This window comes from Heteronotia binoei, chromosome 6 (genome assembly GCF_032191835.1).
Source record: "Heteronotia binoei isolate CCM8104 ecotype False Entrance Well chromosome 6, APGP_CSIRO_Hbin_v1, whole genome shotgun sequence".
Taxonomy (NCBI): domain Eukaryota; kingdom Metazoa; phylum Chordata; class Lepidosauria; order Squamata; family Gekkonidae; genus Heteronotia; species Heteronotia binoei.
In genome coordinates this window covers 58,142,745-58,286,923 of record NC_083228.1, presented here as the reverse complement: position 1 = coordinate 58,286,923, position 144,179 = coordinate 58,142,745, and the positions used below count along the sequence as shown (strand labels likewise).

Genomic DNA, 144,179 nt, shown 5'->3' with positions numbered 1-144,179 from the left:
GCTCAAGAAAAATGGCCCCAGAGCAAACTAATTTATGCAGTAGCTCACAGCTTTAATGCCAGTAGCTCATGAAGGGGGGCCCCTGAATAATTAATGAATACCCCTATGATAATGAATAAAAGCATGCTTCTGCCTTCAGAACTAGAATGTCTGATGCAACTCTTCTGTCCCATGGATTTTCACTATGGGCTGGATTCTGCAGGCACTCCGCAATGGGTCTGCAGTTGTTGCCATAATACTATGTAGACAGATGGGAAACTAGGATAGGATGAAGACATAGGAGTATGCATTCTTAAATTCAGGGCTTTTTTTCTGAGCAAGAACGCACAGGAATGCAGTTCCAACTGGCTTGGCATCAGGGGATGTGGTCTAATATGCAAAAAAGTTCCTGCTAGCCTTTTTCTACAAAAAAAAAAGCCCTGCAACATCTTGTTTGAGTCACTGGATCAGGCATGAAGGCTGTCCTGATCCCATCTCAAGGGGTTTTTCTGCATCTAAATGGTAACTATGACCCTGTAAAATACCTACATGTCTCTGACTCATCTTTTTTTCCGTAGCCTTGATTGACTTTGATTGCTCTGGTGTGTGTGATTCAAGTAAAGCAAATATTTTTTCTTTAATTGGCTTCAGTCATTGAGAGTTTTCCTCTTGAAATCCACCTTGGTATATACAGGTTCCAAGATCCCTTTTACTCTTTTTTGCCAGCCTGGTCTCTTATTAATTCCCTACCCCAATGAGACAGGTGGTCAGGATAACAACAGTGCCTTCAGTTTTGATCTTCAAGAGGCAGTTGAAGACAGTTTGATTTAGGACTTATCTGTCTAATATAGTTTTTATTTGTTTATTTATTGGAAGTACTAATTGAGATTTTAAATTGTGGTATTTATGTATTTTTTGTAATTGATTTTTTATTTACATTGTAAGCAGCCTTGAGTTTCAAAAGGTAGAAAGGCAGCTAATTAATGTTTTAAATAAATAAAACTCATTAAAAATCCAGGCATGTCGCTTCTACCTAGCTTCGCATGCTTGCATATTCTTCCCTGTCCTCCAGGTACAGAGATACCTTTTCTTATCCAAATTCTCTTTCTCCACATCCTGTCCCACTACTATGCATATACATTTTTTTCTGGACGAGTGGTATGTCCTTCAATCCCACGGGCTTTCACAAACTCAGCTACCCCAAATAGCAGCTGTTTCTTACAAGATATTTTCAGCAGTACTTAACATTTCACTGGAAATGTTTTGATTAAGCAGTGCCAAACAATTCAGAAGAGAAATTATAGGTTTGTGATGATGTCATAGCTTTGAAATAGCTCCACAAAAAAAAAACTTTAACTGCTTCTTAAATACACCTTTTAAAACTTCAGATACACCCAGAGCTTTTAGAAATGGTTTGGATTGAACCCACAGATGCTTCATTGTAGTGTGAGAATAGTAGGCACAATGTCAGACAATTCTGAGCTCTATTTAGATATATCTGGGGACAAAAATTAGGCTGGTCACTCAGCTGACAAAACACCTTATGCAATTTCATTTTTTAGCTCCTACTCCTCTTGTATCTCTCAGACATAAAACAGTTTTTGGCTACTCCTGAAAGCAGTGTGTACTAGTGGTGCGTGTTTGGTGTATACTAAGCTGAATAAATACCCAAAAAATACATAAAAGGTATTTTTTTTGGTATTTATTCAGTCAAATACAAATTCAGCTACCAAAGCAGCCCCAACCAAATAAAATCGAATATTGCTCGGCTTTTATTTGGACATGGCAAGTGAAGGTAAGGGGTTTAAAGCTTAAGCCCCTTCCTCTGGGAGTTGGGCCTCGGCTATGATGTGACTCCAGAGAGAAGGGAAGGAGTTTAAACTTTAAACCCCTTTGATTCCCTCCCTGGAGTAGTGACGCATCAGCAGCCTGACTCCAGAGAGAAGGGAAGGGCTGGCGAGCTCCTCTTGCAGCTCTATGTAAATTGAAATGCAAAAGTGAGCCTAGGATCAGCCAGAGCAGCAGCAACTGAAAGCTCTAACTGCCCCAACTGATCCTATCCTGGTCAGGCCTGCATGTGAGAAGAGAGCAAGTCCTCTCCACACACTTCAGATCCTGGGGCCAGCTTCTTCTGCGAGGTGGTTTAAACCAGCCCTCAGAAGAAGTCCTGACAGATCCCATCACCAGCCTTTTCTACAGGTGGTTTAAACCACCCAGCAGAAAAAGCCCTACCAGGCAGGTGGGTCTGTGTGGCATGGAGGGAGAGCTGTCCCCATCTACACAACTTCCATCACTGAATTCTTCAGCAGGTGGTTTAAATCACCATCCAGAATAAGCCCCACCAGGCAGCTGAGTCTGTGGTGGGAAGGGCTCGCCCCACCTGCACAGATAATAGGGCCGACTTCTTCTGCAAGGCACTTTAAACCACCCACAGAACAAGCTCTCCCAGCAGGGATTTAAACTTTAAATCCCTTCTCTGCTATTGAGTAACCCAGCAGTTCCCCATGGGATATAAAGGCAGGGTATGAAAGCAGCTAATGCCTGTACACATGACTGAAGACCCTGATAAAGTTCTATACAATACAGAATCAATTATACTGAGCTCCAAGATGATGAAATGCCCTCCTCTGCTCATTAACCAGCCATACAAATCAAGTGTAGTCTAAAGTGTGGTTTTATTGTACAAGATCCCCTCAAAAAGGTCATACCCCATAGGGCTTCAAATGATCCATGCCAAAGATCTAAGCAATTACTCTCATTCACATTTAGACATAGACACATTCCACAGTGGGATCTACTCATACAAGTGCAGGTACTACATTTTCTCATATCTATATGACACTTTACGCATCCCCCGCCACCCCCCCAGCATTAAGTGCTATCCATGAAAGAAAGTCATTGCACTTGAAATCCCTTTTACATACTGGAGTGGTAACAACTATCCTTCAAGAGTATTGAGTCCAGATGCACCATCCGATTTCTGGTTGCTTTTGATATTAAATTTCTTCTTGCAGTGAAGAATCCATTCTGATTTCCCAGTAGGAACCTCAGGGAAAACAATGTGCCTCAAATGTCAGCAATGTATATTTGCAAGGTCTCAGTCAGCACACCTTCTGCTCTTGCCTTCGGCCTCCCACTTGGCCTTGATTCTGCTTTGGCAATTTTCTTCAAGATTGGAACTGTACTTTTGTAAAACAAGTCAATAATTTGCTTTTTGCTAGCTTAGCTTTAAAATAGGATGTTAGTTCATTTTGAGGTCTATGGCTATAGCCTTTTTAATCTTCTAGTTTGTCTTGTCTAATTTTCAAGCATTTACTGTTTTGTGCTAAGTGTCTTTCTACAGAAAACCACAAACCCATAGCATAATAATTAAATGTGGTTTTGGGTTTTAAAAAAAAACTAATATAAGTTACTGCAACACATAAAATATTATGTAACATCTTACCATCTGGGCATTCTTTATCCAATAAGAAAAAGAATTAGTAAATATTTTTGTTGATAGAGGAGTATTCAAGTGAAGGGAGTGTAGAACTCCAGAGGCTACGGCTGCACCTATCATGACCAGTACTAAAATTTCATACTACCAACGTCCAAAAAAAAAACCAAAACGTTGGAATTACAGTTGATTTGTATGTTTTAAAATTTGAGTCAGACTCTTTAATATTAGGACTGAAACTAAACATAACTTAGAAATCAATCATATTCATTTCAGATGGTTTCAGTGAAAACATATTTCCAGATGTGTAACCCCTCCCTCCCCCCCAAATACACATGGTAATTGAGATGAAATTCTCTGGGACTGAGTGAACTAGTCACCCAAGGGACTTTACCTTCCACAGTTCAAGCAATTAGGAGAAGGCATTCCCATATTGTAAGCAAGATAAATTCTCACATAAAGAGCAGACACACAGTATATGAACTATTAAAATGGTGGTAATTAGGGATGGACATGAACTGGGAAAATGGTGGTTCATGTTGGTTTGTGGTTCATTTTATTTCCTGAACTGGTTTGTGGTTTGTTTGGTTCTGGAGGTGGTAGAACAACTCCCTCATGAGTTAGAGAAGCCAAACTCACAGGAAGTCTTCAGCAGACTCTACTCCACCACCCCACCAAGTTTGTTGAAGACTGGATTTGGCAAGCCTGAGTTATAGGTGGAGGTGAGGGCCCTGCGGGACCTTGCCCAGTTCCGCAGGGCCTGTAAGACAACCCTCTTCCGGCTGGCCTATGACTAGCTGGTACAAGAAATCCAAGTGCAGTTATATTAGAGGTTGCTGTCCCTAATGTTTTAAATGTTTTATAATTTTAAATATTTTATAATTTAAATGTATTAATTAATTTTAACTGCTCTATGTTTAAATGTTATTATGTGGAATCTTATACTGTGAGCCGCCCTGAGCCACTTGTTGGGAAGGGCGGGATATAAATTAATAAATAATAATAATAATAATAATAATAATAATAATAATAATAATAATAATAATAATAATAATAATAATAATAATAATAATAATAATAATAGCCACCCCAAAGCAGCGGCCCCAGGAAAGCTCAGTTCTAGCATCTGTTTTTGGTCCCTGAAACCACAGTGTTTTGCACTGAGTGTCACATGTATGACTATCTGCCCATAGGACAGAAGTCTTGGGTGTGTGCTTGATATAAGGAGCTCCTGGTCCTCAGGAAACAAGTTCGTACCCTTGAGGCTGAGGTGACTGACCTGGAGAAGCAGAGACAGTCAATTAGGCACTCCGAGAAGACTCTCGGGGACGTGTTAGATGTGCCCCGCTCTGAACGTGGCAGCTCCATTGCTGCCAGGGAGCATGAGGGTAGAGAGGGAACAGCGCTCTTGGCTGAGGATAAGGGGAATGCGCCCTCAGAAGGGACCTCTTCTTCAGTTGGTGAGCTGGACAACTTTCATGCCAAAGAACCATCCCTGGGCAGGGAGAGAGGGGGGGGGGGTCTTGGTAATTGGTGATTTGATCCTTAGGCAAGTAGACAGCTGGGTGGCAAAACCACGTACTGTCCATATGACGACTTGCCTGCCTGGTGCAAAGGTAGCGGACATTACACGTGTAGTAGATAGACTGATAGACAGTGCTGGGGAGGAGCCAGTGGTTGTGGTGCATGTTGGCACCAACAATGTGGGGAAATGCAGTCATGAGGTCCTGGAGGAAAAATTTAGGCTGCTAGGCGGTAGACTTAAGGCCAGGACCTCCAAGGTAGCCTTCTCAGAAGTGCTACCTGTTCCACGTGCAGGGCTGGAGAGACAGGCACAAATTAGAAGTCTCAATGTGTGGATGAGACAATGGTGTAAGGAGGAAGGGTTTAAGTTTGTTAGGCACTGGGATGCTTTCTGGAACAAGCGGGAGCTGTACAAAAGAGACGGTCTCCACTTGTCCCCAGATGGAACCAGGCTGCTGGCGCTTAAAATCAAAAAGGTGGCAGAGCAGTTTTAAACTAAATCTAGGGGGAAAGCCAACAGGAGATGAAATGTCTCTGATTCAGGAAGACTCATCTCAAAGAGATGAAGGGTTAGCTGTTACTTTTCTACTGGGTAATGGATCAGAGTTGTCCACTGAGATGGTGACAAACAGTACGGACTGCCTGCCAGAATCTCAAGGCGGCAGGAGGAAGGTGGCGGGCCTAGCTTGCCTGGGAAATTATAGATGTTTGTACGCAAATGCTAGAAGTGTTCGAAGTAAAATTGGTGAGTTGGAATGTTTAGTGTTGGGAGAAAACATAGACATTGTGGGAATTTCAGAAACTTGATGGAAGGAGGAGAATCAGTGGGACATGGTGATTCCTGGATATAAGTTATATCGGAAGGATAGGGAGGGAAGGGTTGGCTCTGTATGTCAGAGAGGGCATATGGTCCAGTAAGACTGAGTTCAGAGAATTAGATTCCCTTCTAGAAATGCTTTGGGTTGAAATAGAGGGCCCAAAAGGAAATTTAACTATGGGAGTTTGTTATCGCCCACCAAATCAAAAGATAGAGGACAATTATAATATGATGGAAGGCTTAAAGATAGCGGCTAGACGTAAAAACTGTGTCATCATAGGTGATTTTAACTACCCGCAGATTGATTGGGTCAATATGTGTTCTGGTCAAGAGAAAGAGATTGAGTTTCTAGATGCTCTCAATGACTGTGCTATGGAGCAGATGGTCTCTGAACCTACCAGAGGTGGGGCGATCCTGGATTTGGTCCTAAGTAATGCCCAAGACTTGGTGAGAGATAGTAATAGTAATTTATTTGTGTTAAGCCGTAGGCCATTACAAACAAAAAGAAAATCACACAGAAAAAATGTTTAGGTGGAACAATATATATATATAAATATAAATGAGACAAATTGTGAAAAATACATCAAAAGATATAAGCGAATATAAAAAACCGCATGTGAAACAAACCAGGGCAAAATACACCATAAAATAAGAACAAATATTGCAATCACAGAATAACCACAAAACCAGTAGTTAATTAGCACCAGTACAAACAGCTTTGGCCCGTAATTTCTTCGCTGCTAGGGCATACAATGCCATACTATGAGATATATTGGCATCAAAATCAGCTAACAGAAATACAATCTTCTCAAAATCTGAATAGGTGTGTAGATTAGTTAATATCCTGGAGAGAATTTTTGCCCTAGGTTGCGCGTACAATGGACAGTTAAGAATGTAATGAGGTAAATCTTCACTAACAAGAATGCCACAAATACAAACACGCTGTTCCTTAGGTATTTTACTGTAACGGCCAGCAAGCACTGCCATTGGCATTGTTTCAAATCGCAAGGATGTGAAGGCAACTCTGAGGTTATGGTTAGCTATACCAACCAGGTAGGGAGACCTAGAATGATTATTCTTAAATAATTTAAACCATAGTGCTGACTGACAATTTAAAATTAGTTGTCTGTTTAATGTGGCATCGCACTTGAATACCCAATCTCTGAGATATCTATTGTCTACTGAGACAGCAAGAAGGTCATCAGGAATAGAATATTTTACAAGTAAGTTGTTGAAAAAGCTAAGGCGCTCTGGATCTTTAGATAACATTGAGTTAAAAGCCAGTTGACTAAATGAATCAGATCTGACCAATCTGTTATTTTTCCAGGCTTTTAGAACAGCAAGATGCACCCGTGCCCTTAGGGAAGGAAGGCCAGTTTCTGCTCTCATCAGGGCAGCCGGTGTTCCCCTAGAGAGAGCCAGTATGCGCCTTAAAAACTGATTTTGGATAGTTTCCACACCAGTGAGGATGTCCTCTTTCCATCCCCAGACCTCGGCACCGTAAAAAAGGTCGGGTATGACTTTACTTTTGGATAATTTTAGAACGGGGTCGATAAGAAAACCTCCCTTAGTATAACAAAATCTTGGTGAGAGATGTAAAATTGATCGTACCACTTGGGAGCAGTGACCATAACGTTATTGATTTCACCATTTGTATAAATAGAGAGTTGTCCCAAAAGACCACCACAGCCACGTTTAACTTTAAAAGGGGTAAATTCTCTGAGATGAGGAGGCATATGAAGAGGAAACTGAAAAGAAAGGTAAATACAATCCAAACCCTTGGGGAAGCTTGGAGGCTATTTAAAAATACAATTCTAGAAGCTCAGATAAAATATATACCACAAGTTAGGAAAGGCACAAACAGGTATAAGAAAAGGCCTGCATGGTTACCAAACAAAGTAATGGAAGCTGTAAAAGGAAAGAAGGACTTCTTTATGTGGTGGAAAGCTAGTCCAAATGAGATTAATAAAAGGAAACACAGACTGTGGCAAATCAAATGCAAGACTGTGATCAGGCAGGCAAAAAGGGATTATGAGCATATTGCAAAAAATATAAAGACCAACAATAAAAATTTCTTCAAATATATTAGAAGCAGGGAACCAGCCAGCGAGGCAGTGGGCCCCTTGGATGACCAAGGGGTCAAAGGATTACTGAAGGAGGATAGGGAAATGGCTGAGAAGCTAAATGAATTTTTTGCCTCCGTCTTCACTGTAGAAGATGAGAAGTGTTTGCCTGCTCCAGAACCACTTATATTGGAAGGGGTGTTGAAAGACCTGAGTCAGATTGAGGTGCGAAGAGAAGAGGTCCTACAACTGATAGACGAATTAAAAACTAATAAATCACCAGGTCCAGATGGCATACATCCAAGAGTTCTGAAAGAACTCAAAGTTGAACTTGTGGATCTTCTGACAAAAATCTGTAATCTTTCATTGAAATCTGCCTCCGTTCCTGAGGACTGGAAGGTAGCAAATGTCACCCCCATATTTAAAAAGGGTTCCAGAGGAGATCTGGGAAACTACAGGCCAGTCAGTGACTTCAATACTGGGAAAGTTGGTAGAAACCATTATCAAGGACAGAATGAGTAGGCACATTGATGAACACGAGTTATTGAGGAAGACTCAGCAGGGGTTCTGTAAGGGAAGATCTTGCCTCACTAACCTGTTACATTTCTTTGAAGGGGTGAACAAACATGTGGACAAAGCAGACCCGATAGATATAGTTTATCTTGACTTCCAGAAAGCTTTTGATAGTTCCTCATCAAAGGCTCCTTAGTAAGCTCGAGAGTCATGGAGTAAAAGGACAGGTCCTCTTGTGGGTCAAAAACTGGCTAATTAATAGGAAGCAGAGAGTGAGTATAAATGGGCAGTCTTTGCAGTAGAGGACGGTAAGCAGTGGAGTGCCGCAGAGCTCAGTACTGGGTCCCATGCTCTTTAACTTGTTCATAAATGATTTGGAGTTGAGAGTAAGCAGTGAAGTGGCCAAGTTTGCAGATGACACTAAATTGTTCAGGGTGGTGAGAACCAGAGAGGATTGTGAGGTCTGAGCGCCTGCTCCGGCTGCAACACAACTGAGGAAGCAGAGAGTGAGTATAAATGGGCAGTCTTCGCAGTGGAGAACAGTAAGCAGTGGGGTGCCGCAGGGCTCAGTACTGGGTCCCATGCTCTTTAACTTGTTCATAAATGATTTAGAGTTGGGAGTGAGCAGTGAAGTGGCCAAGTTTGCGGATGACACTAAATTGTTCAGGGTGGTGAGAACCAGAGAGGATTGTGAGGAACTCCAAAGGGATCTGTTGAGGCTGGGTGAGTGGCAGATGCGGTTCAATGTGGCCAAGTGCAAAGTAATGCACATTGGGGCCAAGAATCCCAGCTACAAATACAAGTTGATGGGGTGTGAACTGGCAGAGACTGACCAAGAGAGAGATCTTGGGGTCGTGGTAGATAACTCACTGAAAATGTCAAGACAGTGTGCAATTGCAATAAAAAAGGCCAACACCATGCTGGGAATTATTAGGAAGGGAATTGAAAACAAATCAGCCAGTATCATAATGCCCCTGTATAAATCGATGGTGCGGTCTCATTTGGAGTACTGTGTGCAGTTCTGGTCGCCGCACCTCAAAAAGGATATTATAGCATTGGAGAAAGTCCAGAAAAGGGCAACTAGAATGATTAAAGGGCTGGAGCACTTTCCCTATGAAGAAAGGTTGAAACGCTTGGGGCTCTTTAGCTTGGAGAAACGTCAACTGCGGGGTGACATGATAGAGGTTTACAAGATAATGCATGGGATGGAGAAAGTAGAGAAAGAAGTACTTTTCTCCCTTTCTCACAATACAAGAACTCGTGGGCATTCGATGAAATTGCTGAGCAGACAGGTTAAAACGGATAAAAGGAAGTACTTCTTCACCCAAAGGGTGATTAACATGTGGAATTCACTGCCACAGGAGGTGGTGGCGGCCACAAGTATAGCCACCTTCAAGAGGGGTTTAGATAAAAATATGGAGCACAGGTCCATCAGTGGCTATTAGCCACAGTGTGTGTGTATATATAATTGTTTTTGCCACTGTGTGACACAGAGTGTTGGACTAGATGGGCCGTTGGCCTGATCCAACATGGCTTCTCTTATGTTCTTATGATTAGAATTTGCTTGATAACTAGAGTTAGTAGAACAGTAGTACACTTGCAATGCAATTGTATTTAGAATTACACTTTTCTAAATGCATTGATGTCAATGGATTTAAAAGGATGTAACTGATTAGGATTCTACTGTTGGCCTAATTTAATTTGGGCGGGTAAAAAACCCTACTGTTCTTGTCATCTGCGGCAGGAAGTCATGCTGAGAAGGAATGGGAAGAGTAATTTACAGGGCAGATTGGCCCCAGTTGGCACTTAAATCTATTTAAAGAATAATAAGAGTTTATGACTAGGGGAGGGGGAAGAGGACACACACGCAGTAGGGTACTTCTGTCTATGTGTGTGCACATGCATGACCGTACACATGTATGTGTGCAAGAATCCTGTTGAATTCTCATGAATGCCTATTACTTGAGCATTCCATGAGGATGCTTCACAATGAGTGGTTGCCTGTCATTATTAATTGCATGATCTTGCTAGTGAAAACTAAAGCATTCAAAATAATCCTCTTGCTCTCTTCCTTATGTCTTCCATGGTTCATTTTGGTAAAAACAAAACGTTGTCAGATTCTTAATATCTAGTGTGGCATTATCCTAGATTGGGCTGCAGTGTCATAGGGAATTTGAAGATATAAACATCTGGGTATGGGCAAGAACCTAGCATTACAGTCCCTGTACAGATCAGGTCAGGCAGCTTGAATCTTTTTAGTTGATCTTGTTGATCCTTATATCCTTTCAAAGAAAGCTGAATGTTTTTGAAAACACAATTTTATTGATAACATATGGCAACCATATCCATTAATACCTTCTTTTTATCTATCCCATATGCTATTTTCTAATCCCCCCTCCCCCCATTACTTGACTCCTGCCGAAGTTATATAATAAAATAATACTAACATTTAAAGGTACCCTTCATCATCATCACATTCATCACATTTTATTTGTATCCCGCCCTCCCCGCCGAAGCAGGCTCAGGGCGGCTACCCTTAAACCATAAGATCCTATATTCATATTCTACTTTTTTCTAGTACTTGACCATTATTAAAAAATTGTCCAATATCCTTTTATATTCCATTCTTCTTCTATATAACATCTAAACTTTTTCCACTCCTTTTCATACACTTCCAAATCATAGTCTCTTAAGATTCTTGTTAGTTTGTCCATCTCACTCCATGTTATAACTTTTACAATCCAATCCCATTTTTCTGGTATTTTTTCTTGCTTTCATAACTGCGCATACAATGTCCTAGCCGCTGAAAGCAAGTACGACATCAAAGTTCTATCTTCTTTTGGAAATTTTTCCAATTGTAATCCCAATAAAAAAGTCTCTGTTACTTTCTTGAATTCATATCCCAAAATCCTTGAAATTTCTTGTTGAATCATCTGCCAATACTTTTTCACTCTTTCACAAGTCCACCACATATGGTAAAAAGAACCTTCATATTGTCTACATTTCCAACATCTGTCTGGCATCTTTTTATTCATCTTTGCCAATTTTTAGGAGTCATATACCACATATGAACATTTGAAACTGCCTTATACTGAATCAGACCCTCGGTCCATCAAAGTCAGTATTGTCTTCTCAGACTGGCCTATACATCATCTTAAAACAATTTTCTTTTATACTCTGACATGTTGATAATTCCATAGAGTTCTTCCAAAGATACTCCCATGTATCCATCTGTATTTCTTTATTTACATTGATTGCCTACTTAATCATTTGAAATTTTACTATCTCATCTTCCGTAGACCATTTTAACAGTAACTTATATATTTTTGAAATTAATTTTTCACTATCTCCAAGCAGAACTTTTTCCATTTCTGTTTGCTCACGTCTTATTCCCTCAGTTTTGATATCATTCTCCACCAGGCTTTTTATTTGTTGCATTTGAAACCAATCATATTTTTTATTCAACTCCTCAGCAGTTTTCAATTCTATTTTGCCACTTTGTATTTTTAGTAATCGATTGTATGACAACCCTCTCTCTTCACTGGTTTCAGCTGTTATTTGTATTACTTCTGTTGGCACTATCCATAATGGCTTTCTCTCATCACCATATTTCTTGTACTTCATCCATGTATTTAACAAATTATTTCTGATATAATGGTGAGAAAAAAACCATCCATCTTTTTCTTCCCATAGTACATATAAGCATGCCAGCCGAATTTATTTCCATGAGCTTCCAACATTAAAAGTTTTTTATTCAACAGTGTCATCCAGTCTTTTATCTATACTAAGCAAACTGCATCATGATATAGTCTTAAATCTGGTAGCTGGAATCCTCCTCTCTCTTTAGCAGCTGTTAAAATTTTCATTTTAATCCTTGGTTTCTTCCCAGCCCATACAAATTCTGAAATCTTCCTTTGCCATTTATTAAATTGTTTGCTATCTTTCACAATCAGAATGGTTTGAAACAAATACATTATTCTCAGCAGAATATTCATCTTAATTGCAGCTATTCTGCCCAGCAATGACAGATTAAGTTTATTCCATTTCACCATATCGTCATCCATCTTATGCCATAGCTTTTCATAGTTATTTTTGAACAAATCAATATTCCTTATTGTTATCTCCAAGCCCAAATACTTTACTTTAGAAGTAACTTCACATCCCGTCAGTCTCTGCAATTCCTTTTGTTTATTTACTTGCATGTTTTTTACATAAAAATTTTGATTTTTCTTTATTAGCATAAAGTTCCGCCAGCTCTCCATATTCTTGTATCTTGGCTAACAGCAAAGGTATTACTTGTATAGGATTTTCAGATATAAACATTATATCATCAGCAAACGCTCTATATTTATAAGTAAATCCTCTAATTTTCAGTCCTTCTATTTTTTTTATCCTCTAATATTTGCATCAGCAAAATTTTAAGAGTCATTATAAACAACAATGGTGAAAGCGGACAACCTTGTCTTGTACCTTTACTGATCATCATATCCTCTGTGAGGTCTGCATTTATACACAACTTTGCTCGCTATTCCATATATATCGCTTTTATCATTCTTATGAAGTATTCTCCAAGTTCTATCTTTTCCATTACTGCAAACATAAAATCCCAGTTCAAATGATCAAAGGCTTTCTCTGCATCCGCAAAAAATAATGTGACTTCCTTTTCTGGATGTTTTTCATAGTATTCTACAATATTTACAACTGTTCTTATATTGTCTCTTATTTGCCTTTTAGGGAGAAATCCTGGTTGATCTTCCTTTATGAAGTTAATCAAATATTGTTTAAGTCATTCTGCCAAGATTCTTGTGTATATCTTATAACCATTATTTAATAATGAAATTGGTCTGTAGTTCTGTACATTCGTAACATCTCTATCTTCCTTGGGGATCAACGAAATTACAACTTCTTTCCAAGTGTTTGGTATTTTTCCTTTTATTCTTATCATATTCATCAATTTTTGTAGTTTTGGTACTAATTCTTTAAAGGTTTAAAAAATTTAGCCGTATATCCATCTGGCCCAGGTGCCTTTCCCATTTTCATTGCATTAATTGCTGCTTCAATTTCAATTTTTTCAATTGGATCATTCAAAATTTTCTTCATATATTCAGTAAAGGGTGCTATTTTAATATTTTGCAAATACGCTTCAATCTTTTCTTTTTTATCTTCACACCTTTAAATAAATTAGCATAATACTTAAAATTGTCTTTTTATTCCTTCTTGATCTACTATCTCTCGTCCATCAGCCACAATTTTATTAATAATTTTACTTTCTCTCTTTTTCTTCAATTGCCAGGCTAAATACTTTCCAGGTTTATTCGCACCCTCAAAAGATTTCTGTTGCAGTTTTTTCAAATTCCATTCTACTTCTTTATTCAACAAATGTCTCATTTGGGTTTGTAATATAGTAATCTCCCTTATAATTTTCTTTTTCTCAGTTCCCCTTCTTTTTTCTTTATCTCATTTTGAATGTCCAATCTCTGTTTTTCTTTCACTCTTTTATCCTTATTGTTTAATGTAATCAATATTCCTCTCATTACAGCTTTGTAAGCGTCCCATGCCATCTGGAACTCTATATCATCTTTGTCATTTATTTGGAAAAAAAGCTTTAGTTTCATTTTTCTAAAAATGTTTCTAAACATTTTCTAAAAATGTTACAATTTCTTTATCTTGTAGCAAATCTTCATTTATTCTCCATCTTCTTGTTTTTCTTTGCAATTTTGTAGCCCATAATATTGGATTATGATCCGCACTTATCTTTGGAAGAATCTCTACTTTTTTAGTTATGAGGCCCAAATCCTTAGTACCCCATAACATGTCAATTCTGGAAGAAGTATTGTGTCTTGCTGAAAAGAAAGTATAGTCTCTTACTTCAGGGTTAAATGTTCTCCATATATCTTCAAAATTTTCTTGTTTAACCAATTCAAAAAACGATTTTGGTAATTTCCCTTCCTTATTACTACTTTTTTGGCCAGACCTATCTATTTTATTCTGTATTGTTCCATTAAAATCTCCCATCATCAAGCATCTTTTGCACCATTTGGTGCATACAGTCCTAATAACAATGTTTTTTTTCCCCATTAACCATTATCTCTACTGCTATATATCTTTCATCTTTGTCTTTAAATACCAATTTTGGCTCTAATTGTTGATTAATATAAAAAAACCATGCCACTTTTCTTTTGCTCAGCCAATGAAAAAAATTCCAGTCCTAATTGTTTATTCCATAAAAATTTGTAATCCTTTTGGTTGTATATGAACTTCCTGTAAACAAATTATATTACAATTTTGTTTTTTTAATCCAATGAAATGTTGCTTTTCTTTTTTGTGGTGAATTTAATCCATTTACATTCCAAGATAATAATTTGTAATCCATCATGGTGCAAAGTCTTTGTTTTGTTCGTAAAAACTAGACAACTCATGGGCATTTGTAATTGTAATCCTCCTTCCATGTAGCTCAAAACTCAAGCCTTCAGGTATTATCTATCTATATCTTATTTCATTAGCATGCAATTTCTCTGTCAGTTTCTTGTACATTTTCCTATCATTTATCACTTGTCTTGGCAACTCTTTTATTATTCTGACTCTGCTCCCTCCTACTATCAGTCTTTTGGAAATTTTTATTCAAAATTTTCCCTGCCATGTGTTTTGTCATAAAAATTATAACTATATCTCTTGGCAAATTTTTGTTCTTGGCATATGATGAGTTAACTCTATACATATTATCATACATATTTCTAGTCCCTTCAGGATGTTCCTCCAAAAAGTCAGCAATTATTTTTACCATATATTTCTTTAAGTCAGTTCCCTCCCCTTCAGGTACTCCTCTCAGACAAACTTGAGTTTCCATCAGTCTGCAGTCATGTATTGTCACCTTCTCTTGCAGCTTTAACAAGGTGGAATCATGTACTTTAACTTTCTCCTCTACATCCTGGACTTTTTTTGTGACCACCACGTCATGTTTAAAATCTTCCACTTCCTTTTTAAGATCTCCAATATCTTTTTAAAGTTCTTTTTTACAAGCTGTTAGCATCTTATCAACCCCTTTCATTATTCTAGCTTCTATTGCTTCTAGTTGGTCTTGCATTTTTCCCAAAGAGAGAGCTCTTGTATGTGTTGTTTTTGGCTCTGACATTAAAGAAAGCCTACAAAAATTTTAATGTCTCAAAATCAAAATCCAAACAACAGATTCAATAGCTTAGAGCTTGCCCTTTTAAATAAGCCTAATTTCGCCTTTCTACGACTTTCCTGGGCTTAGATATTAATTTTTAAATGTTTTATTTTCTTCAAAATGGCGATCACAATTTCTCTATAGTAGAAAATTCCTAGAGTAGGCCTTCTTGTGCGTCTGTCTTATCTTATTACTTCCTGCTTTGCTAGGCAGAAAATCCCATTCTCAATGGTATTCAAATCTCAAAGTCTTTATTAGTCTCACTTCCCTTCTTACTTCCTGCTTTGCTAGGCACCAAGTCTCATCCTCAATGTTATCCAAGTCTCACGATCTTTGATGTATTTCCTGTGTTGATTGTAGAGAATGCAGAGCCGTGATGTTAATGCTTTTGTCGATGACCACAGGTATTTCAAACAAAAACTTCTTTCCCAATTTTTAGCATTGTCCTTATTTTAACAAAGTCCAAAATTCAATCTTTCTTTTCTCTGTTTTCCCCTCTTTCTAGATCACTCCTTCCCACCTTCCAAAATTATTTAGTTTGCCTTAAAAAAGTCCCGGCGTGAAAGATTATAATCAGCACCTCTCCACTGATATCCAGCTTACCTTCAGTCTCTTCAAATATCAGATGTTCATCAGACCCAAAAGAGCTTAGGATCTTGTCAAGCTTATGCCAATGGAATGGCTCTATAAGCCTCTGTAGATGATGAAAAATGCCACTCTTCTCCGGTGGTCCCTCAAAGCCTCTAAAGAGCCCCCAACGAAGCTCCCTATCAGCCAAGGTTAACCTCCTCTGAGTTTCTGTCCGTATCTTGGACAAATCTCTAACTGAGAAATGTAGGCAGAAGGCCAAAAAAAGCCTTTTCCTACCCTGAACAGAGGCCTGTCCCCGTTCAGAGGACAGGTCAGCTCAGCACAATTCCAAAACCGGAAGCCAAAGAAAGCTGAATGTTCAACTGTAAAAGAACAGCAATATCTTTGATCCTTGGAGCACTTGGATACATTAGCATGAAGATCATTTTAATAATCTGTCAGAAATGTTTATTTGCAGAAAGGACACATAAATGTAGTTGTACTTTTTTTTGCTGCACACAAGTTGAAAACACAAGCTTAGATACCTGCCAGTGCACTAATAGCTGTGCTTTGAAGCCCAATTGCCATGGTAACATGCAAGCATTTCATTTAAATTCTCACATTAAAAATGTGTCTTATTAAAATAAATGAGAAACGAACTCTTGGGATGGTCCTGTGTTTAAGTGGCAAGCTTTATCTTTATCTAGGGATAAGATAAATTGCCTTTGTTAGCCATAAATTTGCCCTAGTACCACATTTAGAGGGCAATGTACCAATATGAAAAATGCATGTATAACACTCTTGGTTCAGCAAAGCTTCAGAATGGTCTTTTAGTATATTTAACAAGAGAACAGAAACCTATTCAGTCTGTAATATAAATGGCCAACATTAAACTTGGAAAATTTCATGACAGTCAAATGAAATGCATTAGGCAGGGGGTGAGAACACCAAGCAATTCATTGGTTCAGTTCCATACAAACATAGTCACCCTTCAGGTTTTTGTTTGATCTTCTGTTCTGACAAAAAGCCCATTGTGAATGGCATGCTAAATAATAATTTTCAACACAAGCAAGACCCATTCATTTTCAATACAATTCTTATGCTAATGTTGTCAATATTGTTCAGCAGTCCTTTTCTATCAAGCTTACACAATATAAGGCTCAGGGGCAAACTACAACTCCATCTTCAATTACTCCAGCAACCTCTGGTAGGGTTGCCAGGTCCATCTGCCAATGCAGGTGATGGGGCTTGTTCTAAGAACCCAAAGGATCATCCCCAATGTGCCAATGTCACCAGAAATGATGTCACACATCATGCCTATGTCACCTGGAAGTTACGTAGGCATGGTGGGAGCAACAATCTTGTTTTGGGGGAAAAAATCTATGGTAAATTGCCCTCAAAGCATAGTTGCCAAAAAGTAGAGCAGCACCCCTGGCATGCCCACATAACTTCCAAGTGACATATGTATGTCACATGATGCTGCTGTTGGGGGGTGGGGGTGGGAGGTGGTGGGCAGGATCCCACAAAATCAGGGGATCCCCACCCCCACCTGAGGAACGGCCAGCCTAACCTCCAGCAAGAATTGCTCCTGAAGCTAATGGTTGTGACCCAGCTTATGCTTTGTTCTGCACTGATCCTTCTGTTAAAAAATGCAACAGTGCACACTAGAGTTGGCACCAACTAGCCATATGGCATGGCCTGCCTGCCTGCCTCTGAGATTCACCTAGGAAGTCAGGTGCTGGGAGAGAGAAAGACTTAGAAAACTTTTGCTAATATCACCAGAAGTAATGGAAAAAAACATCTGAAGGAAGAAAATGAGTGTAAAGGAGCTGGAAATATAGCCAGGTTTCAGGATTGGAGGGAGAAAAAGAGACAGTTGCCAGTTTTTCAACTGCTCACTAAGCAAACTACACATTTTATGAATTTTGGCAAATTGGGTCCAGGGAACACAGCAACTGCAGGGAAAAGAATTTTTACAGTTATACAGGCCTGTTTCTCCTTGGGACAAATGCACAGGAGGAAGTGGGATTCCTGATTTCTCTCCTGTCTTTTTTCCTGAGCCAAATTGACCCTAGGGGAATTACTTGCCCCACTTTGGAGCTGCACATGCCAAAGTATGGCAAATTACTCCCTTTGGTCCTGTTTTGGTTCAGGGAAAAAGCAGATGGGGAAACAGAAACCCTTCCTACCACTTCCCCATTATCCTGGTCTGAATTTGGCCCCTGTGAACTTTAAAAAATCCTTTCCCTTTAGTTGCTGCATGACTGGGGAGAAAGTGAGTCCAGACCCAACTAACCAAAATTCATAACATAGTTTGGCCCCATAGCAATATCTTAGAGAACAGGCAGATGTGCAGAAATTGCCAGGGGATAATGCTTGTTTTCATGTGGGAAATAGTTTCAGATGCTAATTGCTTTTATCAAGCTGCTGTTAAAGTCCCAAGCAGAAACTAAGCTAGTTATTAAGGTCAGTGAGAGCCAGTTTGGTGTAATGGTTAAGTGTGCGGACTCTTATCTGGGAGAACCGGGTTTGATTCCTCACTCCTCTGCTTGCAGCTGCTGGAATGGCCTTGGGTCAATCATAGCTCTCGAAGAGCTGTCCTTGAAAGGGCAGCTTCTGTGGGAGCTTTCTCAGCCCCATCTACCTCACAGGGTGTCTGCTGTGGGGGAGGAAGGTAAAGGAGATTGTAAACTGCTCTGAGATTCTCAGAGTAAAGGCAGGGTATAAATCCAATATCTACTTCTTCTTCAGTTGGCAACCTTTGGTAAGAGAAAGAGTAATAGATGTGGGGTCCTGGCTGGGATGGTTCAGGCTATCTGAATTTTATGAGGCCTCAGAAGCTAAGTAAGGAAACCTCCTCTTGCCTTGAGATCCCTATGGAGTTGCTATGACAGGTATGACTTGATGGCACTTTCAACCCCAACAGACGTGGGATAAAGGGAAAAAGATGCCAGAAAGGTTTGCACCATTTTCTAGTAGTTCTTCCCTCATGACTTGAAAGAGCCACCTCTCCAAAGGAGCTGGTGCTCAGTGCCAGTGATCACCATCACAAAAAGCTCTGCAGAAAGACCTGTGGAGAGGGAGCAATAAGACAGGAGAGTGCCCAAAATAAGCACTCCTCTGTAGTGAAAGAGGGGGGGGGGGAGAGGGATAACAAGTCGAGGGGGAGTGTCAGAAAAATCTTTAGTTGTGCAGAGATGAAGGAAGAAGAGAAATGGGGATACAGGAAGGGATGTAGAGTGAGAAATGGTGTCTGATCAGTGGGGGGAAGGAGGAAGTAATGGGGGTGCAGAAAAATCAACTGCTGTGGGAAAAGCTAAGTAGAGGAAGAAAATGGGAATAACAGAGATAGAACTGAAGTAAAAAGAAGAGAATGTGTTACCATGTGAAGAGCAGAGCAACACATGCTTTACTGCAGTTAATGTGCAGAATTCAAGTCAAGAAAAAGGTTAACTGTCCTTCCAAATGATACGAGTTGCATGCCCTTCACCTATATAGTAATTAGTAGACTACACTGCTGCCATGGATTTTAGGTAAGCAATGATAATGCCTGTGCTAGAAGAAGATGTTTAGGTTGAGTCCCATGTTCCCACTTGTGGTTCTGACAAGCCTAGCTCTCTACACATGACAGCTTCAGAAAGCGTAAACCAACACTTCTCTCAGGAGTGAATTAATTTGGTACTGTGTTCACTCTCCAGACACATAGCAAGGAATCTAATTTTGTGTATATTCATATCAGGGAAAGCACTGCATCAAGAAAGGGGTGCTCAGAAAGCCAACATAAACCTTTCACTTTCCATGTATCTGATAACCAGCAGGCTTTGTTCTAAGTAGGAGTTTTTCTTTCTAAATAGAAACAGTACTTTTGCCTGAGTATCAACCAGTGCAAACAACTACCAATGTGCAAGTATGAGAAAACTTAAGAATCTAAATTTGCCCAAGGCCTTCCTGTATGAAAATACACTGTGGGCCAAAACAGAAGTGATGAAAGAGATCTGTGACTGGATATCTCTTTGCTTCAAAGCAGCTTCACAGGGCTACTAATTTGATCAGAAACTCCTTGCTTGGCTAGTGATGTTTAATTGCCAACCCAGTCGGAATAACGAGACAAACGCAGGTATGGATTAAAGGGCTACTTTATTTAACTTAACTCAACGGCAAGGGCAAAATAGCAGGGGCAGGTAAAGCCAGGGATCATTACCAGACCACCTCCTTAAGCCGGAACTGGGCGAGCCCCAAGCCCCGGGTGTGAGCCAACCCAATGGCTCAGTCCCGGCTGGGCAGGCACAAGATCCCATTCACTCGAGCTCCACCCTCCCCCAAGCCGTACAGCCTGGGATGTGGACAACTCTCCAAGTGACGGGATCCCAAGGCTCCCTGGAGCCAACCTTGGGCCTTACAGCTTAACGGTCACCCCAGGGAGGCCCTTCACCCCAATGGTGCGGTGCCACGGGAGCTCACCAATACCCCACACAACATGTTCCCAACAGTAAACAGCCACAGACAGAGCCAAGCCTCAGCTTAGGTCACTGTTCCCACACTAACACCTAGAATATGTTCCAGCCCTTGCCGCAAGTCGGCCAAAAAGGCCTCGTTGCCCTTTACAGACAGATGGACCCCATCCAGCCTGAACAAATCCTTAATACAGGCCTTAATGGATGGATGTGGCACATAAACTCCAAGACCCCTTTCAAAGGCTAATTGCAAGGCCCTGTTGGCCTTCCTCCGGGCTTGCTCCAAACCTGCTGGGTCCCAAGCCGCCCGCCACTCTCCGCGCGGCAGCATGGCCAACCACAGGATGAGGACGCCTGGCCACATTTTACCGATCAAGGTGATGTCATCCCAGGCCTGAAGTGAAAGGGCCTTTCCCTTCATTAGGCCCAAATCATTCTCCCCCAGGTGAATCACCAATAAATGTGGCAGAGGGCCCCTCCTTTCCTTAAAAAGAAGTGAAAGGAGCCCCGACCACCTCATGCCCCACCGGCCTTGCCACTTAATGATGGCCCACTCAATCAGGCCAAACTGAGAGCCGACCGACGTCCGTCGGGCATGATGTGCCACCCAAAAAACAATACTGTGGCCACATATGAGGATCCTCCTCCTTTTAACGCCAGCCACAGCACCTAGAAAAGAAAAAACATTCGAACTCATTCCAGCATAACAGAACAAAACACTTAAGCAATTTGGAGGGAAAGGTACCAAAAGTGGGGGACCGCCTTACAGCCTCAAAGGCCATATGTAGGCCCAATAAGCCCCAGACCTTCACCGTCCCACACAACGAATGGCCTCGCCCTCATAACCCATGGCTGCGGCTGTAGATGCAGCTCTAATCCTAAAGGAATGAGTGCCGAATTTCACACCCCCAAGACCTAACTTTGCCAAAGCCTGGCTAGTAACGGTCCAAAAATAAAATTTAGTCAAAGAGGTTGTATAATTATGGTGACACAAAGGACCCTCCGCCGACCCTCGCAAGTCCACATAATGCGCGAGGGCTGCCACCGGACACAACTCCCTCTCAGAACAAGGTCCCAAAGTAACTGTGCAACCCCTTTGCCTCTGATCTGTCTTTGACCGACGGACACGTACAGCCACCTGACCATCAACAAATTTGACATCCCCCAACTGGAGAGCCCGGAATGAAGTATCATTGCAGGACAGCGCCACCAGCTCAGACAATCGCAAAGCCCCGAAAAAAGCCATAAAGGCAGCTGCATGAAATAGCGCCTGTTTGAAAACTGAGGCACAAACCATAGCCCAAGTGGCATGTAGCCCTTGAAGGATAGATGGGGAAATTGGTTGCCTACTGTCAACTCGTTGCCCCGCCTCCCGTGACTATCCCTCCAGCATCTTTGAGATGCGAAAATCCTTAGTCACTTCCGGATACCCCCGCGCCTTACTAAGGAAGGACAACGCTGCCAGCTGTCCCTTAATGGATTTCACCGAGAGACCTCTCCCCTTCTGCCAAACACAAAACTGCAGCAGATGTTCCACTAGCGCTGGCCAGGCCTCAGTAAGCCCCGCCCCTTCCTAAAAAACAGAAAACTGACTAGCCACCTGGTCATACGACCTTTTCGTGCTAGGTGCTATGGCGAGGTGAATTGCCCGGCTAACTTCATCCCTCCAATCTGCCACAATTCCGCTGGGATGCACACAGGAAAAGGGTCGGCCGCTGGAGCTAGTTGACAGAAATGCATAATCTGTTGGTGAGACAGGGCGCCCGCCACGCCATTACTAACGCCTGGTACATGCTTTGCATAAAACAAAACATTTAACTTGAAGCAACTCAAAGTGAACACCCTAACAAGCCTCATAACCGGCTGGGACCTAGAAGTAAGGTTGTTGACCACATGGACAACTGCCATATTGTCACACCAGAAGTGCAATGTGTGATTGGCCAGGGAGTGCCCCCAAGGAAATATAGCAACCACAATGGGAAAAAACTCCAAGAAAGTCAAGTTACGACATAACTCAGAGTCCAACCACTCCCTTGGCCAACGCTCGGCACACCAATGCCCTCGGAAGTACACCCCAAAACCAGTGGTGCCGGCAGCATCCAAAACAATCTGAAGTTTCGCTTCCAACTGCATAACACCCCGCCAAAAGGAGATGCCATTAAAATCTTTCAAAAAAGTCTCCCAAACCTCAAGGTCACTACACATTCCCCGGTGACTTGGGTGAAGTGATGCGGTAAATGCAAGGCCACCATGCCATCACAAAACTTTCTTAGAAACGCCAGTCCGGGGGCCACCGCTTTGCATGCAAAGTTCAGGTGGTCCACCAGCTGCTGTAGCTTGAGAAGATTGACCTTACACTTGACCTTCATGGCCATCACTCTGGCCAGCAGATTCTCCAGCTTATCACGCAGCAGTCTAGATAGCTGACGCACGGTATCAAGCTCTATCCCCAAAAAAGTCAAAACTCTGTCTTCTCCCGAGCCAACGGAACACCTAGCTCCACAGCCAAGCGCTCAAATGCCACTAACAAACGTGAACATTGCCTAGAGCCCGCAGGGCCCACAAAGAGAAAGTCATCCAAATAGTGCGCCGTATCACGCACACCTGTCTTAAACCTTAGTGCCCACTCCAAAAATGTGATCAACCGCTTGAAAGCAGCACATGATACGGAACTCCCCATCGGCAGAGCTCTGTCTAGATAAAAACTGCCTTCAAAAGCAAAACCTAACAATTTAAAATCATCCGGGTGCACGGAGAGGAGGCGAAAAGCCAACTTAATGTCACATTTCGCCAGCTCCACACCAACTCCGCAATGATGCACTATCCGTACTGCCCGGTCAAAAGATGTATATTTAGCAGAACACAGCTCAGCAGGGATGGCATCATTGACTGACGGTCCCCTCAGGTAAGACAAATGATGGATTAAACAAAACTCCCCTACCGCTTTTTTAGGTACCACCCCCAGGAAGAAACCTGCAAATTGGGCACCGGAGGAACTGCGAAAGGACCTAACACTTGCCCCTCCGCACACTCCTTAATTTTTGTCCTCACAACGTGCTCTAAGCCATGTACAGACTGTAAATTCAAACAAGAAAACGGGGTCCGAGGACCTTGATAAGGAATTCTGAACCTCCGGGAAAACCCTTCCAACAAATAATGTCTCTCATCTAAGAGTGGATAGTCCCACAACAACTCTCTAAGAACCTTCAGATGAATGGGACTGGGCCCCTTTTCCTGCATGCTGACTTGGCCTGCCCCCAAGCCGCTTGTTGGCCCCTTTTGGTTTGGACCTGTTACAAGCCATGAAGGCATGGGGCCCACCACACAGCGGACATTCGTGTTTGTTGTACCTGTAGGCTTTTCTGGTGCACACGCCTTGGGAGGTGAACTCCCAGCAAAGCATTCGTGGCTGAACTGACTGCCGCGCAGCCGCGTGGGTGCCAGCAGAATGAACCGTTTTCTGAACAAGATGACCACTATCAGATCTATCTCCAGCATTTGGCTTTGCAGGTGCCATAAGCTGCAGCCACAGCTGCTGATTGATCTGGTCCCAAGGGAGATCAGGATTAATGGCCTGCCACCCCTTTTTCCCCCTCCAAAAAAGCCAGTCGGTCTAAAATGGCCTGCCGCGTCTGCACATCATCCCCCTTATCAGCCGGGGGCTGCACCGGAAGAGGCCTCTTAAGGGGCCTCTTAGCAGGCTGCTTCCCTTTGGGAGGGCCTTGCCTTTTCTTAGACCCCATGCCACCTCCCAAGCCACAGCCCCACAGTAAGCCCAACCTCCTGCCTCTCAAGAGCACTTCTAAATACTGCTCGCCTCCCTGACTGAGGAAACAGGGCGGGCACTACCCCATACAATAAAGGGGGCTCTGACCAGCCTACTCCACCCTCACAGGGCCCCTGTATCCAGAGCCCTCCTCCGCTCTGTCACAGGCCTACACCGTTGTGCCAACTAGCTTCCCTCCTCAGGCCCCCAAAACCCAGTCGATGGGGTGGGGGGGGAGAAAAACCTTCCACGACCCCCTGACCACCATTTGCAAAGGCTGCCCCAACGATCCAAAGCCACTCTAAAGGCCAAAAACTTCGCTGCGATGGCTCCGCACTCCCCTGCGACACCGGGAACAAATGCTTCCCTGGCACCAGAGGCTGACGAGCCGCTCCACGCCACCCAGACCGCACAGCTGATGTGTGGCCGAACAGCTTTCCCCGAGAGCGGCTTCCGAACTGTGCCACAGAGGGCAGGGCCAGCCTTATAAGGCTGCCCACGCCCCCAATTGGCTACAGGAAGAGTCCACTGCCTCCAACCTTTAGGGGAAGCAATGGACGGCCTCCAGCCTATAGCTGCCGATCGGCCACTCAGCTGGGTGGGGGCCGAACCCTTTCTACATGTAACCAAAGTGGGATGATCCCGCCCCTGGGATGGCTTTGCAAGGTTTTTCTGCTCTCTGATGTTGTGCAAGTTGTATAGTGCAATTCCTCCTTCATTGAGTTGCAGCAGCCTTGCAACTGACTGCTTTTGCACTGTGCAGTGACTCTTTGGGGATAGTGTTAATCTATCCCTGGTTGCCTCTGAACAGAGGGCAGATTGTAAGCAGCAGCAGCTAGGTGACAGATGGCTTGATTACAACATTAATCCCAGATCAGGTCATCAAGGGCTAGATGGCAGGTAGCATACAACTGCCTGACAAAAGGGTGCAGTTTGTTGCTCCATTGCATGCATGGCATTAATTAGGGTTGCCAACTTCTAGATGGTAGCTGGACATTTCCCAGAATTATGAGTGATTTCCAGGCAACAAAGATCCATTAACCTAATGGAAATGGCAGCTTTGAAGGGAGGTGGGTAAGAACCAGGAGTGGGGATCATCAGGGGCCATGAGTTTCTCAAGGATCTTCGTTTGTTGATCAGTATTTGTAGGTAGAAGGCCAGCTGAACAGGACAGAGAAGAGGACCAGAAAAACATTCAGAGCTGCTGATAAGACATAAAACCGGAATATCTAGTACTCAACTGAAATTGAGCTATTTTCTATGGTCATCTGTCTCTGCTGAAATCTTTTGCATTTTGAGAAACAGAATGATAGCTAATTCAATTTTATACCAGAAGTCATGGTGATCTGCATTAGTTTTGCACCTCCAAAGTGCTAATCAGTGCATTTTCTGCCTAATGCTCTGAGATGACTGGAAGTTAGGTGGCTGTGGATGATAGCAGATCTCTGAGCTCCCAAGAAAACTGATTCTGTTCCCTTCGCAAGGGGCTGAGTGTCTTAACCCTGTTCCTAGAAAGCTGAGGGAGCTCCATTTACAGCCAGATGGACAGATTCCTTGAACAGTCTGCTTCTGCAGCTTCCTCTTTGATTAACGCTGTTTTTTTAACCTTTATATCCTGTCTTTGGTAACTAACATAAATGTTGTAAGCTGCCTTGAAGATACAGCAACAAATTAAATACAACCACCCTTCTCCTCTTAAGGTACCTGAGCAGAAACTAGCAGTCCTGTCTCTCACAAAGCTGAAGACATAGAAAGATGTCCACATTCAAAATCATTTAAAAAACTGGAACAAGCCGCATTATCTCCATCACATTGGCGCATGAAGCTGCCTTATAGTGAAACAGACCATTGGTCCATCACCATCAATACTGTCTACTCAGACTGGCAGTGGCTTTCCAGGGCCTAAGGCAGAGATCTTTCACATCACCTACTACCTGATCCTTTTAACTGGAGATGTTGGGGTAAACCTGGGATCTTCTGCATACCAAGCAGATACTCTTAACAATGAGCCATGTCCCCCTCCCCCATCTTTCTAAACTGAAGCATAAACTGAAACAGAAAAGCACAGATCTATCAATGGATTAAAAGTACAAAGGGATGGAAGGGCCTCAAATCTAACAAAAAGCCAACCAAAAACAGATACAGATCTTCAAGGCATTGCTTCTTTATACACTGCTTGGGGAAAGGAATGAACTTCCTGGCATAAGACATTCCCTAGCTTTGATGCCACCATCCATCATATCTATCATACATTGCCACTTTATGAAAGGATTCTATACAAAGTAATAATTACTGAATTATTTCAGTGTCCAAGTAGGTTTGTGTAAAACTTAACATGAGATTATGGGGGCAAAGAACTTAAAAGTCAACCAGTGGAACTTGCAAAAAAACTTTTTAAAAAAATTCTAAAATAAGACTTGAGTGCTGTTATGGATTGCAGTCAAGAGACAGCAATTGCCTTAAAACATACAAAATATAGTCTCAGCATCCCCGTGGTATCCCTGCATAAAAATGGAAAATTTAATCTAAAATTTAATTTTGAAGCTGCCCTAAAAAATCAAGAATGCAAATACTATAGGACTTCTCAACCATGTTCTAGTAAGCAGCGGAATTTAGCAAAATCTACATTGCCACATTGAGTTATGATAAGTCATCGAGGTAAGGAAAGGCAGTCTAAAAAAAATTCTCATCATACTCTCAGTTTCCAGTGTAATGTTCTAGTAAGCAGCGGAATTTAGCAAAATCTACATTGCCATATAGAGTTACAATTAATCATCAAGGTAAGGAAAGGTAGTCTTTAAAAAAAAATTGAATGTAAAGGTAGAAAAACTGTAAATGGGTTTTGTATCAAAAGATACAATCATTCTTGTGCAACCCAAAACTGAAGACAATGTTCTGTCCCTAGCAAATGCAAGATGGTTCACAATGTGGCATTACAGATAGAATGAGAGTCAGGGGACAATCTGAGAGAAATTATTTTTCGAGTCTGCAGTGGCCTTGTGGAAATGACCACTTCATCCCAATAGGCACATAAGATCTGCTCACTTTGGATAAATGGTTGCTAAAGCAACCAACCTAAGTTGACTGTTAGGCTGAATCCATTTGCTTATCATTCTGAAAAGATTCTTTAATTTGTTCATTCAAATGGACACTTAGCGCACAAGTGCTTACAGCCAGTGCGGAATCTCTGGCAGGTTCAAATTTTCATTTAATCCATCCTTTGTTTTTAACTGTAGTATTCATGTAATGCAAGCATACTGGTTGCTTCATGCATACTAGCCTTGAGAATTCCAATCAAGAGTGAATAAAACCTTTTTAATGACAGATCATTTATTTATTTGCAAAAAAAAGGCTGACTTGACAATAGCAAAGAAATTAAAAAATCAAAGCTGAAATTCCTTCAGATGGGAAGGTCAGTTTTAAGATTCTAACAGTGGATGAAGGGTGACAGGTGCAGTCAATTAAGGAAAGGACAATTTTGCGGGGTCACGTAGAGAACAAGAAGCCATGACACTGAAAACTGAGACTCTGATGAGAACAGAAGAAAATATAAGACTATACCTAGGAAATATGAAAACAGGATAAAACAAGCATATGAACTTCAGGATAAAGCAGCAGCAGGAAGACACTAGAGGGAAACAGCTAATCAGTTTTCAACAGAAAAAAAATCTACCCAGGTGTGACACATACCATATGAGCTGCAATCCTATGCCTGAGTGCAAGTCCAATTGAACATAAGTAGAACTTACTTCCAAGGATATGTGCATAGGCCTTAGCTATTATTGCACCAAAAAAGTTCATGTGACAGTTTATGTACTCGTCAGGGTTGGTTGACAGACATCAGTTACCATTATCCAGAATTCCACCTCACTGCTAGTCCTGTTGGCGGCCGGGGAAGGGACAAACCTCTCCATTCACTTCAAAATTATGGGATGAGTTGATGATGCCACAAAGCATAATAAAATTAATTGACCTCAGAGCTGGCTCTAGGGTTGCCAGCTGGCCTGGAGACGAGCCTGTCCGCTTTCATGGAGGCTTACTGAGATACCACTTACCAAGTGATTGTCTTTATCTCCATACCTTGAAAAACTTCACTAGACTGCTTCCACACCTTTAGCATAAAGGGGCAGGGCATTCTTCTCCAGGCCGGTTGGCAATCTTAGTTGCTTTTGCTCCGAGCCTAGTCTAACCTTTGACCAATATCATGATCTGTTGTCAGCAACTTAAAGGAGTCAGTTTGAATTTGTCTTGTTTCTTTATCAAGTAGATAAACAATGGTATTCTTCCCCCACCCTTTCATCTAATGACTAATTATGGAATTAGAATGAGAGCCATCAGAGTAGTCCTGCACTACGGGAGTACTCCTGCGCTATAGATTCTGAGACCAAATGGCAATCAGCTGGCTAATAATCCAGCAGGTGGTATGACAACAGCGTTTGGCACTGCCTTTCAAAGGCAGAGCACCAAATACAATGAAATTGAAACTAGGCAAAATGGATTTTTATTATACTCTTTGAATTCAGGGGCCATTGTAATGGTAGTGTTTGTTATAGAGGCTCTTAGTCTTAGTAATCATTGTGCCATTCCGTGCTATATATAAATCCAGAATAAGGAGTCTCAATAGAAAAAGTTTATAATTTGATGTCCTCACTTCACAGTGTATCAAAGTCTACTTAATATTCCATTCACAGTACACTTTCCCTATTACAGCTACTGGCACAATTATTCAGGTACTCTTGAAAACCTGTCCTGGAATCAAGAGGATATATTTCAGCAATTTAATGCACAACATAGTAAAACTTGTGCAGAAAGAAGTCAGACACAGCAGCCAGAGTGTGCCAGCTTAGCTGTTGTGTATCATGTCCTTGTGATCTCTCCATCTGTGCCTTTATTCACTCAACCACTGCTAAACGACAACACCTCTACTTGAGTTTTTTTTCATCTTGTTCATAACTTCCTTCTCACTTCAGCTGCCATGAAAGAACAGTGGCAGAAAGCGCAGTAGTATAATCTATTAACTATTACCTATTCCTCAGCAAAAGGTAAGCCACTGTCTTGTATACTCAGCCCCCCCCCCCATTTGCAATATGGAGTAACACTGACCCATATTACCAAGATTTACCATCTAAGGAAGGATTCCTGAGACAAGGTGTCCAAAATGTTTTGAAGAAGTACTGCATGATGTTAAGTATTCTTATGGGTGTCCCACTTTCCCCAATAGTGAAAGTGGCAGGGTAGCAATTCAGACTGGAACACCAGTCCCAATTGGACCTTGAGCTGTCGGACATGGCTACGAGCCTCTGGCTAGAACATTCATTTATTCTCATCACATCTGGTTCTTCAATCTGGCTCAGCTGCTTAAGCTCAGTTTCACTTCAAAGAAATACAGTCCCTTTAATAAATATAGTTACAAGCACCCCACTTCCAAATGAGCAGACATTCCAGAGGTAGTGCTTTGCTTGGCTCCCTTTGGAGTGCAGAGCACTAGCAATGTGCAATGTTTTGGTAGTATTTAGAAATACAAAGATAGAGGCACAAAGGCCCTCCTACATGGCAACAGATCTACTACCCCATATTAGATAATTAGAAAGAGATCCTACACATTTCTTGTGCTTAAGCCAATTCTACCAGTGTTTGTACATCTCCACTTGCAGTGTCTGAACTGTACTTTCTTTTCACACAGACAACACCTGTTCTGCCCCACACTTCACCTATGCAGGAAGCTCATTTTTTCCATGTCCTGATAGACATTTGAATCATCTAATCATAAGAGTTGGAAGGGACTTCCAGGGTCATCTAGTATAACTCCCTGCACAATGCAGGAAATTCACAAATACCCTCCTCCCTCCTCCACAAATACCCTTCACAGGATCAGCATTGCTGTCAGATGGCCTCCGAAGGAGAGCCCACCACCTCCCAAGGAAGCCTGTTCCACTGAGGAACCGCTCTGTCAGGAAGTTCTTCCTAATGTTTAGTTGAAAACTCTTCTGATTTAATTTCAGCCTGCTGGTTCTCGTCTGACCTTCTGGGGCAACAGAAAACAATTCAGCACCATCCTCTATATGACAGGCCCTTCAAGTACTTGAAGATGGTGAACATATCACCTCTTAGTCATGTCCTCCCCAGGCTAAATATACCCAGCTCCTTCAGCCTTTCCTCATATGACTTGGTCTCCAGACTCCTCACCATCTCTGTTGCCCTCCTCTAGACATATATCCTTCTTACATTGTGGTGCCCAAAACTCAACACAATACTCTAGGCAAAGTCAAAGCAGACCAGGGTAAAGCAATACCATCACTTCATGTGATCTGGGCACTGTACTTCTATTGATACAGCCCAAAATCACATTTGCTTTTTTAGCTACCGCATCACACTGCTAACTCTTGTTCAATATATGGTCCACTAAGACCCCTAGATCCTTTTTACAGACTACTGCCAAGACAAGTCCCCCCCATCCTAAAATTATGCATTAGATTTTTCCTACCTAAATGCAGAACTTTACATTTATCCCTATGAAAATTCGTTTTGTTTTAGCCCAGTTTTCCAGCCTGTCAAGATCATCCTGTACCCAGACTTTTTCTTCTGCTGTTTGAGCTACCCCTCCCAATTTAGTATCATCTGCAAATTTAATAAGCATTCCCTCTATTCCTTCATCCAAATCATTTCTAAAGATGTTAAACAAAACAGGTTCCAGGACATATCCTTGAGGCACTCCACCTTGTTGCTCCTCTCCAGGAAGATGAGGAACTAGCAATTAACAAGCACCCTTTGAGTATGGTCTGTCAACCACTTACAGATCCACCTAACAGTAATAGGATTCAAGACACATTTTACCAATTTGTCAACAAGGATAGTATGTGAAACCTTATCAAAAGCCTTACTGAAATCAAGATAAACTATGTCTACAGCTTTCCCCTGATTCAGCAAGGTGGTAACTTTTTTTTTTGAAAAAGATAAGGTTAGTCTGACATGACTTTTTCTTGAGAAACCCATGCTAGCTCTTAGTAGCCACAGCCATCATTTCCCAACACTTATATCTCATATACTTGTAGAGACATTATCATTTCCTTTGTCATATAGTATGTTCTGAGCTGCAGTGATCAAAGACCAAGCTTGCAATACTTTGTTTTTTTAATGCCAAGTGATGGAACAACTGCTTCAAGGTCACCAAAAACAAATGTCGATGCTTTAAATAAAACTTAAGCACATTGAACAAGTTTCAGTTGAATGTGGTTTTTCATTTTGGGAGAACATAAAAGAAGCCATGTTGGATTAGACCAATGGCCCATCCAGTCCAACACTCTGTTTCACGCAGTGCTCCAAAACCAGGAAGGTGGAGGGATTTTATTTGTATAAGAGGCCTTTCAGTGAAAATGCAGTTAATTGCTTGAAGTTTCTTGCTTGATTATATGAAGCACAAACTTCTGTATCTCAAACTGCCATCAGACAACAATGTTGCTTTGTTACCATTTAAATTTACTTGAATGGTATTCATCATTTGGTGGAATCATTCCCAATTACATGTGCTTGTTTAAGGGCTGAGCTGGTCTGAGCAATATAAAATGCCTCTCCTGAGATTTTGTATCCTTTAAAAGTTTTAAATAAAACTAAACTTTCCCTTTATCACACTAAAAGGGGTGTTTTGTAAAATAGGCATAATTTCTTGAGCAGGGGGGCTACTATTGTCACATTGTTGCTGAATAACAATGTGAGTACTATAGAAATGGTAATTTGAGTAGTTAATCTTGCCTTGACTTTGTACCTTTCAAAATACTCTTCAGCCTCAAAGGCTGGAGACAGATAAAGAGGAAAGAGCTATAATGGTAGAGTTCAGAAAGAGGAGGAGGAAGAGTTGGTTTTTTACCTTACCCTTCGATACTTGAAGGAAAGCAACTTACAATCACCTTCCCTTCCTTTCCCCACAAGAGATACCCTGTGAGGCAGGTGGGGCTGAGAGTTCTGAGAGAACCGTGACTGACCTAAGGTCACTCAGCTGGCTTCATATGGAGGAGTGGGGGATCAAACCTCGTCCTGCTGCTCTTAACCACGACACCAAACTGGCTCTCAAAGGGAAGGACAGTGGCATTTGTGAGCATGTTGTCTTGTTCTGAATGGCAGATTTCTGGCTTGGGACTCTTGGGACAGATCCAAAAACTAATAGGCCTCTGTGTTGTTTTTTTAGGATGAAAGGATTTTATCAGTCTTCCTGGGCCAGCAAGCAAGTGGCTTCTTCCATGCTATTTCACATCATTCCTGTGAGGCTTGTTAGAGTAACAGTAGCCTGCCTGCTCAAAGCTTTGTAATTGGTTGACAAGGATCTTCACTCACTGTCTTTATACCAGTGGTCTCTCTCCACTGTCCAAATCTGGCTCACTACACCATGCTAGGATGATGCAACTTTACAAGCTAATCAAACTCCAGCTGATAATGGGAAACTACCAAGGAAGGCACTGCAGAGGAAGACAATGGCAAACCATCTCTTGCTTCTCACTTGCCTTTAAAATCCCTTGCTGGGATTGCCATAAATCAGTTGTGATTTGACAGTACTTTACACACCCAGTATGCTACTTTTAAACTTGAGATACTGGGGACTAGTCCTGGGACCTTCTCCATCCCAAGCAGATGCTCACCACTGAAATCATGGTTCTTCCAGAGGCCCCAATTTCAACCGGTTAGTCTTCTACGGTGTTTCAGTCATACACTTGAATACATCTAAGTGAATCTGCAGATAAGAGTCCTGTGTTGAATCTTCTGTTCTCTTGTACCTACTAGTTTTACTTAATGTGTTACTGAATAGAATAAACTTTGTTCTTCTCTGCTTTCTATTTCTTTGTTATTATCCTCCCTGCTCACATAAGTAAACTCGTTCAATGTGCCAGCTGCATATGTGCAACATATAAATCAAAGGCATGTGATACAGCAATTTTGCTGAAGCTCAGCAGGCATGTGTGTAGTCAGTGCCAGGATAAAGAAAAGGAACCATACATATACCAGCTTGAGTTCCATAAGGGATGGTTAGAATATAAACATAATAAATAAAAAGAAACAGTATCAGTGTACATTCTAAGGAACCAAGTAATAGAAGCAAAAGGTACCAATGTTTCAGTTTAGATGGGAGAGAACAGAAATCAGTTGGAGGGGGGAAAGAGGCGAGGGTAAGAGGGGATGAATAAGCCAACAGCAGTCATAAAGCCCTCCTTTTGGGTGTCAGAGAAGCTGCCTGCATTAACAAGTTGGTTGCATACAAATGAATTCTTGTGCTAAAATGAGATCATAACTTTATCAAAAGAGGCCTAAAATTATGCTCAGTGCAGTAATTAATACACAGGTGAAACGCAGGGATCTATAGAGACACTAGCTGAAACCTCAGAAATTGCCTGTATGCCAATTCTAGCAAAAAAGATGCAATAAAAGGTTTTGTTTTCTTCAAAAGTCATTATGTAACACTAACAGCAAGAAAATCCTAGCCCCCTTTAGACAACATGGCAGCTTTACCTTCAATTTTAGAACTGCAGCACTGCATAATTCTGTATCTGGTTGTGTGTCCATATAATAGGAAAGGAAATGTCCCCTGTGCAAGCACCACTTGTTTCTGACTCTGGGGTGACGTTGTTTTCACAATGTTTTCATGGCAGACTTTTTATGGGGTGGTTTGCCATTGCCTTTTCCAGTCATCTACACTTTCCCCCCAGCAAGCTGGGTACTCATTTTACCGACCTCAGAAGGATGGAAGGCTGAGTCAACCTCGAGCCGGCTACCTGAAAACCTAGCTTCCACTGGGGATCGAACTCAGGTCGTGAGCAAAGCTTAGGACTGCAGTACTGCAGCTTTAAAACTCTGTGCCATGGGGCTCTTCCATATAATAGAGGCTAAGCTTAATAAAACTTACCGTAGGTGACTTAAGCCATTTCTAGTCTCAGATTTTATCCGATTCATAAAACATGAATAAGACAGTAACCACAGAAAGAGTGAAGCGGCTGGGCCAAAGCCAAAAGGACGCTCAGTTGTGGATGTGTCTGATGGTGAAAGAACAGTCTGATGCTGCAAAGAACAGTACTGCATTGGAATGTGGAATGTAAGATCTATGAATCAAGGTAAGCTGGATGTAGTCAAACGAGAGATGGCAAGACTGAACATTGACATCTTGGGAATCAGTGAACTAAAATGGATGGGAATGGGTGAATTTAACGCAGAGGATCACTACATCTATTATTGTGGGCAAGAGACCCATAGAAGAAATGGTGTGGCCTTTATAGTTAACAAGAGAGTGAGGAAGGCAGTAATGGGATACAATCTCAAAAATGACAGAAGTGGACCAGTTCTATAAAGATCTATAACACCTTCTAGAATTAACACCAAAAAAAGATGTCCTCATCATAGGGGACTGGAATGCCAAAGTAGGAAGAGGTGGTGGCGGCCACAAGTATAGCCACCTTCAAGAGGGGTTTAGATAAAAATATGGAGCACAGGTCCATCAGTGGCTATTAGCCACAGTGTATGTGTGTATATAACATTTTTTGCCAGTGTGTGACACAGAGTGTTGGACTTGATGGGCCGTTGGCCTGATCCAACATGGCTTCTCTTATGTTCTTATGTTCTTAAGGTAACCAGAACAACTGACAAGTTTGGCCTTAGAGAACAAAATGAAGCCTGGCAAAGGCTAATAGAGTTTTGTCAAGAGAACAGGTCATAGGGAACACCCTCTTCTAATAACTTAAAAGGCGACTCTACACATGGACATCACCTGATGGGCAACACAGAAATCAGACTGATTATATATTCTGCAGTCAAAGATGGAGAAACTCCTTACGGTCAGCAAAAACAAGACCTGGAGTTGACTGCAGCTCAGATCATGAGCTACTCATTGCAAAATTCAGGCTTAAATTGAAGAAAACTGGGGAAGCCATTAGACCATTCAGGTTTGACCTTGATCACATCCCTTTTAAATATACAGGGGAGGTGAAGAATAAGTTTAAGGAACTAGAGTTGATAGACAGAGTGCCTGAAGAACTATGGACAGAGGTTCGTGACATTGCACAGAAGGCAGCAATCAGCACCATCCCCCCCCCTCCCCAAAAAAAGGCAAGAAAGCAAAGTGGCTGTCTGATGAGGCTTTACAAATAGCTAAGGAAAGCAAAAGGCAATGGTGAAAAGGAAAGATTCATCCAACTGAATGCAGATTTTCAGAGAACAGCAAGGAGAGATAAGGAAGCCTTCCTGAAGAAACAATGCAAAGCAATAGAGGAAAATAATAGAATGGGAAGAACAAGAGATCTCTTCAAGAAAATTGGAGAAATCAAAGGAACGTTTCATGCAAAGATGGTCATGATAAAGGACAAAAATGGTAGAAACCTAACAGAAGCAGAAGAGATCAGGAAGAGGTGGCAAGAATACACAGAAGAATTATACAAGAAGGATCTCAATGTCCTGGACAACCATGACAGTGAAATCGATGACCTTGAGCCAGACATCCTGGAGTGTGAAGTCAAATGGGCCTTAGGAAGCATTACCAACAACAAAGCGAGTGGAGATGACAGTATCCCAGTTGAGCTATTCAAAGTCCTAAAAGATGATGCTGTTAAAGTGATGCACACATTATGTCAACAAATTTGGAAAATGCAGCAGTGGCCACAGGATTGGAAAAGGTCAGTTTATATTCCAATGCCAAAGAATGTTCAAACTATCGCACCACTGCACTCATTTCACATGCCAGCAAGGTCATGTTACAGATCCTACAAGCTAGGCTTCAGCAGTATGTAGATCGGGAACTACCAGAAGTTCAAGCTGGGTTTCGAAGAGGTAATAATAATAATTTTTTTATATAAATATTTTTATGTTTTATTGACTCTTGTAAAATTGACCATTACAACGCATGAATGTTGGAATTACAAATAACCCTCCCCCCCCCAACCCTCCCCATCTTCTCTTAGTCTTTCCCCCTCAGCCAAGGGCACAAAATCTTGATCAAGAGGTAATAATAATAATAATAGTAATAATAATAATAATCAAATTGCCAACATTCAATGGATTATGGAGAAAGCATGGGAGTATCAGAAAAACATCTATTTCTGTTTCATTGACTACACTAAAGCCTCTGATTGTGTGGATCACAACAAACTGTGGCAAGTCCTTAAAGAGATGGGAGTACTAGACCACCTCACATGTCTCCTGAGAAACCTGTATAAAGGTCAAGAAGCAACTGTCAAAACAGGATATGGAACAACTGATTGGTTTAGAATAGGAAAAGGAGTTCGACAAGGATGTATATTGTCACCCTGCTTATTTAATTTATATGCAGAATACATCATGCGAATGCTGGCCTGGATGAAGCAGAAGCCGGAATTAAGATTGTTGGGAAAAACATCAACAACCTCAGATATGCAGATGGTACCACTCTAATGGCAGAAAGTGAGGAGGATCTAAAGAACCTCTTATTGAGGGTGAAAGAGCACAAAAGTAGGCTTGAAACTTAACATCAAAAAAACTAAGATCATGGCATCTGGCCCCATCACTCCTTGGCAAATAGAAGGGAAAGATATGGAAGTAGTGACAGACTTCACATTTCTGGGATCTAAGATCACTGCAGATGGTGACTGTAGCCATGAAATTAAAAGACGTTTGTTCCTTGGGAGGACAGCTATGGCAAACCTGGGCAGTATAATAAAAAGTAGAGACATCACCCTGCCAACAAAAGTCCATATAGTCAAAGCGATGGTATTCTCAGTAGTAATGTATGACTGTGAGAGCTGGACCATAAGGAAAGCCGAGCACAGAAGAATAGATGCTTTTGAGCTGTGGTGCTGGAGAAGAGTCTTGAGAGTCCCTTGGACTGCAAGATCTAATCAGTCAGTCCTAAGGGAAATCAACCCTGACTGTTCTCTGGAACGTCAGATGATGAAGCTGAAGCTCAAATACTTTGGTCGCCAAAGTATAAGGGAGCACTGCCTAGAGAAGACCCTGATGCTGGGAAAGACAGAAGGCAAAAGAAGAAGGGGACAGCAAAAGATGAGATGGCTGGACAGCGTTACTGATGTAACAAACACAAATTTGAGCAGGATCCAAAGGATGGTGGAAGACGTGACTGGCGTGACTTTGTCGATGGGGTCACAAAGAGTCGGACTTGACTGTGTGACTGAACAACAACACCACACTTCCCTCAGTATAGAAAATAGCAAGGTATATAAAAGCACTGTTTAAATGAATTAGTTCACTTTATGTTTAAAAATATTTACAGCTCACTTCATACCACAGTAGTCGGTAGCTAACAAAAGACAAGAGTATAAAATCAAAATACAATAGAAATGATTAACTGCAGCAAAAGAAAAACAGATAAACTTCTGCATCCTTGAACCCCCAATAAATAAAAATGAAGTGATTTGAGAAAACTCCAACACCTGACATTTTGACTGTCATCCTGCTTGTCACTTGAGAGTGGAGAACCAATTGTTTTGTGAGCTAGCTGGATGCATCCAAATGAATCTGGAAATACCCACCTGCATAAGTACACCATTTGGCAACCCCCATGCAGGAGCAAGCTACCTTCACCAGGCTACCTCTAGTACTGTGTTCATATAGGATTTCCTTTCCCATCTCCTGCTTTGCCTCAAGCACCTTGCCTCAGTCTTGCTTCACTAATATGGGCTCTACAGACTCCCTGCCTTGTACAAGGCTTCAACACCTTCTTTGTTTCCCTGTGAGGAAACCAATAAAACCTTCTAGGGACTTAGGGACAGTAAGGTTTATGATGTCAGCCAGACTAGGACACTGACATATGAAAAAATCACATCACTATCATAGTAGTCACACCAAGAAAAAACAACTGCACATGTAAGAATTGTGCAGCCTTAACCAAAAGGGATAATACTTTATCACATTAGCTACTGTAAAGGGATGTGGCTAAATCACAAAGTTTTTTTCCCCCAATGTCCTATCTATGACCTGCTTATTCCATTACCAGCAAAGGCAAACTAGCTTCATTATGTCTGACAGAGAAAATAGACACTTGGGAAGGTCACTATATATGCAAAGTGGTTATAGCAGCTCTCATTCAGTCACAAAATCCTCTGAGGCAGGTCACTTGATTGTCCCTATTCTGAAGTAGTCAACACTGATGGAATTTGAACAAGCTAGATCCCCCAAATGCATACTACATCATATTCAATGGGATAATTTGTTTCATTCACAATCTGCTAGTAGGTCCATTATGAACATATAGCTTCATGGTTCATTAGAAGTGAAATCTGATGGTAATAGCTCTGAAGCGGCAGGTTCTGAGTCATCCGGTCAGCAACGTTCTGGTTGGTTATTGAAGAACCGTCTCTGAAAAGAAAGGCACCATTTTCCTTGGAACACTCCAGCACACAGTGCAGGATGCCAGAAATGTAAATTGATACAAGATAAAAATGTCAACAACAGAAGCAAAAATTTTGTCTAAAAATATTTTATTAGAGCAAGTTTCCCAGGAAACAAAATCTGATATATAAGAGGATACTCAATGCATAAAACTTTGATGTTTAAGTCTCATGGGGGGGGGGGGGGAGTGGTAAGTCATCGGATTCACAGAAGCACCATAGCTAAGACCATGTTGCTTTGGTCAAGTCACGGCTTTAGAGACCGAACACACTGATCCATCAAGTTTCAAAGTAAAATGTTTACAAATTATCAACTGTTTTATATGTCCTATCATGTTCTTTCATGCTCACCTCACAAAGATAAAACCCTTTGAAATCTTGAAAACAAATGATTTCAGCATTAGATGCCAAAACATAGAAATCTTAATACCAATTTACAACATAATACAGTATTTTTACAAAAAAAAGTTTTCAGACTTTCTATTTAGGCAAGATGCTACATAGGGCTAAAACATTTGTTATGAAAGAATATTGTTCGTATCGAAGGAAAGTTTTGCCTTCGCTTCGCTTTTGAAAGTATATGTACTAGAGCTTAACATCTAGTGACAAACAAAACATAGCCTGAAACAGAAGTCATACGTTCTACAGCTTAATTACAAAGCACAAACCAGTAAAAAGGTTTTTTTTTTCAAAATTCACACAACAAAAAACACAAGACAGCAATGAGTTAAGTGCATAATAAAATTTGCACAGTATTGGGAACCAACAGGGCTCATTTTAATTTGACACCCCCCATTGGCTTGATGTTGTTAGCTAAAATTTGACCAACAACAAAATATCCAGTTAGAATCTTAAGAAAAACAACACAAATGCTAAACTCCCATATCTGTAGCAGTTTAGTCAGAAGTCAGCCTAAATAAAACCTTTTACCCAAAGTTATTCAGGCTCAGACTATGACAAGATTCCAGGGGAAGGAAGTTCAAAGGTTACATACATGGCTGCCACCAAGAATACTTTCATTTAATCTTATTTAGGCTAACTTAATGGGTGATGAACTTCAGATGGCACTTGGTCAGAATATGATTTCTCTGGTTACAAGCCCTAGGCAGGCATAGTCTTGCACAAACAAATTCCATACCCCTGTACCTTCAAGAAACAGTCTATGATGCACTTGCACTTTTGTTGGCTACCCTTTGGATTCACGTGCCTTTGATCTCCCAAAAGCAGGGAGATGTAAACCAATAAACCAGAGCATCATGGAAGTATGCATCTTAGTATCAAAAGATTATTCTGCATTGAACCTCTAATCCTATAGTCCCCCAAACATGTTTCAGAACCCCTATTTACTGTTAAAATATTTTGAAAGTACCTGGGGAGGGGAGGTGGAATCTAGCTTTATATCAACCAAGAAGGTGACTTACTGTGTTTAGACAAGGTTTAGTAATGCTGAGCTTAAATAAGCTGGGGAGATCACAGCAGGAAGTTCTTCTTTTAGTAGACACTTTTCATGTGCTGAAGGGCCCTATATACAGTGTTATACTCCCTTGGTCTCAGTTCTTACCCATTCCCTAGCACTTGCCAGTATGGTGCAGCAGGTACAGCTCTGCCTTCTTTTTTCCATATAAATAATGCCTACCAAGGCAGTATCTGGGAAGACATGAACAACAGGAGCTGTCTGGATTGTAGCAAACTACTTCTCCTCCATTCATTTACAAATGATTTGATAACAGTGTTGACTAGCTTCTAAGATACAAATTAGGTCATTGGCTTTGTCTTTTAAAAATTATTAAATTATATCTTTTTAGGTTATGAAAACCTACATACACTAATTGCCACTCTATTTTCCATGTCCAAATATATATCCCTGAATTAATATAGCACACCAATACACTATCCTAGACAGATCATTTCAGCATCAGAATGGCTTCATATTAATTCTGTCCTCAAGGGAAACTGAGGTCTGGTGGATAAAGTAATGCATGTTCAAGGATAGCAACTGCACAATTGCAGTCCTAGTGGCATGACTGCATGCTCATTCCTCACTACCATAAGACTAGGACCTCAATGTAAAAAAGAATATGGACACAGAATGTGGTGACATCATACGGTGACCCTGAAGAGAATGAAACGTCTATTACAGTACAAAGAAGTCTTATCATTTTATATTAAACTGAAGTGAAAGTTATGTGATCTGTTATTCCTAAGAGTCAATTCATGTAGTGACTGTGTGCAAAACAAAAAGACAGCTTGCATTAAAAAAAAGGTTTCTACTGCCACTGCTACATCTGTTTTTTCTTTGCAACTATCCATTGTCATTGACTGCCACATTAAGAATTTGGCTTTCCATCTCCTTCGAATGGTTTTTATTTTGCTGCTGTTGTTGTATTGTTCTTTCCTCCCCTCCACTATAAAAACAACCAACCACTTTTCAAATATATGTCTCATATATGATGATTCTTTGCTACTATAGGGAAACAGATTTCCTAATATATACAATTTTCAAACTGCACAGGCTACTCTGTGGACTAAATAAGCAGATCAAGTAGGAACAAAAGCACGGATTAGATTGTTTTTCTGCATCTTCCTCTTAAAAATGAAAACTTTCCCCAGCTCTAAATGAGCACAATACTTACATTACAAAGTCATTCACACTAGGCCTCTGAGTGCTAAATCCTCACCACAGGTGCATCTTAGTTGGCTCTCTCGCCTTAGTGGCAAGCTCATCTGTACCTACCAATTATTGCAATAACAGTCTCCCATTTCTAAATAAAATTAACTTTAAAAACCCATAGTATCCACTAGGTCTCACTATACTCCTGGTGCTTCTTCACATAGAAGACAGAAGACAAACAGCACCATGTGGTTTTGCCTCTGATCCAGAAGCAGAAAGCAGAGATACAGACCCATTTCTTATGAGGCATAAATAGCTACAGGTAATTCACATCCTGTAGATGAGTAAAAACTATATTCAAGCTTTAAAAAGATACTAAAAAGGGCTGAGAAAAAAGAAACTGGGTAGATTATTCTAGTGTGACATCACCTGAACCTACATTCTGAAAGTCAGGCAAAGAAGGTACACATATACCTTTCCTGAATGTGTAAACTGACCTCAAGAAAATTGCTGCCCAGTAACAAGTATGAGCAAACTTGAAGCAATACTCTTAAATCTAGCACAAGCCCAGTGCCAAAGTATTCTGGCACTGATTTAAGTAATTAGACTAGAAGTCTCTCGTTGTACTATATTGTGCTATGGCAGTCCAGAATTAGCCAACCATGGCCTGTAATCACTTGGCAAATACTTGAATTGCTATGTGTGTCTATTTCAATTCTCAACAGAAACCACATGTTGGAACTGCATTCAGTCCAGAACTCAATCAGTTGCAATAATTATGGAAACCAATTAAAAAGTGTTAAGGCTTGTATTCATATTTGTGTATTTTTTTTAAAAAAAGTATCCAGTTTCTTTTCTTAAGGAAAACCAAGGACTGCAGAAAAGTCTGTGCAGGGTGTTTAATCAAATCACAGCTTAAAGAGAAATATTTTATGTTGTGACATTGCAAATGTCATATGCTAAAGACAAGATGAGGGCAGAGAGAAGAAATGGCAAAAACCCCAGTAAAAATAACGGGGACTTGGGTGAGGGGTCTAAATGAAGAAATGATGTCTGGAATGTAGAGTGTCAACTGCATGAAACCAACTGTTAGAGGCAACCCTTGTGCAGAAAAAGAAACACCATCTGCATGTGCAAAGTTTGTTTTTAAGACAAAGCTCCAGACAAAACATAATGGGCACAAATTTTAACAGCAATGTCCACAAAAAAAGTGCAAATGTTTCTTTCAAAGGAAGCTGTTCTTTTTGGTTACTAAGTTCTATTAAGCAGTGAAGGTTATTTCCAGGCAGTATTGCAAAAAAATAAACAACCACTTGTCAAGACCAGTCACATTGTTCCAAGTTAGCCCCAAATTAGCAGCAACAGAAATTTTATTACATGGCAAGATATAAGTCCACACTCCTCTTCTAGGTGTAGTTTGCATCAAAGAACCTGAGCATCAGTAGATCCCAACTGAGCCTCTGGATACCTCCCCCTCCAATGCTGCTCCAGTGTCCACTATGATTGGGAATAAAAGACTTCTAGTACAGTCACTATCTGCATCCCCTTAAATTTGCACAGGATGTTGAGCCATCTGAAAAAAGAGAAGACAAAGTTGTTGACATTACTAAAAAATGTGGTATTCCACTCATCTTCCAGGAGCATAAAGCAACTTCAAAAAGCCTTTAAGAGCACCAACAGTAGGGTATCTATTCCCTAACTAAAGAAAAAGCCTGGGAAATTGAACAAACATTCCCTTCATTTGCTAGCTGGCAAGGAAGGCAGGCAATGTGACAAAAAAAACAACCACCACCACCACCAGCAAAGCAATACTGCATGATGCACTACAGCAGATTCCTCAGACCCTAGGCTGGTTTGTATCAAGGATCTGCAAATAAGAATCCTTTGCCCTCTGTTACTTTGGTAGTTACCATAATACCCATTCACTAATTACACAGCATTATAAAGCTGACTTTTTCTGCTAGAGGTGGATAGGGGCAGTCCCTCCTCACTCTCCCAGGGGTGTCAAACATGCTGTTTGGGGGCTGAATCAGGCCCCCAGAGGGCTTCTATCAGGCCCACGAACAACTCACCATGGTATGCTTCCCTCTCCCTCTCTCTTGCTTCCTTCTGCATCACAACTTGCTTTGCCAGGCTTTTGGAGAGGAAGGAGCTAGCTTTGCCAGGCTCTTTCACTGCAAAGTGACTGAGCCAGGCCTCTCTTCCATGTGTTGCGTGAGGCTCAACAAGCCAGGGAGGTGGATTAGGCTGAGCATTTGTATTTGTCTGTGTCCTTTATAAAGTTTGTATCTCCCCTACCTGGCATTACATTTTATGAAACACATCGCCTGGCCCAACAAGGTCAAGATCCAGCCCTCATAACAAATGATTTCGACACCCCTGCTCTACACTGAACAAAGCTATCATCACTGAAACAATTTAGAATCTTGATTACTTACTGTAGGTTAATTCTTCTCCAGGTCTCTTACGTGACTGATCACCCCTGAAACAAAATGGGTAGGGGTACATTATAAAAAGTTGTTATGATGGCTCAGGTGAATCCTACCCCTATCCTACTGCTCTACTTGAAGTCTTCCACCTGAGGAGGCTTCCTCCAGCAAAGAGAAAGAGCTACAGTGAAGAGCCACTTAAGTTGGAGGAAGGCTCCTTAGGATGAAGGAAAATGTCAAACTTTGCTGAGTGGACCAGGAGGATAGGCATTGGATCCATCCCTTTAAAGGTAATGTTATCAATAATATTTTAAATACTAGCCATGTATGCCAATAAGAATGAGTATTTACTTCTTTTATACCCTGCCTTTCTCCCCAGTTGGGGAGGGGGGAGGAGGAGATGACTGGATTTATACCCTGCTGTTCACTCGGAGTCTCAGAGTGGTTTACAATCTCCTTCCCTTCCTCTCTCCACAACACACACCCTGTGAGGCAGGTGGGGCTGAGAGAGCTCTCAGAGAACTGATTCTCCACATGCAGCTGCTGGGTGACCTTGGGTCACTCACAGTTCTAGTAGAGCTGTTCTCTCAAGAGCAGTTCTCTGATAAATTGAAATGCTGCCCCCATACTTGCCTTAGGCTGGCAATATGGGGATGGGAACTAGCATTTCAATTTATCAGTCCTATACACTGTTCTCAGTTCAAAGGCTACTTGACCATGCAGAACCAATTAGCTACATTACAAAACAAAAACAGAGACCAAGAGCACCTCAAAAACTAACAATATTTTCCAGCAGTATAAGTTTCTGAAAGTCAAAGCTCACTTTGACATATACACTTCATATCAGATAGAGTGAGTTTTGACTCACAAAAGCTTATACCCTAGAAAAACGTGATGGTTCTTTAAGATGCTATTGGACATAGATTTTGTTCTGCTTCTGCAGAGTAACACAGCTACCCACCTGACACTATATCATAAAATATAAAACGTAACAGCAATAAAGTGTCTGAGGATTTTTTTTAAAATGCAGGTCCAGATTTTGTTTGTTTTGCAAATCAACCAAGTACAGCAAAAATGTTTACGGGCAACACAATTCCATTTTATGTTCCATCAACAGTAAATGGGCTCTTGAGATTCACTGCTTTGTAGATTATTATGCCCAGGGCTACATTTTGTACATGTGTAGGTACATATATATGCCTTTCTTGCTCTCAAACATTCTAGAACAACAGAAGGAGGGGGCAAATGGTAGAGAGCAGCATCTTCACTCCCCTTCACCAGCCACCTTCTCACTGGCCCGCTTCTAAAACCTGTAGCCTCTTTTCCCCTCCCACTGCCCTGATCAGGCTAGCAGTTAGCAACTGCTGCCAATGATTGAAGTGAGGCCTTAAAAAGCTCATACTGCTTTATTGCTGTTGGAATAAAGGGAAGGAAAGGAGATTTGGGGAGGGACGGTGGCTCAGTGGTAGAGCATCTGCTTGGGAAGCAGAAGGTCCCAGGTTCAATCCCTGGCATCTCCAAAAAAGGGTCCAGGCAAATAGGTGTGAAAAACCTCAGCTTGAGACCCTGGAGAGCCGCTGCCAGTCTGAGAAGACGATACTGACTTTGATGGACCGAGGGTCTGATTCAGTATAAGGCAGCTTCATGTGTTCATGTGTTCAACATTCCTTCTCCTTGCTGCTGTTGTCCTGGCAGCTAGTGGGCATGGTTGAGTTGTAACTCAACAAGGGTCTATACCAGTGTTTCCCAAAGTGTGCAATATTGCCTCCTGGGGGGGGGGGCGCTGGAACGATCCAGGGGGGGCGGTAGTAGCCTTAGGTTCAATTGGGGGGGCGGTGAATAAAAATAAGGGGGGGGTGGAAGCATAAAGGGAGAAGAGGAGAAGAGAGTGGGAGGTGTCAAAACATCATGTTTCTGGGAGGGGTCCAGAATTTCTAATCAGTAGAACCAGCACGTGGGAGAAGGCGGGGTAGGCAACTGCCTAGGGTGCCACCCTGCCAGGGAGTAATGCTGGGCACCCCCTTACTCCCCCTTCCCATGTGGCACAATTGCATCAGTCAGCAGGCAAACCAAGATCCCCGGATGGCACTGCTGTGCCACTGCTTTTCTTTGCAGGGCAAATGTTGTCTGCGCTTGTCGGAGGCTTCCAAGAAAGAGCATCCCATTTTACTGCTGCTTTTGGGTTGAAAAAGGCTGGACGGCAGCACCTTCCCATTGCGCTAGTTGGAGCTGAAGGTTTCCAGGGGGTGCTGAGTATTTTTTTTTCTGAAAAGGGGGCATTAGGCCAAATAAGTCTGGGAACCTCTGGTCTATACCGTGTTGCAGCATTTCTCCTTTTTGCACTGTCCTGGTGGGCTTCTCTGTTGCTCACACTGTGGGTTCTCCAGTGAGCATGCTGTAACTCCTCAGTAAGTCTGGGGGTAGGCTCTGGCAATGAGGATGGGCCCACTCCCAGACAGTGGTATTTCCTATGGTCCAGTAAGGAGGCTTCAAGCAGCCTGCACCATTCCTTAAGCACTCTTAAACCAAAACCAAAAGTAGCATATATGTCTCCCAAAGCCTAATCTAACATTCCAACCACAGTACCATACTGGCTCTCAAGCTCTGAGGATCAGAGTGTTAAAGCTTTTGTGAAGCCTTTGATACTTTCAATATGATAGTTGTTCAGTATATTCAGTAGTTAAAATACCCAAATCACAGTACTGTGGGGCATACTGTGAACTAATGTAATACAGTTCCACTATTTACGGCTAATACTTTCAAGAGGGGTTTAGATAAAAATATGGAGAAGAGGTCCATCAGTGGCTATTAGCCACAGTGTGTGTGTGTGTGTGTGTGTATAAAATTTTTGCCACTGTGTGACACAGAGTGTTGGACTGGATGGGCCATTGGCCTGATGTAACATGGCTTCTCTTATGTTCTTATGTACTTGCTGCTAAGAGTTTGGTTCAATATTCATTAGTTAATTAATGGAGAAGCAGTAATTAAGATAATTCATTAGTGCAAATCTAGATGGAATACTACATCACAAAAAGGGATGTGCATGAACTGGGAAAATGGAGGTTTGTGGTTCATTTAATGACTCGGGTTTGTGTTTCTCACATGCATGGTGCTGTGACTCACAAGTGAGCTCAGATTTTTGCAATAGCAGTGCAGCTTGCAAAAAACATTTAAAGGGATCCCTTTAAATAGTTTTAGTAAGCTGCACCACTTGGAGAAGGCATTTAAAGAGACTGCGGTCTCTTTAATTGCCTTCTCCAAGCTCTGCTGCAAGAACCAGCATGTCTGCCGGCACAAACCTCCCAAAGCTACCTGGGCGTTTCGTGGGAGGTTCACAGGGACAGGATAGAATGAACTGAGGTTCACATATCACATACTGGGCCTGGTTCATGCCAATCCCTCATCATTAGTATAACTGCTGAAATCCTTCATTACACAGTTTCTGACTGTATGAACTGCATATAGGGGTACTGACTTATTGCTCTTTAGTCATTTTAGTATTATGGCAAGATAGAATGGAAAAACTAGAGCATTCGCACAATAATTAATTAAAAAAAGATTAAGAAGCAAAAGAGTTAAGTGATCTACCAGAGCTCCTACTGTCTAAGGCAGAAAATGAACTGGGGATCTGGGATGACCACTGCCGGAGACAGGAAGTTTACGTTTACCTGCCTCCTAACTGATTGGTGGAATTAGCCATGCATGATAGGATGCCCCAAAAAGTGAAAAAATTTCCTGCTTGTTTATTTACCATGATTTCCCTTATGACCCAACTTGTTCAGTTTATTAGTGTAGTTTTACCACCTTGGTTTTTCTGCTCAGGCACCAGTTGATCTGATAGCTGCAGGAAAGTTCTTGGGTACACTATTTCCATTAAGGGATTTTACTAACTACCTTAAATCACACCGTGAAAGAAATGCATACCAAGAAAACTGCCAGCTTTTGCTTCATTCAATCCATTATTTGTAAATGTCATGAAAGAGTTAACATTGTTATAATATCATCTGACTCATAGTTATACTATTTTCTATTGAAAGTGACCTATGACATTACAGAGAAATTATCCCCCTGGAATGTTGCCAATAGTAAACCCCAAACGTAAGGCTTAATTTCTCAAGAGACTCTGGGGAAAAGCAATTAAAATGAAACAAACTTCTTAATCAGATTTCTAGATTTAAGTGATTAGACATAATTGTGCAGTTTCAAGTATTTTTATTGGCAAACAAGGAGGCTGACAAAGCTAGTCATTCTGTGAGACTGGCAAGGTTCAAGTAGAAACTGTAAATGACAATCTTGCAAGGAGAATGTCTACATTTCTTGGCAAAAGCCAAATATATACAAATGGTAACACGTGACAGTCTGTATGATAATGTGGAACACAAACAGATCTAGTTTCCATTCATTCCTTCTCTACCATATTAAAAACTAGTTTAGAAAAGTCCCAATTAGGACAAAGCAAAATGTTGTCAATCAGGGAAAGCATTGGTCATATTTGGACCATAAAACAAAACTTCTGACCAAGTTTCTTTATTAAGTTAATGTAAAATATTGTATTTTTCTGACTTTGGGGTCTTGTGGTATGATCCAAAGATACACAAGACAAAAAGGTTGCCAAGGATAAGCAGATGTGGGTCTGCTTGATGACTGGAGGGGGGGATCTCTTGGCAATGGTATGTAAATTACTTTGAGTTCCATGGCAGATGACAGATGAGATACAAGTGTAATCAATACATGAAATTAGATCATTTGTTGTAACTGTATTACTATGACAGTATTAGGTAATTTTATAATGGTTATTCAAGGCAGTATGCTTTACCTTTTCACACATTTTGAGAAGTGAAATATAATATTCTTCCCTCACCTCTCCTCAATGAATTCCAGTGGAATATCCCTATGATCTCTTTATTCTGTTTCCTACAATTCAGGTATCACTGTTCTCTGGAGTCAAAGAAGCACCCAAAGAAAGTGAAGACTGCATCTTTCTCTTGTAATATTCACACCATTGCAGGAGTTATTCCTGCTCATCTTCTATCACTCACACTCTCCACACAATGTTTGTTTCCCGCACAAGTTGTTCTGAGGGTTCTTGGTAAATTTTGTCCATATGCCATGGGAACTGGGTCACCAAAGAAATATGTGGCAATAATTTAAGTGGCAATAATTTACATGGCAATAATTTAATTTCCCCGAGTTCCAATCATTATAAAAATTGTTGGTCATATCCACAACTTTCCAATTTACATACTATATTTACTCATAAAAACATTAGTTTGGGGAAAACAAGACATTGTTGGAACTAAACAAATACAGAAGTTAAACAGCATTAAAAGACAAAGCAATATACCTTTGTGTTAAGTTTGTGCCTTAAATCTACTCTCATGAGCATCCGATGCCTAAAAAACTGCTACCTGCAAAATCAATGTCTTTTGGCTCATCATGGTTACTCTTATGATTTGTTCAAACAGCACCTGTTTGCGCTGTTTCTCTTTCATCAATGTAAACCAGGGGTGGGGAACCTCCGTCCCTAGGACCGTATACAGCCCTCAAGGTCATTTGATGTGGTTCTCGGGGATTGCTGGACCGAACCGAGCTATGTGGCAGCCTCCCTGAGGTCTGGCTGGCCAGCGAGGATCATGGGGCCCAGCTGTGCTGGGCAGCAGACTCCCCAGGGCCAGGCAGGGATCACAGGGCCAAGATGTACTGTGATGCAGCCTCCCTGGGGCCTGGCTGGCTGGGCAGAATTGCTGCAGGGCCTGGAAAAGTTACTGTCACAGTTTAGTTTGCACGTGATTATCCCAGATGGTGTGGCCTGATATGCTAATGAGTGTGTGACCTAATATGCTAATATTAGGGGATGTGGTCTAATATGCTACTGAGTTCCTCCTGGAACTATGCATTTGCCTAGGGCGGCGGGCCGTGTGTGTGTGTATGCCAGATTAGGCTCTCCCCACATGACTTCAAATAGAAAAACAATTATTTGCATTAATTTTGCTGGCCTGAATCATTCTTCCTCAATGGAGCACTGTTTTTTAAGTTGATAATTTTGTATGGCCCGCAAATGATGTCATAAATATCCACATGGCCCTTGGCATAAAAAAGGTTTCCAACCCCTGATGTAAACTGTCAATAAAATTGACCGCAAGACAAAAGCCAAAAGGATCTTTTTCTTCAGGAGATGTAAGCTTCTGACAAAGAAGTGGGGGAATCACAAGGCTGAATCCAGCACTGAGTTTCTGCAGACACAAGGACTGTGGAGACACAGTGTTGGATCCAACGTACAATATACAAATGGTTTTCTGAGAAAGCTCTTCCTAAGGATGCAGTATTCTACAATTAGAAAGATAACTGAAAGAAGCTTTACAGAAGCAGTTATAACTGAATACTGCCACATTATTAGGAAATGTTGTAGTTATTCGCTATTAAAACACCAGTCAACATAAAACTTTCTTAAACACATTAAAGCCTGTGACAAATGTTTAATATTGTTTTGTATAAAGTATGCCTTTTTAATGCACGCTAGAGTAAAATAATGTAGAATCCACGAAACCACATTCAACTTTACAGGGAGAAGATCCTGTTCCAAAGAGAAACATTGCCTTGATAAATATATAGCATAGACCTAAATGCATCAGAACTATAATTCCATTAAAAATGCACCAAGCAACTGTTGAGGACCAATGCAACTGTTCCATATTTATCAAGAGCTATCATATACAAAAAGTCTTCCACAAACAATTCTGTTAGTGGGAATCAGTAAATAACCTTGTCATTCGATTGAAAGTTAAATTCAGTCAGATTTATAATGCTCTCTGGACATGAATCTGAGAAACACACTGGAAAACCTGAGCCCAAATTTGCAAATATTAGTTCTTTTACCTGGAAAATCCTTCCTGAATAAGTTCTTGTTGAAGTTTCTGGTCTTGAGCAGCATATTCTTCAAGTTCAGATTCTACTGCAGGAGGAAGGATGTTTGGAATAAATTTAGAAAATAAAGCTGGTGCCATCTGAACCCATTCTGTGGGGAAACAGAAAGTAATAATGAGTGGAACAAAATAATTTCGTGTTTCAGCCTCATACACCCTTTGAGACAATTCAATGGCAAACCTGTCAAATCCTAACACTCACCTTTGGCAGTATAAATATTTAAGTAAAAAGGAAGAAATCTAACTTTGCTGCAGGCAAAGTGAGAATACTAACACAAAACAAAAGAACAGGTACAGTGTCTCTTGGACTCATGCTAGCTTTCTGACAAAAGGTTGCCACAATGGAAGAGAGTGTTTTCCCCACACCCACATGGAGCAGCAAATATTACTCTTCCTAGATACTTTTTGTTGGTTCACGAATCAGTAACTTCTACACTACTGCCATATGCTCTGTATGCAGCTGGCTTTTGAAGACAACTTTGAAACATGAGTTTAATGCCCATGGCTTGTCTGGTACAGGCATCATGGCCATAATCGTACTGATTTATAGCAGTGGCACTGGCTACCAATTTGCTTGAAGACCCAATTCAAGGTGCTTTAAACCTCTTACAGAGGTGTCAAACTCATTTGTTATGAGGGCCAGTTCTGACATAAACATCACTTTCTTGGGCCAGGCCATGTGTGCCATAAAATGTAATGCCAGGTATGGAAAATAAAAGTTTTATAAAGGACACAGGCAAACCCAATTAGCAATACTATTTTCTTACTAAAAATACAAACATGCTTAAAACATTAACACTCCTACATTATTTCCTTAAAGTATCTCCCTGACACCCATCCTCCCACTTCCACCACCCATTACTTATTAGCACTGGGCAGTACACAGGTACATAATGCACAGCCCATGTCACAAAGGTACTAAAGGAAATGACCGATACTTCCTCTAAGTTGTGGAGTCTTGTGAGCAAAAATTCTACTTTGGGAGCTACTGGCATTAAAGTTGTGAGCTACTGCATAAATTAGCTTGCTTTGGAGGCATTTTTCCTGAGCTAAGACAAAAATGTGTGAGCTAGAGGCTAAAAAACTGTGAGCTAGCTCTCACTAACTCAGCTTAGAGGTAAATACTGGTAATGACCAATTGCTTGAGAGCCAGATAAGAGCCCTGGACAGGCTGCTTCCAGCCCACAGGGTTGTATGTTTGACAACTCTGCCCTTAAAAGTTAAAGCTTTTCTCCACATAAATCCATGTGCCTTTTAAGAACTAGCCAATAATTCTTGCTGATTGTTTCCTCTCGTGGTCAAATTAGGAGTATAATGGTAAGTAAGATAATAAGAATTAAATAATAATAATAATAATAATAATAATAATAATAATAATAATAATAATAATAATAATAATAATAATAATAATTTTTAATGTATATCCCACCCTGCCCGCCGAAGCAGGCTCAGGGCGGCTTACATAGCATAAAATACAACATTACAGTAATACAACAATAAAATACCCCAATTTCATAACAGTTAATTAAATATACAATTACATTTAAAACAGCAATTAAACTATCAATTTAAAACCATAATTTGATTTGGTGCTATGATCTTGATATAAAACATAGTTTTCATGGCGATGGTACAACAATTCCACATTAAAAAGCCAACTGGAAGAGGATGGTCTTGCAGGCCCGGCGGAACTTGTTGAGGCTCCGAAAGGCCCGTACCTCTTCTGGTAGCCAGTTCTACCAGTGAGGAGCTGTAATCGAGAAGGCCCTCTCCCTCGTAGCTTTCAATTTGGCCTCCTTCAGCCCAGGAATGGTCAGCAGATTTTGCAAGCTAGATCTCAGTACTCTCTGGGGAACATATGGGGAGACACGGTCTCTAAGGTAGGCAGGTCCTTGGCCATATAGGGCGTTAAAGGTGATAACCAGCACCTTGTAACGAACCCGGAACACAATTGGCAGCCAGTGCAGTTCCCGTAGCCTAGGCTGTATATGTTCCCACTTAGGGAGTTTGACTGCCGCATTCTGCACTAGCTGCAGTTTCCGGGTTCAGCACAGGGCATTACAGTAGTCTAACCTCAAGGTGACCGTTGCATGGATCACTGTTGCCAGGTCATCACGCTCCAGGAAGGGAGCCAACTGCCTTGCCTGCCTAAGATGAAAAAAGGCAGATTTAGCAGTGGCTGCTATCTGGGCCTCCATTGACAAAGAAGACTCCAGTAGCACCCCCAGGTTCCTGACCCTGCACACTGTTTTCAGTGGCACACCATCAAAAGCTGGTAGGGGAATTTCCCTTCCTAGGCCGCCACAGCTCAGGCAAAGGACCTTTGTCTTCGCTGGATTCAACTTCAACCTAAGCCAACCTGCCACGGCTTACAATGTCAGGTCCAGATTTTCTGGATCATCATCAGTCCGGCCGTCCATCAGTAGATAGAGCTGGGTGTCATTAGTGTACTGGTGGCAACCCAGGCCATATTTCCGGGCAATCTGGGCAAGAGGGCGCATGTAGATGTTAAACAACATCAGGGAGAGAACCGCCCCCTGAGGCGACCCACAATTAAGTAGGTGCCTCTGGGACAGTTCTCCCCCAATCGCCACCCTTTGTCCCCGACCATCAAGGAAAGAGAAAAGCCACCGCAAGGCCAGCCCCTGAATCCCTGTGTCGGTGAGGCAGCGGGTCAGTAACTGGTGGTTGACCATATCGAACACAGCCAATAGATCTAACAACAACAGCACCGCCGAACCACCTCGATCCAGATGCCTCTGGAGATCATCCATGAAGGCGACAAGCATTGTCAACATCCCATGGTCCGGGTGGAAGCCAGACTGGTGTGGATCTAGGATGGAAGAGGCATCCAGAAAACTCAGCAATTGTGACGCCACTGCCCTCTCAATAATTTTGCCCAAAAAGGCCGGTAATGTGCCAATTCAGTCGGGTCTGATGTAACCTTTTTCAGGAGGGGGTGGACCACAGCCTCTTTAAGAGGTGTTGGAAAAAGACCCTCCGAGAGGGATCTATTTACAATGTCTCGTATAGGACATCTTAGCTCCCTCTGGCAAGCTTTAATTAGCCAGGAGGGGCATGAGTCCAGATCACAAGTTGTTGGGCGTATAGTAGAGAGAATTCTGTCGACTTCCTCCAAGCTGAGTGTGTCAAAGCGATCCAGGATTGAACCAGAAGACAGGCATGGGGCCTCGAGTTCACATACTGTATCCAATATGGCCGGAAGGTCATGGTGGAGCGACGTGACCTGGTCTGCAAAATATTTTGCAAAAGCCTCACAGCCTATCTCTAATTCTTTAACATTTGGCCTGCCTTGTAGCAGTGTTGTAAGATTCCGAATTGTCCTAAACAATTGCACCAGGCGCGAATTTGCAGATGCAATCTTAGCCGCAAAGTAAATCTTCTTTGTGGCTTTGACTGCCATCTCATAGGACCTCTATAAGATGTTCTAGTCGCTTCGTCCCGAGTACGCTGCCATTGCCACTCTAACCGTCTGAGTTCTCGTTTCAGCTGTTGCAGCTCCGAGGTGTACAACAGAGCCAGCTTAACGCAGGGGCGCAGAGGGCATCGAGTTGTGATCTCATCAATGGCTTTGGAGAGCCGGCCATGCCAGGAGTCAACCAGATCATCCAGAGAATCGCCAGGGCGTCAGGGATTTCGTAGAGTCATTTGGAACTGCTCAGGGTCCATCTGACTCCACGGGCGAGCCATAATCTTGCTGCCCAAACGGGTTTGGAGTGGAGCATCCACACGAGCCTTGAGGGCAAAGTGGTCCGACCATGGCACCGCCTCTGCAGTTATATCATTCACCATAACCCCGGCCGCAAAGATCAAGTCTAACATATGCCCTGCCTGGTGAGTGGGTGCTGTAACAAATTGGAAGAGTCCCAGGGTCACCATGGATGACACTAGGTCCACTGACCAGAGGTCGCGTCATCAGCATGAACATTGAAATCACCCAGGATCACAAGCCTTGGGTACTCCAATGCCCAGCCTGTTGCAGCCTCGATCAGGGATGGTAAGGCGCTGGCTGGTGCGTTAGGCGGACGGTACACCAGCCAAATCGCCAACCCCTCCCCAATGTTCCACACCAGACCGGCACATTCAATACCGTTGATCTCTGGGGCCGGGAGAGCCCTAAAGGAGTAAGTCTCTCGTATGAATAGGGCCACCCCTCTCCCCGTTCACTGGTCCATGATTGGTGAAAGACTGAGTAACCCGGGGGAACCATTTGGGAGAGGGCCACTGTGTCTCCCTCTCACATCCAGGTTTCAGTCATGCAAGCCAGGTCCACGTCCTGCTCGAGCAGAAACTCTCGGAGGACGGAGGTCTTATTATTTATGGACCTGGCATTGCATAACACCAATGATGGAGGCGAGTCATTCAACCTGGCCCCACTACCTGTCACCCTCTGGATGGGACACAGACAGGAAGGCGGTCGAGCACTATCTGGTCTTGGTCTCCTTCCCTTGTATCGTTGTGTGTTCCCACCGTCATACCTCCTCCTCCCCAGGTGTACTGGAATCCCCAGACCAGTCATCTCCCAGTGGTCTCTACTTCTGTCATAGCCAATGCAGAGCACAACTCACATCCTACAATTTATTAACTCCCCAATCCACTTCGCCTTGCCAGTCAGTTCCCTTAACCTATTAACCTGCCAATTCTAAAGTTAACCAACCCAGTTAAAAACCCAACCCACAATCTCCCTTATAAATTAACTGGCTAAAATACTTAATTTAATTCTGATCGCTAATTATTAATTATAAAACCCAACCCTAACAATAAAACACACTTAATTAATTTGCCAAAAATATATATATTTATCTAAAGCCAATCAATCCAAATAAATCTCTGTAAGTTAATTAACAAAAACGATTCAACATTTAGCAGATTAACAACTCAACTATAAAACTGGCAGTTCGTAGATAGTTGGAGGTAGTTGTTGTCACAGAATAAAGTGCTGTTGTGCTTCTATAACGCAGATGTCATGTAAAGTTCTCCTCAAATTGTGGTTTGTGCAAGAGCAGGGTCCCCAGTTTCTCAGATGTAATTGTGGGATAAAGTGCAGGGCTAGGTGCAGCAGTTGTGTAGCAAGGAATAGAGCGAGCAGAGGCCTGAGCTAAGCGATCCCCACGCACATCCTGGAAGACCCGGGGGGGTAGAGACCCCCCCTCGTGCCCCTCCGCCACGCAGTAAGGGCTCCAAAGCTCTGTTCGTGGAGTCGTATGGCACTCAAGACGGCCGCTGTAGCCCTCCGCTCCACTTGTGGGCCCGTCAACACCCAGGATGGCTGTTTCAAGCCCTCCTCGGCCAAGCCAGAGGCACCACAGCTGCCAGCGATCACCACTGCCAACGCTCCACTCCTGGTGTCCGATCCTGCCAGCGCCCAGTGCCCTGCTCGTCACACGGGTCCACTCAGCTCCACTCCCCACTCGGCCCCTGCCCGGCCTCGCCTGCACTCCAAACTGCAGCCTCAGCACTCCTCCACATCAGGCCCAACTCGCCGAAACGGTAGGAATTAAACTTAACTGACACTCTGAGGAACCCTCTGGGTTGTTGAACTTTCGCTCTTCACCTCTTCCTAGTAAAAAACTACTAGGTCCGCCGTTTGGAGCAGCTATACAGGCATGTGGAAACATAGGTTTTCAGTTTTCAGGAGCTCTAGCACCGAGCTCCTGCCTCGTTGCCATCTCAAGAGAAAAGGAAAGTAACCTCTTTGCTTAGCTTTTGCTTTTCCCCTTTAAACTGGCTTTTAGTTCATCATCTAGATATGAAATATCTTACAGTGGACTAGAAAAATGAACTGAAACTTCATTTATATGATTTTTTGATTAAATTATTTCAATTGTTAGTTTTAATTACTTGTGGTGTCTGTGTAAGATGTTGATTTCTACTATTCTAAATGCATTGCTCTCTGAAAAAGTGGAAATGGTTGGGTTTACCACCCGCAACTAAACCAGTCACAAAGTACTCTGATAATTAAACTATGTGGCTGCCTGAAGCAATGCACTTATTGAATCGTGCACTGGGCAAGATAGCAGATGGTATGAGAACATCTTTGCCAACTCATGTTAGGAGAATGGTGGTGGGGTGTGTGTGTGAGGTATCTAGACGTACTATTCAGATTAAAATTTTGGTACTCTATGTTCACATAGAGCAACAGACATATTTTCCAGCTTTGATACATGTGAGTGGAAGCCCAGCTTTATTGCAGATATGCACTCTCATGCACTGAAGCTGTAAAATACACATTGCTGTATTAACACAGAATGACAGTTGCGTACAAGAGTTGTTTCTGTTATGCAAGCTGGGAACACCAGAAATGTAGTGCCTGACCGAGACTCAACAGAAACCATAAGACAAAGAAAAGACACTCACAGTTGTCTGATCTTTCCTTCCTTACCTGGCCTTACATACTATCCAAACTGTAGGTATATGCAAAGGCATAAGGGTATCAACACACCTAATCAGAAGTAGTCTCTTAGATTGTGTCAATTGACTTATTGAGGGTTTTTATCTATTTCCTTATAAATTCATTGCTCTATTTTCTGTACTAATGATCATGTTTAAGATTTTTTTAAAAGAACGTGGCTATTTTATACATACAAGGCTATTTTGTATATACCAAATTGTATAAGACAGCACATTGTCTGGTCATTGAACCTACTGTTAAAACTATCCTCTTTAAAATAATTTTAAGTATCTACCAACAATAAATATACTTGACTTTTTGCACTATAAAAATGTTAGCTCAGGAGGCAATATAAAATGAGAATTTACAAACTTCAACTACAAATCCTTCAATTAAAGTATATGTGAGCTAGCAAATACCTTTGAATAAGGTTTATAGGCAATGTGTATTACACTCAGAGGAAATGGAGAGTTAGGATCCAAGCCCCACTTAAACACATCACATCAGGCTAACCTCATGGTCAGAGAAGAACTTTTGTTTTCTTACTGCTAGGTGAGATTCTTGTTTTCCCAGCAGTGACATAGAGCAGGGGTGGCCAACGGTAGCTCTGCAGATGTTTTTTCCTGTAACTCCCATCAGCCCCAGCAAGCATGGCCAATTAAAAGACATCCCTAGCCATGGTTGCCAACAGTTCTAATAGTAAACCAGGTCTTGGAGCTACTTTAAGGTGCCAGGAACAGAGATTACAAGTCTTGCATGTGATTATTTTTCTTCTCCTTAGGTATAACTGATGGGGTGATGGGATTACTGTTGCTTTCCTTCTACTTGCTCTATGAGCAAGAAATAAGAATTGAATTTGACAGGCAACCACCTGATTCTGACAGGCAATCATCAAATGGTCACTGCCTGTTTGCATCCAACATGAACAGCAGGGTCTATAATTATATGAATCTATATACAAGGACTAAACTGGAATTTGAGATATCTCCTATTCTGGATGGGGTTGCATGCTCCCAAAAGAGTAGATTTGCAGACTGGGGATCCTGTTGGTCCCAGATCTTCTGTAGGATAAACAGGTGGCAATGGTGACCAGAGGCACTGTCCACCAGTTTTGGCTGGTGAGCCAGCTATGGCATTTCCTGAATAAGGAAGATCTTGCCACTGTGGTACATGCCCTAATAACATCTAGTTTTCAGGGCTTTTTTTTTTTTTTAGCAGGAATGCACAGGAACACAACTCCAGCAGGTTTGGAGTCAGGGGGTATGGCCTAATGTGCAAATGAGTTCCTGCTGGCTGGTTAGATCGTATGCTGTACATTAGGCTCTCTTGCAGAATGTCCAAAATTACAGTTAGCACAGAATGCTGCAGCAAGAATGTTGTCTGGAGTCCTTCATACAGACCATATTCCTCTTCCATCTGCAGTGGCTTCCAATCATTACAATCGTCTTCAAAGGTTAGGCATAGGATGGTCCTCTCATCTGAAGCTAGAGAGGCAGCAAACCACAAACAGGCTTCTTCGTTGTGGCACCAAAATTATGGAATTTCCCCTTGTCTAGCACTATTGATTATTCCACCAGAGGGTGAACACTTTTCTGTTTCATCTGATTTATCCTTACTGACACTTCATCTTGCTAGCTTATTTTTAACTTCTTTTAATTGTTTCATGCCTTAAGGACCCCAACTGGACAGAACAGTGGCATACAAATGTTTTAAATAAATAAATGTAAATCCTCTTCACCCTATACTAGTAATTTTGATTTAAAAATACAGACCCAATATAGTTTATGGAATTTCAAATTCTATCACAGAAAACAAAAGCAATCAACATTATGGATGACTATCAGAGACAAACAAAAACAGAGAAAAACAAATACACACACCTGACTTTTCACATAAACAGTTGTCTTTCATGAACAAAAACATAACTGTGGATAAAGAAATAGATCATCATTCATGATCAACTAACTTATTTATTATATTATAACTAACTACATTTTTATTACAATTATCAAACGTACTTTATTGCATAAATTCATTATGCTCTAAATTTTTACTTATGTTATTCTCTTTTCTTCCTTATTTCATTTTTAACATTTCATCATTACAAACATATATCACCTAATTCTGTCTCTTGATCATTCTTCACTTTGACCACTCAACCCTAGTTTTGAGCTATATATTAAAAAACACATCCCATTTTTCTTGAAATTATAAATTCAGGGTATTATACGAACAAGATATTAGTTTTGCCATTGTCACATACTTGTTTAATTTGTTTTTCCTGTCTGTCAATTCCGGACATTTTTTGGCATTCTATTGAGACACAAAAACCACCCTTGATCAATGTTGCAGAGTCTTGTGAGCAATTGGAATTCAAATTGTGAGGTAGTGGCATTAAAGTAGTGAGCTACTGCATAAGTTATTGTGCTCTGGGCCATTTTTCCTGAGATAAGACAAAAATGTGTGAGCTGGAAGCTAAAAATCTGTGAGCTAGTTCACACTAACTCAGCTTAGAGGGAACACTGCCACCACATAACTGAATAGTTCACTGTGCATTCTTCTGATGCTGCTTGGTAAAATATTTAATAATATTTTGCGGTTCATCACAAACTTAAATGTTACTATGTTTTGTATCTCTTCATAGGTCCTTATCCAACACCATCTTGCTTTAGTGTTTGTCCAACACATATGATAAAAATGTTGCACATGTTCTTTGATGAAATTTCCAATATTTTCCATTCTAATTCTTATTAGATTTTGCAATTTCTTTGGGTTTTATACCAATTCTATCCTAACATTTAGGACTCAATAAACTTAATGTTTTTAGTCCATAAATTTTCCCACTGGATTATACATAGTATATTCTCTCCAAATGTTTTAATCCATTTAATCATAGTCTTTCACTTGTTCTGTTTTTGTTTTGTACTGCAATAACATTTTATATACTTTTCCTAATAAATGTTTTAAATCTCTTGAACTTAACTATTCATAAGTCATTTTCTGTCTTTAGCAACCTCCTTTTGTTATTTGTTGTTTATGTTTAGATACCATTTGGTAATATATCAGCATGTTCTTTCTGTCATTCTGGACTTCTTGCCAAGATTTTATTTTCCCATGTCTTATAATGTAGTCGTAGGTTATATCATCAGTTTTTTCCCTTTGATGCTTGTGTCACAGTAGGCATTGATCACAGATCTCAATGGTGAGATGGACAGACTTATTATATTTTACATAGAAATCATATTATTAGTAATCCATCCCTCGCAGCAAATAAAATCCCCCCCATATCTCCTTTTGCTCACCCCCCCGTATCCAACTGATAGGCTCAGAGTCTCAGATACATCACTTTCCTCATACCTTGACTTTCTATAAAAATGGAACTTTAGTTTCTCACGGGCAAGGCAAGACAAATACTATGGAGTAGTTCATATAACAAAATGCCATATTGGCACTAACAAAAACATTGCACTGCTATTGCACTCCCATTTTTTGAGTTGACCACCCCACCAAAACATTAATAGACCCTGGGGCCATATTAAGATACATGTGTGGTTACAAATATAAGCAACACCATCCCACAGTAATGCCAGTTTCTTTTCTATTCTCCCTATTTCATGATCAACAGGTGATGATACCATACAACCAATTTTTATTCAGTTTTAATATCCACAACCAGAGAAAGTGGAAAGGGACACTTGGAGCTTGGAGGCCTGAATATGTCTGCCACTGTCTGCAAGGTGGTCTTAGCCATCAATCTCACCTATAGTTCTTCAGTAATATAAAAAGAGATGAAAGATAATAGTTCTCACAGGGGAGTTTGTAAGGAAGATTGAGATCAGGATTGTACAATCATGGACACTACATTTACAAGGTGAAATCATGTTCTGCCTAAAACCAGGATATGCAAGAACAATTCAGATACAGCCAAATATTTTTCTTCATATGCCATCAGAAATGATTGTGACCCTATCCAGGCATAATTCTTACTAAATGTCAATCAAACCTAAGCCAAAACAAATGCTCAGCAGTCTGCTGTTAAGATTGGCTGCACCGGCACTTGCCAAATACATCTTCAGGGAACAACAGACATTTTTACAAGACTTGGAAGAGTCTTGCTGCAACAATCCACTGATATTTTACTGTAGTATGCCCTGAAGAGAATCTGACACACACTAAAAATCTGGTTTGCAATACGAAGTTACAGACTATTCAAGAAAGAACAAGTTACCTGGCCTAAGCATATATAATCCTTTCACAATGTTTGCCATAGTGGAAGGGCTTATCCAAAAAGGCGTGGACTGAGCTTCTAGGAGTAAAGCTGAAATGAGAAGAGAAACCAATTTACAATTAAATATTAATGCCAATTACTGATTTGTTTAGTACTTACTGCCTCACACTATGGACTGCTTCATGCAAACTATTATCCTACCATGTGATCCTTACTTCAAAACAACTTGATATGGATGCCACCTAGAGACTTTTAAAACCTTCAGCTCATTTCTACAGAGAATTCTGCCTTCCTGAATTCTGTTTTACTGACACTGCACACTTGGGACACTTTCTTCACCCAAAGCAGACTTGCAATTTTCCACTTGTCTGCAACTTTTAACTAATTATTGTGCACAGTTAGAATGCTTGCATATTGTTCCCTGTTCAAAAGCACAGACCTAAGCAGTATAATGACAATCTAATTGCAATGTATTACAAGTCAATGCTTGCTCCCCTTGTAGACTCATCAATACTACTTAAAGCCTGCTGTAATTCTTATCACAAGTAAATATGTATTTTATTTTATTTTTTGCAAGGAGCAAAACCCATAAATTCTCATGGTACTATTATAGCCACCCTGGTTTCTTTTCCATGTGAACTCTTACTTGCTATCTGTCTACGAAGAAAGGCTTCTACTAACCTTGAGTACAAGGAATTCCCTGACAAGCCTATGCTGGGATGGATAAACATGTCACTCATTTAAGCTGGAGAACATAGATGGATGAGCAAATTGTTCCTTCAGGTAAGAAAGAAGGTGGTAAAAATGTGCAGGAAGGGATGGAAAGATGGCTTTCCACTGAACAGCTCAAGAAAGACAGGTAATGAAAAGCTGTCAATTTAGTAAGCTTATCCCTAGTCTCATGGGGTGTGTGTTACAGCATCAGCTGAAGCATCAAAAGTCAAGAGCATCACAACACTGATTCATTAGCCCACAGAGGGAATCCAAGGTCTAATACAGCCAGCACAGAATGTCCATTTCTGGTAAGGGAGACACAAGATAAACACTTGTCAAGTTCTTCAGTGTACTGCTGTGCTGGAGATACCTTGACCCTACCTGTCAGATTGCTTGAGTTAGTGCTAGATAAGTAATTTTTCCACCAGTGCATAACTTGGCACTCATCCAGACTGGGACCAAAGGCAATTGCAGCACCAAATGATTAATTTATATACATGAATGAGGAAGTTTCCAAACATATAAGATGGCTACAGACTGAAGAACTGAACTAACTGATGCAACTCATTTTCAGGAGTCCCTCAGGCTACTCACTGGCCAGTGCAAAACATCTATCCATGCTTCTCTAGAAGGCAACAGTGATCCATAGTAGTCTTGTTTTGCAGAGTTCATTAATTGCAGCATAACATCAGAAATCCGTACCACATAATTCGGTGTTATTCTAAACCAGGGACAGGAAGGCCAATAACTGAGCTGCATCTAACATTAGTGAGGCTAATTTCTAATTGACTGGTTTTATGTAGACCAATAACTAGTTAAATGTAAGCTTTCTGAGGATATACCATGTATATTTTTCCCTTTGGTGTATTTCATCTCACTTGCTTATTTGTGTTTTTCTCCCTTCAGTGTATTTCATCTCACAGCTTTTACAATTAAACTAATCATGAGCAGAGCTGGCATCCTCAACAGTCAATTTAGAGGTAGTTTACCCACATTGTGTAAATTTTATATCAACTGATAATCCATGGATGAACTTCCAAGTCCTAATTCCACGGACCAGTTGAAAATAAAATGCAGTGATGTTGTCTTCCATATACATTTATTTTGAGATTTGTATTTCATTCATTTTTCACACACTTGATAAACAAAGTGGCTTAAAACATGAAATTAAAGTATTATAAAAACAGATTTTATAAAAAACCAAACAGCATTCAGTGGCAGAATGAAAGCAATTATATATACAAAAAAAATCTAAAACACCAGAAATATGATGTATGGATCTATTGTCAATAATAGACTCTGTAGAAAATGAGCTCTATAAGGCCATTAAGATGTCTGGATATTACACATCTCCTCTTGTGACTGGGAAGGGAGTTGAAAGAGTTTCTGCAAAAGCATTATATAAGACTATAAGACAAAGTACAAATTGCAGCCAAGGATATGACTCTGGAATAAGAAGAAAGGACAGGCCTAACATTGGTGTGTTCAGAGCCAGTCCACCAAATTGGGGAGGGACGGTGGCTCAGTGGTAGAGCATCTGCTTGGGAAGCAGAAGGTCCCAGGTTCAATCCCTGGCATCTCCAAAAAAGGGTCCAGGCAAATAGGTGTGAAAAACCTCAGCTTAAGACCCTGGAGAGCCGCTGCCAGTCTGAGAAGACGATACTGACTTTGATGGACCAAAGGTCTGATTCAGTACAAGGCAGCTTCATGTGTTCATACGTTTGTAAAAGCTCTCACAAATGACAAAAAGGAGTTAGCTCTACTAAAAATGGCATTCCATACACCAAAAATGATGAAGAATTTCTTGTCCCTCTTGTACAAACAAACAGCAATATTATTTCTCCCTCTGGCAATCCAGTTAAGACCCCAAGAGCTGTAACCTTCACCAGGTCATTGGTCAGGTTACTAGAAATAAAAACTTATTTGGGAAAAAATACCTGCAAATTGCGTTTATATTACAGTGCCAGCCCCATGCAGGACTTATGCTAAGGAGGCTCTACTAATCTACTAACAGTCAAATTTTCTGGCTCCTCCACTCCAGTGAATACTTTATTATCAGTGAGTACTTTATCTATTATGATGGACAGTGACATTCAAACTGATCTTGCAAATTCTTTGGAACGGTTGACTCAAACTTCCTTACAGTCTTCCCTCTGGACCTACTGACGTACTCTACTCCAGTTTATCTGTGTTCTTTCTCCGGCCCTTTCCTTGGTGGGGAACCTTCAGACTTTTATTTTCTTAGCTGCTGAAAGACCTTGGCTTCATTCTCTTTTGTAGAACTTCTGCCTACCAGCCACCACTCCACTGCCTCCCCTGGGAGCTCTCTCTTCTTCCTTCAGGAAGGTTCTAGCCAATCAAGAGCTGACATTTGTGAAGCCTGATTGGTCTCTGCACTCCATAGTTAACAATACCCCTCATGTTGTCCCACCTAATTGAAACTCTAATCTGAACCTGAAAGCCGTTCTCAGTGACCTAAGGTGGGCATGTGGCTCAGTAGCAGAGCATCTGTTTTGCATGCAGAAGGTCCCAGGTTTAATCCCCTGCATCTTCAGTTAAAAAGACCAGGCAACACATAATGTGAAAAATCTAGACTGGAAAGCAACTTCATATTTGAGCAGAGAATACTGACCTTGATGGATACAATGGCCTGGTTCAAAATAAGGCAGCTTCATGCATTTTAATTCCCTTAGCTACAACTGCTTGGCTAACCAATTGACTAGTTTCTGCACATATACTGTACAACTTTATAACCATGTTTTCTCCCATAAAATATAATATAAACAAAGATAGCCACATTCTGAAATCTTATTTCAAACCATTTTTTTACAGCTTGCTTCTCCATGCACTCAAGGCCCAGGAAAAACTGGAAAAGCAAGAGGTGAGAACAGGACTCCCTCTAACCCCTAGGACACCCTCCCTCGATAAATAAAATACTTTCAGAGGCAAGTTTTAAAGTATCATTTGGTGCCTTTTACCTTCTTAGAGTTCCTTCTAACCACAATCTAAGACAACAAATGGGAGACCTGTAGGGACTTACGGGGCATGTGTGTCTCAGCCTCCCTCTTCCACTGTCTACTCTTTCTCTTAAATCTCTATAGTCTTTCTCCTTTTTCTAGTTCTTATTCTCCTTATCACCCACCAGCTAACTCACAGCCATCTGTTCCATCTCAAAGCTTTTCCTTCTCTCCCTCTGGCAGTCTCTGCCTGGGAAAACTATGGCTCAGTTGCACGGTGCTTGTCACTGAGCTGGGCCCAGTTGTATGGTATTAGACACTGGGCCGGGCCTAGATGCATGGTAGGGAACCCACAAGGACTTGTAGGAAGGAGCCCATCAATTTCTCCTCTACCCTCTTCACTACTCTGTTCCTCCTTTCCCTCATCCTGGCACCCCTACACCTTCATCTTTCCCTGCTTCCATCTCTCATTCCTCCCCACCAATCTATCTTTTATCTGCCTCCCCATCTAAAGCTATGTTTATTATTCACTCCATTTATACTCCACGTCTCTCAACAATGGGAACCAAAGCAGCTTACATTGTTCTCCTCCTGTTCATTTTATCCTCATGACAACCCTGTGAGGTAAGTTAGGGCTAAGAATGTCTAGCTGGCTTAAAATCATGCAGTGTGCTTTCATAGCAGAAAAGTGATTTGAACCCAAGTGTCATAGATTCTAATCTGAAACTCTAACTACTACTTTAATGGGGTTGGTGCTGCTGAACAGTAGCCAGCAGGCTGGGTAAGTCATGAAAGTCAAGTGGTTGCTGTCAGTCCTAATGAGTCCTTCCTCAAAGGCCAAAACAGCTCCAAAAGGGCCCTACCACTTCCCCCTCCCCTTTACTGACAGAAACCAAGGCTTGAACATTTGCAGTACTGTTGTCATTGTGTAGCAGTGGCCACAGACAGCACTTGTTTCCTAAAGCTATAGACATTATTTATATTTTTTGGTGGATTAAACCTTTTTAAATTTCCGATTTCTCTACAAAGCTGGGGCTTTTTCAGGCTTGTAAAAGATGTGTTATCAGTTCATGACTCCAGTCCCAGGATTTAAGTATCCACAGATCTGGTCATGTTGAAACTTAGATATGTTGATTTAATATGCAATATTATAAAGCAACAAAAGAATGTATATATATCATGGGATACAATGCCTCTCTGAAAGCACTGTAAAGGTGCTGGAAAATTATTATTAATTTGTAGACTTTAGCCATATTTGTTTTTCTGAGCTCTTTCAAAATACATTTCTTGTTTTCCAAGCCCAGATAATAACAAATTCCATTTACTAAAAGATATCAAACAGTTATTCCCCCCTCCTATTTTGTCCCAGCTGGAAGTAAACACATGTTACAGTACCATACAGTCCAGCAGTTTACTGCTCCATCTTCAATACAGGGAATATGTGAAACTGTGTGGTTAAGGATTTTAAACATTTAAATTTCATAAATATATTGCAAAAGAATTTCAGATCATAAATGTATATAATTGGTTGGATCCAGACTAAGTTTTTATTTGTTTGTTTGTGTTAACAGAAGGCATTTCCAACAATAGAATGGAGCTTCTCTGCCTCCCCATTCCATTGCAGCACACTGATGTCCATGAAATGCTGATCTGAAAAGCACCATTCTGTGGTGCTCTTTGGGATTCAAGGAAAGGCAGAGAAGTTCCATCCTGCTGTTGGAAGTGCCTTCCTTTAACTGAAACTAACCTCTGGATCCAACCCAACGCATTTATAATGTTAAAGTAGATTTTAGGTGAGATAAAATAAGTAATGCATATTTTAATATCCCCAAATGTCCAATTCTACCCCATTGCAAGAAAAAATGGAGGGGGAGAAACCCCCATACCTTCAGTTTGTAGACATTTTACATCTCTACCCAATACCAAGAGAGATGTCAAACAGTTACTCTGCTTAGAACTGACTATTGTGACTATGACAAGAACTAGTGTTTCAGAGTGTTCTCCCATCCCTAAAATGAGAACTAAAGAACTATAATGAGTGTTGTTGACTTCTGCATAAGTCTATTGAACAGCAGACACCTCAGATCTCTTTTCCCAAATGCAAGCAGAATGGCACAGTACTCTCATGACACAGTATTTCTTTTCTGATTGCAACCCATCACACTATATTAAGTGTTTCTCCACAGGTTCTCCAACACTGAGGAAAATACTGGAAGGGAGAAGAGACTCTGTGAATCACCACATGAGTTTTTTTTTAAACACGTACTCTGTGAATCACCATATAGGCTTTTTAGATAATAGCAAAGGAGTTTTCAGCTCCTTATTAGGGGTGCACAAAAATAATCTGTATTTTTCAGATTTGAGTTTATCGAATCCAAAATATCTGTATTTTCTGGTATTCCCGAATCCTAATATTGGTATGGCATGGGAATTTGGGAAGTTTTCAGAAAACCCAAAATTTTCCAGCTCCATTATACCTCAAGAGGACTGTTTGGAGCCCTCCAAAAAACCCCAAACCCCTCAAGTTTGAAAAAGATTGGACCAGGGGGTCTAAATCTATGGGCCCCAAAGGTGCCTTCTTTGTTGCTTTCAGTGGGCGGAGGCATTTAAAGAGACCTTCTCCAAGCCATGGCACTGGTATTGCAGGGCTTGGAGGAGGCAGTAGATAGCATGCTCTCTTTAAATGTCTACTGCCTTCTCCAAGCACAGCGGCAAGACTCAGCAAGTGAACTCAGAAGGCATAAGAGATACTAGCTGAGGCAACACTCAGCAAGTGAACACAGAAAGTATATATGACACTAGCTGAGTTGTGCCATGGTGGCAGGGCTTGGAGGAGGCAGTAGGCATTTAAAGAAATCACTCTCTTTAAATGGCTATTGCCTTCTCTAAGTACAACAGTAGTGGCAAGACTCAGCAAATGAATTCAGAAGGCAAGTGAATTCAAAATTTATTTGCTGAGTCACACCATTGCCACTGTCTCAGCGGTGCTTGGAGGAGTAGGCATTTAAAGAGAGACATATGTCTTCTGAGTTCACTAGTCCTAGTTGTGCCACTGTGGTGGTGGGACTTGGAGGAGACAGTAGGCATTTAAAGAAACAACTGTCTCTTTAAATGATTACCGCCTTCTCCAAGTGCAGTGGCAAGATTCAGAAGGCATCTCACTGAGTCATGCCGCAGCAGGGCTTGGAGGAGGTGATAGGCATTTAAAGAGACCACGGTCTCTTTAAATTCTTACCTCCTTCTCCAAGTGCCATGGCAAGACTCAACAAGACTCAGAAGGCATACATCATGGTATCTTTAAATGCTTACTACCTTTTCCAAGTGCCATGGCAGCAAGACTCATGCCTTCTAAGTTCATGCCAAGTTGTACCACCACAGCAGGGCTTAAAAATACTAGGAAAATACCAGGAAAATTCTGATTTTCTTTTTTTAGATTTAGATAAACTGAATGCACACTCCTAATACTTATCCTTTCAGTGCTTTTCAAAGTCTCTTATTATTACAGCACATGGCCCTTTTGTAATGACAGCTTCACAATAACATACAGGAAAGGTGACATTATTATTTCCATTTCACAGAGGAAGTAAGAAATTTCATGCAGGTTAAAGAAATTTTCAACGCAATAAGAGATAAGTTTGCTTTCACTGGTCAGTTGCAATAATGTCACATTAACAATTAGTCTTAGCACAGGCTTTGCGAAACCACCAATCGCCTCTGGCAGACAGTCATTTAGGATCTGTCTGCATCCTACTTATGGCATGCTGTAAATACATGGATCAGTCTTTTATATGGGTTAGGTTTGGATCTACACAGTGGTTACATGTCAGATTATAATGGCAGAAATGTAGCTCTTTGGTAATGCTGGGTCAGTCACTCTCAGCCTTCCTACATCATAGCATTGTTGGGAGGATCAAATGGAGATACCCATGAATTCTATGGAGGAAGACTGAGATAAAAATGTAACAAATAGAGCTTAAAAGTTACTGTGTTAATAAGACACATAATAAAAAGAAAATATTGGCTCTTTCAAATAGTTCCTGTTTCAGCTGTGCAAAGCAGGAACCTAAAAATTGTCAGTGATTTTTCAGGAAGTTAAGAAAATTAAGCTTCTAAAATCAAAATTAAATAACATGAGTATATTGAAAAAACATCTCAAAACCAATAATGTATACAATATGAAGTCAGATTAGCTGAAAGTTAAGACCAAGTCAAGCCAACAGAGTTTTATACAACAAACTATTTTTGATTATCCATGGCCCTTATTTCTGTCTTTTTCAGTATTTTCTTAATACCAACTCTGTAGCTCACCTATATAATAGTAGAAAAAACTATATACTCTTGATTCAAACAAAACATAAGAGCCCTTCTGGAACAATGCAGTCCAGCATACTGTTCCCCACAGCGGCTAATCGCAGGCTTCTCAGAAAGCCACAAGTAGGGAGTATTACCGTCTCTGAATCTGAAGGGTTAATACAGCTCTGATGGCTAATAGCTGTTTACAGTCCTAACTTTCATGTATTTGCATTTTTCTAAGGCTTTCTAAAGCCACCCAAGCAAGTGGTCTTTACCATATTTTATGTTAATGAGTTCCATAGGTTAGTTATGTGCTGTGTAAAGTCATCTGTTTTCTTTGTTTTCAGTGGGTGACCTCAAATTTTAATGTTATGAGGTGTGGCAGAACAGGCCTGTTCTCGTCTGCAGATTCTGTTCCACCCTGCCCTCCAAGGTTCTCCCAGCACCCAGAGAAGCTTTTCTCTTTCCAATAACCTGTCACCACCACAATCTGACCTTTGTAGGAATATGATGTTCACAGACATAACTTCCATGAATCTGAATTTTTCTATGGCCTTATAAAGCCACCAAATGACTCCCAGCTTGTTAAAAAGAAAATGTTCACAAGCATCTTTTTAGCACAGCACTTGATAGAGCAAGGGATTAAAACAAATGGGTAAAATACAATTCCTCTATCCCTCACTCTATACATGCCCTATCAGATGTTAAAATATAGGATAAGCTCCTTAGCTTAGGAAGTTACAGAACTCTACAGAGTTTTATTACCTTGGAGTTTCCTTCAGCTTCTCAGGACAGCACATGGGTAAACAGCAGCCTCCTCCATATCTCAGTTAAGAATTCTGCCAGCTCTGATGGATTCCACACCAAAAGGAGCCTCCTCCTTGCTCCCCTGAGTGTTATCATCTCTTATTTACCCTCCTACCAGCCAGGTCAGGCCCAGTTAGAGCAGCTTTTCCAGAAGTCTTCAGAATTTGCCTTCCTGAAGCCTCTCTGGTATTTAATTCCTCCAAATCTCTGTTCCCTGCTTGGAGGGGGGGAGAGCCTGGCTACTCATTATCTCTCCTGCTAAATCTATTAGCATTTGTATGAAGGTGGGCTGAGGTATGCCTGGAAATCAATTGAACTGGCCTCCCCCTTTCCTGCCTGTTTTCTGCCCAGAGAGATAAAAACTTTTAGAACTCAAGAGTAAAGGTTTTGCTCATTTCACACCTCAAAAGGAAAAACAATGCATTTCTTCACAAAAGGAGAAAGTGTTCTCTCTCCATTTTTTCCCACATTATGTGTACTTAAACTATTATCATTTACACAGGGGTTGTTGTTTTGCTTAAAAGCAAAATCCTGAAATGAATTTAGTATCACCATTCAAGTTACAATTGCACTGAATAAGTAAATGGAATGTTTTCTTCATATTAGCCTTTAAAACTTTAAATGACTCAAATATGCTGCCAATTCACATCAGAAGCTTGAGCGTCCCTTGCTAAAAACTGTAAAGATGCTAAAGGTAAAGGTAGTCCCCTGTGCAAGCACCAGTCATTTTTTACTCTGGGGTGACGTCGTACTATGTTTTCACGGCAGATTTTATTATGGGGTGGTTTGCCATTGCCTTCCCCAGTCATCTACACTTTCCCTCCAGCAAGCTGGGTACTCATTTTACCAACCTCGGAATGATGGAAGGCTGAGTCAACCCTGAGCCGGCTACCTGAACTAACCTGTAATGGTTTAAGATAATCTTTTTTTGGACTTTATAGTATGTGTCTTACTTTTCTCCCTGCAAATTATCACAGATTAATGCTACAGAAGAAACCAGTTCTCCTCCCTGGGAGATAATATATTTAGATAAAAACACATTTTACAAACTATCTGGTGAGGAAAATAGCACTTTTCACATAATAGGTAGAAAGCTACCATGCCACGAAGCGGTTCTATCTCTAACTTGGTCCTCAAATGCTAATTTTCAAATATATATTTTTTAAATCAGAGAGAACTGAGACACGCTTCCCCACCCCCACCCCTGGAATGTTAAACTGGCTGAGAAACATCCTATTTTGTTGTATGCTTCCAGGCAAATGTGTAGCAGATGCGACTTTACATCTAGAAAATCATTGTGAAAATTGGTAACACAGCTTAATGGAAATGTCAAGAGAATGGAATTTCTACTATGAAATCCAATTAGAAAGCAAATCATTTCAATAGAGGACAAATTCATTATCACAGAATTCTCATTTTACCAGGGAGCTTGCTGTAAGGTTGCCAGTACCAGCATGGGTATCATAAGAGGACCCTGGGCATTTATGTCAACAGCAGGATAAAAGAATAGAAGCTGTGACAAGACCAAGTTTTCTGCTAAAGAGCCACATTTTTCCAACCTCAAAAGAAATATTTCTGTATCTGTTGTTGCTGTGTATCACCCACAGTGATTTTCTAGGCACAGCTTAAGAAGTTTATTTTGACCTAAGAAATATTAAATACCTTTTGTCCTATATGTCTTTAAATGCTTCCCCTTATATCCTAGGCCTCACCAGGATCTTCACCGCCAGCTGAGAGTGATTTCTTGATGTTAGATACCAAACAGTGGAGGGTTCTCTTAATGGTTCTAGAAGTTTTATCCTACAACAAGTCCACTCAAGCACAAGTACCTTGTAGACCTGGGTACACCTGGGAAAACCCTTAAGATTGAATTCAAAGACTTGTCAGAGGAAGAGAAACAGCTGCTAGTGCTGTTCTGCAAGTACTTATGCAACAATTCATACAAAGAACTATAATGGGAAGGTTCCACAGCAATTCTTATGCTCATGTTTGTGCAGGAATATATGAAAGTTCTTTTGTGAATGAAACACCACTTTTGAATTTAGTCTCACTCTTCTTGAACAATACTCTAGTGAAAGAGGTAAAAAAGGAAGAAGGGTGTAGATTTATACTTCGTTGAATCAGAGTCTCAGAATGGCTTACAATTTCCTTTATCTTCTTCCCCCACAACAGACTCCCTGTGAGCAGTGTTCCCTCTAAGCTGAGTTAGTGTGACCTAGCTCACAGATTTTTAGCTTCCAGCTCACACATTTTTGTCTTAGCTCATGAAAAATGGCCCCAACGCACAATGATTTATGCAGTAGCTCACAACTTTAATGCCAGTAGCTCACAAAGTAGAATTTTTATTCATAAGACTCTGCAGCTTAGAGGGGACATTGCCTGTGAGGTAGGTGGAACTAAGAAAGCTCTCACAGAAGCTGCCCTTTCAAGGACAACTTCTGCAAGAGCTATGGCTGACCCGAGGCCATTCCAGCAGCTGCAAGTGGAAGAGTGGGGAATCAAACCTGGTTCTCCCAGATAAGAGTCCACACTCTTAACTACTACACCAAACTGCAAGTTATAGGGAAAAAACAAGTTACCTGCTAAGAAAAATAAATAAATGTTTGAAACATAATTTCAGAATGTGACATTATTGTTACCTTTGTTTCATCTATAGGTGTTTTGCATGGAGGAAACAAGGGTTTTGAAGTGTTACAATGTATTGCTACTTGGTGAACCAACTGACTTCTTAAGATGAACTTGACCTGGAAACTCCAGCTAGTGCAGAATATGGCGGCACGCTTGCTGACAGCATTGCCTATGCGGGCATGCATTCAGTCAGTGCTGTGCCAACTGAGTACTAGATTTACTTCAAGGTTATGGTGCTGACCTTTAAATCCCTATGCAGCCAGGACCAGCATACCCTTGGGACTGTCTCTTCCCATATATACCCCCAAGAGCCTTGCAGTCCATAGACCAACATTAACTGGTAGTCCCTAGCACAAAACACATCCATTTAGCCTTTACCAGGGCCAGGGCCTTTTCTGCCCTGGGCCATGCCTGGTGGAATGCACTTCCAACTGAAATTAGGGCCCTGCAGAACTTGTTACAGTTCCACAGAGTTGTTCTGCCAGGCCTTTAGCTGACGAAGTGGATATCTCTACCATCTCAGCCTCCCCTGCCCATAGCAAGCTTATTAATGCTGGCTATCCTGCTAACAGGAGGCGTACTGGACTACTCAGAGCAGTTTTTTTTTTTACTGCCATCTTGTTTTAATTTAACTGGTTTTAATTATATATTAGTTATATTCTGTTTATGTTGCTAGCTGTCCTGAGCCCACCATGGGACAGGACTGGATATAAGGGTAATAAACAGTAATAAGGAGTAGGGTTGCCAACTCCCACTTGGGAAATTCCTGGATATTTGGGGTAGAACAGTTTGGAAATCAGTTGTAATTCTGGGAGCTCTCCAGGCCCCACCTGGAGGCTGGCAAGTCTACTAAGTAGGGCTTCCAAGGTCAGAATAGGCCTTCAATAATGAGAAAGTGCACTGTAATGTAGCAGACCCCACTCCAATGCCAAAGCACTGAGTGAGTTTAGCAGATGAGCAAAAACAGGGTAAATGGCATTTACCCCCCTCCCCAAGTTTTTATATTATAGTTCTGTTCTACTGATGTAGTTCTACTTTTTGTTCTGTTGTAACTGCTCAAACTATTTAGATGTAAGTATTTTTAGTTCCAAACTGGCTCAGAAGTTCTTAGCTAGTTTTACTGCAATATGGGAAGGGTTAAATAGAGGGTCAAACAAAGGACAAGGATTAAAACTGAGGTCGCAGGGCTAGTTTAAACTGTAATATAATTTTTAAACTTTATTACACCTATAAAGTACTAACACCAGACGCTAGGAATAAGTGAGTTCACAGATAAGGTTAAACTTTAGGCAGGGTTTGTACAAGAAAAAGGAACCCCCCCCACACCCAAAAAAACCACCCCACCACATAACAAAACAAACTGCAGCCTGGGTTTAAATATAGCTAGGTCTTCAAAAACACAGGTCCAATTTTAAATTAAGGGCGTTTTTGCGCTGACCTTACTCGGGAGCGACGTCCCTCTTCACCACGCAGCGTCTGCGCAGATTTCGCACTAATTGCTCCGCAGAACCCGGAAGAGCCGCAAAGTCCCGCGGCTTTTGCGTCGCAAATGTAAACTGGCCAAAAACCAGTTTACATTTGTGACGCAAAAGCCGCGGGACTTTGCTGCTCTTCCGGGTTCTGCGGAGCAATTAGTGTGAAATCCGCGCTGATGCTGCGCGGTGAAGAGGGACGTCGATCCCGAGTAAGGTCAGTGCGAAAACGCCCTAAGTGTAACATTTTAAGCTAAGTCTCACAAAAGAGGTTTTTCCCCCCTATAAGAAAAAACCACTCAGATGCCTCCTGTAACTGTTGAGGCTATTCAGCTCCCTTTTAATGAAAGCCTAGAAGACCTAAATTAACATTTGAAATTAAATTACCATTTGAAGTAAAAGACAGCCTGGGAAGGAGAGGAGCTCTTGTCTGAGCAGCTCCTTTCAGCAATATTTATTGTTAATCAACCAGAGGTTGACTTACTCATCCTCATTTATTGGTTAGCTCCCAATCAGTATGACTGGCTCCAGTGGAATGTGGAGGTTTGGCCTAAGCTATTTATTTAGGACTTCTACAAGCAGGCTTCAGCTCTGCAAAGCAGCAGCCTCTGTTCCAGTAACAACGTGTCTGGAACAAGGGAATAAACAGGTGAATTTAGCAAAAGGGATCCCTTCTACAGTTGGCGAACAGGTATCCTTTTGCACCAAGGTACCATCTCTGGGCAGATAAGAAGGTTCTACTTGGCAGTTGGTGATTTAATCCTTAGGTATGTAGATCGGTGAGTTCCAAACCCATAAACCTTTAGATCCAATCTCTACTTACAGGAGATAATGAGAGTATGTACAATTTTGTATTTTTAAACAAAGCTTCATAAGTAACTCTAAAAAAGGACATTACTTTTCATGAGTCTTTGGAATATGGAAGCTTTGAAGCATATGCAGTTAGTTTTCACAGAGAAAGCAAAATGCTAGACTAAAAACTTTGTACCATAATTAAAGTGAACTCAATAAAGGATGCCAATTGTCTCCTCTGAACCAAGGCAAGCTTTCTACTTCACTATACTGGCGAGGATATATGACTCATGTCTCCTTTTCAGATGTATATGAATACAGACTCAATTTCATTTCAATTTCCCCAACATAACAAGAATCACCAGCTTCCATCATCTAACCTTTAAATCCAATCTTTAATTAAGCACTTTTGAAATGATATCGGAATGGTGCTACTACATAATTTGCATTTCTACAAGTTCTGCTTGCATACACTTCAAAATTGTTAACACTATAACATGAGGGAATAACACTGCCCAAGTATTTCAGAAAAATTAAAGCCAAACGTTTTACTTACGCATCAGGCTGTAAATGTGCTTTTCTGCAACATGTTCCGTAAACAGTTTTATAAGGTCATTTCTTAAGTCACGGTTAAGCTTCGTTTCTATGTAAAATTTATTCTGAAAAGAAAAAGATTTACAATTGTTTGGGGATGAAATCAACACAGAGACTTGTGATCATTCTCACAAAAGCAATATTGGTCACAAGCATACGTGAACCACACAGTAAATACGGTTAGAGAACAAAAAGGAACTTAAATGCAAGCAGTTGGAGTTTCCTAAGAGAAAGATGCTGGAACTTAAATCTGACTGAAAATCCTGCTCCCTAATCCTAGGTACATAAGAATAAGCTAGTTACAGAAGGCTAAAATACATACAACAATTAAACCATGCATTTATGTACTGTGTTCTCACATAAAAGGAGGAAACAGATATATTTCATCACAATGAAAAACATCACATGTGAGCAAAGGAAGTAGAGGCTTTCTCCACCTTGTGCTATGGAACCCTCCACCCCCAATCCAGTTCACTTCTAAGCATCAGAACTGGGCTTGGAAAGAGGCATGACAAAGCGAAGATGACACAGCTCTCATACATGTATTCTTTTTGGTTAAACAAGAGGAGATTGGATATATACCCCACCCTTCACTCGGAGTCTCAGAGAGGCTTACAATCTCCTTTCCTTCCCCCTCCAGCAGATACCCTCTGTGAGGTAGGTGGGGCTGAGAGAGCTCTTTCAAGAATTGCTCTTGAGAAAGCAGCACTTTCAAGAACTGTGACTGACCCAAGGTCACTTAGCAGGTGCATGTGGAGGAGTGCAGAATCAAACCCAGTACTCCCAGAATTTAACTACTACACCAAACAACAGACCCACACTAAAGAGCATTTTCTATATGAACCCATACCCACACCTAGGGAATCACAGAAATTCACTCTGTACATTTCCTAATTTTCCCATCACATATCTCCAGGTTAAGCATCATTTAAAAAATCAACCGTCTAACTCAACTCTCCTTCCTGCTGTTATGAGAGGCAGCTACTTCTTCTCTTTCTCTTAGTCAATGGTGCCAATGGAACAGGGCTGCCCCAGACAGAACCCTGCCCCCCCCACTCTAATCATGAGCACTTTGCACACAAGGCATGATGATGTCATTTTAAAGTTGCACCATTGCGATGGTGGGGAGAGAGGGTTCTCGCTTGCCCGTCCTTGCCCAGCCCTCTCTCCCCTGCTCAAGAGGGAGCTGGCTGGGCTGCAGCTGCATCCTTTTTCCTTCACCCAAAATCAGGGCGAATAAAGAAGGATGCAGACGGCCGCTGGCCAGCCAGCTCTCTCTGAAGTGGGGGAGAGGTCTGGGCTGTCTACCTCGCCGACTCCCACACACCGACCCTGCAATGGAAAATTGCAGAACAAGCCTTTCTTCTTAGCCTTCATAAACTCTAGACAAGAAAAAACCTCTTTATATACAGATCCATGGGCATTCTCATCTTTCCTCCTGTATTGTGACTTCATTTTGTTTGGAGACAAACCATAGTTTGTCATTATGTTAGTACTAGGAGAATATATTTGGTTAAACTCGAACAGAAAAAATACCAAATAAATACCTTACCAGTAAGACAAATGCAGAGTGGAAAGACAAATGCAAATTTGAAAAGCTATTTTGTTACCAAGTAGATGATTATTAATAAAATCATTAATAAACATGAATGACAGGATAGTCCATTTGATATAGTGGGAACAAAGAATGGCAACTGACTTGCATGGACAACACTGAAATACATTACAGCACACAAAAGTTGCAACGAAAATGCAGAATGGATTTACAAAGCAGGTCTCTTGGCCCAGATAACCTTCTCTGGCACTGGAACAAGAGCCTCATAGTGGAATGACAGCCCCACGAACTGGAATGACAACCTCTGGGTGTAGCAGAAGTATTCTGGGCCTGAAATGACAGTTTCCAGAGTGGAATGACTGTCCCTAGAAGTAGATAAATGGCACTGGGTCTGGAATAATAGCCCCCAAAGTGGAATGATGGTTCCTGAGTGCAGCAGAAGTGTTCTGCGGCGGAAATGACAGACCCCAGAGTGGAAGTCCCTGAGAGCAGTAGGAATGTTCTGGGAGTAGAATGACAGCCACCAAGATGGAAGGACAGTCACTGGGAATAGCAGAAGAGTTCTGCAACTTGAATGACAAGCATCAGAGTGGAAAGGCAGCCCCCCTAGGAATAGAATCAGTGCTCTGGGGCTGGAATGACAGGACACAGAATAGAATGGAACTAGATAAACTGCCTAGAGCAGCTTCTCTGGTTTTAGAGACTGTCATCCTACTTTGAGGGCTGTCATTCTAGTACAAGAACAGTTTATCTGAATCCAGGGACTGTTGTTCCACTCTGGGAGCTGTCTTCCAGCTCCGGAAGAGTTCTGTTATTCCCAGGGGCTGTCATTCCATGCCGGTGCTGTCATTCCAGTTTCAAAACACTCCTGCTACTCCCAAGGAGCATCATTCCACTCTTCAGGTCCACAGCAGTTTATCTGGTTCCAGGGACCATCATTCCTAAGGAATATTACTCTAGCTGTTCACTGGCGGAAGGAATATTGAATTGATGGCACAGTTTAAGGAAGACACTTCCTTGTAGCTACAGCCCACTTTTGCTACCTCATAAAATGATGAACAATTCAGCACCAATCCTAGGAATTAAAAGAAGGTGCTGTTCTCCAGCTTGTTAGAAGAACAGGTGGCAGATTTTCCTCAGGAGCTATATACATTACCAAGACTCCTTTATATCTCACATCAAATACATTTAGGGCTTCTTTGATTTAAGTGCGGAAGACAAAGTTTATGGTACTTGCAAAACATCAGCAATTCTGTCAACTCTACACTGTTCTACAATCAAATGCAACTGAACAGATGTTAGGAGTGAAGCTGCTTGAGGGCTTCTAAGGAGATGCTCCATTTTAATTTAAAACCAAACACCACCACATCATGTCTGGTACCCCCTAAGCGGCAAACAGCCTGCTATAAAAGTGATAGAAATACAAGGCTTGTCATTTTGAGCACACAAAAACTGACTTCCAAAACTGAAGGTTGCACTTTTTTTTAGTTCAGCTTCATGATGTGAATGAGTCATACTCAAAATTTACTGAATTCTCTACCAAATGTTATCTAAACAGAAAACAAATGCTGCAGTGCCCAGTCATTTCCTTAAAACTTACTGAAACTTCTTCCAACATATACTTTGTGCAACAGCAGGGCATATGAGGCAATCCTCTCCCCTCTATTAAAACTGGCCAGATTCAGTATCTTCTTCCAAGTGTCCTCCATTCCATTCCACTTGGAAGCAATGCCACCTCCTGCCTGTCAATCTAATGGCATGCCAAAATGGTTCTGGCTCTTTCTCATACAGATTTGTAGCCATAGGTAGGCTGGAATAATAGAAAATGTAAACCCACACAGGTGGGTCAGCAAATTAAGTGGCCTAGAAACTGCTCATAGGCTGCTATGTAAAGCACTGAAACCAAAGAAAAGTCACCAGCTCAGCCATCCTTTTAAAACTTTCCTCTGGTTTCTAACTGGTCAGACTTCACAAAGGAGCACTGGAGATGGGCAACTGGAAGAATCCACATTCCCCCCTTCCAAGCACTGCTTCACCCCTCATTCTTTCCAGTTAGAAGCCAGAAGGCAAGTATTAAAAAGAGAGCCGAAACAGCCACTACAGAGGCATGTGAATGGGCAAGGAGGCTCCACTTCCTCCTCTTCCCGTGCCCCACTGACACAGTGCTGCATTTGGAAGGGTTTTAACCCACTGCAACTTTGATCAGAGGGTTTTTTCCTGCAACCATGGGGGGTCCTGAAGTTTGGAGAAAGATCCTCCCTCTCTCCAGGTGGCTCAATCAATAGTTATAAGAACCACAGATAAACCACCATGTGGTTATTAAATACGCAGGTTGAGTAGTTGAACATAGCTTACACAAGAAAACCACATCGACAGAAGAACTGATGCAAGACAATAACATGCTTTTATCTCTTCAGCTGTCAGGAACTCCTGGAGAACAACAATGGATGAATCCCCTGATAGCACAGCACTGATCCACGGTTTCAGTCTGGGCTGAGGTTCAAATCTCAGAACATTCCCTACACTTTTATGCTACCGTGTTTCCCTGAAAATAAGACACTGTCTTATATTTGTTTTTTCTCAAGAAGACACACTAGGGTTTATTTTCAGGGGATGTCTTATTTTTTATTAAGTATGATACAACAACCTACATTTATTCAAATACAGTTAAGTCATCTTCTGGAACATTGTCATAACTCTCCAGACCTGGAATTCCATCCTGAATTTTTTGCAACGCCCATCACTAGGTCTTATTATCGGGGTAGGGCTTATATTTAACAAATGCATAGAAATCCTGCTAGGGCTTATTTTTGGGGGAGGTCTTATTTTCAGGGAAACAGGGTACCTAGAATACATTTAACTTCAGAAATTACTCATACTCGCCTTGGCAAAAGTGAAACATTTCAGACTCTCCCAGGCTATCTGATTGAAAGTGGTGGGCATCCAATCTAAATAAGTGATGCTGTCTGTCCTCCCTTCTACTCCCATACAGGGAAAGTAAGTTTAACACAGAAAAACAGCCTACTCCCAGTTAAACAAACTGGACTCGAACTTTGTTCTTCCAATGTTAGCTCAGTTAGAGTCAGACCTGGCAGAGTGAAGAAGCGGTTAAGCTTGAGCCAGTGTGTAGCAGAACATCAGCTTTACACTGACTAGTAAAAGGGCAACTTGTAACAAAGAATCCCAGATACTTGAGTAGGGAAAGGCTCAAAAGTTTAAGAAACTTTGTGTTTCCCTGATTTACTCCAATATTGGGTTTAAGCAATTAATAAAGTTAACTCTTGGTTTAACCTTGTGAGCTGAATGTGTATGGTCTCAGGGAAAATCACACACATAAACCAAAAGTTCAGTTAATGCATATATATTAGGACATGAGAAAATGGCAGCAGTGTGTGACTAAAGCAGTGGCTGAGTTCCAACCCCAGCTACACTGTGTAGCATCTGCGTGAAGGATGATTGTTAACGGGGACTGGGCTACCCTGTGATAGTGTCTCTGTGAATGAGAGAGAGGGGACCTTGTGGGAGGAAGGGTCAGGTCACTCTATATATTTTAAAAGAGGCAATCTTTATTACAGCCCAAAGGTCATTCAAAAGCAAAAAAAAAGTGAGCTGTGATTGTCTGACCTACCAATAAACCTGAACCTGTGTGATAGAGACTGTGGGGGTAGTAGGGCTTTGAATGAAGAATGGTGTCACAGTTATTAATAAAACAAAAGAAGTGGCCAGCAAAAAGCCACGTAATGGGTGACTAAGTGGAAAAAGTGTTGCATGCACCCCTAACTCCTTAAAATTACGATAATTTCCACAAATGGAGCCACATGGTGTTCCTGTTACTCAAAATGTATAATAATTTTTAATGTTGGGTTTCAATTAACTTTTAATGTTTTATGTTTTTACTATGTTTTATTTTGTAAGTCACCTCAGCCAGGTTCCCTGGAAAGGCAGCATGTACATTTTATGAATATATAAAATAGCATGAAGACCATGTAAGACTTTCTGTGATATTAAATAATGATCATTCATGTGTATATTGTGGACATATTCAACATACTTTCAAAGGTAATTGGATGAGGTCCAATAAACTCAATCGAGACAAGACCGAGAAGCTGCTCAGGGATTGCAGAGCTAGCCTGAACTGGGGGGAGGGACTGCACTCCCCTGAAGAAGCAGGTTTGTAGCTTGGAGGTGCTACTAAATCCAGGCCTATAACTAGAGGTTCAGGACTACTGTGCGACATGTAGTGGCTGTTATCAGCTCCAGCTGGTTTGCCAACTATGGTTGTTTCTCAAATGTGTAGCCTGGTCATAGTGATCAATATTCTTATCGTATCCAAGTTAGATTACAGTCATGCAGTCTACATGGGACTGCCTTTGAAAATGGTTTGAAAACTTCAACTAGTCCAAAATGCAGCAGACAAACTAATGTCACGGCTATAGTAACCATATCACCCCTGTGCTGAAGATCTGTTTTGGGGCACAATTCAAACTGGTTACTGATCTGTTTTGGGGCACAATTCAAACTTCTGGTTCTCATCTTTAAAGTCCTAAATGCCTTGGGGCTACAGAACCTGAAGGATTGTCTCCTGTACTGTCCAGTTCCCCAGCTAAGATCTGCCTCTTATGTCCTGGTCTCTCTCACTCTGCCTTCAAAGGTAAGGCAGGTAGTGACTAGTGGCAGGGCATTTTCTGTGTTGGAAAAATCCCCCACCTCACCTTTGGAATGCCCTTTCCCTTGAAGCTCACATGGCAGGCACCAGGCTAAAACACATTTTTAACCTGGCTTTAATTAGGAGTTTTATCTTAACAGGTTTTTAATGTTGTTTTATGGATAGTTTTTATGCTTCTTATATCTGGCTTTTTATACTGTGGTTTTAATCATAAGGAAGAGCCCCGTGGCGCAGAGTGGTAAAGCTGTAGTACTGCAGTCCTAAGCTCAGCTCATGACCTGAGTTTGATCCCTGGAGGTAGACGGGTTTCCAGGTAGCCGGCTCGAGGTTGACTCAGCCTTCCATCTTTCTGAGGTCGGTAAAATGAGTACCCAGCTTGCTGGGGGGAAAGTGTAGATGACTGTGGAAGGCAATGGCAAACCACCCCATAAAAAGTCTGCCGTGAAAACGCTGTGAAAGCAACGTCATCCCAGAGTCAGAAACGACTGGTGCTTGCACAGGGGACCTTTCCTTTCCTTTAATCATAAGGCACCTTGAACAGAACTCCGAAAAGAAAGCATAGAAATTTTCAAAAAAAGGGAAATAAAATAAATAAATAGCAGGCCTTGTGCAGAATTTCATGTTATGAACTCGCATACTGAGAAGGTAGATACAGGAGCCAGCACCCAACTCTTCCACCAAGGAGCTTGGGGTGGCATATATGGTTCTCTCCTCCCCTATTTATCCCTACAACAACCCTGTGAGGAAAGTTTGGCTGAGAGAAAGTGACTGGCAACCAATGAGTAAGTGAGGATTTGAAGGTGGGTGCCTCAGGTCCTAGACTGACACTCTATCCACTGCACCACAACTCTCTTGATTCCTCAAGATATGCAGGACCCAGGCTGTTAAACTGAACTGAAGCATACAACAACAGAAACTGACATCAGCACAAAAAGAAACATAAAGCCAGGGAAGATGGCCCAGTATCAGTAAAATTATTTCTCCTGGGCAAATGGGACTGGAGGCAGTGGAACTTCTGAACTGACATCTACAAGGAAAGGCATATGTAGGGTCAAATATCACTAGACTCCTAAGTCACAAGACTTCTGATTATGGTATTGCCATATGTTTTCTCCCTGCATATATGTAGCTTCTAATTGCATGAACTTGGATCAGGTGCACTAGAAGCAACTCTGATGTCATATTTACATGAGCAGTTACTTTGCAGCAAAAACTAAAACACTGCTCTGTTATTGCCTTGCCCTTGAAAATGTTGGTTTACAGTGAGTCAGAGTTATTAAAATAAGTAAGCTCATTGCATAAACAAGCCCTTCTACTTAAGACTACAATAATTCTACCAGAGTTATAGCAAAGGTCTGACAAGACTCTTGTTTCTCAAAACAGTTCTCCTTTCTTGGCACTTACTTTTCAAAACATCATTACACAACAGGTGTCATTTTAATTTATTTTCTGGAATTACTGTGCGTCTTTTCCAAGATCATATCCAGAATGCAATCAGCAGCTGTCCAAGATTTTACATACATTTTTCCAGCTCTAGCTACTTCTTCACAATTCCCTTTTTTTTTTTTTTTTTTTTTTGGGGGGGGGGGGGTTAGCAAGCCAAGGCTGAGCTACAGCACTCTTCACTGACGCCTCTAGAGTCTAGTTTTCCCTCAACCTAATAAAGCTTCAGCAAGGTAAAACTTGATATCAAAAGATGCTTGAGTATAATTTGCCTTCCTCCCTAGTTACAGCCAACAGAACATAACACGGTATTTTTTATATAATTCCCCTTTTGTCTTGACAAATCCAAGCTCCCTCATTGGTTGGGACTGGGTGGGACTGTGGCACATCAATCTTTGGCCCGTCAAACCATCCATCAACTGTTCTTGTGTTGCATCAGCTGACTCTACTCTCCCCCCATCTACTGGTAGCCCCAGGACAGAAGAGGACTGGCCCTCTGGGTAAATTCCTAGGCAGTGGCTGCTGCTAGCCAACTGATCTTGCTTCTCTCAGTAAAAAGCAACAAGCTAGTTCTCTCAGTAGAAGCCAGTGGGGGAGGTCCTTTCAAGTCTTATTATGGCCTTTGAGGGAGAACTCATTGGTTGACTCTGCTCCTCTCTCCAACCCGAGTGGCTGTTGCTAGCCAGCCAAGCTATAAATGGGCAGTCTTCGCAGTGGAGGACGGTAAGCAGTGGGGTGCCACGGGGCTCGGTACTGGGTCCCATGCTCTTTAACTTGTTCATAAATGATTTAGAGTTGGGAGTGAGCAGTGAAGTGGCCAAGTTTGCGGATGACACTAAATTGTTCAGGGTGGTGAGAACCAGAGAGGATTGTGAGGAACTCCAAAGGGATCTGTTGAGGCTGGGTGAGTGGGCGTCAACGTGGCAGATGCGGTTCAATGTGGCCAAGTGCAAAGTAATGCACATTGGGGCTAAGAATCCCAGCTACAAATACAAGTTGATGGGGTGTGAACTGGCAGAGACTGATCAAGAGAGAGATCTTGGGGTCATGATAGATAACTCACTGAAAGTGTCAAGACAGTGTGCGTTTGCAATAAAAAAGGCCAATGCCATGCTGGGAATTATTAGGAAGGGAATTGAAAACAAATCAGCCAGTATCATAATGCCCCTGTATAAATCGATGGTGCGGTCTCATTTGGAGTACTGTGTGCAGTTCTGGTCGCCGCACCTCAAAAAGGATATTATAGCTTTAGAGAAGGTGCAGAGAAGGGCAACTAGAATGATTAAAGGGCTGGAGCACTTTCCCTCTGAAGAAAGGTTGAAACGCTTGGGACTCTTTAGCTTGGAGAAACGTCGACTGCGGGGTGACATGATAGAGGTTTACAAGATAATGCATGGAATGGAGAAAGTAGAGAAAGAAGTACCGTATTTTTCGCTCCATAAGACGCACCTGAGCATAAGACGCACCTAGTTTTTAGAGCTGTTTGTGTGAATTTAGAGGCATTTGTGTGAATTTTTTGCAGTATTCACTCCTTAAGACGCACACACTTTTCCCTCCACTTTTTTTGGGGGGGAAAGTGAGTCTTATGGTGCAAAAAATACGGTACTTTTCTCCCTTTCTCACAATACAAGAACTCGTGGGCATTCGATGAAATTGCTGAGCAGACAGGTTAAGACGGATAAAAGGAAGTACTTCTTCACCCAAAGGGTGATTAACATGTGGAATTCACTGCCACAGGAGGTGGTGGCGGCCACAAGTATAGCCACCTTCAAGAGGGGTTTAGATAAAAATATGGAGCACAGGTCCATCAGTGGCTATTAGCCACAGTGTATGTGTGTATATAACATTTTTTGCCACTGTGTGACACAGAGTGTTGGACTTGATGGGCCGTTGGCCTGATCCAACATGGCTTCTCTTATGTTCTTATGTTCAAGCTGATTCTGTCAGTAAAAGGCAACCAACCTTGATTATGGCAGTTACTGCCTCTCCCTATTCTCCTACTGGCTAAGCTACCTGTCGCACTGCTTTGCAGAGGAAAAAAATAAAGCCTTTCCTTGACTGGTTGAGGAACAGAAGAGGAAGGAAGGAGCCATAGAGAAAGCCTTTGCACGATTGGCTGAGGGAGGAGGAGGGAAGGCTTTCTTTCAATTGGCTGAGGACTCCTCCCTATCCTCCTCTGGGAAGGAAATACCCAGTGACAGTGGGGGGAAATGGTGCCCTGTTGCAGTAGGCCAGATACAGAAAGAGAGAGATAGGGAGGGAAAGCGAGAGACAGAGACATTATCAGAGAATGTTGTTTTGAAAGCTATCACTAAATGTCTCAGAGGGAAAACTCATTGGGGCCTGTCATGACTAGGGCTGCCTGTTCCAGGTTGGTGGGAAATCCCTGGAGATTCTGTGGTGGAGTTTGACAGGGGCATAGGAGTTAGGCCTTCAGAGCAGGGTCTGCCAGACCCAAGTTCTTGCTGTGGAAGCTGACTGAGTGATTTCAGACCAGTCACACACTTTCAGCCTCACCTACCTCACGGGGTTTTGGTGCAGATAAAAGGGTGAGAGGAGACTGATGCAAGCTTCTTTGTCCCCATGCTATTGTGGATAAAGACTGTCCTTTTCCTATGTAGAGACTGCAGGGAGGGGGAAGGTGATGGAAAACTGAAGTCAGAGGGGCAGATAAAGGGAGGGAGATAGGGTTATCAACTCCTGGTTAGGAAATTCTTGGAAATTTAAGGATGGAGCCTAGGGAGGGTGTGGTTTGAGGAGGGTGGGACCTCAGACAGGTACAATGCCATACATGCCACCCTCCAAACCAGCCATTTCCTCCTGGGGAACTCCTGTTGCCAATATCCAGGTGAGGGCTGGAAATCACTCAGAATTGCAACTGCTCTCCAGATGATAGAGATCACCTTCCCTTGAGGTGGGGAGGAGTGAATGCCTTCACTTGGGTAGGTGGGAAGACAGCAAAGGGGGGGGGCACTCACTCAGAGCCTCCTTCTAGAGCCCGTTGCATTTTTCTTCACAATGGGTCTTATCCCTAGTTCATGCCATAATTACCTTAATACAACATCCAAATAAAGCAAAATAATACTGAAATAATTACAGAATTTTACACTATAAATATCAAGTTTGCTTGCATAGAAAAACAGTCATCATCATTAAAAGCCTTTTTCTGACATTCACCACAGACCATATATAGTCTTTAAAAGTAGAACTGTAAGACAGACCAGAGCTCTACCAGCATTCAACTTATCAACCCCTGTATCAGGAATATACTTTCTGATCACTACAGTACCTATACTGTATCATTTTCTTCCTTACATACTATTAGACTAGTTGAACAATTGTTCAAAGGACTTACCATATATATGAAAAGAGGCACAATGCTCTGTAATGCTCCCATATACTGCCCAAGTGCTATGTTAAACCTTTCAACGTAGAGATCTGGAGGGCTGGCCTGGAAGAAATAAAAATAATAATCACCAGGGTTCTTTTTAGTGAACATTCTTGGAGGATCCTGGTTGGAGTTGCAATCCAAAAATCTTAAGTCTAAATATTTATTTATTGAGCTTATATCCCACCCTATCCCACAGTGGCCTCAAAATAACAAGATTGGAAGATATAATCAATAACATTGTCAAAACCCACAAACGAAGCAAAAAAAAAATTGACAAATATTTGAAGGAAAAACGTTAGACTACATTTATATCTCCAACTAAAGCATCCTACAGGCTTAACCACCTGCAGACCAGTATATATACACTATATAATGATTCAAAGGGTTTTTTTTAAGCACGAAGTACTTTACCATTTAGCCCCAATAAAAGAATCTTCATTGACATTAATTAAATTAAAGTTTGCTTTTGTCAAAGCAACACTAAAATTCATCTTCCATTCTGCATTCACACTCCAATTGGTGTTGCACTTACTGCCTTAATAATGCTTTTAGCAACTGCAGTTTGGCCTTGATCATTATGAGAAATAGACCCTTGGTCAGAACATTCTAGCAAGTGAGGACATGTTCATTGCAATCATGAATACAAACACTATAAATATTTGAGAAGGTGCAACATTTGTTCTCTCCCTTGTAATTCAATATACTAAAGTCACACAAACCAATCAAAAGTCCTTTTAGCTACTAGCACTCATCTACAGAAACCTGTCACGTTCACACACTGCAAAAAACCCAATACCTATTTGAGGTCGTGATTATTACATTATACACTTGTAATTCTCTGAGAGAGGTTTATCTATAGTAGTCAGGGACCTTCTCTTACAAATAGTTAAACTACACTCTTCAACCTGAAATGCTTGATGCTCAACTCGGCTGAGATACAAACTAAAAAAACTAACATCTTAACATCCATTCAACCATTTGCACTTTGGAAAATGCCGCAAAATATAGCTACTGCTTCTTTAACATCATCTTTAAAACAGCAGATTTCCTTTACCTAGAGAGTGTCAGACTCTGTTCATTAATACTCTTACCGAATGCTGATCACTAACCAAATTGATTAATAAAGATATATGCTTACTAACCCATACTAGTAGAGCAGTAGAGGGGGGGGCCTGTAGGGAATAGCCCAAGAGTAGCTTCCCAGGAATATCAAAGGTTGTTAGGCAGTCTTTGAAGTAGAAAGTGCCTGGCAGATTCTCACCTCCCCACTAGAGGCAGCAAGGACATTGCCGCTGGGAATGTAACCACCAACTGTAGAAGATAAGGGGGAGCCGTATGAAATATCTCACATGCAAAGACAGCCTTTGTTTTGGGAATCGGGGGTAGTTGTGATTGCTTTGATGTATAATGTTAAATACCAATGACTCGAACTGCTAGCCATCAGTTTCAATGTCTTTCATGCTGAAGTAACTTTGGAGAGTACAATAAATGCAACTTTGTTTCAAATAACTAAGTCTGCTCATTTTGGGAACTTCAATGAACCTTCGCTAACAGAGAGGAAGATTAGCATTATAAGGGAAAAGCTGAGCTAGAAGACAAGTTTTTCCACACATATAAGTCTACAAAAACTTGTATAACAGGAAAATATAACCATGATTCTTCATTATTACATTAGCCAGCTTAAATGCAATACAATTTTAAAATCATACATTCCCTAATGCTGTGTTAACACATTCTGGTTGGACAGCAAGATGCAACACAGAGACTTGTGATTACTTTCTGAATTAATGCAAAGTCAACACAGGTCAAGTTAAATACAGAAGCAAGGGTCTGGGTAGCCACAGGATTACTGCTACGTAAGAAAAATAGTGGAAGTGTCATGGCCTGCATTCATGGCAGCAAAAGAATAGGAATAGGATTTTCCTGGGTAGGAAAAGAGGAAGCATTGTGAGGAGGGGGCTACAGGGGAACTGTAGTGCTCCCCACACGTCCTTGCCAGTTCCTCCACTGCCAAATGGGCCCAGCACAACAGCCAGAACTGCAGTACTCTCTCAGGGAGAGGGGAAGAAAGGAAAGCTAAAGACAGGGAGTCAGGTAAAGGTAGGCTGGCTGGTAGATGGGAAGGACAGAAGGAAATGGAAAAAAGGGAGAGGCTATCGGGACTTTCAGGAAAGTGAAAGAAGAAATAGAAAAAGAAGTTAGATTCCCCCTCTAGTCCTTGAGGGCCCCTCATTTGTACTGATATTCAGAAATATGAACTTCACGACAGATGCAGTGTAAATGACAGAGCATTTTTCAGTAATCACAGGTTAAATTTCAAGCCCATTCTATGCCAGCCTGTCACTTTCACATTTAGTAATTCACTAATTGAAGTCCTTGGATAGCATTAATAAATTAGCTCCCTGCTGAACTAACGATAACTGTTTAAATATTTTCAATAGACACACTACTTCTTTTGCAAGTTCTTTCTAAGTACTGTGGAAAAACACAATAACATTCAGTGTGCATGCACACTAAAGTTTAGACCCAGAATAAAACCTTGTTAGTTTTAAAAGGTGCCACTGGACTCAACTTTGTTCTGCTGCTTCAAACCAATATGGCTACTCAACCCCCTGAATCTATTTAATTCCCTTGTATTAAATGGAAGTTACCAATTGATTTAACTAGCATATTTCTGATGGCCAGTTACTAGGGGCTGGAGAATGGAGGAAGGCTTTGGTTTTTGTTCCCTAGATGCACCACTGGTCTGATGTAGCACAACTCCATGTGTCCTTACAAATATCTTTAAGTGCTGAAATAAAAAATGGGGGAAGTGCCCCTTCCTTGAGGAAACCACTGTCATACCTATCATCTCTCCCCCTTAACCATATTTTTACTAGACTTCAGCCCATCTTATGAATAAAGAGACTTTTCAGTCTAGAACAAGAATGTCAAACATGCAGCCTGCAGGCCACATCCAGCCCCTGCAAGCATCCAATTAGGCCCACGAGCAACCAGCTGTCTGCTGCTTCCTACTTCCTGTTCCTTCTTCCTGTTTGCAGCATCAGAGCTGGTTTTTGTCCACTCTCTTCCAGTTCCTGCTTTGCACAGGAGAAAAATAAAGACAAGCCCCCCTTCCCTCAACTGGCTGAGGGCTCCTCCCCCTTCTCTGGGGAGAGGGCCAGAGAAAGTGTGTGTCCCAAAGCACTTTTAAGAGAACCAACAACAATTTATTTCAGATATAAGCGTTTGTGTGCCTTCACACTTCTTCAAGGAGGGAGGGGAAAGAAAGAGCCAGAGAGAGAGCGAGATGGAGTCCAACTGCACTTGGAGTGATCCCCCTTTCCAGTTCTAACAGATAAGGGTGGGGGGAAGAAACCTAAGAGCATAGCTTGCATTATTTATTAGTGGAAGGCAGCCCACTGTCTTGAACTTCATTGTTAGTTGCAATTCAGCAGTCTATCTAATCTCCCTTTGGAATTCCTCTGTAAGAGAACTGCTCTTAGGGCAGCAACTGAATGTTCAGGAAGGTTAAAATGTTCCCCCACTAGTTTTTGAATGTTGTGGTTTCTAATAGTGGTAGAAAAGAGTAAGAGTCCAAAGCAGCACCTTACAGACTAACAACATTTGTGGTAAATTATATGTTTTCAATGTCATGGCTTACTAGTCCAGGCTTATTTCCATTTATTCTTTGCTTCTTCCTGGACTGAATCCTCCTATACCAAATTGAGACCTGGGGGCTGCCAGGAAGAAGAAAAAGCCCTTGCCTGTTCAGAGTCTTTGAACAATAAGAAGTACACAGAAGGAATTAAAATGGCTTCTAGATTCTGAGCAAGCCATCAGTACCAGAAAAAGATTTATTTCACCAAGGATTTTACTAGTTCTATGATAACCAGATGGCCCACAGAATAAACAAAACACACACCCAACCTAAGCCATATAATGGGATTGATTTTTAAAGTGTGCCAAAGCTAGTTGCGTAGAACAGCTCATGAACTGTTTCACATGGCTTAGAACTGGAGCTAAGAGAACTTTTTTTTAAAAAAATCAGAAGATAAATAGCAAGTACAATTCAGAGCCTACACTCATAAAAAGTTTACAGAAGTATTTTTCAACATCTATCTTTAGTGAAACTGCAAGAAATCAGACAAAAATTATTCCAGGATTGACTTCTGTTTACTGAGGTATAAAGTGTTTCATAAACACAGGGTGAGATCCAAAGTAGTAGTGTACCTCCTTCATCAAAGCAACCCAAACTAAATCACTGCATGAGTGTCAGTAGATTTTCCTGAGCAGCAAATGGATCAATGTGTCACAGCAGGAATTAAAAATTGACAGAATTCCATGCACATATGGAAGTGGTTTCTGTGTACACATGGGCCTTTTGGGATCCTTGCTGTAACAGACATAAAGACCTGCTTCAGCCAAGGCTGCAAGCCCAATCAATGCCCATTACAATATATTATTCCCAGAAGTTTAACTTCCACATAACCAGGGCATTTTTTGAGCAGGAATGCACAGGAACGCAGTTCTGGCTGGCTTGGTGTCAGGGGATGTGGCCTAATATGCAAATGAGTCCCTGCTGGACTTTTTCTACAAAAAGCACTACGCAAAATAATGGTGACATCAGGGGATGTGGCCTAATATGCAAATGAGTTCCTGCTGGGATTTTTCTACATAAAAAGCCCTGAACACAACAAATTAAATATTAACAGTACTACTTAGGCATATACTCATCAATATCCACAGAAAACTAGGGATAGATGTTGTGCAAAGTACATTTGTATAGTGCATATATGTAAAGTACCCACGACAAGAAAGAAAATATAGGACTACTGCTATGCCAATAAAAGTTATTGCTGAACAGGACTACATTTTGAGATTTTTAAGTCTATGAGGAATAGCCTGCAAGGCATGTGCACAAGTTCATTCAGGTCAACTTTTTATGAATTATAGTTATTATAACCATTCATTTTATTCTTTATTTCCAATAGTTTCTACAGTAGGGTTTTCAACATGAATGAAAACATAGCCAACAGTGAAAGCATTCTGCTGCCACCTACAGCACACCATCCAAAATAGCATGCTGGAATTTTATTTAATGGATGGACAAGACACACACAACACAAGGTCCCCAAATCAGATGGTTCTTTGGTCATTAGGCTCAACTGCTGTACAAGATGCTCTTGTAACTAAAATAAGGACAATTATTTCACTCAGAGCAGTGGAATAAAGAGCTGAATATTCTTCACAGGCTAAATATCATGGCCAGGTTTGCTGGAGGTGTGGGGTTGGGGGACAGGAGGGCTTTGCTATCTGTGTCAAAGCCCAAGTAGTTATACTAATAAGGTGTTATTTGCTTACATTCTGTACTAGAAGTGGCCATCCAAATATGTGCACCTTCCATTCTTACTTTTCTGTCAGTATAATTTTTTAGGTTGTCAACTAGTCAGCTTGGAAGAAGCCAAAAATATGGAACAGAAGTGACTTAGAAATATATGTATATTTAAACACCATTTAGTCAAAAGTTCTTGGTAACCACAGAGGCCACTCTTAGTGCTGCAAAAGAACAAACACAGGTTTGTGCCATATTATCACATGTAAAGTGACTGACAATTTCCTTGGTACAGTTTCGTCAGCACATTGCTGCAACCCTAGAAGAAAAAGTCCTTTGTACAATATTAAGTGCTGCCACCAGGGCTAGGGCCAAATCTAAACAGAGCCAACAGCCTGACTCTAGCGAAGTCAAAAGATCAGTCATGGGGAAGCAAGAACACTAAGGTACTTTAAAATGCTTTCCTCACCATTATTATCCAGCTCATTCAGTGCTGCTGTCATGGGGTTTGCAATGATTCCTTGTTCTCTAGCCAACTGAATACTACACATAAGGTCGCTAAGGGAAGAGATAAGTTTAGAATCCAGAACTCTTCAAGCCTTTCTTGATCTTCTGCAGACCATTTTCTGTACTACTTCCAGTTCTGCTATTCTTTTTGAGAAGAAAAGAACTGTGCACAAAATTTCAGAAGTCACTGCACCACCAATGTACACAAAAGAATGGACATTATAGCTTTATAGAAAAGAAGATTGAAGATTCACTGTAATGAGCCTTTTCTTCCAGCCCTGCTAGGGTTGCCAAGTCCAACCCCAGAAATATCTGGGGACTTTGGGGGTGAAGCCAGGAGACACTGGGGTGGAGCTAGGGGGGAGGGGGGAAACAGCCCCGGGGAGCGTGGCGAGCCGCCCCGCAGCTGCCGCCTCTTCTCCGCTCGCCGTGCCTGCTCCTCCGAGATGGGCTCAGGCTGAACCCATCTTGGAGGAACAGCCACGGCGAGCGGAGAAGAGGCGGCAGCGGCGCAGCAGCCTCACCCGCTCTGCCTCTGGGGTGGAAGTGGAGGGGGGGTGGAGGCAGGCCGGGGGCATGGCGAGCCGCAAGTCCGGGTCCTAGAAGGGCCCGGATTCACGGCTCGCCATGCTCCTGGCCTGCCTCGCCCTCCCCTTCTCTGGTTTTGCCTGCTCCTCCGAGATGGGCTCAGCCTGGGCCCATCTCGGAGGAGCAGCTGCAGTGGGCGGGGAGGGGGCGGCAGTGGTGCGGCGCTCTCACCCGCTCCAGGATCGGGCGGCTCGCCATGCTCCCCGGTGCCGTTCCCCCCTCCCCCCGCTTCCGTTTTTTTGGGGAGCGGGGGAAGAGGGTGGAAATCCTGGGGTCCCCCACCAGGGCGGGAGGGTTGGGAAGCCTAAACCCTGCACCCTGAGTTGACATGTCCACCGAGTTATTCATTGCAGTTTTAAGACTTCTACCAAAGTGAATCACTAACAGTTCAGATGCCTTCAGTGTACATGTAAGGATTCTGCTCTGTAAAGTACTACACGGTATGCTCACAGTGACCTTCAAGGGTTTAGATCCTAAAATGCCATTCCACTGGTATAGCTAATGACTCCTCTGCCAGAAAGGCTTTTCTGGCTACAGATTTTTGCCAGTTCCCCTTCCAATCACAGACCCCCAATTCCCCTCCCCAATTGCTTCAGTCCACCAAACCAAAGAAGCAGAAGTTTGCAAGGCAAAAGCAGCTGCAGTGAAGATGGAGAAAACAACATCCCTCCCACATGACTCTGACTGCACTGCCACTGCTTCTGATCCAAGCTGCATTATCTTTGTACATGTGTCCTTCCAAATCAATCCAAGTGTTTCAGACAAAAATGTGTAACAAGCAGGGCTTTTTTTCAGGAAAAAGAGGTACTGGAACTCTCAAGAGGGAAATGAAAGAGAAATACACAGATGACCCTCCTGAACTTTTAAATATTTTTTGAGAATTTTATTTCCACAAAGAGGTTCCAAAATGCCATTCCATTGCCTGGAAAAAAGCCCTAGAAATAGTAAAGATGCAATTTTATTGAAGCACATCACAGTTATGAGCACTTGCAAATTCAGAGATTGCATAACCTCTTATGAAGGTTGAGGGTTTTTTTTATTCAAAGGCTTATTAGTCAGGAGGGCAAGCACATAGCTACAATATTTTAAGGGGCCCAATGGGGTAAGTGGTGGGGCTCAAAAATGACATCACAAAAATAATAAAAATCCATCCTGCAGTTTCTTCTCTGTTTCATGCAATCTGGCTTCAGCCTTCGGCTTCAGTTTGGCAAACCACCTCTGGTGGATTTTGTACTCCATCATGGTTCCAACCTCCAAGAAACCTGAACAGGACCCAATGTCCTTCCACACCCACCACTTTTCCTCAGCCTGAGCCACCTAAGCCACCAAAGAGGAGGTGATGGCGGGTGCCGGGCTGTTGAGATGGGGGAGCAGGTTCAGGGTGTGGGAAGTCAGTGAGAAGCTGGTCCCTGAAGAGGAGGAGCCAGTGATAGTGGAGGTGGCAGCCAAGTCACTTCTTCCCCTCCTCCTTCCACTGCTGCCAGCACCTTGCCTTCAAGCACCACCAAGGTGTACCAGCCACCCCTGCACGGACTCCATGCCAGGCAGAGAGGAAGAAAATGGCGGGGCCACACCCACCAGGGCCAAGGAACTCAGCAGCAGGTGGGGCAACCAGCAGTAAGCCATGGCCAGAAGGCAAGGGCAGTCCCACACTTGCCTGGTCAATCCTACTGCTCCTCAGCTGCCACCACCAGAGTCAGCACACGTTTCGCCCATGCTCTCCGGTCTCCCTCCCTGCCCTCTATGGGACATCGGGAGGCCTTGGCAGGAAAGTCAGGGGGGCAGAACCACAGGGGCCATGCTGTAGATATGGACCTGGCAATCAAGCACATCATTTTCATCAACATGGAAAAAAACAAACTTGACCAGAACAGGTGAGAGAAATTCTCACTTTCTTTATAACCCACCTGGTTATAAAGCTTCCCAATGGGCAAAGCTATGCAGACACTTACGTTGAAAATGGGCAACTTCAATATTGACTTGGATCCAATAGAATGCAGCTGTCTCACCTCTTCCTCTTGCTGCAGCCCAACATGCCCTCAGAACACTGCTCTTCCTCAGGAACAGTATTTTGGGGTGCAGCAAGAGGGAGTAATGAGAAAGTTGCACACTGTGGGTGCTCAGTTTGGTAGATCAAACAAAAGCAAATCATGTAGATGCAGGATTCTTGCATTATATTGTATCTCCAAAGTTTGAATCCAAGTGTTCATCTGTGAGACTAGAGAGGATACTTTGACTTGAAAGCTCACTACACACAAACAAAGCAAATTCAGGAAGATAAGTAGAACAAAAAAGACATTAAACATATATGAACATATGAAGCTGCCCTATACTGAATCAGACCCTTGGTCCATCAAAGTCAGTCTTGTCTACTCAGACTGGCAGCGGCTCTCCAGGGTCTCAAGCGGAGGTTTTTCACACTTACTTGCCTGGACCCTTTTTAGTTGGAGATGCCTGGGATTGAACCTGGGACCTTCTGCTTACCAAGCAGATGCTCTACCACTGAGCCATAATAATATGGAGATGTTTAGGGTTTTTAAATAATGAATTTGCAATCTGTGGCACTGTTTATTGCATGCATTTCTTCTTTTTACTTATTGTCTTCTAGTTTCTGTGAACCATTTTTTATCTCTTATGTCATATCACACTGGTTCTATTGCATTGTTTTCTGACATCGTAATCCAATCTTATTACAATGTTAATTATTTTACACTGTTCTTAACAGTAAATTTTGTAATCTCATGAGAGAGACAGATTATAAATATATAAGAGAGATGACATTCCAAAAACATACTGCTTTATAACAGTCACAGACCAGTGCTAAAATAAACAAACACATGCAGAAAGACCATTAATACATAAATGTTTACATAATTTGTATTAAAATGAGCAGATAACATCCATTAACTTTATACAGAATAACAATGGACTCTGGCAGCTGTACAGAACCTGGCCACTTTATCCCTGATTCCAGGATAATGGTCTGAGAAAATTAAGGCTGTATACAAATCCTCAGATCAGTCTGGCATTTTTTGAAGAATGGGAGTAATAAGATCTCTTCTGAGATCACAATAAAAAGGGAAGTACAATATTTCATGCCCAACGATTTTAGCTTCTCCATCTTTACAGGGGTAAGTGAATTCCTGAAGCAGAACTCCAGAATATCTCCCCTGTAAGTGCCAAAGGTAGAATATTAAATTGGCCAAAGTAAAGTCCCGAAGGGCAGAAGACAAGCTTTGGCCAAAAAGTATATAGAAAAGCAGGGGTGGGGTGTGGGAGAGGTGTAGGTGGAGGTAGTGATAAAGAAGAGATGGCATGGTCAGGAGCAGGCTAGGCTAGCACTGTAGTGAAGTTTGCACAGTGGGTCCGCTTCAGCTGGTTTAAGCCACATGGAAAGGAGGCAGCATAAAAGAAGCAGTGATACAGCAGCTCTCCCTCCATGCTGTGTTCGGCTCTAGCACTAGTAAACATGCATGGGGAGGGGGAGAAGTGATCCAAGAACTCGCTTTCAGCTGTGTCGATACTGCTTTTCCATGCCTCCAGCTTAAAAGCAGCGAGTCACATTTGCTTTGCTCTCTTCCTCCTTCTGATCAATACCATCCTGCACTCCACCCTCCTGAACTTCTGCACAACAGCATGGAGGCAGCATGTGTTAAAACAGCCCTAACCATGTGCCAAAGAACAAGCAAGCACACTGAGCAGCCAGGATTGCTACATCATAACTCAATATAAATTGAAACATACAGATCTGAATCAAGGTACTTACCTGAAGCACTGCCAAATTTTAGCAATCTTGCTTTCAATGCAGTTAGGAAAACCTAACCCCCAAGATGCTTACCCTGCTCTCTTGTGAGTGTTTCCTGCCTCACTCCAGCCGTTGTTCCAGGGATGCTGAGGTCACAGAATTGGGAGGGCTGAGATTGCTTCACCCCAGTCAGCCTATTCCTGGTCTCTCTGTCCCACTTTCTCTCTGGCACAGACTCAGACCATCCTCCTCCCTTACTTCAACCGTTTATCCTCTTTTACACTTATTCCTCCCAGTATCCTTTTATTCTTCCCCCTCTCTCCCATCTCCTTTAGTGAATGGCAGATCTTCCTGCCTGTCTCCCCTCTCTACCTTCTCTCTGGTTCTTCTACGGCCCCCTTTAAAGCTCTAATTCTAGCCCCTCCCTTGTGTTTCCTATTCCTGTCTGTTCATCCTGGGTGAAGCTAGGCTCATGTTTTCCCTTTTTTTCCCAATGTTCCTGTTACAGCTAAAGGAAAATATTTCCTATTTGCATTTTCCCTTCCCCACTTCCTCTTCCGCTTACTCTGGGACACAGCCTTGGGAAGGATCCTGCCTCGGAGCTTCAAGAGTCCTGCACTGTAACCTTTCTAGTATCCAGGACAGGCTCCACAGGGCCCCAGGAGGTGGGTTACTGTTCCTCTGCAGTCAGCTCTCCCCCGCTTCCCTTTACGCTGATGAAGCAGCTGCCTCTCCCTTCCATGGAGGCGAGTGATGGAGACAAATTTGTTTACTGGGGCTGGCTCAGGAACACCCAAAGCCCCACCATGCTGGTGGAGTATGAGACCAGACACCTGTTCTGCACACGGTATCCTTTTCCTTTTACCCTCCCCATTACAACTGGTTATGGTAGGTTAAACAGAGAGCCACTGAGTAGCAAAAGGGCACCCATTGTGCTTCATATCTAAGCAGAAATTTGTCACCCCAACCCTAGTTCAATCCACACCTTATTGCTTCATGATCTAGGTAACTGGATGGGATGAGATGCAGTGCAAATTCTGACTCCACCACCAGCTTTCATTGGCATTTTCACAACACTGTTGAGAAGTTAACAACTGCAACACATTTTATATACTGAAAAGTGAGCTCTAGGCTGTTAAATTGCTCCCCTGGCAAATCTTCAAAGGAAAAACAGCTACACAGCTAAAACATTCACCAGAAAGCCACCGAGTGTCACGAGTTCATTACCTATTGTTCAGTGAGACCAGACTATTAACTAGCAAAGTTCAAGAAATCTCACTGACTTCCTGATCTGCAGGTGGTAGTGGCAGCAACTAGGCTATAAATCAAAATATTTGCTGGTGAGAAAACCAACTGCCCACCACCAAAGAACACAAGGATTTCACAAATTTTTTTCTTAAAAAAACCTAACAAAATCCAACAAGAATGTCTACCACATACCATCTTGCTACCATTGTATCATCTTGACGCCAGTGTAGCAAAACATTACTTTTTAAAAAAGAAATGTTTTATCCCATATTTTAATGCAAAATAAAAATTCACCTCTCCAGGTGTCTACTTTTGTCTTGCTTCTCAAGTTCCTGAATTATTTGTTGTTGACAAAGTGTAACTAATTTGAAGGTAATTCATAAGGCTAACTAGAGGCACATACATTTAAGATCATCTGGAACAAACAAAAGCAGAATGGGACATAAATATGAAGTTATACCCTAAATGACAGGGGTAGGGCAGGAAGTGTATGCATTTCTTCACAGCTTCTTTCGTTTCCTTAATTTACACTTGCTTTGTTAATGTACTTCCTAATTCTTTGACATAGTTACCTAACCTTTCTCAGACAAAGATAAACAATTTTTTCTTTTACATTAGCACAAAAGCATCATATTGTAAATGCTTGTTGCTCAGCACTCAGACCAAATTGCCCTTACTGTCTACAATAAGTAAGAACTGCACTGAAATGATTAGGCAGAGGAACACTCATTAAACATCCCTTCTCCTTCTGGAAGCATAACTACAAATGTAACTCATTTGTCTGGACAGACTGGCAGGTAAAAATTAAAAATGCCCTGATAAATAAGACTGCCTCAAATTATCAGCATCTGGGAACATCTGCCACGATAATGAAGTAACTGGACTGAAGACATTTCTTTGCGCTGATGCAGGAGGTCATAATATGTCACACAGGATAATTATGAAAAAAATATTCTGTGAAATTAATTTGTCCCAAAAGACATTCTTCAGTAACTGCCCGCTACTCCTTACTTCTACATCATCCCAAATGCATCTAGTTGTGCCCAAGTTTTAACTCTTACAAGGTACATTTCAGTTTCTGGTGTACAATAGTGTTTGTTTGAATGACCTGGCCTAACTCTTACAAGGGAAGCTTCACTTAAAGGTTATTGCTCTACATTTTTCCTCATACAGAAGATTCATTGCAGATACCCATCAGCTGTGACAACAATTCCTTCAGATCATCATGGGTATGCTATTCCCAATAAAATGCTAAATCCCAGGAAAACAAAATTGTACAGCTTCTTACCTGCAGCTCCTTTGAGACTCTCTCTAAGTGGTTAGTTATCTTTTTTATTAGGTCACTATACATCTGTTCCGAATGTTGCTGGCACACACATTTATACACACAACTGCAGAAATAAATACAGGAATAATGATGAATTCAAAACAGTTTGGAGCATGGGGGAAAACAAGAGTTAAGCCAGCAGAAATCTGACTTCAAAAATATTAATTGGCGATTTCAGCAACATTCATTCTAAACACAAACCTCCTTGTAAAGAGATATTGGGACAACAGATTCTCCCCATGGACAAATTTACATACTTCAAAAAAGTTAAGGCCAATGTGGTCTTAGTAAACAGCTTTTGAGAGATCAGTGACCACTGCTTCACTGGTTTATAATGTGAATAACGCTTAATAACTATAGCTACAGTCATCCATTGCTTAACACTATCTTGAAAAGGAATTCTGTATTCATGTTCTCACTAACTAGATTGATCCCTTCAAGCACAACACTGAATTTATCTTATTAACTGCTCAGTATATCAAGGCAATACTAAATTTTATGAAGTTACACTAACCTGCAGTTAACAGTTTTCCCTACCATGGTAGTCACAAGCCCAGAATACTGTGGCGTTAACTTCATTAATTAAGGAATGGGAGCAGAATCAATTAGATGAGTCCTGTGTTGTGGGATGCCTCATGGCTCTTCAATATTTGCATGAGGCTGTAGAGTAAGATCATCCAAAGTTTTGGGTTGGATGTCATCAGTGTGAAGATTACACCCAGTTCTACATGACCTAACCCTCCAGATGTGTCCATCCTTGCTCTGAACCAGCACTGTGAGGCTATATTTACTAGTGAAGGCAGATTAAGCTGAATCCAGACAAGACAGAGGAAAGGCTGATGGATTGGGAGGGCTTGAATCCATGAGTACTTAATAGAATGGAATTGACTTTTGCAGAGCAGGTCAAGAGCTTAGTGCTCAGGTTGGTGGGGGTACCTAAGAGAGCCTTTTACCTGCTGCATCTGGATCACAAGCTCCCTCTCACTTCCTAGACAGGCTAACCCATGCTTTTGTGACTTAACTGTGGGACTACCATAAAGTACTCTAGCTTTGAGTGCCCTAGAAAAAAAATGCAGAACTACATTTAGTTCAAAATGTAGTGGCATGATAATTGCTAGGAAGTGTTTGTCAGAAATACATTTTGCCCATTTAAAAATAGTTTCACACTGCCAGTTTATTTCCAAGATCACCTCAAAGTGCTGTGTATGATTTTTAAAGCCCTTCACAGCCCAGGAACCCCATACTTCAAAGAACATCTCTCACCATACAAATGTTCCTGCATGCTGGCTACAATGTCCAGTTTATTTCCTGTGTTTGTTCCATCATTAAAAGCAGCCCAGTTAAGCACTGACAAGTATCTATGGTCATTCTGTGGCTGCTCTCACTTTATGGAATGGGCTCCTAAGAAGAGGGGGACCCATTCTTGGAAACGGGGGGGGGGGGGGGGCTCCTCCTTAGGAATTTTTCAAAGGTGATATAAGCTGTTTTATTCACCAGGCCTTTTAAGGAACTGTAAGTTGTAGGCATTTCACTAGGCTGGGGAGGAATTCACTAGTTAGGGAGGAATTTTACTGTCACTGGGTGTGTTCACTATGTGTTATTAGTTCCCTTGAGCCCAGAGAAAGCAGAATATAATTTTTAAATAAATGAATAATTTTGGAAAGGTGTTTGCCACCTCCCCTCCATTTTGGACTTACTGTTAATAGATTTAATGACCAGCAGAGACATTTGCATTGCTGATGTCTGGTTTGTGAATGCCCTCCTCCACGTCAGTTCCACCAGATATGCAAACTGAAGAAGGCAATTTTTTAAAGGCACTCTAAGGGCATATCCAGACTAGCACTTTTGTCTCCATTTTCCAGATATCTTTATACGCCTCCTACACCCCTCTAAGGAGATACAAGGCTTTACCCAAAACCAAAAACTAGAAGTGGAATGCAAACATGAGTAAATTGCAGAATGCAATATGGGCCATATCCCTTCCTGGACAAATATCAGTGGAAGGTAAGTCCCCACACAAGCCTATAAACATTCCAAGACTGCCATCAACTAAATTTAAGATGGTGAAAAATTAAAAAAAAATACAAAAATGACAGTCTTCAGCTACACTGTATTACAAGTCATAGCAATTTGATCAGGTTCAAGAGGTAAGAGACTAAGGCATAGGCAAACTGAATAAAAACTGTTTAAAAGATCTAGCATAATCATTTTTGTCACATATTTCAGCATTTTAAATCCATTTCAAAAACAAAATATTATCTATCAACCTCCCCCTTAACTACCTATAGGCAAGAATTATACTGGACCAAATTAAAATAAATGCAGTTTTTACAGTTAATTAGAAACTAATGGCAAACTCATTTTTTTAAACTTACACTTACCCAACATATTTTGCAATTATCTACAAAGCCAGTTATTCAAAAAATGACATTTAAGCAAGAAATTCAAATAGAGAAGTAGCACCATCAGTACCAGAACAAAGCAGTTAAGTTTTAAAACTAACTTTATTATTGTTCAGTGTGACTTTCTGGATAGCACAAGTATCACTGGAAGTTGTTATACATAAGCCACACATCCAGAAGATTTCATTATAACCAATACTAATTAATGGAATAATCACATTCAATTCAACAGGACCTGTTCACAACTGCCTTTTGTTCTGTACACAGGTACAATATCTCTCTTCTGCCACCAAACAAGGATTTCCAGTGCACCAAAGAAAGAGGAAATAGATGTATTATAGTTCCTGTAATTATGTGGCACAATCCAAGAGAAGCTTACCTTCTCTGTTCTCCTCACTTAGGAAAGTGTAAAGAGAATCAGAGGAGGTCATATGGGAGGCAGTATATAGTGCACTAGACAGCATGTTGGCTTTGAATATGAGACACTCAGGTTCAAGCATCTAGCTCAGCAATAAAGAAAGCTTGGTGGTTTTGAATGATCTCTCGGCATCTTCAACTTCTACCTCATAAAATGGTTACAAAGTGCCATGAGAGGCATTGTAAAACACTTTGCACCTACAGCAACTACCAGAAGATGTGTAACCTACTAGCCACAGCAGATTTTCATCTCTTCTTAATAAAGAGCAAAACAGAGATAATCTAGGAACAGAACTAGTAACATGAATTCTAATCTTCTGCACATGGGATCCTCCAGGGGAACAGTATTTTATAATGTTTCCAAGCCAACTAGTTGAGGGTTTAATATAGATGCTAAGCCTCCACCCCCAATGCCACAGTATATGTTCACATAAATATTGTATTTTGTATTAGACTCAAAGAGACTAAGATCTAGCTTGTCAATTCCTCTATAAAACAGCATATCTATCCAGCAAGACCTACAGATGTTTTCCTCCTGCATTCTCATTCCATTCAAATGGTACTTGGCCCTTTCTCCCAACATTTTTTATTTATGGATTATCAAATTGTATTTTTATGCATTTACCGGGCTTAACTGATCTGAGCAAAGGAAATAGAGAAAAGTTTCAAATACACTTATTTATTTAAAAATTTATATATCAGTCACCCCAACAATATATCTGTAGAATTCTTCCATCTCAGCAACACTTATCAAACGCATCAGCATTTGTATTAACCAGACATTTCAAACAAAGCTTGCTTCTATTTCAATAACAGATTATTCCAGTTGTAAGTTAAGTCTCAGCTTTCTCAGTACAACCAAACATATAAAAGACATATAAGAAACTGAAAGTGACCCAACAGCCTTCTAACTCTAGCAAGGAGTGGCTTAATATAATATTATAATATAATATTACTTGCTTAATATAACAGCCACATAGAATAAACATGAGATGTTTGAGAGCTGCAAGACACAAACATCAGATGTTGAAGAGAAGGAAAATAGATGGGGAGGGAGAGGTGGAAAGAAAGCAACTTTAAATCATTTTTCCAAGCCAGCCAGCGGCTTGAAGAATGCATTTAAAAAGACAAATGCCTTCTTCCAAGCTAGCCAACGGGGCAATGGGGTCTTTGAGAACCACATGTGCCTCCCGAGTCGCAGTTTGGCCATCCCTGCTCTAGCCTTTTCACTACTCAATGGGAGAATCACTGCAAGTAACAGAGTGCACCTATTTACAACACAAGTCTGGAAGTCAATCTCCAACTTCATGTGTTAATGCTGAAGACATACCAGCAGATAGTTTAAAAAGGTTCTGCAGGTAACAAAATCCATAGCTAAATCTGCTTAAATTCACATAATTAACATGGAGGTTTTGAGCATATGTCATGAAAACAGTTATGCCCATTATCACTCTCAACTGGGGAGCTGCCCAATAAAAAAGTTTGGGAGAGGGGGAGAAATCTAGAATATATATATATTACATGAAATTAATCGTATACAAATCAGACTTTTAAACTGACAGCTTCTTAGGGGATCTGGTTTAAAATATTAGAAGCACCACAAATACACCCTCCATGACTAACCAGTACATATTCATTCCATTCAGTGGAGTTACTTTTGGTCATGATGTTGGATCAGAAGACCTTCCTTCAACTGTGGCTTCACTAAATATAACAGCAAACCTTGGAACGCTGTGTTTGGTTGAGGCTCCACAACAGTCTCAAAAATGGTCTGATTATCTACAAAGCATGATATGTACTATACTCCAACAGAAAAAGGCTTATTCTTGCTTAAAATCCTCTTTTGCTGTTAATGTACGCTACAAGACTACAATAAGACTATAGTTTACTTGAAGTCAGTTGCCCATACTACCAAGTACATGAAGGCGTTTAAAATTCCCAGAGATATTGCTACTCAAGCACTATGATCCAATGCCAGAATATCCGTGCCTAAGAATATTACAAATGGAAGACTAAATACAGCCATCCATAACAGAACTATTCAAACAGTTCCTCACCTGTATATTTGCTCATAGGAGATGGGGATGTAGTCACCAGGACTCTGAGTTAAAAGTTGATCTATGGCACTATCCAACTTTGGCCAATATGTGCTCCTATAATCTTCTATTGTTATAACATTCATTACTACAAGAGAAAAGAAACATTGTTTTATTGCACTGAGAACCCAATTAAATGAAGTATTGATGTACAGCAGTAAAATACAGATACAGCCTCAACCATACACTTACAGATGTGAAAAGTGTTGACAAGCTGTTTCCTGATCTAAGTAAAATATTTATATATCTTGCTGCAGTGAGGTTTCAGACAAGTAGTCAGGTATAGTGGTTCTCAAACTGTCAGGCTGGGATCTAGGAAAACCAGGTTTGAATCCCCCAATCTGCCATGGAAGCCTGCTGGGTGACCTTGGGCCAGTCACACACCTAACCTAACTCATAATATTTGTTGTGATGATAAAATGTTGTAAGGAGAAGGAGAAAAGGCTTTAAGTCATGTTGGGAGAAAAGTGGGGTATAAATGAAGTAAATACAAATATGAGAAGTTTGCACAAAAGAAACTTCAACAGCAGACTGGCCCCTTAATCACAGACCAGAGGTTCAATTTTGCTTGTAAATGAAGTGTGTTAGCTGCAAATTTTAAAAAGTCCTTTTTTCTGCTTGACAAAAAAAAATTAGGCATGCACTTATGTATTCAACAATATCATTCTAGAACGAAGTAATTGTACCTTCAAATCACTTACTCCCAAGTAGTTTCACTGAAGTCTGATATCTGTTATAACACTTTAGACAGCAGACAACTTTGGATGTATAACAAATAGATCTTATCACTCCCTCAACATAATTTCCCTCATATTAATAATCTTTACCTCTCCTATTACAAAGCAATGCGCTGAAGCAAAGGCTTTTCAGAAGCTCTGAGAAGCCAGATTTGTAACTTGCTTCATTCTCTTCCCTAGACATCAGAAAAACTCTGAGATCTGCCCATTACTCTTCTGCTTTCCTCTCATAAGCAGAAGAATACAAGCAGAAGATGTAACTTTGTCTCTTGTCCTGTAAGAGGGCCACCATTGCTATTAAAATGGTAAAGGTAGTCACCTGTGCAAGTACCAGTCGTTTCCAACTCTGAGGTGACATTGCTTTCACAACGTTTTCACGGCAGACTTTTTACGGGGTGGTTTGCCATTGCCTTCCCCAGTCATCTACACTTCCTCCCCAGCAAGCTGGGTACTCATTTTACCGACCTCAGAAGGATGGAAGGCTGAATCAACCTGAGCCGGCTACCTGAACCAGCTTCCGCTGGGATTGAACTCAGGTCGTGAGCAGAGAGTTCTGACTGCAGTACTGCAGTTTTACCACTTTGTGCCACGGGGCTCTATCATCGCTATTAAATGGATTCAAATGCAATTAACACCAAGATCAGAAGATATGCATGCCCAATTGTACTTAAAGCAGCAATGAGAACTTAACACTATCTAAAGACTTTATAATAGAACTCTCTTAAAAGGTGATCGCTAGCAAGGTGCTTTAGAAGGACAGACAGACTAAACAACTATACATTAGATTTTTTAAATCTCATGGAAGCCGCCTAAAGACAGATTCATTGTGACACAGGCTTTCATGGATTACAGCTCATTTCACTGAACACAAAGTATGTCTCTGATGGCAGATTTAATTCTCTCTTTCACACAGGAATAGAGAAAAAATAAATGCCTGAGGCAATAAAATGCAAGAGCTGTATGTATATTATACATTGTAGCTGGCCTTCGTAGGCAACCATTATTATCTCCTAGCAAGCTTCAAAACCCAAGCGCATCACAATATTATCCATTAAAAGATCATTTTAAAAATAAACATTATCTACTGTATTAGCAGAGGGATGGAGGGAAGTATTTTACTATACAGGGAAAACACATCTCCCCCCCCCCCCCCCAAAAAAAAGCCCTGCAGTAAACAGAATCAACTTCCAGTAACCCTCTCCCCTTAAAAGTAACCCCCTCCCCTTAAAACCTTTTTTGGTCAAGAAGAGGAACTTCCCTCATTTCAGTGCTTGGAAGGAAGAAAATATTTCAGAATGTCTTGATGGGGACAGAACACTGGGCTCTCCAACCAGAAAGGAAGCAAATGTTTTGGACAATTAGACAAAATTGGGGATGGAGGAAAAGAAAACAATAATCCAGAAGAAAAACTAAAATAAGAACTAGGAAAGTGTGAATCAAACACCAGGACAGGCAAGAAAAGGGTAGAGCATGGTGGAAACCTCAGATTATAGGAAATGAGATCCGTCCTTCCCCTTCCTCTCAACATGTTCAAAAGGACTGGAAGACCTATGATGGTGGAAAGATCCTTGTTTTCTAGCACAGAAAAATGGGGAAATTAAAGATGAACTGAAGTTACCTATATGTCCAAATAAGGGCAGGAGAAAAGAGAGAGTTCTCTTGCCGTCCCATCCCAGTTATGAAAGAGAGACTGAAGTCACATTTCATGTACAGACCCCAATTTTTTCTCTTCATTACCCCCACCAAGTGCCTGCGTCCAGGTTACCAGCCAAAGAGGCTCACCCTGACTCACCAGGGTAACAAAACTTAATTGGCACTGACCAGTGCGCATTAGTGGAATGTTGAAGAATAATTTAAAGCTGTATATTTAGGGTTGGATTGTGTTATAAGTATACATTAGCACCTATTAATACTGCTGGGAATGGGCACTACACTTAAATGTAAGACAAACTTAAAACTTTTTACAAAGAAAGGCTGAACAGTGTGGAGAGCCAGAGTGGCACAGTAGTTAAGAGTCGCAGATCCTAATACAGAGAACCAGAATTGATTCCCAGCTCCTCCACATAAAGCCACTGGGTGGCCATGGGCCAGTTACAGGTCTCTCAAAATTCTCTCAGCCCACCTACCACACAAGGTGCCTGTTGTGGGCCAAGAAAAGGAATAGGACTGTAAATCATTTTGAGACACCTTAACGTAGAGTATAAAAATCTACTTTTCAACTTCTTCATCACAGACCGTACCTCTTCCATTTTGTTGCCTTTTTGACACACACACATTTAGCCTTTTCTTCTCACATACCCATATATCTGCCAACCAAGTACACTATTCATAGATCTAATTAAATGGGCTCTAAGTCACAGAAGTGTATGCCATTCTACTAGTGTAACCGTACATCTGTACAGGGCTATGTGATAAGTCTATTAGCTTTTAAAGGATCAAGGGATTCCCTTTGAGTTTGATGTAAAAGCTTATCAAGGCTTCCCATCTGGAACTTTTTCTTCTTACAATTCTTTACTTCTCAATATGTCCCTATATAGTGCTCTGCAGGAGTTACACATATAACCTTAAGAGACAGTAACCAACATACATAGTACACATTAATGAGTTCAAAACTCAACCCCTTGCACAGATTTTTTGTTTTGGTTTGGTTTTTTTAGCAGGAATGCAGTTCCGGCTGGCTTGGTGTTGGGGTGTGTGGCCTAATATGCAAGTAAGTTCCTGCTGGGCTTTTTCTACAATAAGCCCTGTGTGAAGCAATGGTGACATCAGGGGTGTGGTCTAATATGCAAATGTGTTCCTGCTGGGCTTTTTCTACAAAAAAAGCCCTGCCCTTTGCCTGCATTAGTAGGAAGCTTCCAGACAAAACACACAGAAAGTAACTCCCCACCAAAGTTTGACAACCAACACTTATGCAAGATGAAAACGGAGGTTGCAGCAACAAAATTTACTAGAGGCCCTGGCAGGTAGGTAGGTGAGCTAAAAGCAGTTCAGGGTTCTGCATTCGCTCCTCAAAGTACCCCCAAATAAAACGAGTGCGGCGGGTGGGGTGGGGAGATAACGCGCTGAAGGCCGTCTCGGACTGGAGTGGGGGGGGGGTGAGAAGAGGGGCAGCCAAGGGGTCACTCACAGAACTTGGAGGCGGAGGGGTTGATGTTGATGTTGATCCCGACGGTGGCGGCGGCGTCTCCTTTCCCCGGCGCCCTCTCGCAGCCCCTCCCTTGGCCAAAGGCAGGCTCGGACAACATCTGCATCTCGAAGTCCTCCTGCGGGTCCAGGGCCCCGCCGTGAGCGCATTCGCCGCGGGACTCCACCGCGGAGGGCGAGGAAGGCCGCAGCGGTTGGTGGCCGTAACTGCCCCTTCCCCCTCCCGCTGCTTCCGCCGCTTCCCAGTTGTTGTGGTTTTGGTCGTCCATTAAGGCCTCGTAGCTGCTGCTGCTGCTACTGATGCTGCCGCCGCCGCCGCCGCCCTCCTCCTCCATGCTCTCCTCCTCCATCCCGACAGGCCGGGGAGGGCCCGCTCGGCCCGGGCGGGGAGGGAGACGGAGAGCGGGGGACGGAGAGAACTGTCACAATGGATTGCTTGGCATCGCAAAGCGGCAGCCGTCACGTCTCCGAACTAGCGAGAACGAAAACAGCCCCAAGCTTCTGAGTGCGCCCACCGGAAGCGATAAAGCTCTCTGCCGTAAAATTGCCCTGCCTAACGCGACACTTTTGGACAGTCACTTCGGTTCATTTATATGCCGGCTGTCTCTTGACGTAAGGAGTTGTGGGAATTGTAGTTTTGTCAGCCCTTCCGTCCGCTGAAAAGGGGGAAGGAATGGGCGGGGTTTGTAATACGTCGCCATGGCAGCAGAGGCAAAGTCGTCGAGGTTTCCTAGCCTTTTACTTTAGAGACTCGATAAAAATTCCAGAGGGGCAGCTGTGGTAGCGTACTGCAGCTAAAATAACAACCCTGGTTCGTTAGTCAGTCGTGTCAGTACTTCCCAGGCGTAAATATGGCACGAAAGCATGGCTCCAAAGCACGATTATCATATAGATCGGCGGTCGACCCAATTTAAAAATGAGCAACAAGAATTCTAGGGTAGAAGCTTTTGAGAGTCAAAGCTCCTTTCGTCGCATCAGTTGATTTTTAAGGTAATATTGGACTCTAAGAATCTTGCTATTCTACAAAAGGCCAACGTGGCCACCTGTGTACAACAACTAATAAATAGAATGGGATGGTGAAATCTTTTTTAAATCATAACTCACATTTCCATAGATTGACTGTGAAAACCATTCAGTGCTTTGTGACTTTGCTATGGCATCAGCACATGGATCCACAGGTCTTCCCTGTTTTTATATAGAATTCCATAAAATACGCATCCAAGTCCCCAGGATGCCCAATAAATAGATCCACTAGAGCTTTCTGTCAGTACCATACCATTTAATTGCAAAAAGGATCCTCCTGAATTCACTTGATTTTTACATAGATTCACACTAAATTCACCACAAATCACAACATCTTACACAGCCCATGGATATGGATGTGATGTGTGAGCTGATAGTGGATACCAATGTACTCTGCAAAATTAAGGCTGCCAGCCTCCAGGTGGAGCCTGCAGATCTCCCACTTTTATAACTGAGCTCCAGCTGGCAGAGATCAGCTCCCCTGAAGAAAATGGCTGCTTTGAAGGGTTTACCTTTAAGGACAGTGTACCATGCTGAGACCCCTCCCTCTTCTGGATCCGCCCCCAAAGTCTCCAGGTATTTTCCAACCCTAAAAAAAGGTAAAGATAGTCCCCTGTGCAAGCACCAGTCGTTTCCGACTCTGGGGTGACATCACATCACGATGTTTCACGGCAGACTTTTTGCAGTGTGGTTTGCCATTGCCTTCCCCATTCATCTACACTTTCCCACCAGTAAGCTGGGTACTCATTTTACCGACCTCGGAAGGATGGAAGGCTGAGTCAAACCTTGAGCTGGCTATCTGCACTCAGCTTCCGCCAGGATCAAACTCAGGTTGTGAGCAGAGAGCTCGGACTGCAATACTGCAGCTTTACCACTCTGCACCATGGGGCTCCTTTCCAACCCTAACAAACAGCATAAGGATCTGTGTTTCTTGAAGCAAAGTGGTGCCATGAAGCACTGTTTCAACACCTTTAGTAATGTATTTCAATTTATTGTTGCTTTATGAGGTAGATTATCCTGAGTGTTTTAGCATAACTCATATACATAGCAACGTATACATTTTTTAAAAAAATTCTGAAAACTGGGGGAGATAAGTAGTTCTAACAAAATGGGGAGGTGCTGATCTGACTACTTGTCCGAGTGTCTAGTTCAAGAGTAGTTGCTACTACAAATCAATATCATCATCAACAGACCCAATTTGGAGCAAATCTGATTCATAAAGGCAGAAGAAGCTAGTCACTAACTCATGTTCCAGTTCAGCTGACATAATTTCAAGACAATTAATGTCATAAAATTTGAATAAATTGGAATCAAAAGATGCTGTTGTCTTCTAGTCCAAGATTCATTTTATCTGGTCATTTTGGGAAATGCCTCCATCTAGTGGTGTAATTAATTCCATTCAGCTGAGATGCCTTATTTATTGTACCCAGCTGCTTATATTCAAAATAATTAACATAGTTTTTAAAGCAGTTCTAAAATTTATTATTTATTTATTATTTCACTTTATATTCTGCCCTTCCTTTGAATGGGCTCAGGGCACATTACAGGGTGGATTAAAGCACACATACAAAACATATTGTCTAAGGCAGTGGTCCCCAACCTTTTTGGCACCAGGGACCAGTTTTGTAAAAGACAATTTTTCCATGGACCACGGGGGCAGGGGGATGGTTTCAGGATGATACAATTGTGCACTTTATTTTGGCGTGGTGGTTAAGCATGCAGACTCTTATCTGGGAGAATCGGGTTTGATTCTCTACTCCTCCACTTGCAGCTGCTGGAATGGCCTTCTGTCAGCCACAGCTCTCTCAGAAGCTGTCCTTGAAAGGGCAGCTTCTGGGGAGAGCTCGCTCAGCCCCACTCACCTCACAGGGTGACTGTTGTGCGGGAGGAAGATAAAGGAGATTGTGAGCCACTCTGAGATTCAGAGTGGAAGGCAGAATATGAATCCAATGTATTATTACTACTACTACATTGTAATATATAATAAAATAATTATACAACTCACAGCTAGGGTTGCCAAGTCCAATTCAAGAAATATCTGGGGACTTTTGAGGTGGAGCCAGGAGACTTTGAGGGTGGAGCCAGGAGACATTGGGGTCGGAGCCAGAACCAAAGGTGTGACAAGCATAATTGAACTCCAAGAGAGTTCTGGCCATCACATTTAAAGGGACAGCACACCTTTTTAAATGCCTTCCTTCCATAGGAAATAATGAAGGATGGGGCAATCGTTTTAAAGCTTGGGGGGTATTTTGGGGAGAGGCACTAGATGCTATACTGAATATTTGGTGCCTCTACTTCAAAAAACAGCCCCCCCCCCCGAGCCCTCGATACCCACGGATCAATTCCCCATTATTCCCTATGGGAATCGTTCTCCATAGGGAATAATTGCCCAGTAGGTATTTCCCTCCCCCCTCACCACTTTTTGATGACCCTAAAGCCGGGGGGGGGGGCTCCAAACCTGGGGATTGGCAGCTGTCTCTCTCACACACACATACTTACTGGGTCTGGTTCCTCCACAATGACATCTGAAAAGAACAGGGGCTATGCTGCTTTCCCCCCCCCTCTCTCTCACACACACACAGTTGCTCTGAAATGAAAGCAAAACAAGCCGAATGGCTGTGTTGCTGACCCTTCCCATGAAGTACTTCCTGCTCAACTTTAAAGGCACACAGACACACACACATTTTGAAACGGACCTGTTTGCAGGTTTCCAAGTCTGCCCAAGATCTAGAGCTGCATGGTGGTTGTGGGGGCGGGGCTTCCGCTGCCAGCCAGCTGGCTGGGGGAAGCCTGTAAAACCGGGGATCCCCCACTGGGACATGGGGATTGGAAAGCCTACTCACGGCCCGGTTGCTAACAGGCCACAGACTGATACCGGTCCACAGACCAGGGATTGGGAACCCCTGTCTAGGGCAGCTATTTTATTAGAAAGGTCTGAATATTTTCCTACACAGCATTCCCTTTCCTTAACTCCTGAGACCACATAGAGATAGACAACAATGCACAATTAGAGAATTCAAGAGCAGTTGAGTGCTCACAGTCCCTGCTTCTCAGTGGGGTTATTTGTCCAGTATGTTGAACCCAGGGGTCATTTTGTAGAGCTCATTAGCATAACTCATTAGCATATGCCCCCCCCCCAACCAAAAGCAACCCCATGCAAGAAAGGAGAGTCCCGAATGAGCAAGGCCTGCATGGGCTGGCTAGAAAACCAGGCCTTGCTCTCTTGGGTCACCCCACCCCTCCATCCAAACCAGCAAGCCACCCACTGCCCAAAATCACATAAGAAGTGGTGAAAGGATGGTGTGGGCTTCTCCAGGGGTTATTGAGGGCTGCTGGGGGCATGGCAAAGCCCCTGGTGGCTGGCTGGCTGCTTGCTCTCCTAATCCAGGGATTGTCACTATTCAATGAACAATTTAGGTGGGAAGAGGAGGAAATGTCAGAAAGGTTCAGGAGCTGTGCTTTTGTGAGCTTCTGCTGAATCTGAGACCTGGTTGGACCTCACCCAGACTCTGCCCCAGATCATCTAACCAAGGCGCTGGAAGCAGTGGCCGATTGGCTGCAACTGAACCGGCTGAAGCTTAATCCATCTAAGACAGAGGTCCTGTACTTGGATCAGGGGGACCAAGATCGGGGATCCGGCTTCCCACTCTGGATCCCCGATCTGTGCCAGCCCAGAAGGTGAGGAGCTTGGGTGTGATACTGGATGCCACCCTCTCTTTGGAGACCCAGGTCACAGCTGTTGCATGATCTGCCTTTTATTATCCGCGGCAGGCCAAACAACTAGCACTCTATCTGGCCCCTCAGGACTTAGCTACAGTGATCCATGCAACAGTCACTTCCAGACTAGACTACTGTAATTCGCTCTATGCAGGCTTACCCTTGAAGCTGATCTGGAAGCTCCAGCTGGTGCAGAATGCGGCAGCACGATTGCTGTCTGAATCGCCTGCATGGGCGAGCAGTTGGCCAATGCTGCACAGTTTGCACTGGCTATCAATTGAGTACCAGATCTGCTTTAAGATTTTTGTATTGACATTCAAAACCTTGCTCAGCCTGGGACCAGCATACCTGCAGGACCATCTCTCCCCATTGAGCCCCGGAGGTCGCTACAATCGACCGGCCAACATCTTCTGACCATCCCTGGCCCAAGGAACGTCTGGCTTGCCTGGGCCAGGGCTTTTTCAGCCCTGACCCTGACCTAGTGGAATCAGCTCCCAGTGTAGGTTCGAGCCCTCCAGGATCTGTTACCATTCCGGAGGGCCTGTAAGACGGAGCTGTTCCATTGGGCCTATGGCTGAGGCAGACAGGCATCCTATCATTTAAATGCCCCCCCCCCTTGCACCGACTGCACTGTACTGATTCATTGAAACCAATATAGCTGAAATTTGAACACATAGGTTGGGACAAGCAAGCTGAATTGATCTGTTAATGCCATCTTTGCCGCCCCACCTAATGTGAGCTGTGGCTTAATTGTCTTAATTTTAAACTGTTTTAAATTGATTTGATTGTTTTATTGTGTTGGAAGCTGCCCTGAGCCCACTATGGGAAAGGGTGGCCTATAAATCTATGGAAATAAATAAATAATAAAATAAATAAATAAAATATGAGCAATAATGATGTATCTCAGAGGAATGTGCAGCAAGCAACTGCGATAATGTTTGTGAAGGATTTGTGCACAAACAGTCCTTCCTTTATATGATTACTCAGAAATTAGTAAAGTGAAGATGCATGGGGTGTCCTAAGAATGATTACTTGGGTATAAGTCCCATTCAGGGACTTACAGGTCCCAAGAGCCCAGCATGGTGCTGGGTTAGAGTGATGGACTAGGATCTCAGAGAGTCCGATGCTAATCCCCATGATGGCCTTGGGCAAGTTAAACACTCTTAGCCTAACTTACCTCCTTGATCAGAGGATAAAATGGAAGAGAGGAAAATGTTGAACACCACCTTGGGTCCCCATTTGCAGAGAAAGATAAATAATAATAAAGCAGAGTACATCCACAGAACCGGGTTGCACAAGTGTGGGCATGATTATTAATTCAGTAAAACAAATGACCTGGCTGACCCAGGGTTGCCAGGTCTGACTCAAAAAATATCTAGGGACTTTGGGGGTGGAGCCAGGAGCAAAGATGTGACAAGCAAAACAACTCTGAAGGGAGGTCTGGCAATCACATTTAAAGGGACTGCACACTTTTTAAATGCCTTCCTTCCATTTGGAAATAATGAAGCGGGGGACCTTCTTTGGGGACTCATAGAATTGGACCCCCTCATCCAATCTTTTTGAAACTTGGGGTGTGTTTTTAGGAGAGGCATTGAATGCTATAATGCTGAGCCCCAGATACCCATGGATCAATTCTCCATTATACCCTAGGGGGGTTGGTCTCCATAGAATATAATAGAGTTCTGAGCAGACAAATCCCTCTCCCACCACTTCCTGATAACCCTGAAGCAGGGGGAAGGCCTCCAAACCGGGGGAATCTCTTGCCCCTATCTGGGGATTAGCAGCCCTACATCCAGGCTAGCCCAATCTTGTCAAATCTCAGACATTAAGCAGAATTGCCCCTGGTGAGTACTTGGATGGGCGATCACCAAAGAAGTCTAGGATTACTGCACAAAGAAAGATAATGTCAAACCTCCTCTGTTCATCTCTTGACTTGAAAACTCTACAGGGTCACCATAAGTCAGCTGTGACTTGATGGCACATATATATATATATATATATATATATATATATATATATATATATATAATGAACATACTGCACTGGTAGTATTCTTCTAACCAGGATGCAAAGCAGTATAACTAATGGGGGGAAAGAAGCCCCAATTCACTGTTCTTTATCTCTCATCTAAAAACATACATTAATTCAAGGGGGGGCAGCTTCCACAAAAATTTCACGGCAAGGGTTAGAATTTTATAGGAAGAGGTAATTAGAATATCAGCAGTTATGCCCATCAACTATATTTTGCCACCTGTCATATTCATCAGAAGGATAGTCAAATTATGATAATTATATGCAATTCATTATATAGTTCCGGTGTGGATCCTCAATGTCATACCATTTGCCTACCACCACAACTGTACTCCGAGGCACAAAAGACTCCATATGCCTGAATTCCCTCCAGGGGCTACTTAAAGATATCACCACAATACCACTGCCTTCTCTGATACCACACCTACACTGGGAACTGAGAAGGAATAGTGTACCAGTACAATCAGCAGCCCTAGCAAAAATATGCACTCCTGAAAACAATGTCACATTTTATTACTACCTTTTGAAGACAAGAATCCCCAACCAATTCTATCTATCAGCGTGATTCATTAGTTCATTGCTTCTGTTACAGCTAGCCTTTCTGAACATACTGCTATCTCTGGCTTGAACATGGGCAAAAGAAACACAGGGTTAATTTATTGCCTTTGTCTGGTATTAGCTTCACATCACTGCTCTCTTGGTACACCAGGTGGTTTGCTGTTTTTAGCATCAATGGAGCCCATTAGGATGAATATAAAACTCTGGAACCTCAGTCAAGCAGCCATTTCTAACACAATGCAATTTCTAGTCACTGCAAAGCCCCCATATGTGAATCTGCACATCATTCTGGACAGCTTTTGAGAAACATTACATGTTATTCACCTGCAGGGAAAGCAATCACACCACCATATTACCAACCTTACTGTCAGTCTGTGCTACAATTCTCAGGTTTTTAATATAGTTGTACAAAAGGAACACTGGAAGATATTTTTTTTCCTGTATTCTGCTTTGTGGGAAATTGTTTCCTTCATAGTTCTCATATCAATCAGCCATGAGCTAGTGAGATTCTCCAAATAATAGCATGGGCTTAGAAAAGAAGGCATTTAAAATGCCATTGTGCCTTTTCTAAAAATAAATAAATGCTATCTTTAGAGGTGGCCTGGCTTGTCAGACACTGGGATGCACAGTCATAACATTCTGATTTTCTTCCCAACAAGGACATGAATTAAAGACATACTCAAAATGAAAATGAAATTTCTCAGAATGTCTCAAATTTTAAGCAAGGTCCAGATAAATGTGCTGTTCAACCTGCCATCCTGCTTGTTTTCTCAGAAAAAAAGCCTGATAAGCTCAATGAGACTTCCTATTAAATGTGCTGAGGATTCTGCACTCATTAGGGTTGCCAAGTCTGACCCAGGAAATATCAGAGGACTTTGGGGTGGAGCCAGGAGCAAGATTGTGGCAAACATGATTGAATTCCAAAGGGAGTTCTGGCCATCACATTTAAAGGGACCACATTCCTTATATGAACATATGAAGCTGCCTTATACTGAATCAGACACTTGGTCCATCAAAGTCAGTATTGTCTTCTCAGACTGGCAGTGGCTCTCCAGGGTCTCAAGCTGAGGTTTCTCACACCTATTTGCCTGGACCCTTTTTTTTTTTTGGAGATGCCAGGGATTGAACCTGGGACCTTCTGCTTCCCAAGCAGATGCTCTACCACTGAGCCACCGTCCCTCCCCAAATGCCTTTTAAATGCCTTTCCTTCATTTGAATTAATGGAGGATTCGGGCACCTTCCTTTGGGGTTCATAGAATTGGATCCCCTGGTCCAATCTTTTTGAAACTTGGGATGGGGTTTGAGAAGAGGCACCAGATGCTATGCTGAAAAGTTGGTGCATCTAACTAAAAAAATCCCCTCCAGAGCCCCAGATGCCCACAGATACCCACAGATTGATTCTCCATTATACCTATGTGACTAGTCTTGAGGAGGAAGACTCGGAGGAAGGCAGACACTTGTTTCTTCGCTCCTAAAAACACTAAGTTGTTTTCAGTCTTCTAACTTTTATCTTGCCTTGATTGAAGGAATTGTTTTTAAATAGTCTTATCTTATCACCTCACTTTTAATTTTTGGTGCAGCTGTGGGTGATTCCGCATTAGCCTTTGCTCCGGCTCCAACGCTGTGTTTCCCCCAGAGCAGATGTTGGTTTCCGCACATTTTGACCCGGGGCGGCAGTTTGACCCGCCTCCAAAGCCGTGCCACCCCGGATTAAGGAGATCGGCAAAATACCAGAACTTTTTTTTTGCTATGGTTCCGAGGCTCGGAATTTTATGTGCAGAACACACCCACATAACTCCATGCCCATGATTCCGCCCAGTTATTTTGTCATACTTCTGCAATTTTACTCCTTTTGAAAATTATGCAATATTTTCCTGAAATGGATTAATTTAAAAAAAAAAAACCCAACTCATTTCGCATTACAACGCGAAAACAATATAACTATGTAACGCTATTTTGTTTTTCAAAATGCATCACTTATGGAAGGGCTGGGGGGAGGGGTTTCCGTGGGTTGCAGGCTGCCAGGGAAGTTCGGAGTTGCTTGCAAAGAGGGACTGGCGGGTGTGTTTGTGTGTGTGTGGAAATCCAGGTCACCGAGAGAACGGCACATCAGTTTTCGAAGCATCGATTGTAGGGGGTTGTTGGGGGGGGGAATTAAACTCCCCTTCTCTTCTTTTTCAGTGGTGTATGTGTGTGGGGGGGTTGGTAGGCGCTTTGGCGCTGCCCGAACTGGTGGCTCATGGCTGGGTCCTTTTCTGCGCCCCCCCTCCCCGCAAACATCACTTTTCCACCTCTCTTTCATGACTGGAACTTTTCTTTGTTCGCATGCAAAGAAACTATTTGAGAAGGATGCGAGGGGTCTCTCTCCCTGCTCCTTCGAAAGCATTTGGAGGCATTTGGAGGCTCTTTACTACATTCCACATGAATTTGATAATGTGCCATTGCATTGTGATTACGTACTTTCTTCCCCCTCCGAAAAAAATCAATCCCGTGCTTAACATTTGCTAACTCAGATTTCATGGGGCTTAACCTGCCAATGGCAGGGCGAAAGGAAAACACGTGACTTTGCCAGTATTATGCCTCTGGCATTACGTTGTAATGCAAACAAAGATGTTACGTTGTAATGCAAACATGCATGCGTGTAAAAAAAAAGGGGGAAACGTATGAGGGAGGGGGAAACTCCGGGAGCAGCAGTAATGCGGAATCAGAAAACATGGAACAGATTGGGAATTGAATCCGGGGGAAATCCTCTATTGCGGAATCAGGAAATCTGGCCCGCATGGAACAACCCCGGAGCGAAAGGAGGGGAAACGCCAAATGCGGAATCAGCCTGTCTCATCTTTCTCAAACTCTGGCTGCTTAATCAGTTAATAAGCTTCTGCTTTTGCTTTCTGACTCAGAAGCTGCTGCAGCTAATGAACTACAGCTGACGTTTTATAAAGTTTTACAAAGTCTTACGTTGTTCCTCAAAGACAGGTTTTTTTAGAGTCTTTTAATTTGAACTGTGAATCTAACTGAAGGTTGAAATTAAGTCAATTCCTGCAAAGCAACATGGCGGAGTGCAGCATTGGCTCTGACAAATTTGGCTTTTAAAGACATTTCATGATATTCTTAGCAGATGTCGTGGCTTTTATCTGTAAGTTTTAAGACATTAGTTGTTTGGTATTTGTTTTCTTTATATATTTTATCAGAACAGTGCCAATTGCCATCCAACAGAACCCTCTTAATGGCATCGGGCAAGCGACCATGAGAAGTGGAGGAGGCTCTGAGGGAGCAGACGCCTGCTGACTGAGCTCCGTCAAAGGGGAGTACTGTTGTTTGGTTTTATTTCAGTTTTAGCCTTTATTATTTCAGTTTTAGCCTTTATACTCCTTTATACTCCTATAGTAATCTCATCTGCAACCTTTTATAATGGTGGGGAAGGAGTGAGGCCTTTTAATGAGCAAACAGTAATGAGACTGCTGCTCTTCACTCCGCACGGACTTTTGACTGCGTTACATTTGGTCTCTGACTGCTGGAGATTTTAGCCTTGAGATTTATACTTCAGCAGAAGGAAAGCCTTTACTGAAAAAAGTTGAACTACGGGCTAGGCTTTTCTTTTCTTTTCTTTTTTTAAAAGAATCTCAGTACCTTGTGTCTGACTTTGCGGCTTTTAGAGGGGTTTTTTCTCCCCCCTTCTGGGCCTAGGTCTGAATCCCAGTTCTTCATTATGGGCATCAGCAAAAGAACTCGTGACCTAGATGACTCTTTCTCTCAGCCAGCACGTAAACAAACTAAAATTAACAATTTCTATGCTTCAAGTCTACTCCCACCAACCTGCGATATTCCAACTTCCAACTGCTTTACACCCCTCATAAATCTCGAGGAAGATACCAACTCCACTGATGGGAGGGTAGATAAATCTCTCCTTATGCAAACAGTTGACAAAGACTTCGAACTTGCTACAAGTGATGCTATCAATCAATCAATTGATCGATCAATTATTGTATGGTAATGTGTGTAGTACAGCCAGGAGATCCTAAGATTGTCTGGCACCCAGAAGTTCTAGCTCTTTAGCATTATGCATCACTAGGTGGTGAGCTAAACTTGTTTTTAAGGCAAGAGGTGTTTCAGAGGTGGTTTGCCATTGCCTGCCTCTGCATCACACTTCTGGTATTCCTTTGAGACCTTCCATCCTAATACTAGCCAGGGCCATCAATCCAGGTGCACAAGTGCCGGTGAACTAGTTCAATGAGTGTAGAAAGGGATAAAGTCCCCTTTTGCCCCTTTGTGAAATGAACTATCATGAAAGTCAGCCAAATGTGATAGTAGTAGAGGGCAGAGTTTCTTGGAAAGCAGGAGTAACAGCTGTGGAGTGAGGGGGAGGAGGGCTCTGAGGCAACTGCCTTTTAAAGTGAAGAATATCCAATCCCCTACTCTGGCCTCTCCTATAGATTCTTTATGCCCCACCCACCCACAATTAAATAAAAGGGGGGGCAATGTGCTCTCTAAAGGTCTCTTATTTAGAAACCTGCTAGATTAAATCTGTACTTATATGTGAGGTAAATAGATCCCCCTGCTTCTTAGATTTCTTTTTTACAACAGGCAAGACACAGATGGAGATGAACAACAAATGTTTATTTAACAGAAAATAAAGTATTTAATAAGGTAAATATGCAGTATGTATAACTTAAATATATAAAGTAAAGCTGGCTCTCAATAAAGTAAATAACCCCTAAGGGAAAATTTAATTTTCCTTTCTTTGGACAGATCTTTGGCTGGTTTAAGGCTTCTCTTTTCTCTCACAGAACAGCTTATCACAGAACATACACACACCAGTTAGAAATGACAGGATGTCCCTAAGCCAACCTCCAAACCCTATGTTTTCCTTTCCTTTGTCCAATAAAACCTCTATAACTCAATACCTTGAGCAATATAAAAATCTAAAATTTCATTTATAATCTCTATGTATTTCCCAAAACACAAAATAAATAAATTCAAAATCCAAGATTATATTAGGATTTTGATCAGAAAGTAAGAAGGCAACTACCCAGCTTGGATTATAATCATTGAAATTCACCAACCATGGTAGAATGAAATGGCATTTTAGATTAGAATATAGAGGGCATTCCAATATAATATGAAAGACTGAATCTATGTTACCAAAAGAACAAGAGCAGTCCTCGGATTCAGCAGAAGCTCACAGGGGCACAGCTCCTGAACCTTTCTGAGGGTTCTCCTTCTTCCTCCCCACCTACCTTGTCCATTGAATAGTAGGTGCAGCTGCATAACAATCCCTGGATTAGGAGAGCTGCCAGTCAGACACCAGGAGCATTGCCACACACCCAGCAGCCCTCATTAACCGCTGGAGAAGCCCACACCATCCTTTCTCCACTTCTTATGTGTTTTGGGGTGGCAGGTGGCTTGCTGGCCTTTTGACTGGGGGGGTGGCCCAGGAGAGCCTCACGCAAGCGAGGCCTGCTTGGGCTGGCTGGATCTCTAGCCAGCCCAAGCAGGCCTTGCTCACCCAGGGCTCTCCTTTCTTGCATTGGGTTGCTTTCGGCTTGGGGGGGGCAGCATATGCTAATGAGTTATGCTAATGAGCTCTGAACAAGATCATATTTTATCAGAATAGTGGTGGTGGGAAAAGTGGCCTTTCATAACCACCTCTGAATGGCCATTCACTCTACCAAGAGTAAAAGCCTTGAGTAGACCAGGTGAGGTCAGATGATGAGCATAGCAGGGAGGAGAATCAGGGTGAAGTATTCAAAAATGCAAGAATAAAATTATTGTAATCAATCTGCCTAATCCAGTTTTAAATTGTGATTGCTGATTCAGTGAGCCCCAATTCCTTGATAGATTCAGTGGTAAACCAATAGCTGACAATTCTTTGTCCATGATTTTAAAACATGGCAATTTATAAGAATCCTCCTTCAATAAGGCCTGTAGATGCAGAAACGTAACTGCAAACTAAGCACAGATTAAATGCAAATATCCATGCCCTAGCTTCCAATGATAGCTGACCAAATTCAATACAGAAAACCACACCACCAACACTGTGATATATTTAGCAGCTTTCTAAGTAAAGAATTTATTTATTTAGTAGCTTTATATTCCACCTTATCCTGTAAACAGGCTCAGGGTGGATCACAACATACAGTAATAACAATAAAAACCTACAATTCAGAGTTAAAACAATACATTAAAATTAAACAAGTAAGTGGAAGTGAAAAATCAATCGACTTCATGGCTGCCTTAATTCTTATTCCCAACCCAAATAAAATTATAGATATAACCTTTAGATTCGAAACTTGAATAGCTTCTGGTACATATCTCCTTACTCTTGTTTGAAAGGCCCTCAAAATACCCCCATCATTTTATTTCTCACACCTTTTTGATGCAGAGCCCAGAATAGGTTAGATGCAAATTAAGATTCTGAGATAAGAAAAATCTTTAGCTTGTTCTAATTATCCACCCTCCTTAAGGGCCAATGGTATGTTTTAGGATTACTTTTTTGTAAGTAAGAACCACTACCATGAACTGCTGCCAGCTTACTGTCAAACCTCTTTGAAACAGCAGTCATAAAACAGCATTAAGGATCTCTGTAAACTAATATGTGTGGGATAACAAGACTGCATGGTCTGCATACAGCACAATAGGAATATTTTGGTGTGCTAGACAAGGAAGATGACAGGATTGATCAAATTAGCTTGACAGATTACTGAAGTATAAATTAAATACATTACCAGACCACTAAGCTTTTGAGCAGCTAATCAAACAGCCTCCATCCTCTTATAAGGGTTACATCTCCATAGTTTTTGCAATTTTATTGCAAACAATATATAAAACACCACCTACATACATATCCTGTTGGGATAATGATACTATAAATCCTCTCGTATTATCTGACTGGTAAACTATATTAGGTTATGTTTTGTTCCAATCGAAAAATTGAGTAATAAGAAACCAGCTATTTAAAATTTTATCCTCAGAAGATTCATCAAATAAGTAAAACACCATTCCCTATATGCTGGTGAAGTTGTGGTGAAATAGGAATCTATAGGCATAGATGGTGGTCATGTAAAAATATTCAAGAATGTTGACAAGTAGTTTTTTAAAAAATATATACACTCTATAATGCAACAAATAATCCCTTTAGATCCACAAATATTAGTTATTAATCTGTGGAGAGGAAATCATTCAAATATATTATTAGAAAAGCTATGTGCAGCAGCCCGGTTAGTAATTGCAAGGGCATGGAAAAGTACTAACTAGACCAATAATGCTTTTTGACTGGATCTCAAAAATATGTGCTCTCAGCATACTGGACAAAATTACTGAATCTTTAATGGAGAGGGATAGAGATAATTATGAATCAAAGTTTATTTCAATATGGTTTCATTTTTTTAAGAGTTTCTGTCATCCAAAGAAGAATTTAATTAGGTTTCAGATGCAATATTTGTATTATAGTGATAGGATTTTGGAAATATTACTGTAAATGGCATTTATTGTTGTAACTCACAAGTACCCTTTGGGATTTCTTTTGTTCCAATGTGAAATAGTGTATTATATTTTGTTCTTGCTACTTTAATTTAATAAATAAAAAGTATAAATTAAATATATATGGAGCCAGAAGGCAACCTTGTCTGACACCAAATTCAAGGTTGAACAAGTCAGACAGCTCACCCCCTATCCAAAACAAACATGAGCAGTAGCATCAGAATGCAAACCATATATTAACCATAGTAATCTTTTATTTATTTATTTATTTAGTTAGTTAGTTAGTTATTTAGTGGACTTATATCCCGCCCTTCTCACCGAAGTGTCTCAGGGCGGCTCACAGCATAGTGATTCATACAATTCGATTTAAAACATTTACAAATACAATTAAAACCATAATTAATAAAACAAAGATAAGATAAAATCAGCGGTCTATAAAAGCATTTTGTTCCATCCAGAGGTGTTCTCATTATCAGTTAGGTGTTATAGGCCTGCCGGAAGAGGGCTGTCTTACAGGCCCTGCGGAACTGCCCTAGGTCCCGCAGGGCCCGTACCTCCTCCTTTTATCAATTGAGGTATTCTGTAGCTTCTCCAACATAAAGAACACCATCTGCAAAACATGTAATTTTTTCTACCAATCAGGCCCATAGCTATGGTGGGAACCCCAAGGTCTGGGCTCCATTACTTCAACACCAAGGCCAGGGTCCTGACACCACTATTTACCACCTCCAACTTACAATTCACTGCCAAGAGACAGAGTGAAAAGAATGGGGCAGCATGCTCCACTTGGCACTGACAGGCCCAGGGAAAAAGGACTAGCACTGCTGCTCCTTGTCTGCCTACCCAGCTGCTGCACTTCCCTCCTTCCCTGCCTCCAGTTGTACCTGACTGAGCCATGGAGGAAAACTTAGGTTGGGTGCTGTTGGGGCTGCAGGTGGGCGGTGCCCTGCCACTGGTGGGGTGACAAGCACTCCCTGCAGGTAGACCAGGCTGAGAATTTGGGGCAGACCCAGAGGCATGAAGCCAGCCTCCATGGTGGACACAGGCCTTTGAATCTGGGTCTCCCAAGTCCCAAATCATGTCCTCAGTGAACTACTCCACTCTGGCCCCCCCAAATGAAAAATCCCAGATATGTGCTCCAACGAGGGGAAAAAATACTGGCCATAGCCGTGCTATCAAGTGGGATGAGAGAAGGGATCTCAGGCTGAACTACCTTGCCTGAAGCCAATCTGTTCCCATCCTAAATATCCTGTTGCTCTAGCAATGCCCCAAGAATCTTCAGCAAATAAGAAAAATACGATTTGCCTAAACATGACAATACACTGATTGGCCAATAGCAACCAGGGTCAGATTGATAACCCTTTTTTAAAATTGGCATTAGATAATCCCTGTCTGGTTTATCCAAGTAAACAAGAGAGCAAGAAGGAGACTTACTTTTTCGGCAATCCGAGCTAGAGAGCAACCCGACCCAGCTCTTGGGGGCCGCTTTCTAATCGGGCAGTGGAGGGGCCGCTCTCTAATCGGGCTCCTCACAATGGGGGGGCTTGAGTCACTGACCTTGGAGGGGTCCATGCAGGCAAGCGGCTTGATAAGTGAGACCGTGTTTTGGTCTCCTCATCACTGCAGGCATCGCTGTCCCGATCGCCATTTTAAATGGCACAGGGATTGAACACCGGACCTGAATAAAACTTGGCTGGTCTTAAATGTTTATAATCTAAAGAAGAGGAAGAAGAAGAAGAGAAGATCGCTTGGGTCTGCTGAATAGAACTTTCCTGGTCTTAAACGAACAGGGAAAACATGGTATCTATTGGATTATAAGGAGGAGCTACCTTGGGAAAAGGTGGAGGATTTTTTTTTTTCTTTTTTTGCTTGTTTTGATTTGCTTTTCCAAGGCTTATTTTTGTGGATTATAAATTCGTTGTGGATATATATGTGTGTTTTTTTTGTTTTACCTTTTTCCTGTGCTTTTTGATTGGATTATAATATAATTTTGTTCCGGGTTTTTTTGGTAGTGTTTTTGTGGCTTCCTGGTTCTTTTGCATTTATTTGTCCCCCTTTTCTTTGCCTTGTGGGCAGTTGGATACAAGATTTTCTTGGTTTTTTTTTTCTTGTGTAGCTCTGGAGAGAAGTGGGTCTGGCTTGACTTGACATCTTTGGATTACAATTTATAACTTCTGTGTGGATGTTGAGAGGGTGTTTTTGTTTTTGTTGTTGTTGTTGTTGGAGTACCTGGACGAGTTTTCTAAGGACTGGATTCATCCATTTTGAAGACATATCGCAGTGGACTGTTATTGTGAGTTGGACTGCTTGGTGTTAGTGATAATCAAAGATTGTTATGAGGAAATGGCCTTGCTGAATAAATTGTTGATTGTTATTTGAGAAGTGTAAAACTGTTGATACTAGTTAGAAGGTTTTGTGCTTAAACAAACTACTATTTTCACAAAATATAGATATTTGCTGGCTAAGGAGTTCATTGATATAAATAGGATCATTGTGTTCCAAAACAAGTTGGTGGAGTATAAACATCTAAAGTGTCTAGATATGAGGGGCAATATAACAGAGCAGATGGAGAATAAAATGGCTGCTGGGTTTAAGGAGGTCCAAAAGAAAAAAGAGAATCGAGAAGGTAAACCCATAACTCCTTCGCCCAGCTTTTCATCCGGCCCAGGGAAGTTTAAAACGACAGCTGTGGAGGGTGATATGAAAGAAATGCAAAATACTCTCCTAACTGCCAAAGCACAACTGACCGGCAAGGTAGACAACATAGGAGAGCAGATGGCTGAGATCAAACAAGAACTTCAAGAGAATAGAAATCAAACAGCAGAGACCAATAAACCGTTGAAGCTTTTAGATGCACAGGTGATGGACAACACTCAAAAAGTGGAGCAACTGGAAAAAAGAGGAGAAAGCATATGATACTAGATTTCTTCAGTTGGAAATGGATAGAGCAGCTTATATGCTATGGGTTCAAAATGTACCAGAAGAAAAATCTGAAGATCTACAGAAAATATTAAGTGAAGCTCTATCAGAAATTCTACAAATGACACCTGAGAAAATTGAGGAGTTTGATCAAGTTAAGCCGGTACCATCAAGTTTCACAAGGAGGAACAAACTGACTAACGAAATTCACTTGAAACTTACAAGGAAAAAGACTAGAGATAAAATTTTGAGACATGCAAGAGATAAACCAGTGATGATAGCAGGAAATATGGTGAATATTCTGAGAGAGGTACCGTGGCCAATCAGACAAAAGAGAAGAGAATATCAAACTCTGACAAATTTCCTGAGAGAAAGAGAAATACCATACACGTGGCTTATGCCGGAAGGTCTACCTTTTACGTATGAAGAGAACAGATTCAGGATAAATTCTATCTTCAAAGCTAAAAATTTCTTGGAGAAAATGGAAAAGAAAGAGGGAAAGAAGAAGAAGGAAGAGGAAGAAGAAGAGGAAAAAGAGGAACTTTCAGAGGAAGAGAACTCAAGCGGAGCAAGGAAATATCCAGCAAGACTGCAGACTAAAAAGGATAAAAAAGATAGTGATAAGAAAAACCCATAATGGTGTCAATAGTCTCTATCAATATTAATGGACTTAATTCTCCCATAAAAAGAAGAAAGACCTTCAAATAATTAACAAAATTGGAAATGGATATAATTTGTTTACAAGAAGCGCAAATTTTGGCAAAAGATCAGCACCTCTTGAGAAATAAGAAACTTGGCAATTTATTTGCAACAGTAGACCTTTAAAAAAAGAAAAGGCGGCTGGCAATTTATATAAAAGACAAATTTAACCCACAGTTATAATAAGCGGCCCTGTGGTGCAGAGTGGTAAAGCAGCAGTACTGTGGAATGAACTCTCTGCTCACGACCTGAGTTCGATTCTGGCGGAAGCTGGATTCAGGTAGCTGGCCCAAGGTTGACTTTTTTGGTTTAAAGCAAATTCCATATAAAGGATTAAGTCCCCCAGGGACACTGGAGCTAATCTCTTGTGGGCCTTTAACTAAAAAACCTATCAGAATTAACATTATCATTTTGAGAAAGAGCATCGATGTTATCATAGGTTTTTTTAAAAAAGGTATCTGAATTAAGAAGTTTTGAGATACCAGGAGTTTAAAGGTATCTCTATGTGACAGCAAATCTTTTTCTTCCTCTGAAGAAAGTGAATAATCTGAACTAAACTTAAATTTGAGGCTGGAGCAAAAAAAATTATCTTATGGCTAATTCCCTTCTTGAACAAGGCACTAACTGCTAAGATTAAAGAAATGGTTTTTTTTGTTTTGACACCAAATTCCAGAAATGCATCCAATTTAGATTGCTTATTTGCAGGTAATTTAGGATTAAATGATTGGTCTCTTTTCTTACTCATTTTTATAATTTTTCTAAGTATTATTTATAGTTTTATACTAGTTATAACTGCCCATTATATTGATGTTTCTTCTCGCTATAGAATAAAATTAGTTCAACTAAATGGCTAAATAAGTGCCATCAGGGCTATTTTGCAGAAAAAGCCCAGCAGGAACTCATTTGCATATTAGGCCACACCCCCTAATGCCAAGCCAGCCAGAACTGCGTTCCTGCTCAAAAAAAAGCCCTGAGTGCCATTAATAATTAAGACTTGCCTTCCCCTGCATAGGGAATCAGAAACCACAAGCTGAAGCAGATGACACACCTAAGTAGAAAAGAATTTTTAAAACACTTAGAAAATTATCCCTGCCTAAAAAAAGCGGTAAAACGAACTAGTAAATAAGTATAAACAGTAGTAAAATAAAAAAAAATGGTATCTCTTCCTCAAGGTCCCTCTAACATACTGGCTAACAGCAGCTGCTTTACCCACCCACCAAAGGGGGCAAGAGAAACCTCCAAGCCTCTCCTATGATTCCTATCACACTCGGCTGTGCTCAGGATCTCTCACCTATTGAGGTCAATCTCTTCCAAGTCAAGTTAAAAGCTAGAGGTTGAAAGTTAAAAGACTTGCAACCCAGTAAAACCCAAAGAGAGAAAAGAAAGAAAAGGAAAGGGGGGGGGGGAAACGCACAAGGTTCAACTACACTAACACCATGTCTTCTCACTTTTTAAAGCCCTTACTTCTCCCCCCCTAAAACAGAGAAAGGAGGGAGTTAAAACAAAGATAAATATAAAATAATTGAGACCAAAACAAAAGTAAACTGAAATAAAAACAAAACAACTTCCTGTCAGGATAGTACTGCCCACAAATGTCTGATCCCAAGCCCTACGTAAAAGCCTAGCTAAGCTGACACTCCTTTCCAGAGCCACAAAATCCTTATCCAAAAGGAAGAAAAAGTTTTTCTTCGCCATTCTTAAGCTGGCCCACCCCCTCCCATGGCTGACAATCACTTGGATTTGCATAAGGCCTAAATCACAAGGAATGGTTCACAGCCACGAGGACAAGTGGGACTTTTAAATGATGATTGCCAGAGCATGGCAGACCTCTTTTTTAATGGTTAAAGTCATTGCTTACACTACAACAGATATAGCATTTCCTTAGGACTGGGTAACCAAATAGTGAGGGTTTCTTGTGGGTTATACTGTGTATAGCTGAAATTCAAAGAATCATGAAAAGAAGAGGAGGAGGAGATTGGATTTATACCCTGTCCCTCACTACCCGAAGGAGTCTCAGAGTAGTTTACAATCTCCTTTCCCTTCCCCTCCCTAAAACCGACACCGTGTGAGGTAAGTGGAGCTGACGGAGCTCTGACAGAAACTGCTCTTGAGCAGAACAGCTCTGTGAGAACTTGTGACTGATTCAAGGTGACATCAGCAGGTGCATGTGGTGGAGTGGAAAATCAAACCTGGTTCTCCCCAGATCAGAATCCACACATTTAACCACTACACCAAACTGGCTCGGAGAATCACAAATCAAACTTCATTCATAGAATGGACCTGTGCCATCTTTTGCCAGTTGGTTAAATGGCAGGAAGCAGGGAGTAGGAATAAACTGACAGTTCTCATCATGGATGGAAGTGAGCAGTGGGGTTCCATGAGGATCAATATTGGGACTGATGTTATTTAACTTGTTCATACATTATCTGTAATTAGGGTAAACAAGGTAGTAACCAGGTTTACATATGAGAACAAATTATTCAGTATGATGAAAACCAAAGTGGATTGTGAAGAACCACCAGAGGATCTCTCTGAATTGGATAAGTGGGCAACAATGTGGCAAATGAAGTTCAGTGTGGGTAAGTGTAAAGTGATGCATATCGGACCAAAAAACAATTCCTTATTTTAAGTATATGCTGATGGAGTCTAAACAGACAGAGACGGATATTGAGAGAGAATTTGTAGTGTAAAGCTCAATGAAAATGTCACCACAGTTTGTGGCAGCTGTGAAAAATGTAGACTCCATGCTAGGAATCATTAGGAAAGAGACTGAAAATAAAATGTCAAATATTGTAATGCCCTTGTATTAGGGTTGCCAGATCTGTGTTGGAAAATACCTGGAGATTTTATGGGTGGATCCAGGAGAGGATGGGGTTTGGGGAGGGGAAGGGAAGGGCCTCAGCATGGTACGCCATAGAGTCCACCCTTCAAAGCAGCCATTTTCTCCAGACGAACTGATCTCTGCCAGGCCAGCTGGAGATCAGTTGTAAAAGCGAGAGATCTCCAGACATCACTCATAGGCTGGCAATCCTACCTTGTATAAAGCTATGGTGTGGCCTCATTTTTTAATATTGTGTGTAGTTCTGGTCAATGTATCTCAAAAAATATATTGCAGAGTTGGAAAAAAGTACAAAGGAAGCAACCAAGATGATTAGAGGTTGGAGCATCTTACCAATGAGGAAAGGATGAAGAGACTGGATTTTCTTTCGTGGGGTGGGGGGGAGCTAAAGGGAGAGTGGGGCCTGCAGATCTCTCAGAATTACAACTGAGCTCCAGACTACAGAGATCAGTTCCTCTGGAGAAAATTGGTGGACTCTATGGCATTATAACTACTGAGGTCACTCCTCTTCCCAAACCTGTCCCTCCCCAAGATCTCTCAAATCTCTAATAATTTTCCATCATATAAATAGTAACCTTAGATAATAGAGGTTTACAATGGGGTGGAAAATGTGGATAGAGGGAGCTTCTTTTCCCTCTCTCATAATACTAGAACTTGAGAGTGACCTATGAAATTGTTGAAAAACAGGTTCAGGACAGACAAAAAGAATTTTATTTTCACCCAGTGAGTAGTTAAACTGTGGAATTCACGTCCAGTGTGAGCAGTAATGACTACAAGCATTTTTGTTGTTGTTCATTTGCACAGTCGAGTCCGACTCTTTGCGACCCCATGGACAAAGTCACGCCAGGCCTTCCTGTCTTCCACCATCCTCCAAAGTCTGCTCAAATTCGTGTTTGTTACATCAGTAATGCTGTCCAGCCATCTCACCTTTTGCCGTCCCCTTCTTTTACCTTCTGTCTTTCCCAAACATAGAGAGCTTTAAAAGGGGGTTAGACAGATTTGTGGTGGAGAGGTCCATCAATGGGTACTAGCCATGGTGATCAAAGAAGTCCTCAATATCTGGAGGCAGCAAACTCCTGGGAAACAGCTTTGTAGTCACCTTGCCTGCAAAGGGAGGGTAAGAGGGAGCCCAGAGAGACTTAGCCACCAATGCTGTGTGGGTGGCTCTCGGGTCCAGGCAGTAGACCTTCTTGAGTAGAATGAAGTTGACATAAGAACATAAGAGAAGCCATGTTGGATTAGGCCAATGGCCCATCCAGTCCAACACTCTGTGTCACACAGCAGCCAAAAAACCCAAGTGTCATCAGGAGGCCCACCAGTGGGACCAGGACTACTAGAAGCCCTCCCACTGTGCTCCCCAAGCACCAAGAATACAGAACATCACTGCCCCAGGCAGAGAGTTCCAACAATACACTGTGGCTAATAGCCACTGATGGACCTCTGCTCCATATGTTTATCCAATCTTCTCTTGAAGCTGGCTATGCTTGTAGCTGCCGCCACCTCCTGTGGCAGTGAATTCCATGTGTTAATCACCCTTTGGGTGAAGAAGTACTTCCTTTTATCAGTTCTAACCCAACTGCTCAGCAATTTCATTGAATGTCTATGAGTTCTCGTATTGTAAGAAAGGGAGAAAATATTTCTTTCTCTACCTTCTCTATCCCATGCATAATCTTGTAAACCTCTATCATGTCACCCCTCAGTCGACATTTCTCCAAGCTAAAGAGCCCCAAGTATTTTAACCTTTCTTCATAGGGAAAGTGTTCCAACCCTTTAATCATTTTAGTTGCTACAGATTTTTATTTATTTGTGTGGATTTCTATTCCACCCTCTCCACAAGCAGGCTCAGGGCAGATCACAACAAGACTAGACAACAAAAAGACAGTAATTAAATAATTAAAACAGTTAAAAACAATCTAATTTAAAGCAGATAGCACTGCTGGTTAAAGTGCAGCAGTCTCAAAGTTAGCGCTGCATGGACATGCAAGGAGAGGCAGTCTTTTGGATATAGAAGCACCAGGTCATGAAGGGTGCTAAAAGGTAAGCACTAGCATCTTGAATTTGATCTTCATAATAATTGGCAGCCTGTGAAGAGACATCAGCATGGCTATAATGTGACTATCTCTGGTCATTAATAAAGGGGCTGCCACATTTTGCATCAACTGCTGTTTTAGGACCTTTCTCAGGGGCAGCCTCCTGCAGAGCATGCTGCAGCAATCTAGTCTCAAAGTTACGGAAGCTTCAATGCACATGGAGTCTCTGAGCATATTTCTCACATACAAGAGGATGGTTATTATTTAACCATAAAAAGGAGAAAGGGTGATAAACTGGCCTAGCAAAGTTCCTGGTCGGAGTCTTGCATCAGCCATGTTTAGTTAGTGACCTTAGGCAAGCCACTTTCTTTCCGTTTCAGCCCCATCCTCCATCTGCATGAGTGCAATAAAGCTTGTAAACTGACTTAAAGGATTGTTATAAGGATGTCAACTGGATAACGTACATGAATGCTTGATAGCACTACACAGCTGCTTATTGGAGGAGGGGGGAATTACACATTCAACATCAGTATAACGTCTCTAGACTATGTATGATTAGGGGATATATGGGGTTTTATTATAAAGGCCTGAAAATATGTTATTTTAATTGTGACTTTATAAAAATTTTAAAAAGGATGAACGTGATGTATACTTGCAAGCTGATGCATTTGACCAATCAGAACATTTCTTATCATGATTATTTTGATCAAACATTGTATTATCAAATTTTAAATAACTATCTACTCCTCTTGCTAATAATCCATATCGTAAAACCTGTCCAAAATGCAGTTGAATGTTGAATTGTGAGAATAACATGCATAAATCTCTACATAGTGAAGAAAATTTGTAACTCTTAAAACACAAGTACCACATACATTACACCATTCTTGGGAGTTTTTCCTAAGACAATAGAAAAGCAAGAGCTTATTTCTGATTAAAGATAAAAAATATCAGTTTTAACTCTGAATGCATGGGCTGCTCTCTCAAGGTTGCTTCATAACTTTGTGACTGTGCCATATCTAAAATGGTTTATAAGAGGGGAAATGTATTCCATCTCCTGTTTGCTGCTGACAGTAATATTCCTGTTATTTTGCCCACTGTGTGGAGAACCTGAAAATATGATTTTGATAAAAGTAAGCAGGGATGAAGATGAAAAGTGTAAGGCTTCAAAATACACATGAAAAACATCAGCGGATTACGAATTTGTTAAATGCAATGACTGACAAGGAAATTGTTTGTGAACACAAAATACAATTGAAAGCCAGGCTGTAAAGCAATATGAGTGATCTTGATTTGAAGTTAAGAGGATTAAAAGAGTGTAAATAATTCAAGTCCCAAGGGCTGCATTTAGAGATTATTTTCTTACAGTTTATACATGCATCCACTCGGGGGAGTACTTTCAATTTGATATTCCTTTTCATGTGCATTTCCCGCTTGGCGCTTCTTTCCCTGATCAGAATGTCAGTTTTCCATTCAGCAGAGAAAGAGAGATAAGAAATAGTCAAGGGGGAAAAACTTAACAAATAAGAATTATAGGAAGAGCCCTGGGAGTGTTGTTGCCTTCAGAACTGTTATCAGCAAAAGCGTTTCTTCCCCAACCATAAAAAGGAAAAGAAAGCAAGAAGGCACTGCCATTTAGAAAATTATATGAACACACATAACTGAAGCTAAATGTGACTCCCAGTATGTCTTGGCAGTGAATCATGGGCAACCATATATACAACAATCCACTAAAATTATCCTTGTTCTTCCAAAAACTGATACCTTATGTATACTTATGCTAGACAGGGGCTGTCAATTCATGAAAATTTTTTAGATGGTATTTAGACTCCTGATGGTATTGCTTTCCGTTTCACTCATACACTCACATCTTCTTGCCACATTAAGGTATGGATCCAAGAAGGAGACTTCTACTATTATTGGTTATATATTTTTATGAATCAATCTATATTGAGTCCCACTAGCTTGGATCCTATGGAGCATTTCTGCTGATAGAAGAGCTTCCATTGGCAGTAGGGTGGCCAGTCCGTCCCGGTCACCCGGGAAAGTCCCGATTCTGGCCCCCAATTCCCGCCTCCCGGGCTGGCTATACCGGGACCATTAGAAGTCCCGGTTTAGCCAGCGGGGAGCTGGAGGGCCGCGCGGACGGGGGGGGAAGGCGGTGAGTGAGGGAGCCAGCGTCCCTGCGCGTGCGCACGGCGGTGTGGCGGGCTCTGCACGGGCTCTTCCTTCCTCCCTCCTTCCTTCCCTCCCTCCTTCCTCCCTTCCCTCCTTCCCTCCCTCCTTCCTTTCTTCCTTCCTCCCTCCTCCCTCCCTCCCTCCTCCCTCCCTCCTTCCTTTCTTCCTTCCTCCCTCCTCCCTCCCTCCTTCCTTCCTTCCCAGTGGGGTGGGCTCCCGACTCCCTCCGCCAGCTGTTTCTGATAGCCCTGCGCCCCCTCTTTCATTTGATATGTGTCCCGTGCGGGTGCCACCCTCCCGCCGGGAGATGCCGCAAAATGAGCCCCCTTGAGGCTTATGGCGGCAGGGCTCGGGGGAAGCGAGCTAGACTGCTGTTCTTTTGAGGGGTTATAGAGTGTTTCGAGCCCGTCCCTGTGGCATCGGTCCCATCGTTGTGGGACCCAGGGGGCCAGCGCAGCGGCCCGCTGAAGCAGCCTGTCGGTCACTTCCGGGTTCCTGTCCTGCATCTCGACCTGTGTTATTAGTGACAGGCTGCTTCGGCAGGCCGCTGCGCTGGCCCCCTGGGTCCCACAATGATGGGACCGATGCCACAGGGACGGGCTCGAAACACTCTATAACCCCTCAAAAGAACAGCAGTCTAGCTCGCTTCCCCCGAGCCCTGCCGCCATAAGCCTCAAGGGGGCTCATTTTGCGGCATCTCCCGGCAGGAGGGTAGCACCCGCACGGGACACATATCAAATGAAAGAGGGGGCGCAGGGCTATCAGAAACAGCCAGCGGAGGGAAATGATGCCATTTGGGGGAAATGATGTCACAGGAAGTGATGTCACTTCCTGCTTCTGGCAGGTGGCGTGGGGGAAATGATGTCACAGGAAGTGATGTCACTTCCTGTTTTCGGCGGTGGCATGCCGTCACCGGAAGTGACGTCACTTCCTGTTTCCGGCGGCATGCGCGCGCGCACTCACATCATTCCCCCCTCAAGGTGTCCCTGGCTGGCCTCCAGCTATTATGGCCACCCTAATTGGCAGAGCTTGAATTTTTGACATCCTCTTTCCCACCAAAGCATTTGGGAATATAGCAAGATGGAGGAAGCAAGAAATTAACACTTCATCTATGTAAATCCTTCCAATTTGCAGAAATGATCTGTGAGATCCATCCTAATGTATTGCATGATGTACCCAACTGAGAACTCCAATTCAAAGCAGATTCATCATATTATACAGGTGGAAAGGAAAAAGGTGAAAAGAGGGTATGGCTTGATCAGCAGTACTGAGGGTGTGATGTAATGTGCTGACACTTACTGGTTAGGGATATTTGGAATCATTCTCATTCCAGCCTACAATATTCCATAAATTATTATGATTTACAGTGGGACACTGAAAAACAATTAAGTTCTTATGGATCCCAGGGGCATTTGGTTACATTGTTAATGTTAACCCCTGGACAGTTCTCGCCTCAGTGGACACATGCAGAGATCACTACAAGGATGAACTGTGCAAAAGGAAGTCCTTCAATGACTGCAAAGAGTGGAAATGGTGACTGAATTCAATTTCATTTTAAAGGATAAGGTGGATCAGTCATGTTAGGGCATCACACCTTATTTAGCTAATTTTAATTTTAAAAGACACTTTGATATTATTATGTCTGAAGGAGTCACAAGATAGTATCTTGTTCTTAAAAGTCTTCAGAGCTCTGTCAGCACAGGCGGCATATTGGCATTTAATATAAGATGGTAGAACTGATCTATCTTACAGTGGTATGTGTTAGTTCTAATACTATTTTACTTACATATATTAGGTGCATAAATATATCTCTATAGATTGCTCAGTGGTATGTATCATGTAGTGGTCGGAGTATCAGATTAGGATCTGGAAGATCCATGTTTGAATCCCACTCTGCCATGGCAGCTTGCTGGTTGACCTTGGAGCAGTTACATACTCACAGACTAACCTACTTCACAGGGGTTTTGTGAATATAAAATAGAGGAGAGGAGAATGCTGTAAGCCACTTTGGATCCCCACTAGGCAGAACAGCAGGATATACATCAAGTAAATAAATATAATCATCATCATCATCAGTGTAAATATATTTAATGGGGGCATCTTGAATTTCACTCCTGTTCCATCCTTGTCACATTCTGACTTACCCCGCCCCTCATTTTGTATAACAAAAGGTGTGTTGTACAGAATTTGCTGATGATAGTGCAAATAGTGCAGTGGCTCCCCCCGCCTGTGACAATGAGTATCCCAGCATGTGGTCTTATGACCACAGTCTATGTATGCTTTCTGATTCCCTAATTGTTTTAATCTATTGTGTTTTCCAGGTCCATTATATACCCTTTCCAAGAAAAGAAGTAACCCGACCTGGATTCCATACTTATGCTAGACGGGGGCTGTCAATTAATGAAAAGTTTTTAGATGGTATTTAGTCTCCCAATTGTATTGCTCTTAGTTTCACTCATGTACTCATATCTTCTCACCACATTAAGGTATGGATAACCAGGTATCCACATTAAAGTCTGGATAAGGTATGAAGTAACCAGGCCTGGAACCTGCTGTTCCACCCTCCATCCTACACTGTTTGAGAGACACTGATGAGTAATAGAAGCAATACAATTTCAATATAAGCCTGTTTCAGTCCTGAGTTGACATCTGAATTAGAACTTCAGGAAGGATATAAACCTTGATGCTTTTAGCTATCCAAGCAGGCCAACAAAACTAAAGAGCCTTCTTGCTAGCAATACTCATACAGTTTATATTCTCACTCTTCCAACAGGCTCATGGCAAGGGTCTCACTAAATCTGTTTGCCTTGCTAGTTACACAAAAATAGAATTGGCTGAAAAATGAATACTTGGCTTACTAAAATGGCTTTTGGCTGGGGTAGCAACTGAGATTTTTATTGTCTTGGGAACTGGGAGCTGAAGAAGGAAATAGCAGAAAATGATTCAAGGAGAGCAAGCCAGTAGATCAAGACCTTCTGAAAGTGGCATAGCCATTGCCATTGTTGCTTTCAGTGCCTCTCAGGTATCATATAAGATAAGCAATTATTGGATGACATATGTGAAATGCAGTGTCAAATCTGCACTCTCATATGCTGGAAATTACAAACCTACTTATACAATGAGAAAAGAAAGGAAGGAAGGAAGGAAGGAAGGAAGGAAGGAAGGAAGGAAGGAAGGAAGGAAGGAAGGAAGGAAGGAAGGAAGGAAGGAAGGAAGGAAGAAAGAAAGAAAGAAAGAAAGAAAGAAAGAAAGAAAGAAAGAAAGAAAGAAAGAAAGAAAGAAAGAAAGAAAGAAAGAAAGAAAGAAAGAAAGAAAGAAAGAAAGAAAGAAAGAAAGATTCCATGCTGCATTTGATACCTTTTTGCACCAGGTCTTTATTTCACAAACACTTTTGTCCAGCATGAAAGTAGTCACATTATGTTATTTTCACTGACATTTCATTTAAATCAGTGGTGCTAAAACCCAGCCTGCTGTAAGTTTCTCATTTAGATTTCCACTCCACAAGGCTAGCTATCTGCCTGTCAGAAGCTTGGCTTAAATGCATCCCTGCCCGCACAAAATGAGTTGGCTCAGTTTACCTGCATAATGCTCACCACCTGTGTTCCAGAGGAACAAATTGGCACCCATTTGTTTTCATTGAGCCTTAGCTAGGTCTGCATGTCATCTCAGTCCTTGCATCACAACTTCATGAGAGCTTGCCAGGTATGCTGTGGTAACACAAGGCTGCTGAAAAATTCCAAATTATGGCATTACATTAGGCAAGTATGCTTCACCAGGGCTTGTCTACCAGCATACAAATTAGGTCTACATTGAACATTGATTTTGTTCTATTTTGCTGTCAAAACTAGTCATTTTTGTGGAGTGGAAATTTCTTCTGATATGGATTGTGTAAATAGTTTTGTCATCCTGTTTGCTGCTTCCTCTCAAGCTTGTAGCTCAGGATTAGTCATGGGGCGATTCCACCCCCCATCTGGGTCATGCTGTGAAGTGGACATTGCCTGAATGCTACATAGCCAATTACATTTTGCTAAATGATGCTATCATTGTGGGCAACTGAAACAACGGGTAAGTGAAGGCAACTGAAAGAAATGCATGAGTAATTTTCAATGAGTGTCAAAAAAAAAACCCCACCAAAAAGGTGAAGGCACTTTGGTATTGCTGAGAATGTTTACAATGACTGGAAAATGCTTGGCTTGATCATGGTCCAGCTGCATACTTTTACATTACATTGTTATGCTTAGGTTATCATGGCAGCAGTGCCATATTTATGCATGGAAAAGAGGGGCAAGCAAAACAGCATGCAAATTTCCAGCTGTTTCATCATGATTTCTAATGTGACTTGCTCCATTATTTCCTGGTAATCTCTCCCACCATTACTAACCCTTCATTTGTGTGGCCAGCCCTTTGTAAGCTTTCAAAAGCTCCTCCATTTATCATGCAAGTCTTTCTTGATTAAAAGCCTTCTGGGGAAAGAAACTAGCTTGCTTCTGGTAGCAATCAGTTCTTCATTTCTTTCTCACAGTTTCTTTTGATAATGGAGAAGGAAGCATAAAACAGTTCCAGCCAAAAGATCTGATGTTGGAGAAATAATCTTTAAGCATCTGAAAATGGAACTTGGTATTTGTCATAACAATCTGCCAGCACAGTATTTCCAGAATTCGTTTTAGATGGTTTTTAGAAGTATAAATGCATTCTTTGTGAGCATTGCAGCAACTGAAATTATGCCTCTAAAAGGGCATAACATTTAGTGCCTTAATTTAGTGTCATTTATTTAAAACATATTAGGAATCAGAGCACCAAATTCAGTCACTGGATTTGTGTGTGTCTCTAGTGAGTGAGTGTGTGTGTGTGCTTGCAGACCAGCTAAAATCCCTCTGTTCCAAAATGGACCTAAAAAGTGTCCAAGCAGCACTGTGGCTACTAGTTGACCATTTCTTTAATAGGTTAATATGTAAGAATGGTCAACTCCTATTTTTTAATAAAGGATGTTAAGTGATAGCTCTGTCAAGAATCCATCGGATTTGGGAAAAGGTGACCTTCCCAGTTGAAGGGAGGGAGAGGAGTGTGTATGTTTGCGTGAAAAAACCAGCAGGTTGAGTTTGGAAGAGGGGGAGAGACAGAAGTAGTTAGAGATTTGTGAGTTAATCTGTAATACAACAGGGTAGAATATCTCCCCCTCTCCCTGAATCTGATGCAGGATAGAGGACCAGCTTCTCTGGAGGACTCTCCAACTACACACTAGCTGTACATCTTTAATTAAAACACAACTATTATAAGGTTCTGTTGGTGTCTCCTACAAAGGGGGTCAGCTCGGACAGTGATGCCCCAAACCTGCTCTCCAATATGTGAGGATGTTTAGAAATTGCTTTGGCACTCCCCAAGACTCCAGAAGCTTTATGCACCCATCCAATAATATGAAGGGGCTTTGAGGCCTCCTGGGTTTTCAACTATCCTTTCAAACACAGATTGGGTTTCCTGTGTTCTGTCCACAGTTAATTTGGAGAGGCGGGGAAGCTGCATTAATGTTCAAAGGTCCAGTGGACACCCAGGTAACTAATCTTGGTTTCGTGAATCAATCAAGAGTCAGAAAGAGGGAGTATCTATCCATTGGTGATGCATGGAAGCTTGCCATTGAAAAACTGTTTGCTAGTGTTTTGTTTTTAAATGGAAAGATGTTTAATAAAACCAACAGGGAAACTTTTTCCCCCATCCTGTTTTCTTATCTAAATAAGAACACATTATTTTTGCTGTCATTTTGGATTTCCATTTAAAGGTTGTTTTCCCCCAAGCTAACCAAAACAGTATTGTTCTGTTTTGTATTGAAACAGTATTGTTTCACTCCCTGAGACACAGGGAGTGAAACTGACTAATCTAGTTTCATTTTCCAAGATGACTGCAAATAAACAGGGCAAGTGACATTGCATTAGATTTTTTTCTTAAACTATATATACTCTGAATGAATGTCTTGAAGTGAAGCTGATAACTGCTCTGCATTAGTCTACAAAGTCCTATATCTAATTCTGAGTCTGACCCCTGTGCAGATCAATAGGCTCACAGAATGGGCCAGGTACAGATGGGAATATTTTTCTGTAAATCTGGGGAATCTCTGCAGGTTTGCAGAAAGTATGAAGAATAAAAAAATAGCATTTTAACAAAAACAGAAAGATCTCATGGTGCTTGTCACAAATCTGTTTTTTCCAAGGGAGGAATAGCTGTGTGAACCAGGGATGCAGGTGGGGAAGGATTTCAGTTCAGAAGCTGCCACAGCAGCCAACCAAGTGAGCAAGCAGGAGGAAGGTGGGGATGAGAGCAGAAGGAGCCATCATGCCTCTTTTGCTGCTGGTGCAGCAAGTGGCTGGGTAAGGAGAGGGCAGGGGGAGCAGAAGCCAGGTAGGTGAGCAGAGCAGTGAGAAGGGGAGGGGTGAGTGGGTAAAGTGACAAACACAGGTGAGCAAATGGGGCAGCAGTGTGGTGCTGTTGCCACCAGAAATCCTTCTGGCCCATGAGTTTCTTATGGGTTCCTGTTTGCATTTTTCTGTTCTCATGCATGTTATATAACTTTTTAAAAAATCAAACTGTATTAGCAAACTATGTTCTATCACACCTCATTCTCATGGCCACAGAGATGGAGATGATATTGTCCTTGTCGAATCCTACCCATATCACCGTACCTCTAAACCTTCAAAGTTCATTTGTATAATATTGCCAGACATGATACCTGTTCAATTCTAGTAGTTCACAAAACCTCTAAAAACTGTTGAGGTACAATTGGGTATATCATTTAATTTTTAAGTTTCAAACTTCAAAATGAATTTATTTTGACTACAGCACTAGTTTCATCATTACTATGTATTCAGTATCACATATTTTTGCCACTTCTACATATTAATTAGAACCTTTAATAGATAAGTAGAATATCAAGGTGTATATGAAAATCTATTATATATCTCATTTAGAGGACCCATTTGTATTCAAGATATTGCATTTGGAACAGATTTTAATTCTGCTTCTATTTCGTTACTATATGATATATTTTCTCATTTGTGTATGATATTTTCCCTTTCTTCTAAACGTGGGCAGACATCTAGTTTCCATTTTGATGCATAAATAGTTCTTGTTACTGTCACCACCATGTGTTTGACTATCTCTTCTAAATGTCTCTTGGCTTCCATTGGGAATTTAAACTTTAATATTTTTGGTTTATTTCTTTCCAATATCTTTTTGCTTTTTTACAAGCCCACCACATACTTTACTTTACTTTACTTTACTTTACTTTACTTTACTTTACTTTATTCGATTTATATCCCTCCCTACCCCACCGAGGTGGGCTCAGGGCGGCTTACAACAATAAAAGCTAACAGAGGTCGATTTAAATACGATTAAAATTATACAATAAAATAAAATACATAAAAACCTAAAAATACATAAAACTCACATCGATATACAGTATACATATGAAAGAAGGTTCCACTTATGTCTTGACATTTCCAGCATTTTCCTTTGTAGTTTTTATGTGCCTTCTCAATGTCCTTTGGAGTTATATACCATCTGAAAAACATTGTGTTCCAATTTCCTTTTAGTATTTGGCTGACTGTAAATTTTACATATTTTTCCATAGTTGTTACTATTGTTGCATATATATCTATTCTTTAAGGGTTTGCAGCCGCTTGATCTTGAATCGCAGAATTGCTCAACTCCTACTTTTCGTCAGTCTTCTCTTCTGAGGGAAACAGTGCTCAACATGGCAAAAACAGAACATATAATGAGGGTATAGAGTTCAAACCCAGGATCAGCATAGGGGTAGTACATAAACACAGAGTTTCTTTAAATGAAATCGAGTCCTCAGGGCCAGATGAAATGCATCCAAGAGTACTAAAAGAGCTTGCAGATGTAATTTCTGAGCCTCTGGCCATTATTTTTGAGAATTCTTGGAGAACAGGAGAGGTGCCAGGAGAAGATTGGAGGTGGGTAAATGTTGTCCCCATCTTCAAGAAGGGGGAAAAGGGGGATCTGGGCAACTACCGACCCATCAGCTTGACATCTATACCTGGAAAAGTTTTAGAACAAATCATCAAACAGTCCTGGAACATTTAGAAAGGATGGCTATGATTACTAAGAGCCAGCATGGGTTTCTCAAGAACAAGTCATGTCAGACTAACCTGATCTTTTTTTTTGAGAAAGTGACTACCTTGCTGGATCAGGGGAATGCTGTAGATATTGTTTATCTTGATTTCAGTAAGGCTTTTGATAAGGTTTCACATACTATCCTTGTTGAAAAGTTGGTAAAATGTGGTTTGAATTTTGTTACCTTTAGGTGGATTGTAACTGATCACACCCAAAGAGTGCTTGTGAATGGTTCCTCTTTCTCTTGGAGAGGAGTGACAAGTGGAGTGCCTCAAGGATCTGTCTTGGGACCTGTTTCATTCAACATCTTTATAAATGGTTTGGATGAAGGAATAGAGGGAATGCTTATTACATTTGCAGATGATACTAAATTGGGAGGGGTTGCAAACACAGTAGAAGACAGAAACAGGATCCAGGATGATCTTGACAGGCTAGAAAACTGGGCTGAAACCAATAAAACGAATTTTAACCGGGATATATGTAAAGTTCTGCATTTAGGTATGAAAAATTCCATGCGTAGTTATAGGATAGGGGAGACTTGTCTGGGCAGTAGTATGTGCGAAAAAGATCTAGGGGTCTTAGTGGATCATACGCTGAACATGAGTCAACAGTGTGATGCGGTAGCTAAAAAGGCAAATGCAATATTGGGATGTATTAACAGAAGTATAGTGTCCAGATCACGTGAAGTGGTGGTATTTTTTCCTTCTTAATAAATCTGCTTGTATCAGTTTCCAAGTAGTTATTTTTTAAAAATGTTATAGTGTTGCCCAATCTCATTTATTCCCAAGCATTTAATAGGATTGGTGGCTGTTGCCTGACGGAAATCCAAATTTTTCAGTAGATTCAGTTACATGTTGAAACAATTTCTGGAGATTTAAGACTATTAGAACCACATTGTTTGCATAACTTTTCATTTTGAATTCTACACAATCCAATTTTATTCCCTTAATTCTGTTCCCTTTTTCTAATCTTTATAACTAAAATCGCTTTTTGCCGGTATAAATAATAAAGAGGATAAAGGACATTCCTGACATGTTCCTTTTTCAATTGAAATTGCTTCTGCTAGTTTCTCATTAATTAAAATCTTTGCTTGTTGATTTGAGTATATTCCACGCATCCAACTCCAGAATGCAAGACCACAGTCCATATTTTGTAAAACATTCTGCAAGAAAGGCCATATTAAATTGCCAAATGCTGTCTCTGTATCTTGAAACAGAAATGCTATATTCTTTCTCTTCTTATTCACAAATTTGATTGCATCTATTATAAAATGTGTGTTACTTTTTGCATACATCTTTGATTAAAAACCTGTTTGATTATAGTGTATTACATTCAGTATGCATTTTCTTAATCTTTCTGCCATTTCTGTGGCAAAAATTTTGTACTGTACATACAGCAGAGAAATAGGTCTATAAAACTGTGGTAGTTATGCATTTCTACCCTCTCTATGCATTAGCATTATATATGCCTCTTGCAACATCAGGGATATTGTCTTTTTTCCTTTATCTTGTTCATAACTTTTTGTAACAGTATTAAGTCTTCAAGATGTTTGTAATACATTGCTGTCAACTCATCCGGTCCTGGTGCTTTATTTTTCTTCATGTTCTCTATTGCTTGACAGATTTCTTGAATTGTTGTTTGATTTAATATTTTTCTGTGTTCTGACATAAACTTTGCAACTGGGGTGTCTTTTAAACATTCTCTTATTCTTTCTTCTGAAACAGGCTTCTTTTTGCATAATCCTAAGAGAACACTGATAAATTGTTCCCGTATTTCTTTTTTTGCATATGTAACTTGACCCCCTTTCTTTATCTCTGTTATTACTCTTTTTTCTCTTTCCTTCCTTAAGCAATATGCCAGATATCTGTCAGGTTTATTTGTGCGTTCAAAATGCTGCAAGGCAATGCTGGTCCATCTTGGACCCATGCAGTTGAATACAGAACTCAGAACCACTAATTGAAATATCCTGGAAGGACCTGACCACTAATTGCATTGTGTGATGCAGCCAGCAACTCACTACCATGAAATGCACCAAAAATGCTAAAGAAAAAAGTTGCCTTGAAAAGGATGGCTTTGAAGGTTGAAAAACATATCTAGGTAAGCTGCTGGATGAATTTTCCCAACATGGGCATAGTAATGGGTCTCCACACATCAGGCTCATGTACACATCAGGCTCAACCTTCTCCAATCATCTATGGCCCACCAGGCAGGAAAAAGTAGCAGGGCCTTGCTGTAAGATGATATGGCTGACATATCAATATTCATGGTCTTAGGTCTACATTCTTTCAATTGTGCCAGATAATGCAGAATCAAATTCTCAGGGACCAGCAAAGGATTAGAGAACCCAACAGACACTGCAAACAACAAGAAAACAGAGACGGTTCATAAGCAAGACAGGTAGAGGGAGCAAGGGACCTAAGACTCCCTGAATGATTCATCACTGCCATATGTCCAAAGGTCTTCCAGGATGACATCTGGTAGTTGATTTGCACTGGGGAGCA

General features: G+C 41.6%; 1 protein-coding gene across 3 annotated transcripts; it reads right to left on the bottom strand.

Moving 5' to 3' along the window:
- Positions 1-42,090: 42,090 nt before the first annotated feature.
- Positions 42,091-108,642, bottom strand: CACUL1 (CDK2 associated cullin domain 1). Of its 3 annotated transcripts, XM_060241538.1 has the most exons (9): positions 108,065-108,642; positions 104,162-104,288; positions 99,247-99,349; positions 86,521-86,616; positions 75,464-75,566; positions 61,245-61,334; positions 50,558-50,696; positions 43,691-43,734; positions 42,091-42,825 (listed from the first exon to the last, which is right to left on the bottom strand). In XM_060241538.1, exons 1-9 carry the CDS (start codon positions 108,429-108,431, stop codon positions 42,785-42,787), a joined length of 1,110 nt encoding a protein of 369 aa, XP_060097521.1. In that variant the 5' UTR covers positions 108,432-108,642; the 3' UTR covers positions 42,091-42,784. The 3 variants fall into 3 exon arrangements, with proteins under 3 accessions (XP_060097521.1, XP_060097522.1, XP_060097523.1); XM_060241539.1 differs by lacking the exon at positions 61,245-61,334; XM_060241540.1 differs by lacking the exon at positions 86,521-86,616.
- Between the last annotated feature and the right edge of the window lie 35,537 nt (positions 108,643-144,179).

Excerpts from the sequence above, each read along its gene's own strand:
- CACUL1 (XM_060241538.1), bottom strand. The coding sequence starts at position 108,431 with ATGGAGGAGGAGAGCATGGAGGAGGAGGGCGGCGGCGGCGGCGGCAGC. Across the intron at positions 75,567-86,520 it reads TGCCTCTTTTCATATATATG|AATAAATTTTACATAGAAAC; the intron begins GTAAGTCCTTTG and ends TTTTCTTTTCAG. Across the intron at positions 43,735-50,557 it reads ATTCAGGAAGGATTTTCCAG|GGGTGATCAGTCACGTAAGA; the intron begins GTAAAAGAACTA and ends ATTTTGTTTCAG.